Consider the following 144,179-nt stretch of genomic DNA (forward strand, 5'->3'; position numbering starts at 1 on the left):
AAAATATTAAAAAGAGGTGGCAAGAATATACAGAACTATATAAAAAAGATCTTAATGACACGATAACCATTATGGTGTTATCACTCTCTTAGAACCAGACATCCAGGAGTGTGAGGTCAAGCGGCCTTTAGGAAGCACCACTATGAACAAAGCTAGTGGAGGTTATGGAAGGCCAACTGAGCTATTTTAAACCCTAAAAGATGATGCTGTGAAAGTGCTGCACTCAAAATACCAGCAAATATGGAAAACTCAGCAGTGGCCACAGGACTGGAAAAGGCCATTTTCATTCCAATCCCAAAGAAGGGCAATGCCAAAGAATGTTCAAACTACCACACAATTACACTCATTTCGCATTCTAGCAAGGTCATGTTCAAAATCCTCCAAGGTAGGCTTCAATAGTACGTGAATCAAGAATACCCAGATGTACAGGCTGGATTTTGAAAAGACAGAGGAACCAGATATCAAATTGCCACCATCCATCGGATCATAGAATAAGCAAGAGAATTCCAGAAAAACATCTACTTCTTCATTGACTACACTAAAGCCTTTGACTTCATGGAGCCAAAAAACCCCTGGAAAATTCTAAAAGAGATGGTTATACTAGACCACCTTTCCTGCCTCCTGAGAAACCAGTATGCAGGTCAAGATGCAACAGTTAGAACTGGACATGGAACAAAGGACTAGTTCAAAATTGGGAAAGGAGTACATCAAGGCTGTATATTGTCACCCTGCTCATTTTACTTATATGCAGAGTACATCATGTGAAAGGCCAGGCTGGATGAAGCGCAATCTGGAATCAAGATGGCAGGGAGAAATATCAATAACCTCAGATATGAAGATGACACCACCCTTATGGCAGAGAGCAAAGAGGAACTAAAGAGCCTCTTGATGAAGGTGAAAGAAGAAGGTGAAAAAGCTCACTTAACATTTAACATTTAAAAAATGAAGATCATAGCACCTGGTCCTACCACTCCATGGCAAAGATGGGGAAACAATGGAAATAGTGAGAGACTTTATTTCCTTGAGTTCCAAAATCACTGCAGACGGTGACTGCAGCCATGAAATTAAAAGACGCTTGCTCTTTGGAAGAAAAGCTATGACAAACCTAGACAGCATATTAAAAAACAGAGACATTATTTTGCCAACAGAAGTCCATCTAGTCAAAGCTATGGTTTTTCCAGTAGTCATGTATGGATGTGAGAATTGGACCATAAAGAAAGCTGAAAGTGAAAGAAAGTGAAGTCGCTCAGTCGTGTCCGACTCTGCGACCCCATGGACTATAGCCTACCAGGCTCCTCCATCCATGGGATTCTCCAGGCAAGAATACTGGAGTGGGTTGCCATTTCCTTCTCCAGGATCTTTCCGATCCAGGGATCGAACCTGGGTCTCCCGCATTGCAGGCAGATCCTTTAACCTCTGAGCCACCAGGGAAGCCTCCATAAAGAAAGCTGAGCTCCAAAGAATTAATGCTTTTGAGCTATGGTGTTGGAGAAGACTCCTGGGAGTCCCTTGGACTGCAAGGAAATCAGACTAGTCAATCCTAAAGTAAGTCAACCCTGAATATTCTTTGGAAGGACTGATGCTGAAGCTGAAGTTGAAGCTTCAATACTTTGGCCACCTGATGCAAAGAGCCAACTCATTAGAAAAGACCCTGATTATGGGAAAGATTAAAGGCAGGAAGAGAAGGAGACAGAAGAGGATGAGATGTTTGATGGCATCATCGACTTAATGGACATGAGCTTGAGCCAGATCCAGGAGATGGAGAAGAACAGGGAAGCCTGGCTGTGCAGCAGTCCATGGGGTAGCAAAGAGTCGGATGTGACTTAATGACTGAACAGCAACAACCATCCACCCCCAGCTCATGGCACAAAGCAGCTTAGAAAACTTGTGAAAGCTTTGTGAACTCATTGAAGCTACCTGGTCTCCAAGGAAACTTTGACATACACCAATAAAGTCTTCTCAGACCTCATCCACACCCCCAAGTCTGAAGAAACCCAGGTGGTGGGGGAGACAAAGAGAGGGCTTGGCTTTCCCATTGCTACAGTGGGGGAAACCCTGAGAAAGCAGTGTGGTGACAGCATTTTCTCCTTGTAAATCTCTGTTCTTCAAAGCTGTCAAGCCACCCCTCAGGATACAGGAAGAGGGACAGGAGAAATGTGCAAGTAGTGTAGGACCATAGGAATTCCCTGAAGAAGCATTAGTATCAGCAATATGTAACACTGTCCTGCATTATTCTTCATTTTATACAACACTGTCCTGCATTATTCCTCATTTTTTCCATTTTAGCTATCCTTGTGGATGTGAAGTGGTATCTTTGTGAATGCAAAGGCTTTGCTTTTTAAAATTCTGTGGAATCAGTAGCTAAGGCCATTAAACTTTTCAAAGAAACAAAGAGAAAAAAATATGACACTGAATAAGGCAAAAATTTTTAAATAGGGCAGTAAAAACAAACTGTGAAAGAAAATATTGATAAAATGGGCTCTACCAATATTAAAAGCTTTTGCTCTTCAAAGCAATCATCAAAAAATAAAAAAGCAATCCATAGAATTGGGAGAAAACGTTAACAAAATGCAGTTGAAAAGAGCTTGTACTGAGAATAAATAAAAAAACCTTTTGCAACTCTAATAAGAAAACAAACAACTCAGTAAAAATGTATAAATGATTTGAGCAGACACTTTACAAAAGAAGTTATATGAATTAGCCAATAATACATGAAAAGATGTTTAATATCACTAGTCATCAGAGAAATAAAAATTAAAAGCATTTTGGGCTACCATTTCACAACCTGCTAAATAGCTAAAATTAACAAACTACCAGTACCAGTGTTGACAAGAATACGGATCAAATGGAGTTTTCATATATTGCTGGTGGAAATGAAAAATGTTATGGTTGTTGTGGAAAACAAAATGGCAGTGTCTTAAAATACTAAACACACTTTAACCATATAACCCAGGAATTCATCCAAGAGAAATAAAAACCTGTGTTCAAAATTGCATGTTAATGTTCATAGCAGCATTATTTATAAGACTCCCAAATCGGAGGCAATTTGGGGGTATTATAAATATTCATTCACTGGAGAAAGAATTTCTTTAGTTGTGGTATATTTACATCATAGAATATTATTTAGCAATAAGAAGGAACAAATTACGGGCACAAACACAAACTATTATACTGAGTAAAATAAACCAAACACAAATACTGTGTAATCTGTGATTCCATTTATATGAATTTTAAGAGAAATTCTACAGTAACAGAAAGAATAGTGGTTTCTTGGGGACAGACACAGGGAGAGGAATTAATTCCAAAGGGACCCTAAAGATCTTTTCAGAGTGAGGGAAATAGTCAATACCTTCACTGTGGTGGTGTCCACAAATTAGTATTATTTCAAAATTCATCAAATGTACATTTAACATGGGTAATTGTTACTGAGTGTAAATAATACATAATAACATAATGAACATAATGACATCAAAAACATAGCATAAAAAATGGGTCAAATCCACCCCAGAGGGGAAACGTGATGTTGAAGAAACTGGTAGGGGCAGGCTGGCCAGGGCAATCTCTAACCAGGAGACAAACTCCCCAGCATAGGGAAATTGTTCTGAAAGTCAGTTTAAACATGAACAACAAGAAGAAAATGTTCCATCTATACCAAAGCAATTAATATTTTGAGTTCTGGTTTAGGGTAGTCCTGCTTTGTGTGTGTGTGTGTGTGTGTGTGTGTGTGTGTGTATGAGTGTGTGTTTTAATTCCAGCTACTCATCTTGTCTGAATGACCTAATTATAGTTTTATAGGTGAGGATGACTTTAATTCAGAATATTTGATAAAGTGCTGTTGTGCTTTATAACCAAAAGTTATTGATGGAAATATTAGTTAAATAGCAACCAAAGATACTACAAAAAGCAATATATCACCCAGGGACATTTCATGATACTTAGTTAACATTTGGTGGAAAAGATACTTTGAGATCCAAATCCTAGCCTCACCTTCTCTGCAGGTAGTAGGAAATAAAGAAAAAGAGACGTCTGCCACTCAAGATGAGTCTGCTGTCAGCAATTCCAAAGTACATGAAGAAAACTAACACTGAGAAAGATAAACAATAGACTTAGCAATTGAAAAATGGAACTGTGTCCAATTAAATAAAAATAATCTCCAAAAATCTTAGCTTTAAAATAAGTATATTTGGACAGAATGGTATAAATCAAGAATGATGGTATGAAAAAGAACATCTTAAATCCTGAAACTGAAAAGTATTCATTGGAATTAAAGCATGATCGATGGCATAAGCTCTAGGCTGGATATTATCAAAGAGAGAATTAGCGACTTGAAAGCTAAGTCTGAGGAATTCACCCAGCACATCACACATAGAGATAAAAGGACAAAAATGGAGTGGAGCTTAATCAGTGTTGATACTAGAATAAGCATCTCCAGAATACCCTTAAGATGAGTATTAAATGGAAAGAATAATAGCAAAGGTGAGAAGTAATATTCAAAGAGATACAGGATAAAAATTCTTGAAGAAAGATACAGCTGTCTGATGGAGAGAGAGAGAGAGAGAGTGTGTGTGTGTGTGTGTGTGTGTGTGTGTGTGTGTGTGTGAGTGATATAATGGAATATTACTCAAACATAAAAAAGCATGAAATTCTGCCATTTGTAGAAACATGGGTGGACCTTAGAGAACACTTGGTGAAATGTTGAAAGGTAAATGCTGCATAACACTTACATACGGAATCTAAAAAGTAATACAAATAAATGTACATAACAAACCAAAAACAAACCCACCACTACAGAAAACAAATGAGTGATTTTCAATGGGGAGAGGGGATTGGGGAATGACAAGTTAGTGATAGGGGATTAAGATACACAAACTACTATGTACAAATAGGTAGGAAAAAAATATAGTGTATAGTGCAGGGAATTATAACCACCATCTTGGTATAACTTATAATGGAGTATTATCTATAAAAATACTGAATTACTATGCTGTATACCTGAAACTATCATAATATTGTAAACCAACTATGCTTCAATAAGCAAAAGAATGAAAATTAAAGACTCTGGCTTAATATTTACAAAAATATCATCTCTAATACAATGTAGTCTGTATTCACCAAGTAATTAAAACAAAAACATAAACTGAATATGCAACAAATGTACTCTAAAAATTGCTTTGTGAGAGAGAAGATTTGGAGAAGGAGGTTGTCATCAGCACCTTCAGTGTTATATGTAATATTTTACTTTTCAGAAAACTGAAAAAAAAGTAACCAAATGTTACCAAATTACATGGGTTTTGATAGTACTTTGATTTTTTTAATAGAAAAATATTTTAAAGAGAAATACTGTAGATATGCAATAGTTTGGGGGAAAACAGGAAAATTCCCACACAAGCTCCTCCAGGGAAGGGCCCTTGCCTTCTTCACTTTTGCTCCCTCTGCATTTGGAAAAGCGTTTATCACTCTGCAGATGCTCAGTGAATGTTGAATAACTAGTCTACCTAAACTCCTAATGACAGAAAAAAGACATTGGATCTAGTGACAAGCCTGTGCTTGGACCTATTTCCAACGCAACAATTTACTTATCCCTCCAACAAGATTTCCCAGGAAGTCAACAAGGTGCTGAGGTTACTCAGATGACAAAGATAATCCCCCTCCTCTCACTGATCCTAAACTTAGTGCTCTCGTGGGATTTCAATGGCTGAGAATCCTAATAGAATGTACAAAGAGAGTGATGCTACAATTGGGAACCGAGGAGTCAGGCTCAATAACTTACAGGGAGAGTCTTTCAAGCCATTTTTCTTTTCTCTTTCAAAATAAGATTCCATTCTGATGCCCTTTCCCTTTGTAAAACTGGAAAATAATAATACAAACGGGGAAAGTCAGGGGAAAGGAGTTATCCAAACCAATAAACTGTTTGCCTTCTGAGAATATAAACATTTACCCAAAATACTGCAAGGAACCTGCAGGCAAAGGAAAAAATAGACTTCATTTCTTGGACTAAAAAGTGTCAGTCTGGCCATCCACTGTCTTTGCAAGATAAGCTCTACGTTGGCAAGGGATGCAACATGCCAGGAAATTGAGGACGGGATGGTATTTTCCCAAGCTGTATTAACACTTCTTCTCATGCTTTGCAGAGATTAGAACTTTTATCACTGGTTCACACTCCTTAAAAAAAATTGTATTAAGCTGTAGTTTTTAGGGCAGAATAGACCCAAATTGTTCTCTTTCTCAGGATGCTGTGAGCTGATGCAGCTAAACCCTATCAGGGAATCCACACTCCGGTAAACCAAAGCCCTCCAACATTACAGTGGGGGCACCTTCTCATGATGGGCAAGGTTCTGGATGAGGATGGATTTTTGGAAACATCTGTGTTAAAGAATGGAATGAAGGGGCCACAATTGTCCTCTTATAGCATTTCTCTGGATAGAAGAGAAACAGGAATCACCAAGATAATGCCAACTGGAAAAGGTCATCAAGAAAGTTAGGAGAAGAGCATACAGCTTTGGTAGGTAAGAACCAGGTCAAGAATCCCAGCAGGCAGGACACAGAGGCAGGTGTCTGGCAAAAAATAAAAGGCCAGGCCAAAGTGCTGTGAAACAAAAAGGCAGTGATTTTGACACAGCCACATACTTAAAACTAACCATTGACCAGATCAGTGCTTTACATCCACGATCTCACTTGTCATAATAATCTCAGGAAGCAGCTCTTATGATTCTCATATTACAGATGAGGAAAGTGAATCAGAGAGATCAGGTAGCTGGTGAGGAGTAGAGACTTGGTGTAAACTCAGTGCCTCTAACCCTAGAGCCCAAGTTCATAGTCCTTCTCTTCCCCGGGCACCCTCCTTGTGCCACCTCCCATCACCACTTAACAGGGAGCCTATGAGCTCCCACCCACACAAAGAATGGTCCCAGAGCAATCAGCCTGAATTTTTAGGTTCTGCAGGACCACACAGCAAGGTCTTTCAGGGCCGGAACAGTGTTTTAGTGGTTCCTGTGTCCCAAGTTCCTGGCCTGCTGGAGGAAGAATCCAATTGCCCTTCCAAATGCATGCACAGCACTACTGCTGTTGGGTAGACAGGTAAAAAGGACCAGACTGTGGGGCTGCCTGCTGGCCCAGGCCATGTGGAGAGCTCGGACTGTCAGTTACTCACTCTACTGCCTGACCCAGCTCTTATAAATCAAAGGTCCTATTTAACATGGAAACAAATTAAGTGGACTTTAATTATCCGTGAAGGTCAACTAGGCATCCCAGAACAGCATCAAGTTTCAGGATCCAGCTACAAAAGGGAGCTGCCATCCATCTCTCGGATTCACAGTTTTCCAAGAAAGAGATTTAAAAACTCGTTGTCAGTGTTCATTCAATCCACAGGAGGAGCTTTTTTAAGTGTGGGTCACTGTGCCAGGTTACAGGGGAAATGCAAAGGCAAGGACATGCCACTGCCCTCCACAGTTCATTCTATCTGGAATGAGAAGGGCATTGACAACCCAAGGGACTTTATCAATGCCACCTGCGTTTGCGCAGCCTCTGACTTAGTCCACAGTAGGGAGACATGACTACAGTCTGGGGCAGACAAGAGAGTCTCCCTAGGGAGAGTGAGTTTGGGTAAAGGCTTTCAGCACCAAGCAGAATTCTGGTGACAAGAGACAAGGAAGACAGAGTCTAGATATGGGAAACATGTGAGCCAATGCATACACAGAGAAGCTGCAAATTTGGAAAGTTGGGAGGAGGGCGGGAGCCCAAACATGACCACCTTGAATGTCAGTGTGAAGAATTAAGACAGAGTGATGTGTGCCAACAAAAACCACACAAGAGCCAGACAAGTACAAATGCTGCCACCATCTGTATTTCTGTAAATATCTGTCCCTGCATTGATAACATGACAATATTTTCAGGGAAAGGTGGTGGTGGTGGTGGTTTTGTTGCTAAGTCTGACTCTTGCGACCCCATGGACTATAGCCTGCCAGGCTCCCCTGTCCCTGGGATTCTCCAGGCAAGAATCCAGGGAAAGGCAGGTGGTTTCGAAGAACTCTTAGAGTTCTTGATCCTCCATGGACTAAAATCTGCATGCCTTATAGTTAAAGGTAAGTTTCTTGCTTAATGGTTTTGTGAGAGCCATCAGTCACCATGTAAAACAGCCAGAAAAAGGTACATTTCTAGAAACTAACTAGCACGAGGATCTCTTTGGACAAAATGGAACAAAAAGAAAGGCTAAGAAAGGAGTAGAAAAAAGAATTCTGTATCTGTAAGAAGAAAAACATTACAAATTCAAATTAAGTATGAAAAGATCTCTACTGCTCATAGACAAAGGACAAAAGAAGTTTGACCACAATTGTGTAAGATTGAAATAGGCCAGAGGGCAGGTATCACAACTGTCAAGAGATTAACACGAGAGGGTAAAGGAAAATATCTTACCCAAACCCCATCTCCCTCTCTGCAAGGTCTTCTCCACTGTGTCTGTGTCTTTTCCTCTTCTGTATCTTATAAGGACATTAGTCATTGAATTTCTGGACCATCTAGCTAATCCAGAATGATCTCATCTCAAGATCTTTAGGTAAATTACCTCTGCAATGACACAGTTTCCAAATAAAGGCCTTTTCACAGGTTCTAGGATGCTAGGACATAGACATATCTTTTAAAAACCACCATTCAACCCACCACAGAAAGTATCATTCAGCTCCTGTTGATTGAACATGGCTTTGCTTCCATCAACAGATGAGACAGACTAAAGGAAAATACAATACTCAGTTGTGTTTTCCTGTAGCCAGGGCACCTCTTGAAGCCCTTAAATAGTATGTTGAAGATGCTTACTCATCTGGCTCTTATAAATGTGCAGCTCTTAGTTGTGCTTATGACATCCAGCAGTATGTTGGGAACAGGCTGTTAAACCGAAAGCCTAGTTCAAAGATTTTCGTGTACACCCATGGTGGATTCATGTTGATGTATGGCAAAACCAATACAATATTGTAAAGTAATTAGCCTCTATTAAAGTAAATAAATTTAAATTTTAAAAAAAAGGTTTACAATCAGGATTTCTGGTCTAGCCTCCTGCTCCACTCCACAATGTCTTCTCCAGAGCTCTGATGACTCATTCACCTCTTCCACTTTATCAACCTACACCCCATAATAAACTATTAGTACAATTATCCAAATGGCAGAAAGTGGGCATGTTTGTACTTCCTGTCAGGGTCTCTATTTCATCCCAATCTCACAAAAGACAACGTTTAAGCTTTCATTATCTGCAGTGGCTTCTAATACCAGTTTACAGAGAAGTGCTGGTGTGGCTTCATAATTACCCAAGAAGCTTGTTAATAATTCAAGTTGCAGACTGTTATTCAAATGTGGAGCAAAGCCCATGACTTTGTATTTTTAACAGTCTCCCCTGGTGATTCTGATGGGTACAGTGAAGTTGAAATGTTCTGGCTGTATACAGATGTTTCTGTCATTGATCTGCCAGAGTTACATACATCCCATGAAACAAATGGGGGTTGGTCTCACGGGCTTCCGGACCCCAGGCAATCCAATCTCTTGTTGCTTCTCTCCCCCTAATTCTACCCACTCTCCCCTCTTGCTGGTCACATTCCAGCCACATTGACCTTTCGTCTCCAGAACTTCCCAGGCCCTTCTTCCTTGGCGTTTCCTCTGCCTGGAACAATCTTCTTGGCTATCTGCATGTCTTATTCCCTTACCTATTTTAGATCTCTGCTCCAGCATCACCTTATCTGGGACTCCTTCTCTATCTTAAATGACAAATTGCAAACACACAAAAGCACACTCATCACGCCATGGTCCACTGCCTTGCTTTGTTCTTCAGAGCAATAATTAATACCCGTCAGCTTATATGTACATTTATTTTTTGTCTGTCTCACAAGAAGGTAAGCTCCTTGAGAGCAGGAATATTAACTGTCTGTTAGCTTGTTTTTAACTGCTGTTTTCATGCTGTTCTGGTACTTCTAGACTAGTACCTAGAAGATGCTGTGTGTTCAATTGATATGTGATGGATTAAAGAATAGAAGGAAGCATCTCTATCACAGAATCAATAAAAAGCCCACCTTCTTTAAGTATCTTCAGAAATTTTGATAAGAAGATAAAATGTCCTAGGTGGTTTCTAGTTAAGAAGACAGAAGATAATTCCCTGTATATTTAACCTTGATGGACAGGGTCCCCCAGTTCTGGCTGAGTCAAACTCTTCATCAGCAGTGAAGTTGAAGGAACTCAGCTCTGAGATTTTTGGAATTTCTCAGCACCTCCCTGAGGAAGTTGCTGCTCATAGAAGAGCCAGGAATGAAAATAAGAGAAATGGATGGGGCAAATGTGTTCATCTTTCCAAACTGTCCTTTCTGCCTTTCTGAATCATCCAGAACCTATGAGGAAGAAAGCAGCCTCCTTCAGTCTTGGGATCTGGGGATTGGTGCCAAGCCTGGGGTAAAGGCTGATCCAGCTTTCAAAACATGGAGCCAAGAAGGACACAGAGCAACATCCCAGGGTGATGGGCAGGTGGGAGGTGGGGTTGGTGCAGGGACCAAAGAGACCACCAGGCCTAAACACAGCATTTCTCAAAGAGACTAGACAGAGAGGCAAGACCAGACTCCAGGCTATACAAATAAAGGGATGTAAAGAGAGAGCAAGTGAGTTCAAAAGTGTAGAGAGAGGTAAGATTCAAAGAGGTCCCCAAGGGGCTCTGGAAGGTAAAGGCAGGGACCTCTCACAGGTAGGAGGAAGATTGTTAAAGCACTGAGCCATTTTTGACAATATTGTCCATTGCCAAAATGGAGCTCTGCCACATTGGTAGCCAATCAAGAGGCTTCTATGATAATCTCATTTAGAAAAATACTTTTGGAAAGAAAAATGGGAATTAAAATAGAAGAAAAGTTTGAAAAGAAATTTGATGATTAAGATTCTTAATATAGTTAGGTGCATTGAAATATTTCTTTGTTTCAGTGACGTCAACCACATCCTCATAGCAACATGTGTGTACATATGCATACATACATACGCATATGGGCTTCCCTACGGCTCATCGGTAAAGAAACCACCTGCAATGCAGGAGCCTCAGGAGACGTGGGTTTGATCCTTGGGTTGGGAAGATTATCTGATGGAGGGCATGGCAACCCACTCCAGTATTCTTGCCAAGAGAATCCCAAGGACAGAGGAGCCTGGTGGGCTATAGTCCATAGGGTAGCAGAGTCAGATAAGACTGAAACGACTGAGCACACAAGCCCATATGCATATGTTACATACTTTATTTATAAAATCTGAACTTCCCCTGCATCCATTAAGTGTATACTTCCTGACATTTTCAACCTAATTTTTTAAAAGATAGTTTATCCTTTTTTCATTTATTTTTTTATTGCTTCTAAATAGGCAAGTGAATTTTGCATAGAGATCACAAAGGAAGATGGGGTTTTGAAAGATGGAAGCAATTGTAAAATGTTTTTAGACAAGTACTCAGCCACTGAAGTTTCATGTTCCACTCATCAATTGAAAAGAATCACTGGACCTCCCTTCAGAGAGGTGACCTGGTAATGTGTGGGGAATAGACTAGACTAGGAGAAGAAATAAACCACAAGTGGCTCTCACTAATAGATTTATGTTTTCTTCACTCTGTTTGTAATATTGTCACAAAGAAGATAGAAAAATTCATTCCCTCACAGTATAGCAGATGTACCACAAATGACCTAATGAAAACAACAAAAAACTACTTTAGGAACACATCATTAAGTTTACATTACTGATAAAAGAGAGAAAGCAGGAATCCAAGGAAATCAGTGAGCACCAAAGATATCTTAGTCCTACTGTTTTTGCCAAACCATGGAGACTTTGAGTTTCTATTTTGATGTCTATGGAATGTATTAGAAGTATAAGCCTAAAGCTTGTTGTAGGGTGAATTTAATGGGAGAACCAAAAATACCATGATAGCAAAAGTTTAATCTCTAAGTGGAAAGTTAATAAACAATAAACTTGGCATACAAGTTTGTCAAGTGGGATTCCCTGGTGGCTTAGACAGTAAAGAGTCTGCCTGTAAGCAGAAGACCCAGGTTCAATCCCTGGGTCGGGAAGATCCCTCAGAGAAGGAAATGGCAACCCACTTCAGTATTCTTGCCTGGAAAATCCCATGGATAGAGGAGTCTGATGGGCTACAGTCCATGGGGTTGCAAAGAGTCAGACATGACTGAGTGACTTCCCTTCACTTGGCATACAAAGAGAACCAGGGCTCCCTAGGTAGAGCAGTGGTAAAGAATCCACCTGACAATGCAGGAGACAGGGGTTGGCTCCCTGGGTGGGGAAGATCCCCTAGAGGAAGAAATGGTAACTTACTCCAGTATTCTGGCCTGGAAAATCCCATGGTCAGAGGAGCCTGGAAGGCTACAGTCCTTGGGGCTGCAAAGAGTCAGACACAGCTGAGCACACACATACACACGCAAAGGAGAACAGCAAAGAAACACGCCAGTCTTGAAACCAGCATTCTCACCTGAGAATTTGTTAAAAAAAAAAAAAAAAGCATTTTAATACCTCTATATCCAATTCATGCTTCATATGTAATTCAAATAACCTCTAGTAGAAATGTAGTCCAGTTATCCCGGGAGAGTGGGGATTCCAGGAATATATCTAAGGCAGATGTAATTTGCAGTTTTTTCTCTGTATGTACAGCTTTTAATCCAAATCTCAGAAAATATCCACAGGCAAAACTCCAAGAGAAATAAGCATTTTACAGTGAAAATACACAAGGAAATAAAGAATGATAAAAAAAAATTTTTTTTTAATTGTCAAGATAATCAGACAAGCAAATTGGGGGTTTTGAGAATAACTAGGACTTGCCTGGTGATTCATATGGTAAAGAATTTGCTTGCAATTCGGGAGACCTGAGTTCGATCCTTGGGTTGGGAAGATCCTCTGGAGGAGGGCATGGCAATCCGCTCCAGTATTCTTGCCTGGAGAATCCCCACGGATAGAGGAGCCTGACAGGCTACAGTCCATGGGGTCACAACGAGTCGGACATGACTAAGCAACTAAGCACAGCACAGCACAGCACAGGCACAGAATGGGCTTCCCCAGTGGCTCAGCAGGTAAGTCAGGAGCCACAGGGGTGGCTTGTAAGTAAGCCACCTGCAAGTCAGGAGCCACAGGAGACACAGGTTTGATCCCTGGGTCAGGAAGATTCCCTGGAGGAGGGCATGGCAACCCACTCCAGTGTTCTTTCCTGGAGAATCCCGTGGACAGAGGAGCCTAATGGGCCATAGTCCACAGGGCCACAAAGAGTCTGACATGACTCAAGTGACTTAGCACAAATGCACGAGGCACAGAATACCAAATTTTTGATACATTTTTTTTTATAAATGAAATGATATTTTTAAAGAGAAGTGACCGAGATGGCAGAGTAGGAAGACCCTGCACTCCCCTCCTCCCACAGGGCACACCAAAATTACGACTATTTATAGAACAACTATCGCAGAGAACAACCTGATAACTGGCAGAAAACATTTTCCACAGCTAAAGACATAAAGAAGGAACCGCAACAAGATGGATAGAAATGGCAGAGATGCAGTGTAATCAAATCCCACAGCCCCAGAGAAGTGACCCACAGGCAGGAGGACAATCACAATTACAGGGTTTCTCCCCAAAGACTGAGGGGCCCAAGTTCCACATAAGGTTGCCCAGTCTAGGGGTTCTGCACCAAGAAGCCCCCAGAAGGTCTGGCTTGAAGGTCAGTGGGGCTTGCTTATAGGAAAGCCAAAAGGATGTAGAAAATCCTGATTCCAAAGGGCACAAGCAAAATCTGACACACTCTGAGACCCACCACAGAAGCAGTAACTTGGAAAAACCTGGATCAGACCTACCTGTTGATCTTAAAGAGCCTCCCAAAAAGAACGGAGGCAACTGTGACTCCTCCTGAGGATATAGATGCTGGCATCAACAATTTGGGGGAACTCATACTACCACAAGGACACTGGTACCGACGAGTGATGTTTGGGGGTCCTCCTTCTTATTAGTGCTGGGAGTTTACCCACCTACCAGCTATTCAGCATCAGCCCTGGTACTTTTGATGCCAAAAGCAAGCCATGTCATGACCTGGTCTAACCAGTGGACTGACAGCCTCGGAATATAAAGCAGAGCCTGCCAGCCAATCTGGTTGGGAGCAGCCCCACCTACCAGTATACCCACAGAAGTGGACATTGCCACAATAAACAGGCCTGTGCCGCCAAAATAGGGGTTACCCATGGAGCATATAGCTCTGGTGACCAAAGGAGAGCATTTTACTGAATCCTAAAGAATGTCTCCTACTTCAGGCTCTGAGTCCAGGATGAGGAAATGTAACTTATCTGCTTGATCCGTAAGAAATAAAATGAGAATCAAGCAACATGATGTGACAGAGGAATATGTCCCAATTGAAAGAAAAAGATAAAACCCCAGAAGAAGGACTAAGAAAAGTGGAAATAAACAATTCACCTGACAATGAGTTCAAGATAAGGATCATAAAGAAGCTCAACAAACTTGGGAGAAAAGTGGATTAATACAGTGATAAGTTTAACAAAGATTTGGGAAATATAAAGAAGAACCAAAGGGCTTCCCAGGTAGCACTAGTGGTAAAGAACCCACTTGCAATGCAGGAGACAAAAGAGACGTGGGTTCGATCCCTAGATTGGGAAGATCCCTTGGAGGAGGGCATGGCAACCCACTCCAGTATTCTTGCCTGGAGAATCCCCATGGACAGAGAAGCCTGGTGGGCTATATAACATGGGGTCACAAAGAGTCAGACACAACTAAAGTGACTTAGCACACACTCAAAGAAGAACCAAGCAGATCTGAAGAATATAAAAACTGAAATAAAAAGTATACTAGAAGGCAATGCCAAAGAATGGTCAAACTACCGCACAATTGCACCCATCTCACATGCTAGCAAAGTAATGCTCAAAATCCGGCAAGCCAGGCTTCAGCAGTACATGAACTGGGAACTTCCAGATGTTTAAGCTAGACTTAGAAAAGGCAGAGGAACCAGAGATCAAATTGCCAACATCCACGGGATCATAGAAAAAGCAAGAGAATTCCAGAAAAACATCTACTTCTGCTTTATTGACTACACCAAAGCCTTTGACTGTGTGGATCATAACAAACTGTGGAAAATTCTTCAAGAGATGGGAATACCAGACCACTTTACCTGCCTCTTGAGAAATCTGTATGCAGGTCAAGAAACAACAGTTAGAACTGGACATGGAACAACAGACTGGTTCTAAATCAGGAAAGGAGTAATTCAAGGCTGTATACTGTCACCTTGCTTATTTAACTTATGTGCAGAGTATATCACAAGAAATGTTGGACTGGATGAAGCACAAGCTGGAATCAAGATTTCCGGGAGAAATATAAATAACTTCAGATATGCAGATGACACCACCCTTATGGCAGAAAGCGAAGAAGAACTGAAAAGCCTCCTGATGAAAGTGAAAGAGAAGAGTGAAAAGTTGGCTTAAAAGTCAACATTCAGAAAACTAAGATCGTGGCATCTGGTCCCATCATTTCATGGCAAATAGATGGGGAAACAATGGAAACAGTTGCAGACTTTATTTTGGGGGGCTCCAAAAGTCACTGAAGATGGTGACTGCAGCCATAAAATTAAAAGATGCTTGCTCCTTGGAAGAAAAGTTATGACCAACTTAGACAGCATCTTAAAAAGCAGAGACATTACTTTGGCAACAAAGGTCCATCTAGTCAAAGCTATGGTTTTTCCAGTAGTCATGTATGGATGTGAAAGTTGGACTATAAAGAAAGCTGAGAGCTGATGAATTGATGCTTTTGAACTGTGGTGTTGGAGAAGACTCTTGAGAGTCCCTTGGACTGCAAGAAGATCTAACCAGTCCATCCTAAAGGAAATCAGTCCTGAATATTCATTGGAAGGACTGATGCTGAAGCTGAAACTCCAATACTTTGGCCACCTGATGCAAATAACTGACTCATCTGAAAAGACTCTGATGCTGGGAAATATTGAAGGTGGGAGAAAAGGGGACAACAGAGGATGAGATGGTTGGATGGCATCATTGACTCGATGGACATGAGTCTGAGTAAGCTCTGGGAGTTGGTGATGGACAGAGAAGTCTGGCGCACTGAAGTCCATGGAGTCACAAAGAGTCGGACACGACTGAGTGACTGAACTGAACACTAGATTAGATGATCCTGAGTAACAGTCATCAATCTAGAAGATACAGTAGTGGAAATGATCCAAGCTAAATAGAAAAGAAGAAAAAAAATTTTTAATATGGATAGTATGAGAAATCTCTGGGACAACATCAAACATACCAATATTTACATTATTGGGGTCTCAGAAGGAGAAGAGAGAAAATGAAAAGAGGTAAAGTACAGTTGATTACAATATTGTGTTAGTTTCAGAGGTATAGCGAAGTGATTCAGTTTTATACATATACATTATTTAGATTTTTTCCATTATAAGGTATTGCTAATGCTCAGTCATTCAGTCATGTCCAACTCTTTGCAACTGTATGAAGTGTAGCCTGCCAGGCTCCTCTGTCCATGGGATTTTTACAGGCAGAAATACTGGAGTGGGTTGCCATTCTCTTCTCCAGGGGATTTCCCCAACCCAGGTATGGAACCTGCGTCTCTTGCCTCTCCTGCATTGGCAGGCAGATTCTTTACTACCAGCACCATCTGGGAAGCCCCATTATAGGTTATTACAAGATGTCAAATATTGTTCCCTTTGTTACACAGTAAATCCTTGTAACCTATTATATATACAGTAGTGTATCTATTAATCCCATACTCCTAATCTATCCCCAACCCTTTCTCTTTTGGTAACCATAAATTTATTTTCTATGTCTGTAAGTTTGTTACCAGAAATTTTTATATAATCTTAGTATAAACAAAAATGCTCTTGTAGTAGATAAAATAAACTTGACATGTTTCCTCCTAATCTTCTATCTTTGAGAAGCTAAAAACTGCTCTCAGCCCCAAAATATTTTCCCTTTCCAGCTACTGAATAGCTGTGATACAACAAAATTAGCATTTCAAGCTATTACTGTCTTCAGTTAGATTTTAAAAAATGCATTGTGTAGATATAAAATGTTATTAACAATTCTTTGGATTTTTACAAGTATATGTGAAAAACAAACAGAGTCAAATTCACCCTCACCCAAGAGAACAATTAGATCCAGAGAAATCAATACAGTACAATTTTCTTCTATAGAGTTTATGTCATACACACTGCATTAGAGAAGTTTTTAACCAAATTAAAATTTCCAAAATAGATGACAGTATGAGATACAAATTACCAAAAACCACTGGTGTAATGGAAAGACATTTCATGATAACTAAATTAAACCACTCAATCATGAGGCTGATAAGACAGGCAGGGTGATGAGGCAGATGGGCAAAAGACAGTTCAATGAGATCTGAAATTAGAGATGCTGCCTGGCAGTTCTGGCTAGAGAAGACGACAGAGGAGGGGGCTCACTTACCAGGCGCGAGATGCTTCAAAAGCAGTTCCAACATTTATGCATATTGCAGAATTTTCCAAACAGCCTGTTTCATGGAATACACCTACTTACAAGGAGGTTCCTTAAATATATAACTAAACATAATTTCATTTGTATATCTTGGCGAGATTTTTTGTTAAAAAAAAAAAAAGAATCACAAATCAATTCAGTCTACAGGAAGCCAAAAAAAAAGAGAAAAAAGGAAATAAAGATGAGACATATTAAAAATTATATAAACCTAACTATACTAACAATCACATTAACTGTAATGGTCAAAACAATTGAATGGCAGATATTGTTGGAATAAATTTAAAAAATCAAGATTCCCCCAAAAATTCACAAATGAAAAAAGTAAATAAAACTTTGGCCAACTGTGGAATCTGTATTTTATTTCAGAAAATATGATTACTTAAAAACTTTACTGATGACATATCTGAAATGTTAAATCCTTGGATCACTTTCCGTATTCCTGTAGAAAGGCAGCCATCACATCCTATGAATCAGTCAATATGAAAGTTGCAACCTTCTCCCATGTTAAGCCCGATCCTCCACTGGATCATCCAAGGCAACTAAGAGCCAATCCCTTTTTAAATATGCTTCCCCTGAAACAAATATTACCTTGAATATTTTAGCAGTATATTAGAATTTTTAAACTCTCACCAAAGGGAGAACCTTCCCTGAGCCTCAGATTTTTCTAAATCTGTCTAGACAATGGTTGACAGGCCTGGGTTTTAGACTCAAACAAACCTAGGTGTGTCTGTCTCTAGCTATAAGTCAGTTCTTAGATAGTGTCCCTAAGCCTCAGTATGCTCAGTTGTTGTTCTTTTTAAAAAGGGGGAAGGTAGTAATTTGACAATTCAAGAATGAGAACCGAAACAGCTCATCCACTTAAAATACCCAGCATGGTTCCTAGAACACAAAATTCTTAATACATGTCATCAAGCTTGCCAGCCGTGCAGCAGGGGGCCCAGCTGGTATCATACCTCTTCATCCAGCCCTCACTTCCTCAAGTCTTACCGAGGTTTCCTCCAACCTTACTTCTGCAAACTGAATCCTGACACCTTCCCTCAAATGTTCTCAAACATTGTTCGATTCTTGAGTAAGTGTTTGTTTGTTGCACATGTGTTTTAGAGATAAAAATAAAAATCCCATCTTGTTATTCTTATCATCTAGGCAATCTTAAATTGCACTTTCCCTGACATTTTATTTGAGTCATCTTTGATCCATAATTCCAACTGAGTCATAAATAAAACATCTCATATAGGTTACATATCACATTAGATGATTTTAGGTAATTTCCTGAAAAATCTGTGTATAAATTATTTACTTTCCAAATGGTAGTCACATTTCAAATATACCAAGAGAGGTGGTATTTAATGTACCCTAAGGTGAATTATTTTGTAAAGCAAAGCATTCATTTTCAGTATCATCAATCATCTCCTCATCTGTCTGTTTTATAAGATTGAACTTATTATTTATCATATTTGCTTAAAACATAACTCTTTGTAGATTTTACCAGTTATTTGTATATTGTAACCAGATGGTAAAGAACATTAACTTTTAAATCTTTTCTTTAAGGCTTTGTCTCTCCTTCAAGCTGTGTTAAATATTTGCACTTCCATCTTTGACCAGTAAGTTTACTGGAAAAACAATTGAGACCACCACCATTCTAGATACTTACAGCTACAATACAACAGGAATCAATTGAACAGAAAATTTTAAAGGTTTAGGCTGTGTCTCTGTTGATAAACAGTGAATCCTAATTCACTCTTATTATTAACTCTTGTTATTATTCACTCTTGTTATTAAGAGTGAATCCTAATTCACTCTTCAAAACACATTTCTTGGATGAGAGCCAGTATGATAATTGTGTTTAAGAGTATGATGATTATGCTATTTCCATCTACTTTGCATAAATTTGAATAATACATTCAAGTGGCCCTAACCCCACATATGTAACAATTAGTGCAATTAATTTGTACAAATGTGTTTCATCTCTGTATGCTGGGCATGATGCACAAGAAATGTATAACAGGGTCTGAAATCCACCAGTTAACCTCCCAAATAATATTTTGCAAAGACACATTGTGTGAGACAGTCATCTATTCCTGAAAAAGTATCAAAACAATTAATCTGAGACTCAGGAAAAGACTACTCTGACAGGGGGAAGGAGACTTTGAAAAGATGTGGAATTCAGCACCCGACTGGCACTCCAAGTGTCTTAGGTAAATCTAATGGCACCCCACTCCAGTACTCTTGCCTGGAAAATCCCATGGGTGGAGGAGCCTGGTAGGCTGCAGTCCATGGGGTCGCTAAGAGTTGGACACGACTGAACGACTTCACTTTCACTTTTCACTTTCATGCATTGGAGAAGGAAATGGCAACCCACTCCAGTATTCTTGCCTGGAGAATCCCAGGGACGGGGGAGCCTGGTGGGCTGCCATCTATGGGGTCGCACAGAGTCGGACATGACTGAAGCAACTTAGCAGCAGCAGCAGCAGGGATTGCTAGTTTTAGGAGTAACTGGATGGTTCAGGGGGCAGTGGAATTTGGTATTCCTCCAGGCACAAGAATATGCAACCTCAGACCAGCCTAATAAAATATTCCAACATACATATATTCTAACTCTGTGTCAAGCATTTTGCTAATCGGCTGGCTTACATTATTGCCTCTTTAATTCTCACAGTACCTCTTCAGAGATAAGCACTAGAATGGCCATTGTTCAGAGGAGGAAACTGAGACTTGGAAAGTTTAGTCTGCCACTCCCTCATGCCTTCCCCTCACCACTCTGCTCTTCCAAGGCAAGCTGTGCCTGTCCCAGTGGTGGTTTGTCCAGGGGGTGGCGAGTCAGCCTGTTAGTGGACTTGGATCATTCCTGAAGTGTACCCTCTTTCTGTGTCTTCATCTGTTCTTTCTCTGAGAAGCAGACTCTGTGAGGGCAGGAAACTTGGGTGTCACACTTGTCTCTGCAGCCCCATCCCAGCGTGGTGCTGTTGCTGTTGTTCAGTCACCAAGTTGTGTCCGATTCTTTTGCAACCCCATTACCTATAACCCACCAGACTCCCAGGACCATGGAATTTTCCAGGCAAGAATATTGGACTGGCTTGACATTTGCTCTTCCAGGGAACCTTCCTGTCCCAGGGATCAAACCAGCATCTCCTGTGTATCCTGCATTGGCAGGCAGATTCTCTACCACTGTGGAAATCCACCCATTCCAGCATCAGTTCAGTTAAGTGCAGTAGCTCAGTCGTGCCCAACTCTGCGACCCCATGAAATCGCAGCACACCAGGCCATCACCAACTCCCGGACTTCACTCAGACTCATGTCCATCAAGTCCGTGAAGCCATCCAGCCATCTCATCCGCTGTCTTCCCCTTCTCCTCCTGCCCTCAATCTTTCTCAGCATGAGGGTCTTTTCAAATGAGCCAGCTCTTCGCATGAGGTGGCCAAAGTATTGGAGTTTCAGCTTTAGCATCAGTCCTTCCAATGAACACCCAGGACTGATTTCCTTTAGGATGAACTGCTTGGACCTCCTTGCAGTCCTAGAGACTCTCAAGAGTCTCCTCCAACACCACAGTTCAAAAGCATCAATTCTTCAGCGCTCAGCTTTCTTCACAGTCTAACTCTCACATCCATATATGACCACTGGAAAAACCATAGCCTTGACTAGATGGACCTTTGTTGGCAAAGTAATGTCTCTGCTTTTGAATATGCTATCTAGGTTGGTCATAACTTTTCTTCCAAGGAGTAAGCATCTTTTAATTTCATGGCTGCAGTCACCATCTGCAGTGATTTTGGAGCCCCCAAAAAATAATCAGCATAGTCAGCTGCATATCATTAGACCTACATGTGTACTTAAGAAATAAATGATGCTGTATGTACCTCTGTGAAGCTCCATGCTGAATATGAGGGGATTAACTCAGTATTGGTTGGAGGAAATTTCACCTCTTTCAAATGTTTGAGCAAGATGCACCAGCCTGGGACAGATATAAATATTATAGATATTAAGGGACAGTCCAACACAACTATCTCCCCAGAAGTCAGAGTTCCAGAAAGTGATGAGGTCTGAGGTTGGTCATCAGGATGCTATGACATGTCAAGGTGGTGACTCAAGTAAACTCCGAGAAAACTGGTATCTATCATGATGCTCCCTGCGTTTTCTTATGATGGGGCTTTCCCTGAGTATACATTCTTCGTTTTTGATCTTCTGAGAATTTATGGTGTGTGATAACTATGTGCTAAACATGAAGGATACAAGGATGTATGATTTCAAATAGTTTTCCTTTTTCTTCTTTTTGTCTCTCTTTTTAAAGCTAGAAATAAAAAGTAAAAAAATAATAGTAATATAAATCAGTCATAGGCATACTGGCGGCTTATGTTGATGTATGGCAGAAACCAACGCAATATGGTAAGGCAATTATCTTTCAATTAAAAATAAAAACGTTCTTAAAAATAATAGTAATAACAAGAAGATTTGTTAGGACTCTGACTCAGTAGCAGCTAATCAAAGATCTCAGTAGCGAAAAACAAAGTTCCTCTGCCTCGCACGTGGCTGTTCATACAGCCCAGGCCTTTGTTCATCTGCCCAATAGCCCAAGCAGTTTCATCTGTCCAGAATGCCTTAACATCTTTCTTCACCTGAGAGCTCATCAATTCATCAATAGAGAGTCTGTTCCTCCAGACCCTCCCTTTCATTCCAGGTGCCCGACTCTGTGCTCTTACAGCACCCACGGCCTTCTTTAGCCAGAGCCTGCATCACACAGCTTCGTCATCCGTTGTTTGCTTGTCTGTCTCCTCTATCCATGGGTGAGATTCTAGAGATCAGGGAAGTGTCTTATTCATCTTTGTCTCCTCAGGTTCTCTGTCACCAAAGTACCTGCCTGTAATTACACTCGATAATGTTGAACTTAACTGAGCAAGGACAGAACTGATGGAACAACTGGAAGCCTGAGAAAGCATAGGTACATTTGAGCAATCTGGAGGCTATCAAATAAGAACTGTCTGCTTCTTCTCTCCCACCCCAAACAAACCATTCCAAAATCAAGATCTCCAGACTAGGGATTTACCCACCTTTTAAATAGCCAAATCCCATCATATGTCTTCAATGAATCAGAAATATGTTTGAGAACTTTGAAAAGATCAAAGGGATAGAAAATGGATTGTAGAGATGCAAAAGAATCTACAAAGCCAACAGAGATACTTTGATCCACCACAGAGATGTCTGAAAGGAGACCTGGGAATATGCAGGCATTCAGGGAGTGCTGTGTTGGCATTAGAAGTCCTCAAAAAGAGAAGCCATGAGCCATGAACTCTTTTAAAGTGGGAGGTTAGACAACTAAGACCTTGGGGATAGCATTGATCAATTCAGCAAGTAAAAATATAGGATGCTTAGTTAAATTTGAGTGTCAGATACACAACAGATAATTTTTTAGTGTAAGTCAGTTCCATTAGGCAGAACTGAGTGTCCTTTATTTTATCTGGCAACCCTACTTCAGGGACAACTTTTAAGACTGAAGCATTTGTCCAGAATAATTTAACACCAGTGGGGTGATCATCAATTCCAGGTTTATTAGGGAATAGGATACGGAGCACTACTCTCTGTATTCAAAGTAGAGGTATGGACAGAAAGCAATGGGGTCAAATCAAAGCCTGAAAGAGCTCATTTCCACATTAAATGTGTGTCACATTCTGGCACTTTTATAAAAAGTATCTCCAAAAATTTTGCAACATACAAATCGTTGCCTCATTTAATGACAAGGCAACGATGCTCAGAAAGTTAGGTAATTTGCCAAAGACCCCACAGAAGTGACAGAGACATGACTCTTTTGTGGTTCTGTCTCACTTGAAAACCATACTTAGTCAACAACTAACCTGCTATTCTCCTCTCTGCCTTCATGTCTCTAGTAACTTTCTCAGTATTCTGCTATCTTCATTTTTACTTAGAACAAAAGAATATCATGTTGTCATTCAGGAGAAATTTGTTTAAAAAAAAAAAAAATCCTGGGTGCCTTTAATAGAGTCGGTCATGAAACGTCTGGTGTCAGGAGAGCACCATGGCACAGTATCCCTAAGTCCACATGTTTCTTACCCTGATTATAACTCTTCATGCAATTTCCTATTTGAAAGAAAGAAACCAGATGGGAATATTTTTTCACTTTCTTTTGAGTTTCGAAGTTGCTTAAGAAAAATAAACACGCATCTATGAATAATTGAACCCATTTCAAAGGATGTAGCTTGGCCCTTTCTATCTCCCTAAGAAAGTAGAAGCCCACAAGTTCTCCCCTAAACCCCTCTCTGCTGGCTCCAGGAGGAGAGGGAACCTGTCTGTCTTCCCTGTATTTGAATTACTATAGTCCAGTATAGTGGAGAAGACGATGGCACCCACTCCAGTGCTCTTGCCTGGAAAATCCCATGGATGGAGGAGCCTGGTAAGCTGCAGTCCATGGGGTCGATGAGAGTCGGACACAACTGAGCGACTTCACTTTCACTTTTCACTTTCATGCATTGGAGAAGGAAATGGCAACCCCCTCCAGTGTTCTTGCCTGGAGAATCCCAGGGACAGGGGAGCCTGGTGGGCTGCAGTCCATGGGGTCACACAGAGTCGGACACGACTGAAGCAACTTAGCAGCAGCAGCAGCAGCAGCCCAGTATAGGGACACGGCAGACCCTCAGTAAATACCTGCAGGAATGACTATCTCAGTGCCCAGGTGCCAGAAATTCCATTCATTCTTCTGAGTCTGTTTGTGTAAAGGGCAAAATTTATCCACATGTTGACCTGATTGAGTGGTCAGCTCTTTCGCAGGAGGTAGAAATGGTATGTCCAATAAGGAGTTAATACCCTATATATATAAAGAACTCATGTATATTGATGATGACTGATTTGGCATCCCTGATGGCTCAGCAGTAAAGAATCTGCCTGCAATGCAGCAGAAGTAAGAGACGCAAGTTCGCTCCCTGGATCAGGAAGATCCCTTGGAGGAAGAAACGGCAAACCCACTCCAGTATTCTTGCCTGGAAAACCTCATGGACGGAAGAGACTGGCGTGCCTCGATCCATGGGGTCGCAAAGAGCCGGAACTGAAGCAACTTGGCACGCACACTGAGTAACTCAGGGAAGATGTTTCACATATTATGATACGAGGGATCTTCATTATTTTTATAGTCACTACCCTATACATTGTAGACAACCAGCTCTTAAAAATCCATCTTCTTTTTCCTGTGGAAAAAGCTAAATATTAAAAATTCGCTTCTTTCAGTGACTCTTCTCCCTCTTCAAAATCTTTCCCATTGGGCCAGGAGAATGGGTGGGTGGTGGCTGGAGCTGCATTGGGAGCCTGGTTGGTAAATGTCGTGGCATCTGTGCTGTGGCTGTGACCCCCATAACGCGGCTCTCCTCCAAGCCACAGCCGTCACCAACTCTGCATGATGAATCCCATTACCTCACAGGGCAAGAATTCGGCTTTATAAAATAGACTTCACATTTGGTCCCTGGCCCTGCTTGGGATGGAGCCTCTTTCATCTCCAGAGGCCTGGGGGCAGGAGGCAGAAGAGACGGTTCAGGAAATGTACACCAGACCACAGCCTGAGCCCGGAAACTGCAAACCCCTGCTCCCCTGGAGTGCTGGGACCTCTGGCTCCATGGGCAAGAGGGGAGGGTTCCCTCCATCCAGGACAGTGAGAGGACCTAGGTGGAGAAAGAGGCTCAACGGAGTGCCTGGCCAGGCCCATTCTCCATCATGTGTCAGACATCCTCCTCACGTTATCCTCAGATTTCTTTCAGCTGACCCACACCTCCCAGAAAACCTGTGTCATTATCTTCCTTGGCTAGACATCAACTCCCCGGATCTCCTTCCCTGGTGTGTCGAGGGAGGCATTCTTCTGCCTTTTACTCCATTTCCACTCCGAGGAGTGAAATTTCAACCACAAATATGTCACAGGAACACATTTCTTTATCAGTAGAAATTCTGCTGCTGAAAAACCACTCAGTGTCCCACCACGACCACTTAGATAGTGAACAGCCCTCTGGACTCAGCCAGTAGAGGCAGCCAGGGCCCATCTGCAACATCCCCCCTTTGCACAAGTACTGGGTCACCCCCAGGTCACTGCTTGCCCTGCGTGATGCTGAGCATTTTACACAGTCAATGCAGGAGAGGGAGGAGATGGGGGTACGATCCCTGGGTGGGGAAGATCCCCTGGAGAAGGAAACGGCAACTCATTCCAGTATTCTTGCCTGGAAAACCCCACAGACAGAGGAGCCTGGCGAGCTGCGGTCCATGGGGTCGCAAAGAGTCAGACACAACTGAGCGACTAACATTTTCACTGTCACAGTGCCGCCTTGGTAACCACAAACGAGGTTACAGATGAAAATACCTAGCATGGTCCAGACACACCACAAGTCTTCAGTAACTGTTACTTGACTCAAACCCTTTTTCTGGTGATCAAGTCTCCACATAGGACCCTAGAGTGTATTGTGGAGACACTGGAAGGCCCTCCAATATCATCAGTTTGCACACTTTAGGCTGTGAGCAGGTTCAGAAATTTTCTGAGAATTTCTGTTCCAACTTTTCTGCTCTGTTTTTATTTATTTTATATAATATTAGGTATTTAAGAGAAAAGCAATTGGGGACATTTTTATTTTATTATGAATCAGATAAGGAGCATCAAAAATCAGAAAGAACTGTTTTATTTGAGTCTTCATGACCTTTAGTCTCTTGGGGCTTCTCAGGTGGCACTAGTGGCAAAGAACCCACCTGCCAAGGCAGGAAAGGAGAAGGGCATGGCAACCCACTCCAGTATTCCTCCCTGGAGAATCTCATGGACAGAGAAGCCTGGGGACTACGGCCCGTAGGTTGCAAGGAGACAGACGCAACTGAAGTGACTGAGCACACATGCACGACATTGGTCTTAGACATCGATAAGAACCTTTTTACATATTATGATGAGCACCTTCCAATCATGCAGAGAGACATCCCCAAAGGCAATAGTTTTCCATGATTACTCATTTGCCTAACATATGCATATAAACACACATATATTTTTATATCTGTTTACAGCTTTATTACTTAAGTGTCTGTGATCCTCTTATTCAAGATAAAATTTATGTTTCAGATGGTTTGAAAACCAAGACACTTGCCTTTAATGGGCTGCCTCCCCAAGTCAATGGGGGGAGGAGAAGCCCCACCCCCGCTGACTCTGCTCCTGGCTCCCCTAGAATAGCGATCTCTGGAATCTGCAATCTGCAGCTCATGCTGGACTTGGGCAGCAGCATGTTAATCCCCCAGGGACCTGCACCCTCCACCCTGAAGACTTACTTAGCATTTGCCTGTCTGCTTCAAACTTAGATTTAAAAATCTGTAAGTTATGAGAATGGCCTGGACCACTGACCCAAGGGGGTTATCCAAGACCCCCAAATAAGTTTACCCACATTGGATGAGTGACAGTAAGGGAATCCTTGGAGTAGATCCTTAGGGACCAGTTCCTGGTCTCCTCCCTTCCACTCCCAAGCTCTCTTGGAAAAGGCTTTTCATAACATGGAGTTTAAAATATGTATAGGGGACTTCCCTGGTTGCCTAGTGGTTAGGATTCTGAGTTTTCAGTGAGCTAAGAAGTGTTAAGTGTGTTAGTCACCAAGTCGTGTCCAACTCTTTGTGACCCTATGGACTGTCACCCACCACGTTCCTCTGTCCATGGAATTCTCCAGGCAAGAATAATGGAGTGGGTTGCCATGTCCTCCTCCAGGGGATCTTCCTGATTCAGGATTTGAACCCACATCTCCTGGATTGCAGGTGGATTCTTTACCATCTGAGCTACCAGGGAAGCCTTTTCATAGCGGTGGCCTGAGTTCAATCCCTAGTCAGAGAAAATCCCACAAGCTGTATGGTGCAGTCAAAAAAATAATAAAATAAAAGTATAGGACTTGAATGACTTCAAAGAGCAAGAAGAGCATTCTAAACCGAGGTTTTAAAAAATGAAATTTAATAATTCAATGTTTGATAATTAATTTACACGTTCACCTTAACTTCCCAACAAAGATCATACCAGGTCTTAGGAGAGAGAACAAAATTTACCTCCCGCATGTCTTATCTGTGTCCCAAAGCTCCCATCTCAGAGGTAGATATTAGTGAGTTCCTAATGAACATCATTAATTATTGCTCTGAACACCACTGTGTGGGACATACACACACAGGGAAGACTTAGGGTTTTTTTTTTATTTCTTTGCAGCCAAAGATGGAGAAGCTCTATACAGTCAACAAAAACAAGACTGGGAGCTGACTGTGGCTTAGATCATGAACTCCTTATTGCCAAATTCAGACTTAAATTGAAGAAGGTGGGGAAAACCACTAGACCATTCAGGTATGACTTAAATCAAATCCCTTATGATTATACAGTGGAAGTGAGAAATAGATTTAAGGGACTAGATCTGATAGACAGAGTGCCTGATGAACTATGGATGGAAGTTCATGACACTGTACAGGAGACAGGGATCAAGACCATCCCCATGGAAAAGAAATGCAAAAAAGCAAAATGGCTGTCTGGGGAGGCCTTACAAATAGCTGTGAAAAGAAGAGAAGCAAAAGGCAAAGGAGAAAAGGAAAGATATGCATCTGAATGCAGAGTTCCAAAGAATAGCAAGGAGAGATAAGAAAGCCTTCCTCAGCACTCAATGCAAAGAAATAGAGGAAAACAACAGAATGGGAAAGACTGGAGATCTCTTCAAGAAAATTAGAGATACCAAGGGAACATTTCTTGCAAAGATGGGCTCAATAAAGGACAGAAATGGTATGGACCTAACAGAAGCAGAAGATATTAAGAAGAGGTGGCAAGAATACACAGAACTGTACAAAAAAGAGCTTCACAACCCAGATAATCACGATGGTGTGATCACTCGCTTAGAGCCAGACATCCTGGAATGTGAAGTCAAGTGGGCCTTAGGAAGCATCACTATGAACAAAGCTAGTGGAGGTGATGGAATTCCAGTGGAGCTATTTCAAATCCTGAAATATGATGCTGTGAAAGTGCTGCACTCAATATGCCAGCAAACTTGGAAAACTCAGCAGTGGCCACAGGACTGGAAAAGGTCAGTTTTCCTTCCAATCCCAAAGAAAGGCAATGCCAAAGAATGCTCAAACTACCGCACAATTGCATTCATCTCACATGCTAGTAACGTAATGCTCAAAATTCTCCAAGCCAGGCTTCAGCAATACATGAACCGTGAACTTCCTGATGTTCAAGCTGGTTTTAGAAAAGGCAGAGGAACCAGAGATCAAATTGCCAACATCTGTTGGATCATCAAAAAAGCAAGAGAGTTCCAAAAAAACATCTATTTCTGCTTTATTGACTATGCCAAAGCCTTTGACTGTGTGGATCACAATAAACTGTGGAAAATTCTGAAAGAGATAGGCATACCAGACTACCTGACCTGCCTCTTGAGAAACCTGTATGCAGGTCAGGAAGCAACAGTTAGAATTGGACATGGAACAACAGACTGGTTCCAAACAGAAAAAGGAATACATCAAGGCTGTATATTGTCACCCTGCTTATTTAACTTACATGCAGAGTACATCATGAGAAACACTGGGATGGAAGAAGCACAAGCTAGACTCAAGATTGCCGGGAGAAATATCAATAACCTCACATATGCAGATGACACCACCCCTGTGGCAGAAAGCAAAGAAGAACTAAGCAGCCTCTTGATGAAGTGAAAGAGGAGAGTGAAAAAGTTGGCTTAAAGCTCAACATTCAGAAAACTAAGATCATGGCATCTGGTCCCATCACTTCATGGCAAATAGTTGGGAAAACAGTGGAAACAGTGGCAGACTTTGTTTTTTTGGGCTCCAAAATCACTGCAGATGGTGATTGCAGCCATGAAATTAAAAGACACTTACTCCTTGGAAGGAAAGTTATGACCAACCTAGATAACATTAAAAAGCAGAGATATTACTTTATCAACAAAGTTCCATCTAGTCAAGGCTATGGTTTTTCCAGTAGTCATGTATGGATGTGAGAGTTGGACTGCTGAAGAATTGATGCTTTTGAAGTGGTGTTGGAGAAGACTCTTGAGAGTCCCTTGGACTGCAAGGAGATCCAACCAGTCGATCCTAAAGGAGATCAGTCCTGGATGTTCATTGGAAGGACTGATGCTAAAGCTGAAACTCCAGTACTTTGGCCATCTCATGCAAAGAGTTGGTGATAGGGAGGCCTGGCATGCTGTGATTCATGGGGTCACAAAGAGTCGGACATGACTGAGCGACTGAATTGAACTGATAAAGAGGGTTTACTTGTTATGTAAAATAAGTGACGTGAACATGCTGAAATATAAGAGGATCAAACTGTTCCCTAACCACCGCCTATTCTCAGATGGAAACCCAACCGAAAAAGGGGAATGACTCATCTTAAATCCACAATCAAAGAGACACCATTTCTTTCTTTTCTAAACTCCACTTGGGAATTAGAGTCCAGGATGGATGAACATATTTAGCCTCAATCTGAACAAAATTGGAGAACATGGGCCACCAATATTAAATCTGGTGGACTGTATCTGGAAGAATTTGCCATCTGGTTGTGTGTGGACATCCTGTGCTGTTAGCATGGGGGACAGTTTCCACTGAAGGCAGGACTTGCCCAGTGTACCTTACGGCATCAGATTTCAGGCCTTGTCTGGGACGCATTGCCCCGGGCACACAGTGTCCCTGTCTTTTTATAAGGGTGATGTTTTTACAGTGCTCCATGAATTAATCGCAATATCTGCCCCTCATTAACCACTTCACTACCTGCCTGCCATCATTCTAAGCATTTTAGGGGCATTTTCTAATGTAAGCTTGTCAGCGGTCTTCTGTCATAGACAGCATTAGACCAGGTTTGTATATTAGGAAGCTGGTGCCTAGAGAAAGTATTATTATTTTAATTGGAGGATGATTGCTTCACAATGTTGTGTTGATTTCTACTGCACAACAACATGAATCAGCTACATACCCCTTCCCTCCTGAGGCTCCCTCTGTCCCACCCCTCTAGCTCGATTCACCCTCTGCAGCCTGTTTCACTCAACTGTGAGTTCACCCTGCTCTCTGCCCACTTGGACACAGCCAAGGTACTGGGAACCCAGGGAAGAAATGGCCTTGACTTTATCTCTTTGACTTTCCTGTCTTAATTTTTCACAAAAATGTATACAAGAAATAGGAGGTTAAAAACTAAACCTGGACCTATATCCCCAAGCACTGAGGAGTTAGGTTGACCAGGGATCTTTGATCTCTGTTCTCTGCAGGTAGAGGCTGGGCTTCTACCGTTTAGTGTAATCGTTCTCAAAGTGCAGCCCTGGGGCCAGCAGCATCAGCATCATCTGGGAGCTCAATGGAAAGATAGATTCCTGGGCCCCACAAGTGAAAGGGAAACCATGGCAGTAGGAGTCAGCAACCTGTGTTTTTAAAGCTCTTCAGGGATTCTGAGGTTCACCAAGTCATAGAACCTCTGGCTTAGTGAAATAACAAACAGACCCAGAAAGGGCTTAGCAGTGAAGCCAGTGAAATACAGGAGGTCAGGATTTTCAAAACTAGTCTTGTGAATTTCATATTTAGAATCACAACATCATAATATGAAATGGGAAGAAAGTTTGGAAGCTTTTTCATTTATCTCACACTTGGAAAACTGAAGCCCAGAGAGGCAAAGTGTGTTATTCCTAGTCACACAGCAAACAAAGATGTTCCAGAGCCTTCCATTGGAACCAGGCCCCCTGCTCCAAACTCTGAGTCATTTTCTGCAATTCAATTTCCCTTCCAGCTCCCAAATATACCTTCCACAACTGTAGCTTCTCCCAAGTCTGTGTTTAGAGATTGTCTAAGAGTCTGCTGCTGCTGCTACTGCTGCTGCTGCTAAGTCGCTTCAGTCGTGTCCGACTCTGTGCGACCCTATAGACGGCAGCCCACCAAGCTCCACTGTCCCTGGGATTCTCCAGGCAAGAACACTGGAGTGGGTTGCCATTTCCTTCTCCAACGCATGCAAGTGAAAAGTGAAAGTGAAGTCACTCAGTCGTGTCTGACTCTTAGCGATCCCATGGACTGCAGCCCACCAGTCTCCTCTGTCCATGGGATTTTCCAGGCAAGAGTACTGGAGTGGGGTGCCATTGCCTTCTCCGAGTCTAAGAGTCTATGAGTGGAAAAAAAAAATTTTATCCTTACTTTAAACATAAAGTAGCACTTTCTCTTCTTATAGTTCTATTATGTATCAATATTTATATACTCACAATTTTTGCAGCAATTAATTAAACATCTTATTCAAATTAGTATAATAATTTTTACTTCCTCTTTTATCGCATGGTTGGGTTAGCATCAAAGTTGTTACTTTTTCAAATTTTTCTTACACATTTGCATAATTTTTTCTGCAAAACTCAGAACTATGCTTCTTTATCTCTCTGGGAAGATAATTATCTCAGATTACTCTAATCATGATGTGCTCAGTGACACTGTTTGACAGTCTTTTCTGAGCTGTGGGAAGCCATTTTTCTAAAATTTTTTATCCCCATATCCAAACCTACATTTTCCCATTCTCACAGAGCAATTCAGATGGCCAGACAAAAAATTAAAGTGATTTACTTGTGAAAATAACTAGGTAATTGGCATTCAAGATGATGGGTCATCAGAATCAAATAGTTGGAGATTTTAGGTGGGTTATTTGTTGAGTAGTTACTATTGCACTTAATATTTTAATTTTTTCCTTTCCTGTGAAGTTTGAGAGACCAACCTATTCAGAGATACTCTTGACTGCGTTTCATGCTAATGATATTCTGGAACACACAGAGGTGGGCACCCTCCCACCCAGATAGGAGATGTGGTCATGACTCTTCAGTAGAGTCACTCAAGCTTTATTTCACAAAGACCATAACTTTTTTTTCTGACTTATTTTCAATTTTCTTATTTAAAAAAAAAAAAAGCAATTAAGTGCTTACTATCTTTCTTCTCAGAAAGAATCATGGATAATCTCAGAGAATTAAAATGATATTATGAATCCATACTGTAAGAGGTTGCAATCTAGAGCCAACTCAAGGGTATCAATATCCAATGGTACAGGGAGAAAAAGACCTGACATTTAAAACAAGAATGCAATGCCTTGGTTAGCATGTAAGAGTGGCCTGGCACATAAATCAGGCACAAATCACTCTTTCTTCAGAAAAAATAACTCAATTGAGCACCTTTTGTGAGAAAGGTTAAGAGGTCTTACAGATCAGAAGTTGGAAGAAGAAATGAAGGAGGAAAGAAAGTGTTTAGCCCTCTTTCTTTCCTCCTCTGCTTGAGGAAAGTTGGAGTTTCAGAGTCACTCATGAACAGCTGAAGACATGAAAAGAACAGGTGAGATAAAAGAAGGATTGAGGAGATGGTAGAGGGAAAAGAAGTCTAGTAGGAGCTGAGCTTGGAGAAGGCAATGGCACCCCACTCCAGTACTCTTGCCTGGAAAATCCCATGGATGGAGGAGCCTGGTAGGCTGCAGTCCATGGGGTGGCTAAGAGTCGAACACGACTGAGCGGCTTCACTTTTCACTTTCATGCATTGGAGAAGGAAATGGCAATCCACTCCAGTGTTCTTGCCTGGAGAATCCCAGGGACGGGGGTGCCTGGTGGGCTGCTGTCTATAGGGTCGCACAGAGTTGGACACGACTGAAGCAACTTAGCAGCAGCAGCAGGAGCTGAGGTGCTGGCCAGCAAGGCACTCCCCCAGTCCTGTGTTACTAATCACCAGGCAGATAAGTCCAAAGTAGGGCACAGCAGGAGAGTAAAAGAGCGTGGCTCAGAAAGCCTTTCTGCTAAAGCAAGGACGGTCACTCCTGTTCACAGACCCAGGGGTTTCCTGACATTCAATTCACATGAAGTCCTTAGGGCACATGAGAAAAGAAGCAATTACTAGAACTAGCAGTTGATATTATGATTAAAAACAATCTAATTGAAAACCCCTAAAATGACATTCCAATATAAAGCTAATGATCCTAAAACTTGGTCTTAAGGACAACCCCTAGGGAACTTTTAAAAACACAAAATATTGAGTTCAATACAGACCTTTTTGGGCCATAGCTGTTTACAAGACTACATGGTTTAGGAGCCTCTCGGGAGATTCTGATACACATTTAGGGGTCTATGCCTAAGCAATTTGAAAATAAATTTCAAAATTACTGAGGCACTTTGTCAAAGATAATGGCAAATTCTGACTCTTCCTCTCTGTTGGGTTGGCCACTCTTCTTCTACATCCAAGCTTCTCAAATGATTTCCATCTACTGATTAATTCAGAAGGAGAAAACTATTTGGGGAGCAAACCCATGTCTACCCCACACTGTTGCTGAAAAAAAAAAAAAGAAAAACTCTATCACTATAATAGAAAGAGAAATGTCTTCATTTCAATAATAGGTGAATCAAGAATCAGGGCGAATTATTAACAATCTACTTGGAAGTCAAGACTCCACACCCCCAAGTAGTCCCCAGTTCCCTGCTGAGAGCATTGCCCTGGAAGACCAAGCCATGAATCAAATATATATCAATGTCTCTTACGAAATATACATGGAATGTCAGGGCAAATGCGCCATCCATGCCCGGTCCCCTAAAAGGGCCCTCTTATCCCCGCTAGCCTGAGTCTGACTCATAACCCACGTGCTGGGTGGCTTAAGAATTAGAGTTTTAAGAATGAGTCAACAGGCTCCAGAAGCCCACATATTATTTGCATTGTGATATGGGACACTCATCACTAGACTATCTTCCAAAAGAACTGTGCTGGTCAGTTCATTTCAGTACCTATGATCTAAATTACAATCATTTTTAGAAAGCCTGTTAAGTGGTCCATTAAAAAGTCAGCTTCCAAAGTCATAAGAGATTTAAGATTTCTGGTGTCAAACAGGTGCTCAGAAATCATTCTATAGCAAGAACAAATGAACTGAAAAAAATTTTAATCAACCCAGGCTCTTTTAATTTAATGCACTGCAACAATATGACACTGGGAAGAATGATATTTGCCTTTTTTCTTTCAAGAAGACAACAGATGCCAGAAAGAGAAGGTAAAAGGAAGAAACAACCTCATCAGGTCACTAATTTATTGGTCAAATCAATTATTTATTATTGTCACTAAATATTGATTAAATAGCCATGGTTTGATTAGCACAATATGAGGAAGTACTCTTTTATTTCTTAGCCTTCTGTGTCTGTGTCTGAGGTCTTAACCATTTATGACCCTTTTCTACCAGAAAAATACTCTTGAAGCACAGTTCTAATCACCTCTCTCTTGCTCAAAACTCCCCAGAGACTCTTCCCTTTTGGACCAAAATCGTTGTCTCATGTGCAACTCCTCCATAAGTGCTCCTTGGAAGGAAAGCTATAACAAACCTAGACAGCATATTAAAGAAGCAGAGTCATCACTTTTCCGACAAAGATCTGTATAGTCGAAGCTATAGTTTTTCTGGGAGTCATATACGAATTTGAGAGTTGGACCACAAAGAATGCTGAGCACAAAGAACTGATGCTTTCAAACTGTGGTTCTGGGGAGTGTGGTGTTTGAAGAGTCCCTTGGACTGCAAGGAGATCAAACCAGTCAATCCTAAAGGAAATCAGGAAATTTCCTGACTATTCATTGGAAAGACTGATACTGAAGCTGAAGCTCCAATACTGTGGCCACCTGATTCAAAGAGCTGACTCACTGAGAAAGACCCTGATGCTGGGAAAGATCAAAGGCAGGAGGAGAAGGGGATGACAGAACATGAGATGGTTAAATAGCATCACAGACTCAATGGACATGAATTTGAGCAAACTCTAGGAGAGAGTGAAGGACAGGAGAGCCTGGCATGCTACAGTCCAGGGAGTTGCAGAGTCAGATATGACCTAGGGAGTCAATAACAACAACAAAGTAAGCACTGTTCTCTTAGCTACAAAGGGCATTAGAACGTGTGGAGGATCAGAATATGCCACCTTGGCATAAGGATTATTATGAGCTGCAGGCATTTGAGATTCAATAGAAAGGAGCCTTCCTGGAGCTTCCCTTATCTAACAAAAGAGAGAAACATTTGAGAAATGAGTACACACTTAAGACCCCTCTCCCAAGGAAGTTTATGGTCATGAACAAGACGGAAAGTTGAGTTTCCCCCATATACTTATTTGCATTCTCTCAGAAGCCCAAAACATTTTTCCTTTGTCTTATCACTTCTCTACAAATTTATTCTTCTCTGTTAATCTGCTATATAATACCAAGTACTAACCACCCATTTGGGTTACTCACCACTGTGTTTCTCCTGTGTGTATTCATGATACATGTGATAATAAACTGTTTTTTTTTTTTTCTTTTTCTTGTTAAAAAATCTAATCAGGATATCTTATTAACTCTTTTAACATTTTTTTGATGTCTTGGTCTTTCCTAGCTCAGGGAAGAAAATTAAGTTCTTTTATTAAAGGGCCATGGAATTCTCCTGTGATTAATAAAGGTTACAAAAAAGAGAGACTGTAATATCCTCTTACCAGACCATCCACTTGTGCCACACAATAGAACAAGGATGACACGGCCATAGAGAGTTCAACCCTCAATAGGCTCTTCTTTCCTGCCAACTCTGCGACTGCCCTCGACTCCAACTCCTTCTCTTTCCAACTTTTATAAGTTGAAGGCCCAGTCTGAAGGAAGCTTAATTCTCCCCACAGGGTGAAGACATTTCAACCCTCAAGCTCTTATTTGAATGTATACTTTGCAGTCAAGGAATCTCTGTCCATTGTGAGTAGAAGCTCTCTATTGTGCCTTCTCTGCTATTCCAGGGAAGGCAGGGTTGTCTGCAGTCCCACGGTATAGATAACAGTGGTTTCTGACTCATCTTTGGTATTTGCACTAGAGGGAGCTACAGTTGAGGTCCTCATGGCTTACCCAGGGGGCAAGCTCATCTCACCAAGGAGAACATAAACTACGTGTCTGTTATGAAGGAAGGCTATTCTTCCTGTTATGAATCTAAGGCTATTCTTATGTTATGACTCCAAGTCCGCCTGCCTCCTTGTTTACTGTTTTACTTCTTGGACCTTGGGTGCAAAGGCTTGACTCCTCCCACCCCCATCCCTTCTCTTGATGAAACAATAAACCCAATTTGAAACATGAGCTTGACCTAAGTTACAAGAGTCATCTCACCAGCTATAAATGGCCCTATGAGTGAATTCCCTTCAAAATGGTCCCCAGCATGTCCAGCTTCACCTTCAGTAAGAGGAAGGGAGGACAGATTTTTTATTCTTCTTACCACAAATGCAAGACTTGCACAACTCACACCATCCATTCTCCAGCCTCACCTTCCACCACTCCACCCCTGTGGATCAGGGTTCCTTGCTGTTTTCACAAAGCAGGCCATGTTCCCTAATGCCTCTGTACCTACACATGCTATTATTTTAAGCTTGGAGAATCTTCTCCATATTTCCACACTAATCCCTGCCCCTCCCATTACTATTCCATTACTCTCCAGTTTGGGGATAGCTTGTACTCATTAGCTGAAATCTTGGAAGCTTTTTCATACTCTGCCTTCCTCTTAGGATTGGATGGCCATCCTTCGTGTTTCACACTGACTGAATATAGCTCTATCATATCATTGCCACAGTGGGATGTTTCTCTATTTCAGCTATGAAACAGAAAGCTCCTGGAGATAGAGATTAATGTGTGTGTTTTTTTATACCTTCAGGGTTTATTAAAGTATTTGATTCAGAGCCAATGCTCGTCAGCCACTTTTGAATTATTGGCTGATGGTAAGTATATAGATGGTTAGATAGCCAGATGGATGGATGGATAGATAATAGGTGGGTAGATACAGAATGAGATTTTCATCAGAAAGAATAGAATTTCTTCACATATATTTGATTTTGTCTTCCATCCAAGTGGAGCAGAATATGGCTTTAGGAAGCAATGTCATTCACTCAGAGACACTGGCAGATAACTCTCAGGTCTTTCCCTGGCATATTTGCAAATGTGACTCTGGGGAAAATAAAACCCAAGATCTGGGGCAGGTGAATGTGTGTTTGTGTATGTGTGTCTTGTGATATTGGAATAGAAGTGGATAGAAGGACCTTGAGAAAGTGAACCTTAAAAACAGTGTAAGATGGATGAGAACTTTTGCTGGTAAGGGAAAATCTTAATCAACTAAGCACATTACTTTCTCAGATCAAAAAGCAAAAGGGAATCATTTGTTTGGCACCTTTGTTATTGGGCCTCTCCCTCTAGCTGGCCAGTACCTGTTCTAGCATTTTCCATCTCAGAAGGTAACATCAATATTCTCCCTTCAACAGACAACCCCTCAGCTGGATGTTCTTCCAAAAACACAACTTTCTCTGAAAAAAAGGATCAAAACAAGAGGCAGAGCTTTGCATTTCATTTGGACTCTGGGCCTCATTTTCTCTGGACCCACGATCTGACTTCTTTAGAAATTCTGGTCCAAAGGCTAATTAATGCCTATACTCACAAATAAATAAGACATTGAAAGTAAAGGTGAAAGTCACTCAATTGTGTCCTACTCATTGTGACTCCATGGACTATATAATCCGTGGAATTCTCCAGGCCAGAATACTGGAGTGGGTAGCTGTTTCCTTCTCCAGGAGATCTTCCCAACCCAAGGATTGAACCCAGGTCTCCCACACTGCAGGGGGATTCCTTACCAGCTGAGCTGCCAGGGAAGCCCAAGAATACTGGAATGGGTAGCCTATCCCTTTTCCAGGGGATCTTACCAGCCCAGGAATCGAACTGGAGTCTCCTGCAATGCTGGTGGATTCTTTACCAGCTGAGCTATCAGGGAAGCACTAAATAAGACATTAGAAAAATTAGATTAGATCCACGTGCTGGAACTGAATAGAAATCCCCAATATAGTTGAATAGTGACTTCCATACATGTTTTTACCAACACACACACAAACTCAAACTGAAACAACTTTCACAAACCAATATAGATAGCTTCAAATGTCCGACTGCCATTTCAAGCTCTAATAACTTCAGAAAAATGAATGCTCCAGACAGAATAGCATCATTTGAACGTTTATTTGAATTTATTATATATTTATTATTCAGTTTTGTGAATTTTGAAAGATATATTTTTTATTTCTTTCAATATTTGCCACCTCCAATCAGAGGTAATGAAACAAAAAAAGTTAAAGTTGAAAATGTATTTTTGAGAATACATCTAAAACTAAAGTAAACCTTTAAGTAAACCTTTTATTTTGATGCTCTGAACATATTTTTTGCATTCTCTGATACTTTGCTCTATTCAATTATATTCTTTTCTATTTTTTCTAATGGATGTTATTGCATTCTGTTTGTCTTTTCTAAATACTGATCTCACCCTCATAAATTGGTTTCATGACCTGCAAATTAAAAACACAACTCTAGAAGACCAGAAGAAGTATGCCTGGGTAAAGGAAAAATCCATCCTTCCTTGGTTCAAGAGCTCAGTCCTTCTGGGCTCTGGTGAGTTGCAGATCCATTCTTTTCCTGAAAACCCTGGCGAATAAAAGTCACTAAAGCAAAGGTGGGATGAGGTATGTGGGGCTCCTTGCTAAAGAAAATAATTCCCGTCACCACCTGGCAGAGCTGACAGTGCCTTAGGGCTGTGTGTGTCACTGCAGGAAGTCATCATCTTAACAAGGTCTGAAAGCAATGGATTCTTGGGATACAATGATTCTGTGACATAATGGAACATTTTCTGCACTCAGGAACATCTGAAAGTCTTTTACTTGTTAACAGTGAATCTTGTCCCCTGCCAGCTCTCTCTGCTCCCCATTTCCCATCCTTGGTAACAGAATAATGGTAATGAAAAACACCCAAAGTGGAAATGACAAGCTTTTAAAAAGCAGTCACCAAGTTTAGAAGCCTAGAACAGAGGAGAAATAAAATCATATCCTCTGTGACGTATTCTCTTGCTAAAGATGCCTGGTTCTAATCACTGCAGTTATACCAACCACCCCTAGCTTATGACACTATGAGGCTACTAATATACCACTCATACTCAACTCTTTCCAACTTTTATATTCTTAGCTCTAGTCACATGCACTTTACCTCTCACTTACTTTAAACTACATCTCTAGAGCTCTGTCTACTATCTCTTGTATGCGTCACCATATTTTAGAGCATTTTCAGTTGCAAGTTAACAAATAATCAATTAATAAATATTGACCCATTAATAACAGTGTCTTGATGTTCCTAAGATCAGTTAACTTGCCTCCTGAGATCAGGAGGCACAATGATATCCTCAAGGATCCAGCTCTTTCCATTTCTGTGTTCTGCCATTCTCAGCACAGAGGCCTTCATCATCAATCTTATCACTTTATTGGTTCAAGATGGCTGCCAATGACCACTGCTCCATACATCACATCCACCCCCTGGAACCATCCTGAGTCAAAAGCCAGTGAGGGAATCGTCTCCTTACCCTTCCTATTCTTAGATTCTGCTTGTCAGCAGATTTCTGCTCAGGACCCACTGGCCAGGATTAGGTCCATACTTATGCCCCAGTTGTAAGGAGAGCTGGGGAAAGTGAGTCTTTGGCATTTTCAATTTCTACAGCAAGAGGCAATCTCTACCAGCAAGGAAGACAAGCAGCCCTAGAGTTCTGTGTTCAGTCTTGCCCACTGCATTTTTGAACAGACCACTTTGTGATTGCTCTCGGGTAAGAGGGAACACACAGGTTTGGTTTCAACTCTATGTGAATCAGTTAACTTAGATTTATCAAAAGATAATCCCCTCTGCCTATGTGGAGGGAGAAGCATCTTGACACAATGCCTGTTAGTGTTCACAGGGATGTTGGGTGTACAGAAGGATCAGGACAAAGCCATTCCCCAAACTATCAACCAATTATAACAACAGTTCCGTGGTACTGAGTCGGGAGGGCAGCAATTGTTATTCAACTAATAATGCAGAGTCCCCCATTTTGTTACTATCTTTACTTTGCATGTGAAGACATTAGCTGTAGAGAGATGTCTCTAGACACCAGTACTATATTTTAAATCCATCATACACAAAATAACTTTTCAAAAAGAGCATTTTGATCATGTGATCCAATCAGTAAAGATGTACTGGAAACTTACTATGCAAACAGCTTAGTGATAGGAATGAGGGATGTAGCATGAGAAGAGTAGAAGGCATTTGAAATGGTAGATGTGTGTGCATGTGTGTATGTGTGTGCATATGAACACACATGCCAAACTTATACTTAATGTTTGGCTCATATCTCTGAATTAAGACTCAGAATTTGATTTGGTGAAATTACCCATTAATGTCTATTACCCATTGATGTCTACTGCCCTTTGCTGGTCTAAGTGTGTTGGTCTTGAATCTTAAGATAGGAAATATCCAGAGACTTCCTTGGTGGCCCAGTGGCTAAGACTCTGTGCTCCCAATGCAGGGGACCTGGGTTTGATCTCTGGTCAGGGAACTAGACCCCACATGCTGCAACTAAGACCTGGTACAGCCAAATAAATAAACATTTTTTAAAAGATAGGAAACATCTGTATTTCTATCTTTATACTCTTTTCTACCAGCCCAGCTCCTGGCGAAAGATAGGTAATTAAAGAATATAATCATTGTGTTAAGTTCCTTAAGGACACAACAATACTATATTAGGTTTTAATTCTCATAGAGTTTTTATTCTAGAATAAAAGTAAAGTAAAAAGGAAAAGAAAAACAAGAGAAAGATTTTTTTATACCTTTATGGAAGCAATCTTAAAAATTAATTCCCAATATTAAAAAAAAAAGAAAAACAAAACAAAAAAGTTATTTCCAAAATAGTTTTAGGAAATTTCTCATTCATTCTCAACTTCTCATTCATTCAGTAAGTATTTATTGAGTGCTTACTATATGCTTTGCTCTGTACACCTTGAGTAAATACATGCTTCCTTGCTGCTGCTGCTGCTAAGTCTCTTCAGTCGTGTCTGACTCTGTGCGACCGCAGAGACAGCAGCTCACCAGGCTCCCCCATCCCTGGGGTTCTCCAGGCAAGAACACTGGAGTGGGTTGCCATTTCCTTCTCCAATGCATGAAAGTGAAAAGTGAAAGTGAAGTAAGTGAAAGTGAAGTCACTCAATCGTGTCCGACTCCTAGCGACCCCATGGAAGTGCGGCCCACCAGGCTCCTCTGTCCATGGGACTTGCCAGGCAAGAGTACTGGAGTGGGTTGCCATTGCCTTCTCCACATGCTTCCTTAGGGAACAGCATTTATTTGCATGTGTGAATTATGTCATACTGAGCATCATATCAGCCCCCCTCACAGGTATAAGATACGCTCTGCACCTCCTTACTTTCTGATGCCTGAGACCATCATTTGGATTAGCTACAAAGAAAAGTGCCTAATCCTTTGGTGAAGATGAAGCATATTCTGGCTAGCTGGATGCAAGCAGTCCCAATTCAACTGGTCATCAGCACTGAGCCAGCTGGTGTCCTCCTTTACCCTTACACAGGTTTGAGGGGCCCTCTTGGTGACCTTCCCCAGAAGAGATGAGCCATTGTTTGATCAAGGGACTGTGAAAGTGGCCACCCACTGGGACCTCCCAAACTCTCACAGTTCTTTCCAACTTGACTTGCCATCTTATCTTCCTTTGCTCAATAGAGAGTCATGTCTCAGTGTCATTTAATGACTTTAGGTAAAGCTAAAAACTAACAGAATGCTTGAAAAGTAAGTTAGAATCAATTTGCAATATGTGTCTTTTCTCATGGTAGTACTTACTGAGAACATCTAATTAGAACAGCAGAGAAGTCAGATCAGGTACACATCTGAAACTGAGCTGGTTTCTGGACAGCCATCCCCAAAGTCTGAAACTGTCTTGCTTAGAATCCCAAAAGGTAATATCTGTGTCAGGAAGAATGCTATTTCTGCTAAGCCTACAGGGTTGTTTCCTTTCCAAAGACACTCATCTTCCCCCATGTCAAGATAAGGTGCACATAGAGGCAAGAAATATTATCTGAGTGTGAAAATTCAACTGCTTCATTTAAAAATGAAAATTGAATAAATAGTTTTATCACTACTATTGAATTAGTACAGGTGATTTTTTTTCTCGTAATAGAAGTACTCTTGAAAAGTTGGATGTTCATGGAATTCTAAACCAAACTGTATACCAAATGTTCTTTACAAGCTCCTTACATAAAATTAAGATCTCTTTTTAAATGTAAACTGCCATATCCCCATTCATTTGATGTAGAAGCCTGAATTTACTTATCAGGATTTCTTAAAGAGAGGCAAGTATGTACTGAGGTCATTAAATCAAATGAACAAGCTGCTGGGGGGAGTGGGATTCCCTGGTGGCTCAGTGGTAAAGAATCCACCTGCCAGCACAAGAGACATGGATTCAATCCCTGGGTCAGGAAGATCCTCTGGAGGAGGAAATGGCAACCCACTCCAGTATTCTTGCCTGGGAAACCCCATGGACAGAGATGCCTGGCAGGCAACAGTCCATAGGGTCGCAAAGAATCAGACATGATCACACAACTGACATGCACACAAACATGCGGGTAAGCCTAGTGAGCCTCTCACTTCATCAGAATTACTCTCAGGTCTTTAGTGTGTGTCTGCAGGTCCCTGGAAAACAGACTCGAGATGAAGATTACCAGCAGGAAGTTTACTGGGGAGTTCTTTCTGGATCAATAAGTCCTGGGGGTGGGTAAGGAAGCAAGACTGAGGAAAGCGAGAGAGAGAGAGAGAGAGAGGGAGAGAGAGAGAGGGAGATTGAACTTTCAGTTCAGTTCAGTTCAGTTGCTCAGTCATGTCTGACTCTTTGAAACCCCATGGACTACAGCACACTAGGCCTCCCTGTCCATCACCAACTCCCAGAGTTTACCCAAACGCATGTCCATTGAGTCAGTGATGCCATCCAACCATCTCATCCTCTGTCGACCCCTTCTCTTCCCACCTTCAATCTTTCCCAGCATCAGGGTCTTTTCAAATGAGTCAGCTCTTCGCATCAGGTGGCCAAAGTATTGGAGCTTCAACTTCAACATCAGTCCCTTCAATGAATATTCAGGACTGATTTCCTTTAGGATGGACTGGTTGGATCTTCTTGCAGTCCAAGGAACTCTCAAGAGTCTTCTCCAACATCACAGTTCAAAAGCATCAATTCTTCAGTGCTCAGCTTTCTTTCTCACATCCATACATGACTACTGGAAAACCATAGCCTTAACTAGACGGACCTTTGTTGGCAAAGTAATGTCTGTGCTTTTTAATATGCTGTCTAGGCAGTCCATGGGGTCGCTAAGAGTCGGACATGGCTGAAGCGACTTAGCAGTAGCAGCTAGAATGGTCATAACTTTTCTTCCAAGGAGTAAGCGTCTTTTAATTCCATGGCTGCAGTCACCATCTGCAGTGATTTTGGAGCCCCCAAAAATAAAGTCTGCTGCTGTTTCCACTGTTTCTCCATCTATTTGCCATGAAGTGATGGGCCCAGATGTCATGATCTTTGTTTTCTGAAAGTTGAGCTTTAAGCCAACTTTTGCACTTTAACGCACTTTAAACAAAGGTCTCAAACAATTTCACAGGAAGTTCCAAAACTAGGATTGTCTGGCAAAACTTCTTTTCACTGGGGAAGGGGATGAGGTTATTAAGCTCCTATACTGGCAGTCATTGACTAGGCTGCCCAAAAGATGGGAAACCTCCCAAGAAGTGTCTGTCTTTAGCCAAGAGCAGTCACCAGGATGGGGAACTCAGCTGTAGTCGTTAGCCATCATTTTCACCACTTCTGAATTCTTTGTATTTACTCAAGTTTTTCTCTGTCACTTTTCTTTTTCCTGAAAAACTTCCTTTAACAGTTCTTTTACCACAATACTTCTGGCAGTAAATTCTCTCATCTTTAGTTTGTCTGAAAAAATATTTTTTGCCTTCATTTTTTAGGATATTTTCACTGATCCTAGAACTCAGGCTTTAGTCTTCACTTGATTTGTGTGTTATCATTTGAAAAATATTCTTCCATTGTCTTTTGGCTTGAATTTCTGAAAAGAAGTCTGCTCTAATTCTTTGTGTTTCCTCTACACAAAATGTGCCTTTATCTCTGGCTTTCTTCAAGATTTTCTCTTTCTCTTTCTTTAAGATTTTCAGAAGGTCAACTGTGATGTGACAGGTGTTTGTTTGCGGTTTTATTCTGCTTAGGGTTCTCTGGGATTCTTGGATGTTTGGTTTGATGTATTTCATTATTGGGGGAAAATTCTCATCCATTATTTCTGCACTCACATCCTTCTTCTTCTAGGATTCTAAGTATCTACATCATAGAGCATTTGATATTGTTCCACAGCTTTTGGGGATATGAAGGCCCCCCTCCACATACACATACACAGACACATACTCTTAATTCTCTTTATACTTAACTTTAAATAATGTCTATTGATTTATTGTCAAAGTCAGTGTTTGTTTCCTCAGCTCTATCAACTCTATGGATGATCCAAAGAAATTCTTCGTCTCTGATATAGTCATTGTATACCTGGCATTTGCATTTGATAATTTCTTCTAGTTTCCTCCTCTCTGCTGAAATTCCCCAATGTTTTCAAACATACTATCAACCTTTTTCATTAGTTTTTTTGAAAACATTTTAATTGCAATTATTTTACAATTATGCAGTCTGTGTTATAAACTGAATGTTTGCCCCCCTCCAATTCATAAGTTGAGGCCCTAACCACCAATGTGACTATTGGGATATAGGGCCTATAAGGACCTGATAAGAGTTAGTTGAGGTCATAGGATGGAGCCCTAATCTATTAGAGCTAAGAAGAAGCAGAATTACCAGCTCTCTCTCTCTCTCTCTCCCTGCCATGTGACGGCACAGTGAGAAGGTGGCCATTTACAACCTGCCTATCCTGGGCAGCAGGAAATAGAAAAAGGAATTATGTACCTGGGGAGATGGGGGGAGGACAATTATAGTAGGCTGTTGTTCAGTTGCTCAGTCCCGTTTGACTCTTTGCGACCCCATGGACTTCAACACACCAGGCTTTCCTGTCTTTCACCATCTCCCGAAGCTTGCTCTAACTCATGTCCATTAAGGCAGTGATGCCATCCAACCAGCTCATCCTCTGTTGTCCCCTTCTCCTCCTGCCTTAAGCCTTTTTCAGCATCAGGGTCTTTTCCAATGAGTCGGCTCTTTGAATCAGGTGGCCAAAGTTTTGGAGCTTCAACTTTAGCATCAGTCCGTCCAATGAATATTCAGGATCAACTTCCTTTAGAATTGACTGGTTTGATCTCCTTGCAGTCTAAGGGACTCTCAAGCGTCTTCTCCAACACCACAGTTCAAAAGCATCAATTCTTCAGCACTCAGCCTTTTTTATTGTCCAGCTCTCACATCCATACATGACTGGAAAAACTGTGGCTTAGACTATACAGATGGTAATAGGTAGATTCTTGCAAACACTGTGGTGCAAAATGCATCCAGGCAATAGCTCGAAGCTCCTCCAATCTGGCAGGTTCTCATCTCATATAGAGCATTGACCACCTCATTTCAGGCTTGTCTCCAGAAGGAACGGAAGAGACACTGAAATGACCCATCTCCTTACTAATATCATTATATAGTATATACATCATTTGTACTACTTATTTGCTGATTTAGCAGTAAAGTGAAATGAAAGCCACTCTGAGCTCAGTCTGAGTTATTATTCGTGCCAGTCTTCAAATACAGTCTAGCTCATATCTGGGGTTGCCCAGATAGATAAACTTATGCATACACATGAGACACAGATTCCTCAGATCTCTTCATTTTCCCAAGACTTGTTGTCTCAGGGCTCCAAAGACAAATGTGGAAGTCTCTCTCCCCTAGTCAAAGTCCTCTACAGATCTGAACTTTTCCTGTTGAAATAGAAATTAACTCTGAATGCAGTAAATGTTTGATGAATTGACATGTCAGCCCCCAACCAAAAAGCTAAGTGAGTAAAATATATATATATATATATATATATATATATATATATAGTATATCTTGAATTTTTTTCATTACCACCATCTTCCTAATGAGCCAGCTGGCACTGTAAGAAAATCAGAGATGTATACATTAAAAATGAGAAGAAGCACATTCATTAGTCAAATGAATGTGCTTGCCCCAAATGTTTCTGCTGCCACAAATCTTTGAAACAGAAACAAAGATTTGGTTTTTATCCTCTGGTCAAACACATTTCTCACATTTCTGTGTGTGTGTGTGTGTGTGTGTGTGTGTGTGTGTGTGTTACATAGCTGTGTATGTAGATAAATAGATGATAGATAGATAAATTTATATATAGAATCTCGCAAAATAGAGATATGATTCTCCTGAAGATACTGTTCTCCAAAACTAATTTCCCTGCCCTTAGCTATATATAGCTTAAAACTCACTTAAGCATTCTTCTTTCAAATTCTCTACAGAGACCTTCCTGACAACTGTCATTCTCTATGATCTTATAACTACAGCCTTTAACCAATGTTAAACTTCTGTGATCTTTTCAGTTCATGTCATCCACCCTCTCTTTAGGCTTCTGAGCCATGACAGTAGTCTCCATATTCTAAGACCAGAGATAAGACAATTGGTTTCAATCATGCTGTTCAATTGAGATCACAAAGAATTTGGTAGTATCAGCTATGAGTTCAGCACCAGACCAAACCCACCTATCCCAAGAAACAGTGAGGGAAAGATCTCTACTTCTTCCATCTAGAGAAATCAGGTCTGGCATCAGCCCTGCCTCTAGGAATTATGAACTCCTCCATCAATGTTTATCAAAGTGTGGTCTCCAAACCACCCACATTAAAATTACTTCGGGACTTGCTGCAGAGAAAGCAATGGCACCCCACTCCAGTAGTCTTGCCTGGAAAATCCCATGGATGGAGGAGCCTGGTGGGCTGCCGTCTATGGGGTCGCGCAGAGTCGGACACCACTGAAGCGACTTAGCAGCAGCAGCAGCAGCAGGGACTTGCTGAAGGCAGATTCTCCAGCCATGCCTCAGATTCAGCAACTTTGAATTTCTGGAGTATGAGGCCTGAGAATATAGCTTTTATCAAGGTTTCTAGAGGAGTGCTTTTGCACATTATAGTTTGTGAATCACATCACTAGGGTTCAAGGGAGAGACATCACCCTCCATGCACCTCTATTCTTCCTCAGAAAGAGAGATGTTGAAGTGACAGATACTGGTGTCAGCTTCAATTTTGTTTCCTCTGCTCTTGCCACTAGCGTCTCTCCAAACACAGACACTACATATGAAAGCAGTTAGTGCTTACCATGCAGATTCAAGCTGGTGCCTAATCTTGACAGACCATTCTTGCTATCTAAAAGTGACTCAGCACTTTTTTCTCCAAAGCTTTTTTTTTTTTTTTTTTAGCTTTTCATTAAGAAATTCTCAGAAGCAGACTGTTAAGGAAACCAAAATCTAAAGGGATTTCTTAAAATCACAGTTAACTAGAGATTGAGCAGGGAGTTGACCCCAGAACCCCCTTTCTCCAAACTCATTACAATTATTTATTGGAATAATAAAGAACAGGCACTTCACTGTTGGGTTTTACGTATCAGAAGCATTTATATTCTTAAATGCAAGAATTTTAACTTGATAGTGTCAAGTGAGAAAAAAATGTCATGACCAAAAATTAATTAATAAACTTGAATTGTGTGTCATTTAAGTCAAAAATGAAAGACTTAGAGATGTCACTGTAAAGGAAGTCGTAAGGGAATTTATAAGTGCTGGTGTGTCTGTGAAATGATTCTTAAGGACATTATGGAATGACCTCCCCCCACCCTCCAAGTTTATCCTTAATGGAAACTTTGGTCTGATTATGCTCATTTACATGTCCAACACACACACACACACACACACACACACACACACACCCCACCACCACCACCACCACCATCATCCCCTAAATCTTATCCTGATTTGCTTAAACTGTAACTATAGGAAGAAGTCCCTGGGGTCACTTAGCAGGACTACTGTCCCTCTGTATCTTTTAAAAACATTTGTACTTAATAGAAGTACAATTTCCTTTCCTCCCCAAAGGAAAATCCTCATGAAAAATAAAAGGAATCTTTGGTAATGCTTGCCCATGTGTGTCTACAACCAAGATTAACCAATATAATTGAGGGACCACAGGAGATGGGAGGAGTTTGGCTTGAGGTTTCCTTCGAGTACAAAAATATTTAAGGCAAAAATGTTCCAAATTAAAAAATAAAAGATTTCTAGTTTAATGAAAAACTTTTACCCACATAAAAACAACCTCCAGGGGCTTTGTTGAAAACTGTTATGATAAAATATATTCCACATCTTAGTCTTCGCAAAAAAGACTTATTAAGTTCTCACCCATTAACTTTCTCCTCAGGGTATTTCTGATGTCTGCAAAACATATTATAGTCATTTTCTGCCAAACAGTTTTTCAATGCTGTCACTGAGTTAAATTCAAGAAATGGTAAGCCTGTGAAAAAGCACTGGAATCCATAAATGAAGGACCCAATAAATACAGATAAGGAGGTAAATATATAGGATTCCCCTGTTGGTCCAGGGGCTAAGGCTTTATCTATGCTCCTCATGCAGGGGCCTGAGTTCAATGCCTTGTCAGAGAACTAGATCCCACATGCCACAACTAAAAGATTGCCACATGATGCAGACCAAGTGCAGAGCCAAATAAATACATATTTCTTTAAAAAGGTAAATATATGAATATTTAGTTCTATTTTCAGCAGGACCTGAATGATATTGAGAAACCTGTGTACAGGTCAGGAAACAACAGTTAGAACTAGACATGGAACAACAGACTGGTTCCAAAGAGGAAAAGGAGTACATCAGGGCTGTATATTGTCACCCTGCTTATTTAACTTATATGCAGAGTACATCATGAGAAATGCTGGGCTGGAAGAAGCACAAGCTGGAATCAAGATTGCCAGGAGAAATATCAGTAACCTCAGATATGCAGATGATACCACCCTTATGGCAGAAAGTGAAGAAAAACTAAAGAGCCTTTTGATGAAACTGAAAGAGGAGAGTGAAAAAGTTGGCTTAAAGCTCAACATTCAGAAAACTAAGATCTTAGCATCTGGTCCCATCACTTCATGGCAAATAGATGGGGAAACAGTGTAAACAATGGCTGACTGTATTTTTCTGGGCTCCAAAATCACTGTGGATGGTGATTGCAGCCATGAAATTAAAAGATGCTTGCTCCTTGGAAGGAAAGTTATGACCAACCTAGACAGCATATTAAAAAGCAGAGACATAAATGGTCCGTCTAGCCAAGGCTATGGTTTTTCCAGTGGTCATGTATGGATGAGAGAGTTGGACTATAAAGAAAGCTGAGCACTGAAGGATTGATGCTTTTGAACTGTGGTGTTGGAGAAGACTCTTGAGAGTCCCTTGGACTGCAAGCAGATCCAACCAGTGTATCCTAAAGGAGACCAGTCCTGGGTGTTCATTGGAGGGCCTGTTGTTGAAGCTTGAAAGTCCAATACTTTGGCCATCGATGTGAAGAGCTGACTCATTGGAAAAGACCCTGATGCTGGGAAAGATTGAGGGCAGGAGGAGAAGGGGATGACAGAAGATGAGATGGTTGGATGGCATCACCAACACAATGGACATGGGTTTGGGTGGACTCCGGGAGTTGGTGATGGACAGGGAGGCCTGGCATGCTGCGGTTCATGGGATCTCAAAGAGTTGGGTACGACTGAGCAACTGAACTGAACTGAATGATGTTAGTCATGGAACTGCTCACTCTGCTGACCAGACCCTAAATCCACCCTTCCCTAGCCAACTGACCCCATGCTCTGCACCCTCAACCATCCTTTCTCCATCAGCCTTGCAACACTGTTTCTCAAATTGCTGAAGATCTCAACTCTTCATAAAGCAAGCACTCCAGACAAGGGCAGCAGAACAGAATCTGTTGGTGATGGTCTCTCAGTGCTTCACTTTCACACATGAACTCTGTTTTCTAATTTTACTGGAGGGACAGTGGATCTTCCTCCAAGGGAGGAAGAGGGCAGAAGGTGTGGCTGAGATAATCAAGGTGTGATAACAGGTCATGTCTCTTTGATGTCCCATGATGACTGTTATGCTCAGTGTGGCCTCAACACCATGCATTAAGAGTTCTTCTAAGGAACTTGACTTCTTGTACTTAGAAATAATCATTACTTCAGAAACAGCTCCCCTTTAATTAGAGATGCAAATGAGATTCTTTGGTGGGCCATAATTTAAAAGTCATCTTCTTCTTTAAAAGAAGAATGATGTATAAAAGGATTGAGGTCAAAAATTGGAAGGGTCAAGAGTAAAAGCACCATAATCTCACCCCAGGAAGAACTTTGACTTGGCTTCCCAATGACACTGGATGGTTCTTTGGTGGATGTGTGCGTGTTCAGTTGCTTGGTTGTGTCTCACTCTTTCGAGACCCCAGGGACTGACCAGGCTTCTGTGTCCATGGGATTTCCCAAGCACGAATACTGGAGTGAGTTGCCATTTACTTCTCCAGAGGATCTTCTCCACCCTGAGATCAAACCCTTGTCTCCTGTACTGGCAGGCAGATTCTGTACTGCTGAGCCACCATAACCTGGGACAGCCCGGGGGTCAGGCAGAGACAGCCTAGGTTAGCATTTCCATGTGAAGAGCAAAGGCCCCCTCGGAAGCAGAGAGGCTGTTGAAACTTGGAGTGGGCAGCTTCATGAGTATCCTCAAACAAAGCTAGGTGACCTTCTTTTTTCCCTCAGTGTTTCAAATGTTTTTACTGCATTTAAAATTCACTTAAGGGGTATACAGATATATACCTAGTTTGATCCAGCTACCAATATGTTAGGATATCCCTTTATTTTTATACCCAAGAGCCAGTTCATTTTTTTCCCTATTTAATACTTAGCTTTGGTAAAATTTTACTGTGTTCATCTGTTTGGTCAGTGCCTCCTGTACAATATTATGGGCCTCTGTCCATAATTCTTCAGGCATAATAATTCGCTGGAAAGACCCTAATGCTGGGAAAGATTGAGAGCAGAAGGAGAAGACGGCAACAGAGGATTAGATGGTTGTATGGCATCACCAATTCAATGGATATGAACTTAGGTAAACTCCAGGAGATGGTGAGGGACAGGAAGGGCTGGCATGCTACAGTCCATGAGGTCACAGAGTCAGACACGACTTGGTGACTGAATAACAGCAACAACTTCACCTGTTACTGATGTATTAGTGTTTCCACCCTTCTTGGTATAAGCTACTCTTTTAGTTTTCTTCTTGTAGGGATGTTATGTAGAACTCTCCTGTTCTTCCCACCACTCCCTCCAGTAAGCAGCAAAGAGTACAGCGCAAGCCACCCAGACGTAGGACTGGATGGGGGCCACCACCAGACCTCAGATCTCCTCAGCTCCAGCCTGGCCTGAGTTGGGACTAATTCAGACACCGGCCCTGACCCAGCACGAAGAGCCCACCATAAACTCAATTGCCCCAAACGTCTACATCAAACGACAGAAGAATACGCGGGGAAAGACGCCATCACCCCAGGGGCCAGGGGAGGCAGCAGACAGACCAAAAACCTGTGCGTGCGCTCCTAAGGCGCCAGTCCTCCTACCACCATGAGGTCACATTCATACACCTCCACACACAAGCCCACATGCCATCTTGGTGTGGACCAGAGGGTGGGGAAAGAATGTGAGAATTTACTCCAAAAGAGTTGAGCTAAACTAACCAGATGAGAGTGGGCTTCGCAGGTGGTGCTAGTGGTAAAGAACCCACCTGCCAATGCAGGAGACAAAAGAGATGCAGGTTCAATCCCCAGGTTGGGAAGATTCCCTGGAGGAGGGCGTGGCAACCCACTCCAGTATTCTTGCCTAGAGAATCCCATAGCAGAGGAGCCTGGTGGGCTACGGTCCATAGGGTTGCAAACAGTCCAACACGACTGAAGATTTCCCGTGGGTGGAGGGGATGGGGATGGTGGGAATAGTAGGATGAGTGTCCTGGGAAGGATTAGGTTAATTACAGGAAAACATAAAGGAAAGTTTCCTCTGTACATCTGAATACAGTGTAAGAATATTTTCTACCTGTCTTTGTAGTGTTTTAATGATCATCTCCAGGAGTAAAGCTTTTCCCATATTTTCAGTTCCTTCCTCAGAGTAAATTCCCAGAAGAGCTACAATTAAATTGAAAGTTTTAAAGTATCTTGATGTGTCCTGCCAGACTGCTTTCCAAAAGAAATGCAGAAATTTTGACTCTTCAAAGCGATGCATATGACAGCAACTGGTTCTCTTTGTCCTACTTTCCAAGAACCCCTTTTCATTTCCAGGAAAGCTACTGAACTTGGGATACACACCAGAATCAGGAAAACATGCCCCGAGTCACACTGCATTCTGGGGTCAGAGCTGAGCTCTTGTTGGTAGCAGGGACCTGAGGTCAGATCACTTAGGTCACAGCCCCAGCAATCCCACCTCCAAGGGGTGTGAACTTAACAAGTGCTTCTCTTTCTCAGCTATGAATGGGGATGAAAATAAATAAATGCTCAATAAATGTTAGTGACTTAATTTTAGCTTATAAACTTCATGCCTCATCCATCTCTGTTCCCTTAAGGACAAGTAAGTTGCCAAGCCTCTGGCAATGTTTCACAAACATCTGTTGAGTAAACACTGAATGAACACATGCTCATATTTTTATGCTCAGACACACTTACCAACAGGGCAGGAATAACTCCAAAGGCAAATTGTATGGAGCAGTGACATGAAGCCTCAAGTGCCAAGTGTCAGGAGCTGCTCCATTGTCACAGATGAGACAGAAAGCAGCCCCCGCAGGATATTCACAAACCCAAAAGCTAATGTTGGAGAGGAAGAGAGGAAGAGGAAGAGGATTCACCAGCATCAGGTCAAAAATTGAGATGCACTGGATGTGGACATTAAATTAAAAACATAGAAAAGGATCAGAGGGATGGAGGGGAGGAAACAGACATTTTTCCACAGCTGACATGGACATACAAGAGGATTTTTATACAACCAGCTGGCCCAGATAGTAAAACAACCATGACAGTCAGGAAATATTTGTATGTGAAAATTCAAACAGCAGAAACCAGTTTGCCAGAGGCTGGGGGTGGAGGTAAGGTGTCTCTGGAGGGAACAAGTAGGACACTGAGAGGCTTTTAACTAAGAAAAACCAGGACATTATTTTTCTAATGTTCACTGTACATCAGCTTGAGAAAATAAAAATGTTGTCCTGTGGAAACAAGCCCAATGCCCATTAATAGATAATTGGTTTAACAAGATGTGGTGCATTTGTATATGTATATAATGGAATATTACTCAGCCATAAAAATGAAATAATGCCATTGCAGCAACATGGATGGGCCTAGAGAATGTCATACGAAGTGAAGTAAGTCAGACAGAGGAAGTACCGTATGATATCACTTCTATGGAATCTAAAAAATAGTACAAATGAATCTATAGACAAAACAGAAACAGACTCTTAGACACAGAAAACAAACTTATGGTTATCCAAGGGGAAGAAAGAGGGGAGGGAAAATTAGGAGTTTGGGATTAATAGATACAAACTACTATATATAAAATAGATAAGCAACAAGGATTTACTATACAACACAGGAAACTATAATCAATATCTTATAATAATCTATAAGAGAAAATAATTGGAAATGCACATATATATATGTGTGTGTGTATATATATATATATCTGGATCACTTTGCTGTATACCTGAAACTAACACAATATTGTAAATCAACAATACTCAATAAAATATATTTCAAAACATGGTGCTGTCCCGGGGCATACAGAAATCCATACTGTGACCAGGTATGACTGGATCATTTTCTCATATATGTTTTTTTCAAGATGGGGCCTTTGCAGAGATTATTGCACATATTCTCATTCCTAAGGTCGTGTCTGGCCCTTAAGCTGTGAGTTTCTCTATGCTTGCCATTAGCCATAGCTGATATGCATCCATGTCCTCCTGAAGGACACCATCTGTCTTCATCAGAGTCTAGAAGGAAAATTGATTTTGTGGTAGACCAAATAATGCCTCCCAAAGATATCCAGATTCTGATCTGTGAACCTGTAGATGTTACAGGGCAAAGGGGGCTTTGCAAACATGATTAAGTGAAGCATCTTGAAACGGGGAGATTATCCTGAATTATCTGGGAAACAGAATCAAAAATGCCCTGATAAGAAGGAGATAGGGGGAAATTTGACCATAAAAGAGGAGAAGGTGATGTGATGATGGAAGCAGAGATTAGAGTGATGCAGCCAGAAGCCAAGGCATGCCAACAGCCACTAGAAGCTGAAAGAGACTGGAACCTCCTCTGGAGCCTCCAGAAGGAATCAATTCTGTCCATACTTTGATTTTTCAGGCCCACAAAAGCATTCAACCATTCAGGACTTTCAGCTTCTAGAACACTAAGAAAATAGATTTCTGTTGTTTCAAGCCAAGTTTGTGAGAATTTGTTGCAAGAGCCCTAGGAAATTTACACAGAGGCCAAAGCATCCTGTTCCTTCTAGTGCACCCTGCTCCTTCCAGTTTTCTACCAGCCCCACGTGTTCATCCACAAAGTACTTGGCTGAAGGGTACACCCACCTCTGTAGATCAGCATAATGCAACAGAGCATGGACTTTGCCTTGCACCTCATGAGAGAAGGCAAGTCTACACACAGTCCTGCAAGCCTTCTCCAGGGAAGTGGTCTCATAAACGCTCCACTCCAGCTTTCCCTTCTTGGGAAAACTGCCCTCTTCTGCAGAGAGAGATTTTGCCCCCTGGCTCCCTCTTGTAAGAATTTTCCTTTGAGACAACCTGGTCTAATCCAGAGTTTACAGCCTGGAGGCCAGTAGCCTTTGTTAAAACTGAGCGCTGCTGGAACACAAGGTTGTGTTTTGGCTTTGTTTGGTCTGGTTTGTGTTTTTTGATTAGTTACCAATATTTAAAGATCCAAATCTCCAACTTCTTTTGAACATTCAGAAGGCGTACATCAATGAGCCTGGATTTTCTTCAGCATCAGCTTGAACTCAGCCCAGCTGCCTCCTTTGGAGCAGGCTTGATATCTCCACTTCCCACTTCTCACAGCCTCCACCATTTCTGCCCATCTCTTCAGTTCTGACTGTTTCTTTCAGTATGTGGGGCCACCTGGAGAGGGAGGAACTTTAGGCACTACATTTTTATTCTGCCTAGGGTCAAGCTTTGTTCTTCGAAAGCCTGGAAACATTGTGCCAAACCTCACCAGCTCTTCTGGCTCTTTGCCGTAACCTATGAGGAATCACGCGAGACTGGGGAATGACAGACACGGGGAATCACACAAGCCTCCCATTACAGTTTTGGGGTTCCAGTCTCCCTTCTCTGTGTGTAATAGGGAAAGGAAGCAGGGGAAAGTGAAGAGGAATTTTTCTGGTCAATAATCCTCACACGAAAAATAATCCAAGAGACAGGAAGTGAGGGAAAGCACACAGTCAGCAGATTTCAAAACCAATGTTTCATCCCAGCTTTAGAAATATCTCTATTCTTTCTCTTGGAAGCCAGGTGTCAAAGGCAGTAGAGTCTCCTTCATTCTGGCTATTCAGTGGGGCTTCCAAGGACCCTCAAGGCATTAAAACAAAGGCTGAATGAATTTGAGCAGGGCCTCCAACCACGTCTTGTCATTCATGACTTCCTCCATGGGGTTATCTCTGACTCCAGCCTCCATGTTTCAGCAACACTCTGATCCCTGTCCTGGAATGGAGTTGCTTGGATGGTCAGAGCCCAGAGGCCCTAAAGAAATAACATACTGGTAAAAATTTAATTTCTTGATAGCTCTCTTTCTAAAGTTTTTCTACTTCGATATATTAAAATGTGATACCCTGTTTTTTCTTTTTAATTTGGATTTCTGTGATGAATAGCAAATTTGAACTTTGAGATAAGCCTTTTCTATTTCTTTTGTAAATTGCATGTTCATAGCCTTGATACATCTTATTATTGTATAGGTTCTCCTAGAGTTGGGAAAGTTCTTTATAAATTAAAGCACAGCATTTTGCTGTATTTAGCAGGACTGATCCCCTTTAAGTTTTATACATTGTTTAAGATTTTTCAAACTATTTCATTTCTTATGTCAAGTCTAGCAAACTTTCCATTTGTGAATTTTCCACAGGGCTTACGCTCAAGTTAATTTTTTGTTGTTTTCCAAAAAAAGATACATATTAATTTATTATTTCTTCTAGACATTTGTGATGACATTTGATTCATTATTCCCATAATTCATCTGAATTCAAAATGAAGAATGGTATTAAATAAACATGGGGATGACAGAGGATGAGATGGTTGGATGGCATCACCAACTCAATGGACATGAGTTTGAGTAAACTCTGGGAGTTGGTGATGGACAGGGAGGCCTGGCATGTTGCAGTCCGCGGGGTCACAAAGAGTCAGACACGACTGAGAGAGTGAATTGAACTGAACTGAATTTAAATTCTCCCAAATGCTCATTTCCCAAACATTAACAGTTATTGAAAAGCTATTCTCTCCCCTGCAATTTGCTTCAATAACACAAATACTTATTTTCTACTGTAAACCAGGTACTGTACTAGGAGCTGATTATATAGGTTTGGACAAAGAAGACATGGTCATTAGTCTCACTGAGCTGACAAATACCAAAAAAAAAATTGTAATTATACTGGAAATACTATGAGGACACTGTCAAGGGGAATCTAATTTATTCTGAGGTCAGTGAAGGCATCTTAGCAGCAGTGACATATGGAATGCTTCTTTCCTTGTATTAAGTTTTTACATATACATATAAATCATAAGTGTATGATTTAGAACTATTTGTTATTATTTAGTCACTAAGTCATGTCCAACTGCTTTGTGATTCTATGGACTGTATCCCACCAGCCTCCTCTGTCCATGGGATTTCTCAGGCAAGAACACTGGAGTGGGTTGCCATTTCCTACTCCAGGAAATCTTCCTGATGCAGGGATCAAATCTGGGTCTCCTGCATTGGCAGGCAAATTCTTTACCTACTGAACCATCAAGGAAGCCCTTAGAGCTATACTATTTTAAAAAACCAATTTATCAATTCTTACACTAGTTCTACACTGATATAATAAGTTTTATGTGTATATATATATATATATATATATATATATATATAGAGAGAGAGAGAGAGAGAGAGAGAGAGAGAGAGAGAAGGCAATGGCACCCCACTCCAGTACTCTTGCCTGGCAAATCCCATGGGTCCATAGGGTGGTGAAGAGTCGGACACAACTGAGCGACTTCACTTTCACTTTTCACTTTCATGCATTGGAGAAGGAAATAGCAACCCACTCCAGTGTTCTTGCCTGGAGAATCCCAGGGATGGGGGAGCCTGGTGGGCTGCCGTCTATGGGGTCGCACAGAGTTGGACACAACTGAAGCAACTTAGCAGCATATATAGATAGATAGATAGATAGATATAAACATCTGTCACAGCAAGTTCCCCTTACAGGGCTCTTACCTTTCAAAGTATTTTTTGTTTTGGGGGGGATTTATTTTTTAACACTCTTGCCTGAAATTTTTAGATAAGTTTAAAATCACTTCTGCTGCTGCTGCTGCTGCTGCTAAGTCGCTTCAGTCGTGTCCAACTCTGTGCGACCCCATAGATAGCAGCCCACCAGGCTCCCCTGTCCCTGGGATTCTCCAGGCAAGAACACTGGAGTGGGTTGCTATTTCCTTCTCCAATGCATGAAAGTGAAAAGTGAAAGTGAAGTCGTTCAGTCGTGTCCAACTCTTAGCGATCCCATGGACTGCAGCCTACCAGGCTCCTCCATCCGTGGGATTTTCCAGGCAAGAGTACTGGAGTGGGGTGCCATTGCCTTCCCCCTAAAATCACTTCACTGGGTTACAAAAGTAATTGCCACATTATTTAGATTAGAATTCTATTAGATATATTCATATATTTGAGAAAAATTCTACAGTTTTATAACACTGGTCTGATAGTTCTCTTCATTTATACAAAATTTCATTTCATAATATCTCTTATAAAATTTTACAATTATGTTCATATAGAGTCACATGATTATTGTTCAGATTTTTCCTGGGCGTTTTTGTTTTGAGTTGCTATTCAAAATAGGAGAAATTATATAAAGATAAAAGGATCCTGAAGAACTCTGTGGAAAATCAGGATATATTCGATACTGGCTTTAAAATACTGGAATAATATAGACAAGTGAAAGATGTCCACATTCCCTGGGAAGGAAATTCTCTATATAGGGAAGAGCATAAGGGTAAAAAATAGAAATACATTTTTAAAAACCAAAGAGACAGGAAAGCATAGAATACATTTGTGGTAATAAAGTAAAAGCTATCTTAAATCCATCATATTATAAGCCTGAAAGAGAATTGGTTGAACTTTTCATTTTGTAGATGGGAAATATGATGATTAGTGACTTTCCAAGGCCATTCAACCAACCAGTAGTGGAACCCAGAGAAAAATCTGAGTGTTCTTAATTGAGTCCATTTTGTTTTCATTTCCCTTTCATGTTTAAGCTCCAAGGCTTTAAAATTCAAAATCCTGCTCAGATAATTGTGCATGTTCTCACTTACATAAAACATTTACTTAGATTTTTATATACAGCTAAGTGGTTCATCCCCCTACACTGAAGTTTGTGCTCTAGATTTTAAAAATCTTCCTAGTTCTCCAAAAGAACCTGGCTTCTACTTTCATCTATAAAGGTAATAATTGATACAATAAATGTCATCCTCCATTAACAACCAGTAAACCAAAAAAAAAGAAAAAAAAAATGGCAGTCCAGGACTGCGATTGTTGATGGAAAGGAAACAAATGTAACTAGTCCTGTAATTACCCTACCCCAACTCACTGCACAGAGACAGTTTTCAATCTGTGGTGTAGGGAAGAAAATTCAAACAGAGTCTGGTAACACTGAGTGGTGTAGATAAGATAGGATTTCTGGAGAACCAAAGCAGTAGGAATTAGAAGCACAGAATAATGGGAAAAAAGGAACTGCAGAGAGATTTGGGGATCTGCAGAGAGGTCTCATTTAGTATTTAGCTGAGAAACCATCTATGCATATGTGGGTTCAGTTCAGTCAGTTCAGTTAAGTCGCTCAGTCGAGACTGACTCTTTGTGACCCCATGGACTGAAACATGCCAGGCCTCCCTGTCCATCACCAATTCCCAGAGTTTACCCAAATTCATGTCCATTGAGTAGGTGAGGCCATCCAACCATCTCATCCTCTGTTGTCCCCTTCCCCTCCCACCTTCAATATTTCCTAGCATCACAGTCTTTTCAAAAGAGTCAGCTCTTCGCATCAGGTGGCCAAAGTATTGGAGTTTCAACACTCAGGACTGATCTCCTTTAGGATAGACTGGTTGCATCTCCTTGCAGTCCAAGGAACTTTCAAGAGTCTTCTCCAACACCATAGTTTAAAAGCAACAATTCTTCAGACCTCAGCTTTCTTTATAGTCCAACTCTCACATCCATACATGACTACTGGAAAAACCATAGGCTTGACTAGACGGACCTTTGTTGGCAAAGTAATGTCTCTGCTTTTTAATATGCTGTCTAGGTTGGTCATAACTTTCCTTTCAAGGAGTAAGTGTCTTTTAATTTCATGGCTGCAATCACCATCCACAGTGATTTTGGAGCCCAGGAAAATAAAGTCTTACACTGTTTCCACTGTTTCTCCATCTATTTCCCATGAAGTAATGGGACTGGATGCCATGATCTTAGTTTTCTGAATGTTGAGTTTTAAGTCAACTATTTCACTCTCCTCTTTCACTTTCATCAAGAGGCTCTTTAGTTCTTCTTCGCTTTCTGCCATAAAGGTGGTGTTATCTGCATATCTGAGGCTATTGATATTTCTCCCTGCAACCTTGATTCTAGCTTGTGCTTCATCCAGCCCAGTGTTTCTCATGATGTACTCTGCATATAAGTTAAATAAGCAGGGTGACAATATACAGCCTTGATATACTCTTTTCCTATTTGAAACCAGTCTGCTGTTTCATGTCCAGTTCTAACTGTTGATTCCTGACCTGCATACAGATTTCTCAAGAGGCAGATCAGGTGGTCTGGTATTCCCATCTCTTTCAGAATTTCCCACAGTTTATTGTGATACACACAGTCAAAGGCTTTGGCATAGTCAATAAAGCAGAAATAGATGTTTTTCTGGAACTCTCTTGCTTTTTTGATGATCCAGCAGATGTTGGCAATTTGATCTCTGGTTCCTCTGCCTTTTCTAAAACCAGCTTGAACTTCTGGAAGTTCATAGTTCACGTATTGTTGAAGCCTGGCTTGGAGAATTTTGAGCATTACTTTGCTAGCGTGTGAGATGAGTGCAATTGTGTGGTAGTTTGAACATTCTTTGGCATTGCCTTTCTTTGGGATTGGAGTGAAAACTGACCTTTTCTAGTCCTGTGGCCATTGCTGAGTTTTCCAAATTTGCTGGCATATTGAGTGCAGCACTCTCACAGCAGCATCTTTCAGGATTTGAAAGAGCTCAACTGGAATTCCATCACCTCCACTAGCTTTGTTCGTAGTGATGCTTCCTAAGGCCCACTTGATTTCACATTCCAGGATGTCTGGCTCTAGGTGAGTGATCATACCATCGTGATTATCTGGGTCATGAAGATCTTTTTTTGTACAGTTCTTCTGCATATTCTTGCCACCTCTTCTTAATATCTTCTGCTTCTATTACATCCCTACTATTTCTGTTCTTTATTGAGCCCATCTTTGCTTGAAATGTTCCATTGGTATCTCTAATTTTCTTGGAGAGATTTCTAGTCTTTCCCATTCTATTGTTTTCCTCTATTTTTTTGCACTGATCACTGAGAAAGGCTTTCTTATCTCTTCTTGCTGTTCTTTGAACTCTGCGTTCAAATGGGTACATCTTTCCTTTTCTCCTTTACTTTTCAATTTTCTTCTTTTCACAGCTATTTGTAAGGCCTCCTCAGACAGTCATTTGCTTTTTTGCATTTCTTTTTCTTGGGGATGGTCTTAATCCCTGTCTCCTGTACAGTGTCACAAACCTCCATCCATAGATCTAGTCTCTTAAATCTATTTCTCACTTCCACTGTATAATCATAAGGGATTTGATTTAGGTCAGACCTGAATGGTTTAGTGGTTTTCTCTACTTTCTTCAATTTAAGTCTGAATTTGGCAATAAGGAGTTCATGATCTGAGCCACAGTCAGCTCCCAGTCTTGTTTTTACTGACTGTACAGAGCTTCTCCATCTTTGGCTGCAAAGAATATAATCAATCTGATTTTGGTGTAGACCATCTGGTGATGTCCATGTGTAGAGTCTTCTCTTTTGTTGTTGGAAGATGGTGCTTGCTATGAAGTGCATTCTCTTGGCAAAACTCTATTAGCCTTTGCCCTGCTTCATTTTGTACTCCAAGGCCAAATTTGCCTGTTTCTCTGGGTGTATCTTGACTTCCTACTTTTGCATTCCAGCCCCCTATAATGAAAAGGACATCATTTTGGGGTGTTAGTTCTAAAAGTTCTTGTAGGTCTTTATAGAACATTTCAATCAGCTTCTTCAGCGTTACTGGTCAGGGCATAGACTTGGATTATTGTGATGTATAATGGTTTGCCTTGGAAAGTCTGAAAGTGCCTTCAGACTTTTTTGTTGACTATGATGGCTACTCCGTTTCTTCTAAGGGTCAGGAAAACTGCAGGAAAGTTGCTGTCTGAAACAGGAATTATTCACATTCTAATCAACTAGACTAGAAAGGCTTTGGGATACATAAGATAATGGGTGAGTCTTCAGAAGAATCATGCCTTAATATCAGAGTTAATTAGCCCTAAAGTAAAAAATACTCTAACCCTATCCCCAAAATTTAAAGGTAAGCCTCAAAAATACCAAAGTGATCTGCAAGAAACTTTTGTATGCCAAGAATAAGTCCAGCACTGTTGATGTATGGCAAAACCAATACAATATTGTAAAGTAATTAGCCTCTAATTAAATAAATTAAAAAAAAAGAAACAAAACAAAATAAAGCACAAAGCAATGTAGACTTGCAATGTCATCTAACCAATAATTGCTATACATGCAATAAACAAGAGAAAAAGCAATCAATAGAAATAGACCTAGAAATAACAGAGATGATGAAATTGGTGGATAAGAACTTTATAACAGTTATTATAAATATAAATGTATTCAAAATTTAAAGAAAAATATAAGCATAATGAAAATAGTGAAATGTCTAAAGACAGAAAAAAAGTTTTAAGGGCATTTCATGCAAATGGAAACAGCAAAAACAGGGATAGCAATACTCATATCAGACAAAATAGAATTTAAAACAAAGTCTATAGCAAAAGACAAAAGAAAGGCATTATATAGTGACAAAGGAATCAATAGAAGAAAAGAAAGCAATAAAACAATCCTATGTAAATTTGCTTCAAAAATAATAAAATAATGAAATAACAGAAATACAAAGCAATAAAAAAAATCTTATTTAAAGTTACATCAAAAATAAAATATCTAGGAATAAATTTAATTAAGGAAGTGAAAGACTATAAAACTCTGATAACTATAAAAAAATTTATGAAGTTAATTGGTAATATTAAAAGAAGAACAATATCCCATGTCTTTGGATTAGAAGAATTAATGTTGCAGAAATGGCCATCCTACCCAAATCAATCTACATATGCAATGCAATTTTATAAAAATATTCCAATCATGTCTCACAGAAGTGTAACAAGTAATTCTAAAATATACAAGGAACCACAAAAAAAACCAAATTGCCAAACTAATCTTAAATGTGAAAAAAAAACAAAGCTTGAAGCATTACATTCTGTCTTCAGACTATGCTATAAACCAAGAGTAATCAAAAGAGTGTGGTGCTGGCACAAAACGCACAGAGTTCAGTGGAACATAATATGGACTAGAATAAACCTATGCGCTTACAGTCGATTAATCCATGAGCAAGCAGGCAAGAACATGCGATGGAGAAAAGACAACCTCTTCAATAAGTGCTGCTGGGAAACTGGACAGCTATACATAAAGGAGTGAAATTGGAACATTTTCTCACACCATACACAAAAAAATAAACTCTAAACAGGTTAAAGACCTAAATGTAAGACCAAATACTATAATACTCCTAGAGAAAACATAGGCAGAACACTCTTGGGCTTAAATTGCAGCAATATTTTACCTTTTAAGGTAAAAAACCATAAAAAAACAATAAAGCAAAGATAAAATGGGATTATTAAATTAAAAGCTTTTGCACAGCAATGGAAACTATCAACAAAGTGGAAAAACAGCCTATTGAATGGGAAAAAGTATTTGCAAATGATATGACCTAAAAGGGTCATATGCAAAATATATAAATTTTATATGTAAAATATATAAATACTTCATATGACTCAATATCAAAAAGACAAACAACCTAGTTTAAAAAAATGGGCAGAAGACATGAATAGACAATCTTTAAAGAAGATAAATAGTTGGTCAACAAGCACATGAAAAATCCTCAACATTGTGAATCAACAGAGAAATGCAAATCAAAACCACAGCGGTGTATCACCTCATGCCTATCAGGGTGGCTGTCATCAAAAAGAGTCTACAAGTATTAAATGTTGGTGAGGATGTGGAGAAAAGTGATCCTTTGTACACTCTCAGTGGAAATGTAAATTGGTGCAACCACTACGGAAAACAGTATGGCCATTTCTCAAAAAACTAAAAATAGAACTACCACATGATCCAGCAATTCCATAGCTAGGTATGCATCCAAAGAAAATGAAAACTCTAATTCAAAAAGATGCATGTACCCCAATGTTCATAGCAGCATTATTTATAATAGTCAAAATATGGATGCAATCTAAGTGTCTGTCAACAAATGAATGGATAAAGATGCTTTATACACACACACACACACACACAGAGACACTATGGGATATTAGCTATAAAAAATCAAATTCTGCATTTGCAACAGTGTGGATGGACCTAGAGGGTATTACATTAGTGATATACATCAGATTATGACAAACACTCTATTTATCACTTGGATGTGGTATCTAAAATATAAAACAATCAAATGTATGTAACAAAACAGACTTACAGATATAAACTACAAACTAGTGGTTACCACTGGGGAGAAGGAAGCAGGAAGGGGCAGGATAGGGGTCTTCAATTAAGTACAAACTACTATGTATAAAATAAATAAGTAACAAACATATTATGCAGCACAGGTAAATGTAGCTATTATTTTGTGATAGTCTATAAAATATGATCAAATTGCCAGATCAAATTGCCAACATCCGCTGGATCATGGAAAAAGCAAGAGAGTTCCAGAAAACATCTATTTCTGCTTTCTTGACTATGCCAAAGCCTTTGACTGTGTGGATCACAATAAACTGTGGAAAATTCTGAAAGAGATGGGAATACCAGACCACCTGATCTGCCTCTTGAGAAATTTGTATGCAGGTCAGGAAGCAACAGTTAGAGCTGGACACGGAACAACAGACTGGTTCCAAATAGGAAAAGGAGTTCGTCAAGGCTGTATATTATCACCCTGCTTATTTAACTTGTATGCAGAGTACATCATGAGAAATGCTGGGCTGGAAGAAACACAAACTGGAATCAAGATTGCCAGGAGAAATATCAGTAACCTCAGATATGCAGATGACACCACCCTTATGGCAGAAAGTGAAGAGGAACTCAAAAGCCTCTTGATGAAAGTGAAAGTGGAGAGTGAAGAAGTTGGCTTAAAGCTCAACATTCAGAAAACGAAGATCATGGCATCCAGTCCCATCACTTCATGGGAAATAGATGGGGAAACAGTGAAAACACTGTCAGACTTCATTTTTTTGGGCCCCAAAATCACTGCAGATGGTGACTGCAGCCATGAAATTAAAAGACGCTTACTCCTTGGAAGGAAAGTTATGACCAACCTAGATAGCATATTCAAAAGCAGAGACATTACTTTGCCAACAAAGGTTTGTCTAGTCAAGGCTATAGTTTTTCCAGTGGTCATGTATGGATGTGAGAGTTGGACTGTGAAGAAGGCTGAGCGCTGAAGAATTGATGCTTTTGAAGTGTGGTGTTGGAGAAGACTCTTGAGAGTCCCTTGGACTGCAAGGAGATCCAACCAGTCCATTCTGAAGGAGATCAGCCCTGGGATTTCTTTGGAAGGAATGATGCTAAAGCTGAAACTCCAGTACTTTGGCCACCTCATGCGAAGAGTTGACTCATTGGAAAAGACTCTGGTGCTGGGAGGGATTGGGGGCAGGAGGAGAAGGGGACGAAAGAGGATGAGATGGCTGGATGGCATCACTGACTCGATGGACGTGAGTCTGAGTGAACTCCGGGAGTTGGTGATGGACAGGGAGGCCTGGCATGCTGCGATTCATGGGGTCGCAAAGAGTTGGACACGACTGAGCGACTGATCTGATCTGATCTGATAAAATATGAATCACTATGTTGTACACCTGAAACTAATATAATATTGTAATTAAACTGTACTTCAATTTTAAAAAAGAAACTATCTAAAATGAAGTACATGGAGAAAAAAGACTCAAATAAAATAATCAGAACCATAGTAATATATAACAATATCTATAGATCCAATGTATGTGTAATTGACATCTCAAAGAAAGAGGGGAAAGATTCAAGAAAATTACTTGAAGGAATAGAGGCTATTTGTCAAATTTGATGAAAACTAAAATTGCACACGTCTAAGAGGTTCAGCAAACCCTAACCAATATAAACATTTTTTTAAAAGGCACATCATAATCAAATTGCTGAATGCCAACATTAAAGAGAAAAATCTCAAAAGCAGCCAGAGGAAAAAAAGACAAGTACATACAGAGGAACAAAATATACCAGCCATGTGCTGAGCTCAATGGATGGTCCTTTCTTTGTTGCACCTGGACTGACCTTGAGCATCACCCAGAGTGTGCTGACTACTACTGCATTTCACACATGATTAGATGAGGTCTTATGGATGCTTTTCAAGCATTTTATTCTGGGTTGTATTTTTCCATTAGGATAATAGGATAAGGGTCTCTGCACATCCCAATTACCAAATCTTTAAAAGAATCTGCTGACACATGGAAAGTTTTAACCATCTACTATAAACTAGACTATATAGATACATAGGCTTTTATGAACCATTTTCTTTATTTAAATATTAATCTTGGAACAATATTTACATATGCCCTCCTGAAGTATACGCAACTCTGTTGGGAAAGAAAGAGAAATGCTCTGTAAGTTTATAAGCATTGAAATATTAAGTGATTTCTCAACCTCTCTTGTCCATTTGATAAGTAAAGAAGCAGAATCAAGCAGAGAAATAAAAGAGTAGAAAGGCCCACATCTCCTCCCATAATACTTGTTTCTCAGAACCCTCTCAGAGACAGGCTGTCCTGGCAGGTCATAGTCATTCCTTCTCATGCCTCCCATCTGCTGCTGCTGCTACTGGAGAAGGCAACGGCACCCCACCCCAGGTCTTATGGATGCTTTTCTCGTATTTTATTCTGGGTTGCATTTTTCCATTAGGATAATAGGATAAGGGTCTCTGCACATCCCATATGCTCAGTTCCGTCACTCAGTCTTGTCCGACTCTTTGCGACCCCATGAATGACAGCATGCCAGGCCTCCCTGTCCATCACCAACTCCCGGAGTCCACTCAGACTCACATCCATCGAGTCAGTGATGCCATCCAGCCATTTCATCCTCTGTCGTCCCCTTCTCCTCCTGCCCCCAATCCCTCCCAGCACCAGAGTCTTTTCCAATGAGTCAACTCTTCGCATGAGGTGGCCAAAGTACTGGAGTTTCAGCTTTAGCATCATTCCTTCCAAGGAAATCCCAGGGCTGGTCTCTTTCAGAATGGACTGGTGGATCTCCTTGCGGTCCATATGCGTCCCATACCCTACTAGCTCCTAAATCCACACACCCAGTGCTGAGACTCTACCCGTGTATGTCCAGTCACCAAATACCAAAGTATCTCCTCTCCCTGAATTCCCTTTTTTATTGGATGGCATCATCATCAACCCAGATGCTAGGACCAGAAAACTGAGTGTCAAACGTAATGCCTCCTTTTTCCTCAATCCTCACATCTAATAAATTAGCGATTTCTGTCCAATATACCATCTACGTATCACCTAATCCCTCCTCTTCTCCACATTCCCAACTTCTTAGTTAGTCTCCCTACTTCTACCTTGTCCTTTCCACACTTCAACTAGAAAGATGCACTTTTTTTCCTGCCCAATGTAACCATCGCACTACAGAAATGTTTCTGTACACTTACCTAAGAAGTTAATCTAACCTTTCTCACTTTAATTGTATTTTTATGCAAAACTTTGTAAGACTTACTAGGAAAAACAGCCAGTCCCTAAACTTCCCCACCATCCTATTCCCTTGATGCCCAATGACAATCACTTTTTATCCTTTTTAGTATTTTGGTGTTTACAAAATACCAAGAGCATATTTATATTACTCTCAACAGCATACAAGTTCTTGATTTTTCAGATTTAGATATAATTTATTAAATTCCTATAGTAGAGAATAATGGTTTAGCTATCTTCCCAACCACTATCTCCCAAAGCCACACAAACACATACACACACACAAGCTTTCCTTCCTTCATCCTCTGGAATAATTATATTGAAATGCGGGATGGAATTCATAATCAGGTTAATGTGACTAGGACCATGTAAATGTTATTCACAGGCAGCCATGCAGTATACAGCAATTAAATTTCCACTCTTATGTAATATTTTTCTCTTGACTTCATAATTGGTTCCATTTTTAGAGCAATGTCAGGCTGAATAATGGCTCTCAAAGATATTAAGCTGCTATTAACAATCATTGGAACCAGGAAGTGTAACACTTTATGGCAATAGAAAATTTGCAGATTTTAATTAAGGATATTGAGATATGGACATTATTTTAGATTAACCAAGTGGGTAGAAAGAGATTCTACTACAAAAAAAAAAAAATGTAACCTCAGCCAAGAGAGATTTGAAGGAGATAGGGTCTGGGAGCCGCAATGCAGTCCTGTAAACTAGAAAAGCCAAGGAAATGGATTGTTACTGAACGTTGCAGGTACTTGTTACTCATTCACTCCCCAATTCCCCACCAGCAGTGTAAGTCTGGTCTCAAATCATTCAACCACGTCAGCTTGGGTATCCATTTCATCTAGAGACTTTGCTCCTGGAGCCCTCCCCCAGTCTGCCCGGTCCAGACTGCTGCTCTGCACACCTCCTGCAGAGCCGATGGGCTGAGGACTCCCTTCACCACCATCCAAGTGGGTCTGGTCACCCCGACTCCCTGCTTCCTAGATCCTATTTCTCTCTCCCTTGCTTACTCCACTCATCCCCAGAGGAAAAAAAAAAAAAACTGAAATCTTGCCTCTCTGAAATGCTGTACTCAAGAGTCATGCTTAATCAGTTTGGACATGATGGAACTTAAAAAGACATTCTTCTTCCTTTTCCTTCCAGCTTTCATTTTTACCCTTGAGAAGTTGAAAGCCATTCTGGTTCTTCATCTTATGTATGTGACCTCTTTTTCTCTAAAGGGGAGGTCTTGGAATCCTCTCTTTGGCCCCAGTGTTCTGAGAGTTCGTATTTAATGTGCACCATAATGGGTCTTCTTTGACGCATTGCACTGATCGCTCAGGGGCTCTTTCAATCTGAAAACTCATATTCCTCAGTTCTAGGAAATTTTCTTGAATTACTTCTTTGATGTTTTCCTTTAATTTTCTTGTTGTAAAACTGTTAGTCTTAAATTTGGACCTCCACGTCTGGCTCTCTAGTTTTCTTACCTTTTTCCATTGCCCATCTTTTTTCTCCTATGCTACTGTCTGAAACATTCCCTCATTTTGTCTTCCAAATGCTTTATTAAGTATTTTATAGTTTCTATAATAACTTTCATTTCAAAGAACTCTTTTTAATTATGTCAATGTCCTTTTCTCCAGTAAATTTGCCAGTCCTTATTGTACAAATGAAGTATCATCTCTTACTTCTATAAGAATATGCTCTTTAAAAAAAACAAAATGTGTTCTACTTTTCTACACTTTTTCTTTCTTCTGAAGGCTTTGGGGTTTTTTTCTGTTTAATTTGGACTCTTGCTTTCAGGTCAAGGCTCACATCAAATATATCTGCTGATGGTTTGTCATACTGTCATTTTAAAGGAAGATACACTAAAAACCTGATTAGGAGTTTGTACACAGGTATGTGGCTCATCACCTAGTAGTCTTCACCACGGCCTTCCCTGGTGGCTCAGTGGTAAAGAATCCAATCCAAAGTCTCCAATACAGGAGATACAGGTTCAATCCCTGGAGAAGGAAGAGCCCCTGGAGAAGGAAGTGACAACCTTCTCCAGTATTCTTGCCTGGGAAATTCCATGGACAGAGGAGCCTGGCGGGCTACAATCCATGGGGTCACAGATAGAGTCAGACATGACTTAGCAACAAACAACGACAACAAGGCCTCAGCATAGTGTGTTACAACAGGGGCCAAGCCGTTCCTTTGCAGATCCCTAAATAACTTTATTTGTACTATGTTATTTGTATTGTGCAGATATTTTCCAGAATTAAATTTTTCAATTTTCTGCCAGGAGATTGGAGTGAGAGATAACTGAAAACCCAACTGTGACCATTTTAGAAGGCAAGGGATTTAGGGATTTTTAAGACAAGGGATTTGAAAGGGATTTAGGGTATGGATATCATTGTTCAGAATGCCAAAGAATGGATGCCTTCAAACTGTGGTGCTGGAAAAGACTCCTGAAAGTCCCTTGGCCAGCAAAGAGATCAAACCAGTCAATCTTAAGGGAAATCAACACTGAATATTTACTGGAAGGACTGATGCTGAAGCTGAAGCTCCAATGTTTTAATCATCTGATGCAAACAGACGACTCATTGGAAAAGTCCCTGATGCTGGGAAACGTCAAGGGCAGAAGGAGAAGAGGATCTCAGAGGATGAGATGGCTGGATGGCATCACTGATGCAATGAACACGAACTTGGGCAAACTCCGGGAGATAGTGAGGGACAGGGAGGCCTGGTGTGCTGCAGTCCATGGGGTTGCAAAGAGTTGGACACGATTGGGAAAATGCACAACAGTCATTGTTCAGAACATCAACCTTCAGTTAATTCCCCTATTTTCATTGGAACCCCAAACTTTACATGCCTGGTGTACAGAACCCCACTCTTCAGACACTGAGTTTCCATCTTATGCAGAAAGGTCTAGTTATATTTCTAAAAGCATGGACTTATGGCTTTCTCTTACATATTATCTCTCTTCAACGAGTTCTATTGCTCCGTGGGGAAAACTCACCTCGCTAAGCATAACCTCCTGATCTGGTTTCTGATCACCTTTTCGTTCTTCTATCTCAGCACATTTTCTCCCTCCCCAGTTCACCAACATCGTTCCATGCATCCCTGATGTATGCGCCAGGTACACGGGGTGTGTTTCAGTTGTCTGCCTGGGCCCTGCTCTTCTAAACCTATAGGCCTTCTCAGTTGTTCTACCTTCTTCCAGTGACCAGCATTTTCACCTTTCTTTTACATGACTAACTCCTACTTACCCATTAGGTATCAGCCCATCTGTCACTTCCTATACAGAATTTTCTTTGACTTAGATAAACTGAGTTAGATTACATTATGTGTTTCCTCCAGCATTCTGTTCTTTTGCCTTCATAGACTTTATCATACTATATTATATATTTGATCTTCTATTAGAGAAAAAGAGTTCTTGAAGTGCAGGAACCTAGAATCGATCACAGTACCTGATGCATAGAATTGTTTTAACAAATATTAATTAGATGAAATGATTAAGGAAAAGAAGGATGGAGGAGGTGAGTGAGGAAGAAAAAAGGAGGAAGCCCTCAGGATTCTTTTCTTCCCAACTTCTGAAGTCCTTTCTTACAGTAAATCTGAAATTTTATAAGGTATGTATGGTTACTTTTCTCTTACTTATAAAACTAACATATCTATGAAAATAGTAAACTGATGTAAGGCATAACGGTGTGGATGGCCACATCCGTTTCATTTCAAAGCAAACTGGATGTTAACAGTCTAGCTCCCTATCTCAGAAATATATACTAAAAGACACCAGAAATGCTGGGCAAGAGAATATACTAGGGAAGCCAAGATCCAGCCCTCTTATTGCTTGAGGGGCAGAGGGGGAAGCCTGTGACTTCTGACAGTCAATGAATGGCATTATAAATAAAAGATGACAGACAATTGGATTTTCACAATGGGCCAATTTGGAGAATACAAGGAGAAAGAATTTTCTGTATTGTTCTTAAATACACATTTGGACTTTCCTGTTAAACCTATTTAGCAGTGAGCCTTTTAAGCATAAGCTCTTCCATCACCTTCTCTATAACTCCCTTCAGTGCTGAGTACTCAGCACAGCAATGTCTCACTCTGTCTGCATCTCCACCTCTCCCTTTCTGAATGTTCAGGAAGAATATAAACCAAACTTTGGAATTTTAATTCATTCTTCTTTCAAGAGGCCCTTGTACCAGCTCTTTGCCCCCATACTCACCATCAAAATATACCCTTCTTCATTGGTTATATGTAATAGCTCCTAGGTAACTTACACAATAATCTTCTAGGTGAAAAATTTCCAGTTTAATCAGATGGTCACAGAGCCTTCTCAGAGATATATTGGAACATTGAGTCTGACCCTGTTTAAACACGGCAGCTGTACTGAGAAGAACCCAGCTGCAAACTAGATGACCTAATAAGGCCTTTTTCATCTGTAGAATCTCTGATTATAGGCGTGTCATTTCTATTCCCATTCCAGAATAGCTTTGTTACTTTCTAAAGACTTAAAAAAAAATCTCATTTAGTTCTTTATGAGGCCACAAGCACGGAATTTAGAGAAGTTCAGGTTTAATGGCACACTTGACATACCATGTTTAGAGTCTCCATAGAAACAAACTTCATCACAGTGTCTGAACGTGTAACATTAACAACTAACACTAATGAAGAAAAACCCCTATATGGACACTTGCAGTGCAGCTTTGAAATTCCCATGTGTTCTGAGGAGGCTAGTAAGAACTTTACCTTTAAATGGTAGTTTTCACACCAATAGGCCAAAGAATTTACAAATGTTATCCCAGAAGAAAATTTCTCATGTTATTTTAAAACACAAGCGTTTATGTTCAAATGACTTGCCTAGTTACGCTCAGAGAAAAGACAAAGGTGGGGAAGTAGGATTGGGGGAGGTAATTGTAGATCTGGAATTCTCACGGAAGAGCGATTGTGTTTTATCCCTCCAAAGAAGATTTGTCATGTTACATCAAGGGCCACTTTGACTTTGAGTCTGTCTCCTCTAGAGATGCAAGCTAAACTTCAGAAATCCCACTGTTTGATCATTTATACTAAGCTTATCTTTATGTCAGTGTTCCCCAATCAATCATGCTACTTTCCAGTTGTGCAGAAATGAGTTACCATATCAAGTTATCCTTAGACCTACTTGGAACGTTTACCTTTGGCTGGCCTCTGGGAACTTGGATTTCAGGAGGGTTTCCACCACCTTAACTTACAACTGGCCCACTGTGTCTACACTGCTTATATAAATAAAATGGTTTGTGATGAACCCCTGCTGTCCTTCTAAAAGTCTGGAATTTTGATATTTGTTGGCAGATAGGCTGATATGATGATCCCCCAATAAAAACCCTGGGCATTGAGTCTCTAAGGTTCTTTCCAGTTGGCAGCATTTCACCTGTGCTGTCATGACTTGTTGCTGGAGAAATTGAGTCCTGAGTGACTCCACTTGAAAGCATGCACTTGGATTTCTTTGGACATCACTCACATACCTTTTCCCATTGCTGATTTTGCTGTCGATCTTTTGAAATAAACCACAGCCATGGGCTTCCCTGGTGGCTCAAATGGTAAAGAATCTCCATGCAATACAGGATACCCAGTTCAATCCCTGGCTTGGGAAGATCCTCTGGAGAAAGGAATGGCTACCCACTCCAGTATTCTTGCCTGGAGAATTCCATGGACAGAGGAGCCTGGCAGGCTATATAGTCCATAAGGTCACAAAGAGTCAGACACTACTTAGTGACTAAAACTTGCACTTTTCATGAAAATAACTGTATGGTGAATTCTGTGAAACTTCCAACAAATCCCTGAATCTGGCATAGTCTGGGTGACCCCCAACACAACATTGTAGTCACAGATTTTGCAATTAGAAGTCATTATTATCAATGACATTGTTTTTAACACTGAAGTTGTCTCTTGCTGAAATTACTAAAGTGGGCCCCTCTAATCTTTTAATTTTATGGCTGCACTCACTGTCCACAGTGATTTTGGAGTCCCCAAAAATAAAATCTGTTACTGTCATGAAATTAAAAGACATTTGCTCCTTGTAAAGAAAGCTATGACAAACCTAGACAGCATATTAAGAAGCAGAGATTTCACTTTTCTGACAAAGGTCCACATACTTAAAGCTGTGGTTTTTCTAGTAGTCATGTACAAATGCAAGAGTCGGACCATAAAAAAGGCTGAGCACCAAAGAATTGATGGTTTTGAATTGTGGCGCTGGAGAAGACTCTTGAGAGTCCCCTTGGACAGCAAGGAGATCATACCAGTCAATCCTAAAGGAAATCAACCCTGAATATTCAGTGGAAAGACTGTTGCTGAATACTCCAATACTGTTGTTCCAATACTTTAGCCATTTGATGCCAAGAGCCAACTTGTTAGAAAATACCCTGATGCTGGGAAAGATGGAAGGCAAAAGGAGAAGGGGACGACAGAGGGAGAAATGGTTATATGGCATCACTGACTCAAAGGACATGAATTTGAGCAAGCTCCAGGAGATTTTGTAGGAGTGAGGAGCCTACCATGCTGCAGTCCATGAGGTCACAAAGGATCAGACACAACTTAGCAACTGAACAACAACAATTCTAATGTGCATACTCATTTCTCTCCATTACTCCAAATAGAAATGCACAGGAATTCTTTTTCTGATCATGATGCCATGTATTATTTTCTCTTCTGAATCCTACTTCCAGAAGTCACTTGTAAAGCTAGAAGCTGAATGCATAACTGGCTGGCTTCACTCCCCAGCGGCCCACCAGTACCTCAAACCCATTGTGTGTTACTTTTTTTCTGAGGTACTCTCTGTGTTCTCATGAACTTTGGAAACTTTTTCTTGTTCTTTGATTTAATCTAGAATAGTCTGAATTCTATTTGCTTCTTTTATTTTCATGCACAACACTTATTTGTAGTTACCCCGGCCTGGGCTCTCAAAGGCACTTGTTTTTCAAGACAAGATGCTCCTAGAAGATGCTGTGTTTCTTTGGCAGGAAACTGACAAGGCAAATGTTTCTGCTTGTCATACTAATCTTATTTAATTGGATTTATTAGAAAGATGAAGAAAAGATGGACTTTCCAGGTGGTGCTAGTAGTAAAGAACGCACAGGCCAGTGCAAGATGTGAGTTTAATCTCTGGGTCAGGAAGATCCCCTACAAAAGGAGGAAAAAATATTTGGGGCAAGTTCCAGGGCAAGGCCACTCTCTTGGTACTTGACAAAACCCAGACAACAGTTTAGGAAATGTGGTCAGAAGACCTCTGACATACTCCACTGGGTTGGAGTCAGCCCCATCGTTAGTGTGGTGCATGATGGGTGTATTAGGAATAAGAACCTGGCTTTCTCTGAAAGCACATGAAATCACACAAAGTTTTCAGGAAACTTGGGAAACCAAAGGAGAAACTTAAGAACCAAGAACCTTTTAGACTGACATAAGTCGGTTCAGCTCTTTAAATCTTGCCAGTTAAACTTCAGGATTGCAGCCTCAATAGCAAAGAGAGTAAATAGCAAATGAGAGTCAAGCCTCAGGAAATTCTAACCCTTCTGCCTAAATCCCTTAGCTCCAAGTCGGCAGGTTGAGCCTATCCCTTCAATAGCCTCTCATGTCCAAATGCTATTCCCAGTTCTGACGCCATGAACAATTGCTATCCATTATCTGGTCACCAGGTTCAAAGACCAGCCTCATCACTTATTAGCTGACTGATACTGACCAAGTTAATTATGTACATAATTTATATTGGGCCTCAGTTTTCTCATCTGCAAAATGCACATGATAATAGCATCTTCCTCATAATGTTGTTGTTAGAATTAGATGAGTTCATATATAATTAATACCTATATCACTGGCTGGTACCTTGTAAGCACAGGAATCTGATTATATTTTATCATTAATATTACCATAGCCACTTGAGATCACAGCTTTCTTTTCACAAAAGTTAAATGCATATTTCCAAAGTTGGCAAAGGGCTGTATGACCCAAACATTCTCTTCGATGGTTGAGTCATTGGAAGAAAAAATATTTGACTTGAACGTTCAAGAAGTTAAAAAAGAGAATCCAGCCTAAGTTAGAGTGAGAGGGCAGCAACTGCAGCTGGTTTGTGATATGGCTCAATCCTTTACTGAGAGCTAAAAATGGCAGCATTTTTAAAGATTTGACATAACTCTCAAAGCCCAAAATGTTCTGTGAATTTTATTCCTCAGCTCAGGACAGCCAAGCATGAAAGTTCCTGGAAGCTTCTTTTTAGTTTTATTTTGTCTACACCACCCCACCTCAGTGCCAGGGAATAAGTCAGCATCCAGTCACTGTGACAATCTTGATGCAACACATTAAGTCATCCAATTGATTGGTTAAGAACCCATCAAGCCCTGCAGATGCTTTCTTGAATCCCAGGATCTCAGTATTTGGTAGCATTTAGACACTTGCTGTTTAGTAGCTAACTCATCTCTGACTCTTTGCAGTCCCATGGACTGTAGCCTGCCAGGCTCCTCTGTCCATGGGACTTTTTCAGGCAAGAATATGGGAGTGAATTGCCATTTCCTTTTCCAGGGGATCTTCCCAACCCAGGGCTTGAACCTGTGTCACCTGCTTGGCAGGCAGATTCTTTACCACTGCTCCACCCAGGAAGCCCATTTAGAAACAAGGTGTAAAAACCCAAATGACACAGCCTCTAAGCATATGCCAAATGGAGCTAAGTTTCCAAGAGGTTGTAAGAAATGGTAAATGCATTTACAAGATTTTGAGAGGATTTCTTCCATATGAAGTGCAAAATGTTTCATTTGGTTAGTCATAAGGTTTATTTAAATGCATATTCAGGCACAGCTTACTATTTTAGCTACATGAACTATTTTAGGCTTAAAACATAAATCTCTGAAACCAAACATAGATAATATGAATTTTCTTTTTTAGACTGACAAAAGGCCCACCCTTCATGATTTTGTTTCTTAAAGAAAGCCTTTCTTTGGTTTTGCTTCAAACTTTTATAGTTTGTTGACATAGTGTTAACTCCAACTCAAACTTGGATCAGAATTTGCCAAAATCATTTGCAGATGCGAATCACAATCCTAAGGATTATAAAATTCCAGTGACCCATTGTCCACCTTTCTCCAAAGGGATTTTCAGTGAAGTTTTTTGGTAGGCATATTGGGACGATGGGAGATGTGCTCTAAAGTGCATTTTGTCGTCTCTTCATTTCCGTTAATTTTGCCACAAATTTTATATTCCCTAGACCCTAACCAAGGAAAAAGCTTATAAGCCCAGAGACTCAAGAATCAGATGCTGTGCTCTCTTGTTGGGTATTTTTATGCTGGAGGGTATATATGGGTTTGCTGCTGCTGCTGCTGCTGCTAAGTCGCTTCAGTCGTGTCCGACTCTGTGCAACCCCATAAATGGCAGCCCATCAGGCTCCCCCGTCCCTGGGATTCTCCAGGCAAGAACACTGGAGTGGGTTGCCATTTCCTTCTCCAATGCATGAAAGTGAAAAGTGAAAGTGAAGTCGTTCAGTCGTGTCCAACTCTTAGCGACCCCACGGACAGCAGCCCACCAGGCTCCTCCATCCATGGGATTTCCAGGCAAGAGTACTGGAGTGGGGTGCCATTGCCTTCTCCAATATATGGGTTTAGACACAGTAATAGATGTTATTCCATCCTGTGTATGTCAGGAAACAAATATGAAGCTATAATAGGCATCATGAAGGAATACGAATACCCTTACCCTTAAGGTATTTATAGCTTAGTAAGAAATAACAGTAAACAGGACATGCATGTGTGCATATGTATATACACAAACACACTGGAAAGTGTCAAAGATAAAACTTCAGAACATGAACTGGATGGATAGGGATTAAAATAAGGCAGCTCAATGTCTGTGAAAGGAGGAGAAGATCAGAGAGAAAGAAAAGGAAGTAGCATTTATTGAGCAACTATGCGGTGCAGTAACTATAATTTCACACACATTATCTCCTATAAACCTCACACCAACCCCACGCAGTCAGCAATATTTTAGAGATGAGGAAAATTTTGAACTTAAACCAAAGTCAGTAGACTCCTGAATCCCAGGTTTTACTCATTATGACCCATTCACTCACCAGGCTATGCTGTCAGTTTTCTTTTGAATGTTGTCCTCTTATTTTGGAGATTTTCAAATACATGATGTGTGTACACATGCACACATGATATATACTTTTTACTTACTGTATTATAAAGCAGCTTGAGGGCAAGTGTATTCCCACTCCTTCATGGTGCCCGCTGCTGCTGCTGCTAAGTCACTTCAGTCGTGTCCAACTCTGTGAGACCCCATAGATGGCAGCCCACCAGGCTCCTCTGTCCCTGAATTCTCCAGGCAAGAACACTGGAGTGGGTTGCCATTTCCTTCTCCAACGCATGCATGCATGCTAAGTCGCTTCAGTTCTGTCCAACTCTATGCGACCCTATGGACAGCAGCCCACCAGGCTCCTCTGTCCACAGGATTCTCTAGGCAAGAATATTGGAGTGGGTTGCCATTTCCTTCTCACCTATTATAGCTCAATACTGACCAGCAGAGACAATCTGCAGATGACATAAGGAAAGTAAAATTTTGATCAGTCCACCAGTTGAAACTAACTTTTATCCCTAAAAAGTGGGATACTTCATCATTAAAGTGGTTAAAATCAACTGTCCACTTTAACCAGCATAGGGAATACCTGACTAACTAAATAATGAATAAAATAATAGAAGCAGGGTGGAGCAGGAGTGTCTCCACCTCAGCCCTGCTATGGTCACGTGACAGTCCCTGAGCCACTGCTTCTGAATCTCTTGGATTCCACAAAATTCAAAAGTACAGTTTTAGAAACAACTAGATCAGAATGCTTCAGTCCATAACCTCAGTTTTTCAGAGCAATACTCCCACTATTTGGTCTCAACGTAAGAGAATGTTTTTAAAGAATTTAATAACACTAAACTGGGTTCTGATCTTCTAATGAGCAAACATGTGGTCAAGTCAAGAGCTATGCCAGAAGGTTATTCCCAAGAAGGTTCCCTAAGAAACTGGAGAACAGGCTGCAGGTGAAATTTTCAAGTCATTCAGTATCAGTAGTAATATAAAAACTGAACAGATGTTTTCCTTATCAAAATATTAATCTAGAACATTCTATTTCAAGTATAATGAAGCAGAATTGAGGAAGTTAGTTCTGTGATCCATATAATTATTCTGATTTGGGGTTTACTACTGCTTAGAAATCAGAACAGGAGAAGAGAAGGAAATGAGAAATGAGGATGAGCTAGAATCTCAGTCAGCAGAAAGTCTGAAAGCCATCCACTTTACTTACATTCTAAGAAAAATGCTAAGAGCTCAGATTCACAGAAGTGGAAAGTAAGTGCCTCCTTTGGCACATGACTCTGATAAGTGTTAAAAAACCTCCAAAAGTTTGTCCACTAAAGATTCAATATATGTGAAAACAATTAGGATGCCTTTCTGTTCTCCAAATAATTAATATATTTGTTTTCATAGTCTAGCCCACAACCTTATCCTTCAGAAACTTAAATTAATTCATCCTGAGACCAGGCACTGAGCTCAACATCATAATACAAAAGGTTACAGAACAAAAATAAAAACAACCAAACAGAAAAATAAATGGGCTAAGGACATGTTGTGTTAAGGATATTGCCTAAAACACAGATGAGAACCAAGGACAGTTCATAAATAGGCTCAAAATCATTAGTAATCAGAGAAATAAAGTTGAAAGAGAATGATATCCTTCTAGGCCAAACAGACTTCCACACACTTTAAAAGGTGAGTAGGAACAAATTTTCAGCAGAATGTAGGTGTTAATGCCAAGGCCTCAAGAAGGATAAAATTACCTTCACTGAAGATGGAGAAGGATACTGGAGCAGATTTTTGAGAAAAAATCTAGAGTCTTGTTTTTGACACGTTACTTTTGCGATGTCTATTAGATATCCAAATAGAAATTTTAAGTAGGTGACTGGTTATACAAATCTGAAGTTTGGATGAGGAATTTAGGCAGGAAACATAAATTTTACTGTTATGAATATCCAGATGACATCTAAATCCACGGACTTGATGAAATTAACAAGCAATAAGAGATTGCCAAGTAGAGCAAATAACTAAATAAGGTAAAGAACTGAGCCCTGGTGTAACTCAATATGAATATGAGTGATGAAAAGAGAACACAGAAAAGGAGACTGGGGAGCCTTCAGTGCATACAGAGGTGTGTGATGTTCCTGGAGATGAGGAGGTGTGATTGGCAATGCCAAACGTCACTGAAGTGCAAGCAATAGGAAAGCTGAGAATTGGTTGATGGAAAGAGCAACATAGAGATTGGTATCAAAAATGTAATGAAGGGGAACTAGGTGGACATGGAGTAGAGGTACGTGGTAGACATTTCACTAGATAATGATAGTAGTTGGTGCTTTTTGAATTTTTATCCCTATGACTGTTATCTGTTCAGATTAAAAACAAACAAGCAAGCAAACAAATTTTCTTAGTCCATTAAAGCTACTATAACAAAACATCACAGAGCAAGTGGCAAAAATTTGTCACTCATGGTTCTGGAGGCTAGAAATTCAAGGTTAGGGTGCCAGCATGATTGAATGAGGACTTGCTTCCAGATCATGGACTTCTCATTACATTCTCACGTGGCAGAAGGATCTGGGTCTCTCTTTGGAGCCTCTTTGATAAAGTGCTAATCCACTCTCATGATTTAAGCATCTCCCAGAGGCCTTACCTCCTAATACCATCATCTTTGGGGATTAGGATTTCAATATATGAAATTTAGGGGGACACAAACATTCAGACAATAGCATGAATAGAACTTAATTTTTTAAATCGAAGGATAGAGTTAAACAGTAGACTGTGTGTGTGTTAGTTGCTTAGTCGTGTCCAACTCTTTGCAACCCCATAGACCGCAGCCCCACCAGGCCCCTCTGTCCATGGGATTCTCCAGGCAAGAACACTGGAGTGGGTTGCCATTTTCTTCTCCAATAGAAACTATAGAAAGAAAGTGAAGCTGCTCAGTCACGTCCAACTCTTTGTGACCCCATGAACTATAGCCTACCAGGCTCCCCCATTTTTGGAATTTTCCAGGCAAGAGTACTGGAGCGGGTTGCCATTTCCTTCTCCAAAACAGCAGATTAGGTATAACTAAAAGGAAGGATCAATGAATATATATCAAAAATTGCCACATTACATACAAAGATGGGAAATATGAAAGAGAGGTTACTGATATGAACACTAAATAAAAGGTTTATCATGCATGTTTCAGTTTCCCAAAAAAAGATAGAATAAAAACAATAAGGGGAGGCATTGTTGTAAAATATCATGTCTTTGAATGTATCATAGCTGAGAGATAATATGAATCTACAGATCCAGGAAGCCCAGGATATTCCAAATAGGAAAAAGAAAAACAAATTCATGCAAGACATATGGTAATAAAGTCGGAAAACAAATACAAAGAGAAGGTTGATAAAGCAGCCAGAAAGAAGGGATGGATTACCTAACAAGGAAAGACAACAAAAATGACAGTAAACTTCCCCAAATCAATCATAGAATCCAGAAGACAGTTGAATAGTATCTTTAAGGTATTGAGATAAAATAATTGTCAGCATAAACATTTTAACAGGAAAACCATGTTCAAGAACGGGAGTGAAATGAAGTCACTTATGAATAAACAATGGCTGAGAGTTTACCATCAAAAATCTTGTCAGAAAGGAACTTATGATGGAGTAATTGCGATAAAGGAAATAATTCCAGAAGGACAGTCAATATAAGAAAAAGAGATCAAAGAAATGAAAATGAGGTTCTGAAGTTTTCCCTAGCTGTGAGGTCATTAAACTTGTCTTCCAAGTATGTGATCCTCAGTTTAAAATCAGGGAATAAAGCAGATTCTTTTTTAAAAATATTTGTCTATTTATTTTGGCTGTGTCGGGTCTTAGTTGCAGCACATGCGACCTTCAATGCATCACACAGTATCTTTCATTGCAGCACAAGGACTCTCTAGTTGTGGGGTGCACGCTTCATAGTTACAGCAAGCAGGCTCTAGAGTGCGGGGGCTCGGTAGCTGCGGTGCATGAACTTAGCTACCCCCTGGCATGAGGGTTCTTAGATCCCCAGCCAGGGATCAAACCAGTGACTCCTGAGTTGCAAGGTGAATTCTTAACCACTGGACCACCAGGGAAGTCTCTAAAGCAGGTTCATGACCACAGGTGACTTCAAAGTAGTTGACAGCTCAGCGCCTGAGTCTCAGTGGCAAAACAGGTGACTGCTAATAAAATGCTGGTTGATCAACCTATTTGGGGACAAGCTCTCAGTCAGTCATTTCAGACTTCTCCTGCTGCTACTTCTTGCTATCTTCCTATTAGAATAATTCATTTGATTTATGGTGTCACCTGACTCAAAACATTTTCCTATTCTCTAATCAATCCAGGACTTTATTTGAAGAGTCACTGTTGTGGTCACTGAAACTGGGGCTGAATCCTGACCCCACTGGGTTTATTTTCCTTAAGAACAAAGTTATAAGAACCGTTTTCCTGTAGAATTTCCCAGATCTGTAGGCTTCTGCTACTGAAACAAAAACAATTCCATTTCTTCTTCTCTTTGTTCAATCATTCCCAGTGGATGTTCTATCATCACGTTCATGCCAAATTCTGGCTTGAATCTGAAGTGATATAGTTTATTTTTACACATTTTGTTTGTTCAACTGGTTTAGTATTTGGAAAGAGAGTCTATGGTCCAGTTTAAAGCCATTAACTTCACACAATAAATGAATAAAACAATAGCTTAGAAATACTTGAAGAGACAAACAGTGCACTGAAAATCCACCCAGTGGTGTAGCATGAACAGAGGCTCATAAGCATACAGGTTCCCTGATGGTGTAAATGGTAAAGAATCTGCCTGCAATGCAGGAGACCTGGGTTCAACCCCTGGGTCGGAAAGATCCCCTGGAGAAGGGAATGGCAATCCACTCCAGTATTCTCGCCTGGAGAATCCCATGGACAGAGAAGTCTGGTGGGCTACAGTCATGAGGTCGCAAAGAGTCAGACACGACTGAGCGACTTAATACTTTCACTTACACACTTTCATAGAATAAGGAAATTCAATACACTCTCCAGAAGGATAGCATGTCACTATACAGAAAAGAAATTTATTTGAAAAGAAACAGCTGAGGGTCTTCCCTAATGGTCCAGTGGCTCAGACTCCATACTCCCAATGCAAGGGGCCCAGGTTCAATCCCCGGTCAGGGAATTTGACCCCAAATGTGTAATTAAAGCTTCCACGTGCTGCAATGAAGATCAGAGATCCTGCATGTTGCAACCGGGACCTGGTGCAGCAGAATAAATATTTTTTTAATAAAAAAAAAAGAAACAGTTGAGAATTGTGCAACACTGAAAGAAAAAAAAATGGATGTGTCATTGATGAAATATACCTTGTGCTGAGGCAGTATTCGACACCTGTGACACCATGGAGCATCAATTTTCTTGTCTATCTCTCTACTCAGACAAGCCACTTAATAGTAAGAACTCTTATCATGTTGATTTCTGCATCACTAGCACCCATGCAGAGTTTTGCAGAGCTTAATAAACATGTGCTGCTTACAAAGGCTACAAAATAAAAAGTGTTTACTAAGAAAGTGGGGCTTCCCGGGTGGCTCAGACAGTAAAGAATCTGCCTGCAATGCAGGAGACCTGGAGAAGGGAACGGCTTTCTGTAGCCATTCTGTAGCCAAACTGTAGGGACAGTTTCTGAGACCTGCCGTCCAGCTTCATTTACTCTTCCCATTTATCCTAACAGAATTCTCACTGTGTATAAAATAGAGCATTGACTTTAACCTGAAGCATATGAAATGAGAACAAAGCCTTTCCTCCATTCCTTGGAGTAGAATATGCTGCCTTCCAGACCCCCAAAAGGCCCCCAGGGTGTTCTGCTTCCTTTTTTGTAGTAGGAGATACGTAAGGTAATAATTGGGCTTCCTAGGTGGCGCAATGGTAAAGAATCTGCCTGCCAATGCAGGAGGCACAGGAGATGATCCCTGGGCTAGGAAGATCCCCTGGAATAGGAAATGCCATCCCACTCCAATATTCTTGCCTGGAGAATTCCCTGGACAGAGGTGCCTACAGTCCATGGGGTTGCAAAGAGTCAGACACGACTGAGCGACTAACACTACTACTATTACTAAGAAAGTACTTGCTAAAAACAAAAAAGAAGAGAAAGGAAGTACTTAACATGCATTTGTTGAATGACAGGTATGTGCACTGTGGAGTATGACCAGTTTTCTTGCACATGTTTGCATGATACCAGCCCCTTCCATCCACAGGATGCTATAGCTGGAGTTGGGACGGGGAAGATAGCTCCATTCTTAAGGGAAGAATTTGTCAAAGGTCTACAACTAAGACAGTTTCTGAGACCTGCCCTCCAGCTTCATTTACTCTTCCCATTTATTCTAACCAGAATTCTGGTTGTGTGTAAAATACAGCATCGACTTTAACCTGAAGTATGTTTTAAAAGAACCAAAATAATGCACAAGATCTACAGGAGATAACAAGTTATTAAAAAAGAAAAGTAACCAAAAATAGCTACAAAGAATTACGAGCCATTGAACATCAGTGAAATGGAACCATGGCCTTACCCCCTCTCCCCGACCCTCCCCCCAAAAAATACAATCCTGAAAGTGAGAGAGGTCAAACAAAATAGATTTTCTGAAAATGTCTAATCCCTCTGCTATTCCGCCAAATATCTAAGTTGTGATGCAAACTGATAAAGCTTGGCACTCACAGAGGTTTTCATTTTGGCACTCTCTATACTTTCATGCATTGGAGAAGGAAATGGCAACCACTCCAGTGTTCTTGCCTGGAGAATCCCAGGGTCAGGGGAGCCTGGTGGGCTGCCCTCTATGGGGTCGCACAGAGTCGGACACGACTGAAGCCACTTAGCAGCAGCAGCAGCAGCATACACAATCTAAGTAATTAATCCTGACAGTTCTACTCCATGGGATGCTGGTTAAGAGCCAGCAGAAATGTGTGTCCACATGATTATTGTATACCCATTTGCATATATCCATTTCTTTACTCTACAATTTCTCATCGTCCACAACTTAAATTCTCATGGCAGATTTTAGGCAAAGTCCCATTTTCAGCTTGTCCTTCTATGTTCTTTTCAAAATCATGTCTCCCCTGCTACTTAGATGATTCCAGTTTCACTCGGGTCTTTTAAATGCATCCCAGGGTTCTAGCCTAAAAATGAAGAAAGTGTCATGAGCCTAGGGCTCTGCCTATGTGAGGAGCACATTCCTTCATGTTTGGGGAAAGATGCTACAAGTTCTGCCTTCCAAGAATGTCCCCACAGAATGAGAAGAGAAATAAAATCAAATGCAAAAAAAAAGGTAATTTCACTATTCCAAAGGAGAGAGAGAAAAAGAAACTCTTCAAAAGCAAAACTGACATATCTCTCCCATTCCTCTGGTATACTGTTTTTTCTTCACAGAAAAAGCTAGATTCAAACAATAATTTTACCTTATTAGTCAAAGGCTAGACCATCTCTCCATGATTGGGTATATAAGTCAAGTTTTATATCAGGACCCACTGACATGAAGAAAGAATAAATACACATTGACATCAAAAAGCTATTCCAGTTTTCCTACATCTAATATGTTCTGGCTCTGATGGAAATTGAGCCTGGATTGTGGCCACAGGGCTGACTAACCTAGTCTATGAGACTTGTCACCTGGCTCGGAGAATGGGCTGGGGTTAGACTGCTAGCTGTGAATCATGCTACTCAGTTCCTGATGAAATACGTGGGTATTCATCAGCACTGAAAGAAGAGCCCCTCCCCGCTAAAAATCTTAAAACACCTTTACAAAACATCCAAGAAAAGATGGTCATATATACCACCCTGGTGTGCAAAGATGCGGGAAAAAGCAACACCTTCTGAAAAACAGCAGAAGTCCCATAAAACTACAGCACTGATGATCAAATGGTCATAAGTATTCCTGAAAATCATCTGAGTGATTTGAAGTCAAACAAATGTAAGCCTAATAAAATAAAACCATGAGAGCCAAGATTTTTAATTTAAGTGATAATCCAAGGAATAGAACAAGAAAGGGGAAAACTTACATAGTCCATTTTAATTAAATACTCCAGAAAATCTGATTTTACAACCTCATCCATCCTACAAATATGGTTTCTTGTTAATAATTTAACCTTAACAGTTGCCAACTGTGGACTTTAGGGATCACCGTTTAATAATCCATTTACAACAGCTGTAAATTCCTCAAGTAAGATACTGACCACTCGATATGTAAATTAACGACTCTCTGAAGCCCCTTCTAACTTTTCAAACAATGCTATCTTAGCATTCCCTCATCTTAATAAGACTGGAACTCTCTGAAAGTCTCAGGTGACTCTTCTCCAGGGACAGGGCCTGCTTAAGGTTTCAGATTTTCTAAAGCCTGTGTGCTCCATCCAGGTTCAGCCCCAGTGTGAGTTCCCACTCCAGGTTCCCCAGTCCTCCATTTGGCATGGTGATGGGGCGGGGTGGGGTGAGAGGGGGTAGATAATTACTGGAAGAGGAGTCAGAGGAAAACTGATGAAGACCCAAGGAAAGCAAGGACTCCCATATAAATTCCTCCAAATGACCGGGCAGTTCAGAGATGTCTCTAACTGGCATCCACATCCATGCAAAATCCAATCTAATAGGACAGAAGTAGTCAATATGCTAGCTACAGGGGAGAAAATGGGGAAGGATTTATGCGTCAGGTGGGAAAAAAGAATTCTGATATAAGTTAGGTGGAATGATATGATCCTAGTCAATAAAATTGAGGCCCACAGTAATGCATAGTCCTACTATAAAACTTGAAAAATGGATAAAGAAGATGTGGAAAATATATACAATGGGATATTACTCAACCATTAAAAAGAATAAAATAATGCCATTTGCAGCAATATTGATAGACCTAGAGATAGTCATATTGAGTGAAGTAAGTCAGATAGAGACAGGGAAATATAAAAATTACAAAAATTACAAATGAACTTATTTACAAAACAGAATAAGACTCACAGACTTAGAGAACAAACTTATGGTTACCAGAGGAGAAGAGTTGGGAGAGGGATGGATTGGAAGTTTGGGATGGACATGTACACACCACTATATTTAAAATGCATAGCCAAAAAGGACCTACTGTATAGCACAGAGAACTCTGCTTGATGTTATGTAATAACCTAAATGGGAAAAGAATTTGAAAAAGAATAGGTGCATGTCTATGTGGTATATCTGAATCACTTCACTGTACACCCGAAACCAACACAACATTGTTGTGATTACCTATTACCTATTCAGTTCAGTTCAGTCCCTCAGTCTGGTCTGACTTTTTGCAACCCTGTGGACTGCAGCACACCAGGCTTCCCTGCCCATCACCAACTCCCAGAACTTGCTCAAACTCATGTCCATCAAGGCGGTGATAATATTCAACCATCTCATCCTCTGTGGTCCCCTTCTCCTGCCTTCAATCTTTCCCAGTATCAGGGTGTTTACAATGAATCAGTTCACATTAGGTGGCCAAAAGATTGGAGTTTTAGCTTCAACATCAGTCCTTCTAATGAATACTCAGACTGATCTCCTTTAGGATGGACTGGTTGAATCTCCTTGCAGTCCAAGGGACTCTCAAGAGTCTTCTCCAACACCACAGTTCAAAAGCATCAATCCTTCAGTGCTCAGCTTTCTTTATAGTCCAACTCTCACTTCCATACATGACTACTGGAAAAACCATAGCTTTGACTAGACGGACCTTTGTCAGAAAAGTAGTCTCTGCTTTTTAATGTTCTGTCTAGGCTGGTGATAGCTTTTCTTCCAATGAGCAAGTGTCTTTTAATTTTATGGCTGCAGTCACTATCTACAGTGATTTTGGAGCCCAAGGAAATAGTCTGTCACTGTTTCCATTGTTTCCCCATCTATTTGCCATGAAGTAATGGGACCGGATGCCATGATCCTAGTTTTTTTAATGTTGAGTTTTAAGCCAGCTTTTTCACTCTCCACATTCACTTTCATCAAGGGACTCCTTAGTTCTTTGCTTTCTGCCATAAGGGTGGTGTCATCTGCATATCAGAGGTTATTGATATTTCTCCTGGCAATCTTGATTGCAGCTTGTGCTTCATCCAGCCCAGTGTTTTTCATGATGTACTCTGCATATAAGTTAAATAAGCAGGGTGACAATATACAGCCTTGACGAAATCCTTTCCTGATTTGGAACCAGTCCGTTGTTCCACGTCTGGTTCTAACTGTTGCTTCTTGATCTACATATAGATTTCTCAGGAGGCAGGTAAGGTGGTCTGGTATTTCCATCTCTTGAAGAATTTTCCACAGTTTGTTTTGATCCATACAGTCAAAGGTTTCAGTGTAGTCAATAAAGCAAAAGTAGATGTTTTTCTGAAACTCTCTTGCTTTTTCTATGATCCAACAGATGTTGGCAATTTTATCTCTGCCTTTCGTAAATCCAGCTTTGATTATACTCCAATATAAAACAAAAAGATTTTTCTAAAAGTTAAAGAGAAAGCTTGAAATTATGTATGCTGCATGCAGACCTGGTCTCTTAATCCATTTGTGTGGTACTTCTTGCTCTCACTTTCTGTACCCTCTTCATTCTGGCCTGTTCAGTTCAGTTCAGTCATTCAGTCGTGTCCAACTCTGGCCTATATACATGATCCCCATGGCAACCTTGAGAGCCATTTCTTAAAGTATCAAAGGTCCTCAGCCTGGATCCCTGAATGACTAAGTGGACCAGAACTCCCATAGCCACTGATGCCTGCTAGACACTGATATAAAGGAAAAAGAAAATTTTGTTGTATTAAACCACTAAAATATGGTGGAGTTAGTTGTTGTTGTTATAGTAATTATCCTGCCAAGAACATTCACATCTCAGGCTTTGAACCTGATGGATTTTTTTTTTTTCCCCTAAGACATTCATTGGCTCAATCCTTCACTTTATATAAGTTTATACTCAAATGTCACATCCTTAAAGATGCTGTTCCTAACCTTCCTATCTCTTTAGCCCTTTATGTTTATGTGTCACTCGGTCATGTCCAACTCTTTGTGACCCCATGGATTGTAGCCTGCCAAACTCCTCTGTCCATGGAATTTTTCAGACAAGAGAATACTAGAGTGAGTAGCCATTCCCTTCTCCATGGGATCTTCCTGACCCAGGGATTGAACCCAGGTATCCCGCATTGAAGGCAGATTTTTTTACCATCTGAGCCACCAAGGAAGCTCTTCTAGGCCTTTATGCTCCTTTATTTTTCTTTATAACATTAATCACTGATCTGGTATTATGTTATAGGTTCATTTATTTCCTGTTTTGCCTCCTCTATGAAGAATTAAACTCTGTTTTGTTCAGTTGTATGTCCCTCTTCGAATCTGAAAGAGTGCCTCATGCTCAATAGGGCCTCTGTAAATACTTATTGAACTAGTCAATTAATTAACTATAGAAGAGAAGTGAAACAGGTTAAATTATTGTTCCCATTCAATCAGAGAAACTGAGTTGCAAACAGAATGAGTGGCAGCCCAAAGTCCTAAGCAGTGGCCAAAATCAGACTGGTGAACTTACTGGTGAAGTTCCACTTAGTAAGAGGACCAATCCCTGGAGATATGCAGAGAAAAAAAAAACAGGTAGGTAAGCATTTTTCAGTAATCTTCAAAATTCAAGATGTGATAGTAGGTGACCATAATTCTATCTTTTCATTCACTCTAGCCAATTATACTTCTTGATGTAAGAAAACAAGCTCACTGTTCCAGGGTCCCTCAGTTTCTACTCTAGCGAAACCCAGGCCAATAATATTTCCAACTAAATGAAGACTTATTACACCTACACTGAATCTTCCTATCTCCTTCCTCCCACTTTAAATGCATCCGACCCTCATAACTCCCATAAACTATATAACCAATTAGTAAATAATCTTCTCACAAGTGGACCAAAATTCTAACCCATACAGAATTCCTACATGCTAGGCTTACAATTTAATTTCTCTTTTTCTATCCGATAAAAGTAGTTAATCGTTGCTTTCACACACAGTATTACTGAGGTTCTTCTGTTTTAAATGCCAGGGTTGAACTCACGTTTGGGAAAAATCCTGAAGTTGGTAAACACCTATTTTTGAGTCCTTGTTTAGCCTCTTCCTCACTGGATAAAATTATGAGAAATTAGAACTGTGTCTTAATTCCAGGAGATAGTGAAGGAGAGGGAAGCCTCATGTGCTGCAGTTTATGAGGTTTAAAGAATTGGACAGGACTTAGTGACTGAACAACTCCCTCCAATCTGCCTTCCAAGGCAGTATTGTATGTGTTTCCCCAAAAGTCTAGTTGTATGAGATTGTCCTTTATAAATAATTTTTATGTTCATATAAATGGGGGAAATCCTGCATCTTATGTACCATCATCATGGATTTGCTTTGCATAAACATATATTAAAGGATTTCAGAAACACTAGGGTATTGACTTTGTTTAAGCCAGAATTCTCAGAATTATTTGACTAACAAATTACTTTTTTTCCTCTCAATGCCTATTAACTTGCCACTGAATTAGTGTTCCTTGAAAGGCTCTAGGTCTTTGTAATCCCAGCTTCCTATATCCTCCCAACCCCCGTTGCCACCAAAGCCAATGTTCTTAAAAAATCAATTTACAATTCTAAGTGATTTCCACCACTCATCAAACATCTGCATTTGTATCTCTGAGGCTGCTGCAGTTCTGACCTGGGCTGGTACTGGGGACCGTCCTTGAAGGCACTGTCTCCTCCTGCCCTTCTCCTTGGCATTTGCTCAGCTTCCTTTGGCAAAGTCCAGCAGTCCTTCTCTCTAAAGAGCTATCTGAGTTCTTTCATTTTTCTCTCCATGCGTCAACCATTCTCCCAGGCACTCTGCTCCAAAATCTAAGTGTTCCTTGCCATTTAAACAATTGTCTCATGAACTGTGATTAATCTGATGACAAGAAGAGTCAGGGTCGACAAGAGGCCAGGAGGGCTTTCACTGTGGCTCTCCAGTTAACTCCAGTTACTTCTGTAAATGAAGGAAAGGGGTGATTTGGAGAATCCAATCAGTCTCACTGTGGAACCTCCAGCATGACATTTGGATAAAACAGTGGATCCCCTCTCCCAACCTTGCAGCCATTCCAGTCTAAGGACCGCATGGAATCTAAATAACCTTCAGAGCTGCATCCACCTAACCACTTGGGCCAACTTATGTCATAAGAGGAAACTTCAAAGGGAATAGACAACTTCTCCCCAGCATCAGGGCAAGTGCAGGCTGACCAAATTTCATAGAAAGTTTCTAGATGTTCTAGGTATAGAAAAGACCTCTGTAGAATTACAAAATAAAACTAGGAAAGGGCTGCTGCACTGAGTTTCACCTTTGGAATAAGTGCCAGCCACCTGCTCTGTTTTCTCTGGGGGATGCCAGCTTGGCAGCATGAACACTAGCCTTCAACTTTTAGACCCTGGAAGTAGGTACAGCTATAAGGGCAATAGAGCCTCCTAGAAACAGGTCTAATTTTGCTGCTGGTTCTACTTCCAGTCACTTTTGAGGGTCAATTTTCATTCTGAATCCCTTTAAGCATTTGTAACACAGCTGCCTGCAGGATGACTGAGTCACATTTTTTTTATTAATTTATTTATTTTAATTGGAGGCTAATTACTTTACAATATTGTAGTGGTTTTTGCCATACACTCACATGAATTATCCATGGGTGTACATGTGTTCCCCATCCTGAACCCCCCCCCCCACCTCCTTCCCCACCCCATCCCTCAGGGTCATCCCAGTGCACCAGCCCTGAGAACCCTGTCTCATGCGTCGAATCTGGACTGGAGACCTATTTCGCATATGATAATATACATGTTTCAGTGCTATTCTCTCAGATCATCCCCACCGTCACCTTCTCCCACAGAGTTCAAAAGTCTGTTCTTCACATCTGTGTCTCTTTTGCTATCTTGCATATGGGTCACTGAGTCACATTTTATGACAGCTTGGGAAATGCTATGGTTTTTCACACTCTTTAGAGCACACAGTCGCTCAGATGGTAAAAAATCTGCCTACAATGCAGGATACCCTGACTTCATCCCTGGATTGAGAAGATCCCTTGGAGAAGGGAATGGCTAGCCACTCCACTATTCTTGCCTGCAGAATTCAATGGACAGAGGAGCCTGGCTGGCCACAGTCCATGGGGTCACAAGGAGTCAGACATGACTGAGTGACTAACACTTTAGGCTGAAGTTAACAGCATAGGTTTGAAGCTACTTAGACATGGTATAGTCGAGTCACAGGGTTCAGTAGCTTCAGAAAGCTCCTATGTATAACAAAATGGTACTCAAGAAGGTCACTAGGAAAGAAGCAAGACACCAGTGAAGAAAGCAAAAATAGTAAAGAAGGAGAAGGGTATTTTTCATGTATAATAAAAAAGACAAACTTGTTCAGATTTATGGAAATGGTGAACAAATGAGAAAAAGCATGAAAAAAAATTACAGGGACTTCCCTGGTGGTCCCAAGGTTATGAATCTTTCTTCCAATGCTAAGGATGCAAGTTTGATCCCCGTTTCAGGAACTAAGATCTCACATGCTGAGAGTCAACTAAGCCCAAGCCTGGGTGCCCCAGCAAAAAAAAACAAAATAATAAAAATAATAATAATAATACAAAATTTGTTTCCTTTCTTATTGCCCCCAGCCTTCTGAAACAAAGGGAGCAAAGGAGTAAGAGAGTTAAGAATCTTTTGAGCATAGTCTATTTATATGAACTTAAATCTTATCATTTATATCTAGCTCGTGCTGCAATTCACGGGGTCACGAAGAGTCGGACACGACTGAGCGACTGAACTGAACTGAACTGAACCTCTCTAAGAAAATCCAATATTTTAATTGGCCAATAGTATTTTCTTTCTCATAATAAAAATGGATGAAAAAAATAATTTTCACTTCCACTTTTATCTAAAGTTAAATTTAGAAATTTCCCACTAATCAGTCATACCCATAAACTTCCACTGAAATTGCTTTTATTGAAAATGATTCTTGTGTACAGAAAAGTCTATCAGGCATTCTCCTGCCACCATCAAAGTTGAATACATCAATGAGTGACCCAAACTTCTCAAGGTAATTTTGTCTCCTTGATGCTGCTCATACTTCTTCAGATTACCCTTCTGTTCTTCTCTCCCTCTAGACTCTTTTGTCCAGGACAAAGAAAGATAGAAGGGGGACAAAGCCAGGAAGTAAGGAATTTCAAACGTACTTAGAACTGCTATCTCACTCAATTTTAAATTAATTAAAGGAAGAGTGAATAGCTATTTTTAGGATATTACTGAGTCTTACTCAAATCTCAAAAACAGAGATTTTGTCTGCTAGTTTTTTAAATGTCATTGCATATGACCTTTGAAAGTGAAAGTTGCTTAGTCATGTTCGACTCTTTGTGACCACATGGACTATACGGTCCATGGAATCCCTCCAGTCCAAAATACTGGGGTGGGTAGCCTTTCCCTTCTCCAGGGATCTTCCCAACCCAGGGATCAAACTCAGGTCTCCCGCATTACAGGCGAATTATTTACCAACTGAACTATGAGGGAAAGTGAAGTCGCTCAGTCGTGTCCGACTCTTTGCGACCCCATGGACTGCAGCCTACTAGGCTTCTCCGTCCACGGAGGCAAGAATTCTGGAGTGGGGTGCCATTTCCTTCTCCAGGGGATCTTCCCGGCCCAGGGATCGAACCCGAGTCTCCCACATTGAAGGCAGACGCTTTAACCTCTGAGCCACAGGGAAGCCCGCATATAACCTTTTGACCTATGTAAAAACATTACAGTGATACACTTGAGAAGAAGCAACTCGTGTTTTCTCCTGATCTGCAAGATGTGCTTTTTTTTTCTTCCTTCCCAGAGCAAACACATCTACTGATATCGATATGCTGTCAAAACGTGATTCCTACACAAAATTAGCCTGTGAATAATCTTGCCCCTAACTAGATGATTCTGAGTACAAACATAAGGATGATTCATCTTTTCATCTTTTCAAACAGAATGTAACTGGCAAAAAAATGTTCTACTGCTTTAATTTTGCCTTTGGGTTTGAGGGAAAAAGCAGCAGCTCAGCTATTCCTGAATGAACTACTTATTCTTCAACACTGAGTCTGACTGGACCAAGAGGCCACGTAAACAGTCTGCTTACTTTAAGGACAGCTGGTTGACTCTCTGATTACAGTCAGCAAATTTTCTAGCTGTGTCAGAGCTTGCTTGCAATGGCTACCAGGGAAGCAAAGATGTTCCTTAGGCAGGTGGGACTTCTAAAATCAGCCAGCGGCTCAGGAAAGTCACACGTTCAAGTCCTTAGGAGGCCAATCTCATCAGGCAACCTGGATCAGCTTCTCCCTGTTTGTGATGCAGCCACCCACCCGGAAAACAAAATGATTCTTCATTGCCATCAGCAACTTCCTCATCACTGTCAGGACCATTCCCCAAAGGAATTAATCAAACTCCTACATGCACACGATACAGTACCTGCTGCAGCACAGACACGAGGAAAGCAATCTCTCCTCCCCTGCTCTCCCACTGCGCCTGTAACTGAATCTCATTTACCACCAGTACCAGAATTAATGGTGCAGGTGTGCGCAGGCATGCACTTCTTCTGTAGTCTCTCTCCATGAGACACTGCCACTTAGTCATTCCTTTTTGCTCGCCACAGCACCCTGCCAGTGATGCATAATTCAAAGGAGGATTCTAAACAAAATTCAAGTGGGACCTAATAAAACAGTCATCATCCAACATGAAGCCTCAAAGTGATCATTTATTGCAAAATACTTGGAGACATTTTGATAACTATACAAAAATTATACAGATCAAAAATATATAAGCCAATCTCTATTATCTTTATTAATGAAAAATATGAAGCAGTTAATTCAAAGCAGAACTTAACACCATGAATATATGCCTTAGGAATGTTATAGGAATTTTATGCAGTGACTTGATGTGCGTTCAGTTCCCACTAAAATGAGAACTAAAATGAGTTTGCATTCCCCAAGCAAGGCCACAGAGAAGTGTAACTCAGCATACTCTGGATGACAAGGGAGACTCCACAAGAAATGAACTTACCATGCCTGAGGAACCATAATATGATAAACTGTGAGTGTGTTTGTATATGTGTGGGTGGGTGCAGAAAGAGAAAAACACAGAGATGAGTAAAACAGAGCCGAGGCATGAGAAGTTCTTTAGACAAAACATACTCCCAGAAGGAAGAAGCAATCACGCCTTCCTCTGACTACCAGAGAGACATCATTTTCATTTCTTATTCTTCCAGGTTCACGACCCCTGGATGGACTTCCTAGAAACCACAGAAATTTCAGTACATAGCATTCTCCTTCCTTCCCTTAACTCTAAGACAGAGCTATTCTCTCAGAACAAACTTCAAGTAGAGAATCCCACTGCATCCAACTAGATTAGGAAGTTGCTGACCTTTCAGTGTCTGGCACATGTAATCCAGGAAAAACATGCTCCTCTCTGGCAAAGATTCACTAATGTTTTACAGCTATCTTGCATTTGCCTCCCTGATGGCTCAGCAGTAAAGAACCTGCCTGCCAAGGAAGGAGACATGGGTTGGATCCCTGGGTAGGGAAGATCCCCTGGAGAAGGAAATGGCAACCCACTCCAGTATTCTTACCTGGGAAATCCCAGTGACAGAGGAGCCTGGCAGGCTACAGTCCATGAGGTCACAAAGAGTTGGACATGACTTAGTGACTAAAACAACAACAGCATCTTTCATTCACCCTTACAACCACCCTCTCCCCATTCGTTCTTCATCTTCTCTAGCCATCTTATGTCCTGGGGGGTGACTGGTACAAACACCATCAATAGGCTTTCCGGATCTTGGTTGGATCCGGCCAATGGAAATACTGGCATGAATGGGAGGGAGGTGGGGGGAGACAGGGTCAGGTGCTCTGGGCTCCCCTCAGAGTCCTGGCTGATGCCTGAGATGGAGGCTTGATGCTCTAATCAGGTAGCCTCTGCACCCAACTGTCTGTCTGAGTTCCAGTAACCAGTCTTCTCTTCATCTCCTCAGGCCTCTAGAAACACCCTTCATCCTTCACAAGGGACTATACCAGGGCATAAAAAGCCACAAGCCTTGTGGCTTTTTATACCCTGCCATGTCCTCTGAAAATGGTTTATTTATTAAACTCTCTTAAAATACCTGCCATCCCCTCACATTCTGCTGTTGAGTTTCTGACCCTACCAGTAAAGAAAATAAAACTCTGGGAAAAGGAGAATAGTGGTTATAACCTGAAAACCATGGCCATGCTGTGAATCAAAGTGCAGGGTCAGGACAGTAAGGAAATACCTCCCTTAGAATTGTCACTTCAGGATATTCCAAATTAATAAATAGGAGGAAAGACTGATGTCTACCTCATTGAACATAGAACACCAAGATTAAATGACTATCTCACTTCAACACAATATATGTGCAATAAATACTTGCATTTCAGAAGCATTTGTTAATACTTGGAAAATAACATTCCTTCCTAACAAGGAGAGATTTCTGTTTGGGTTTGTTTTCCCTTTCCTTTTATTTTTTTAAGTCATCAAACATAAATCACCCCTTGCTTCAATATTCTACAAAGATCACAACTTGTCTGCACAAGTGTCCAAAAAGACACATGCCACCAGTCCTACTGCTCAGCCTGTCCTTGCCCCAGAGGTCTGAGATGACTTGGCTGATGTGGTACAACTCTACTTGTATCTCTTTCTAATTGAAATCCTGATTTCCATCCCCTTCTGAATGTGCCTGCTTCAACTCTGTAAACAGACATCTCCAAATAGGAAATAAAAGGAGAAATATGTAAAATAAATGATTGTCAGATGTTTGGTCCAGTCTAAATTGACCATACACCTAAGTGAAGTCGCTCAGTCATGTCCAACTCTTTGCGACCCCATGGACTGTAGCCTGCCAGGCTCCTCTGTCCATGGGATTTTCCAGGCAATAGTACTGGAGTGGATTGCCATTTCCTTCTCCAGGGGATCTTCCCAACCCAGGGATTGAACCAGGTTGGGAAGAAGAACCAATGGGTCTCCTGCATTGTAGACAGACACTTTACCATCTGAGCCACCAGGGAAGTCGAAAATGATTAATTTTGAGTTCAGAAACCCAGGTTCAAAGTTCAACCCATGTACTTTAGTGTATCATTTCAATGCTCAAATGCTCATAATAGTCATCTGTAAAGACAGAGGATGAGATGGTTGGATGGTATCACTGACTCAACGGACATGAGTTTGAGCAAACTCCGGGAGATAATGAAGGACAGGGAAGCCTGGCATGCTACAGTTCAAGGGGTCGCAAAGAATCAGACATGACTTAGCGACTAAACAACAACAAAGAGGCTACTCTGCAAAGAATACGCAACGAGTTCTTGATCAATCACTGATGATAACAACAACAAAAGTGGGTATAATAAAATGTTTCCATCTGCACGGTGTCATTGTGAAATGTAAATAAAGTGACATACAAGACTATAAAAATTGAATATGTCAGGCAAATGTATGTTTTAAAAAATAATCTTTGAGAAAATAATGGAACCCAAGCAATTTTATCCAAAGATCATTCATCCAAATATTAATTAAGGGCTTGGAAGGGATTCCGAAGCTGTATACAACACAGAGTCTGCCTCTGGAGTTTGTGACATTATTGGGGAAATGAGCTGAATATGCCTTGAAGAATTACTAAAGAGTATTAGCAAGTATGTTCTGGAGTGCTAAGTTGTGTCATTAAAAAATAGTAAGTCCTTTAATGACTGTTGGGGGAGGTCACTGAGAAGTGACCACTGGTTATACCCATGTGCTGGACCCAGGCAACTGGCGTCTCCTCACACCCTCTCCAGTCTTGGAATGCACCTTCCTCTTGCCTTCCCTGCTCCCAGAAGCTGCACCAAGTGATGTGATAATGTCAACACTATTTGACCTGTGAAGGTGAGTGAACCTAGTTTAGGCTACTGTATAAACTTTTAGGATTTTGGCAGGTGGGTGAGAAAATCATTTTTCAGCCACCCAAGACAAGCGTCATAAAGAGGTTCCCTTGCTTATAACCTTGCGGCCCGACAGTCTGCAGGGGGCTTCCTATTTCTCCGGTTTCTCCCTGCCCTCCATGCATGGGGGCCAGTTTCAGATTCACCTGGGAAGCTCCAAGTTTGCTTAAAAATGGCTAGTGTTCAGAGAAGAAAAAGCCACGCAGATTCATTGGTATAATGAAAGAAGTCTTTACAGAGAAATTTTCAGTGTGATAATCAGTTCAGTTCAGTTCAGTCTCTCAGTCACGTCCAACTCTTTGTGACCCCATGGACTGCAGCACACCAAAACTCCCTGTCCATCACCATCTCCCAGAGCTTGCTCAGACTCATGTCCATGAAGTCGGTGATGCCATCCAATCATCTCATCCTCTGTCATCCCCTTCTCCTCCTGCCATATTTATTTTGAATTTATGTGCCAGGCATAATTTTAAGCTCTCTTTACATATTAATGTAATGAAGTCACAAAGCAACCATGTGAGATAGTTATTACAATTTTTTTTTCATTTGCAGAGAAGGAAACTAAGGTTCATGGATTTTAAGTAACTTTCTCAGTGTATACAATCAAGCAAGTAGAGGAGCTAAAATTCAAACCTGAATCTGAATCCAGAGCCCCTGCTTTGAACTTCTCTGTCCTCTACATCCATGTGAGTCACCTGCTAATGTTCTGCACCTCCATCAAACAACCTGCCATCATGCTGCTTCCTTCTTGGCTCCTTCTTACCCAGCAACTAAGTGAGAAGTAGAAGATATTCTATTCCAGGTCCTCTGCTAACTTGTCATCTTGGGAAATTCACTATTTGCTGCCACAGCTTCCTTATGGATGTTTGAAATAATGTTACTTTCACAGATGAACTTTAACAACTTACAGGCTAATCAGAATTTTTTAAATGTGGTAATAAAAGAGAAAGCCCATAGAAAAATATGAAATACTTAAAAGATGACATTAATGATTATCATTTTTTATTTAACAGTTTTCCATCCAAATCCATGGCTAGAAGGTACATGTCTAACCACAATCTGGGATGACAAGGGGCAGACTGGGAAGAAGGGTTTGCTGACAACCTCTGCTGGAGGAACTAGTCTGACCCCCACGTCTAAAAGCAGATGGGACGGTGTGTGTACAGGTTTGGATTACCCGGGTGGGCTGCATGCATGTGGAACAAAAGAAATGGCTTTGGGAGTAAATCTTGTTTTCTGCTTGTGTTATATTACACAGGACTATCAATATCTCATTTTCAAATTTTTCTGTTTACACATTTCTCTGATGCAAGCAAGACACATGCATGCATGCTAAGTCACTTCAGTTGTGTCTGACTCTTTGTGATCCTATGGACATTATCTGCCAGGCTCCTCTGTCCAGGGGGATTCTCCAGGCAAGAATACTGAAGTTGGTTGCCATGCCCTCCTCCAGGGAATCTTCCCAACCCAGGGATCGAACCTGCATCTCTTAAGTCTGCTGCATTGGCAGGTGGGTTCTTTACCACTAGCACTACCTGGGCAGCCCAAGCAAGACACAAGGTTCCTAAATAAAGGAAGAAATAAGAATACAGACAAACGGTATTGAGATATATTTCTTCTTTTTTTTTTAATGGCCAATGAAAATGTCTCTTACTTTTGTTGGTCTTGATTAGTCACTAAGTTGTGTCTGACTCTTTGTGACCCCATGGACTGTAGCCCACCAGGCTCTTCTGTCCATGGGATTTCCTAGGCAAGGATATTGGAGTGGGTTGCTGTATCCTACTCTAGGGGATCTTCCCAACCCAGGGATCAAACCCATGTCTCTTGCATCTCCTGCATTGGCAGGTGGATTCTTCACCACTGAGCCACCAGGGAAGCCCAAGATGTATTTCCTTTTCTTTGAAACTTATGCTTCTATCCTGGCAGTGCATAGCAGCCCAAAGGGGGCATTGAGAAAAAATTTTTAAAAGCACTGGTACTCCTTCAGTCAATACTAACTTCACAAAGAACACTTAGTAAACTCAGATGCATGAGTCTACAGTGGAATGACAGAAATCTATCAGAAGACTCTATGGCTACAAAATTCACATGATGATAATGTCACTGACCGATAAGGAGCTAAGACTGGCCCTTACACCAAGTGTGGGAGCCCTGAAATACATAATGTGGAAATAATAGAGCAGGAAGAATCTGTTCTGCATTTGATAACCAGCAAAAGCCAAAGGAATAGAGGTAGCATTTTCTGATGAACTGGAGGGAAAATTTCCTTGGCTAAAAAGAATGCAGGAATAGAACCATAGATGTGACAGAAACACTGACAAAGATTTATGCAGTCATTATTTCATTCATTCATAAATCACTCAGTGATTGTTAAATAACTGACTGCATGTTAAGTGGCCAAACACTGGGCTAAGTGCTATGGATAAAAATGAAAGACGCATAGTCCCTAATAAGAGTAACTAACAATCTAATGTCAGAAAAATATAAGCAGATAAATATAATGTGATGGGTTTAGAGAGATGGGCGTAAGGCACTATGGAAGCATCCAAGGGGACATGGGGAGGCTGGAGAAGGCTTCCTGGAGAAATGACACCTAAGCTGAGTCTTCAAGTGTCGGAAGGAGTTGGCCAGAGAAGGGCCCAGAGCCTTCCCACAGGAGCCCTGCTAGAGTAACAACTAAAAATGAGCTGGAGAAGCATCCATTCATTCTCTGCAGGCAATTTCACACAGCTCCTCACTCTCATGGTGGAAAATTCAGGGCAGGGGAGGTGGAGAAACTGGAGAGGCTGATGGGGACCAGAGCAGAGGAAGCTTTGAAAGATTTCTCAGGACAGAAGCTTATATTTTTCCCCCATTGGCCAATCGTTCTCAAACTTAAGCATCCTTCAGAATTTCCTAGTAGGTATTTTTTTAAAAAACACTAGTTTCTGGGCCTTATCCCCAGAGTTTCTGATTCAGTAGATCTGGGCTGTAGCCTGAGAATTTGCAATGTTTAACAAGCTCCCATGTGATTCTGAATTTGCTGGCTTTCAGATTAAACACAATGGACAGTTGAAGGAACACACAAGATTTCAAGCCAAGGGTGGTAAGGTGAGGGGAGCCCCTTCAAGCCCTGGGCTTTGGACAGGATTCCTGTGCAGATCAGATGGAGGGAACAAGGTCTTGCGGGAGGGAGGCCAGTTAGGAGGCTGTGGCAGAGCCACAGGGGGAGCAGGAGGTAGATAAACCAAACCATAACTCTATTAGTTAGAGGTTCCAATTGCCAACATCCATTAGATCACTGAAAAAGCAAGAGTTTCAGAAAAACATCTACTTCTGCTTTATTGACTATGCCAAAGCCTTTGACTGTGTGGATCACAACAAACTCTGGAAAATTCTGAAAGACATGGGAATACCAGACCACTTGACCTGCCTCTTGAGAAATCTGTATGCAGGTCAGGAAGCAACAATTAGAATTGGACATGGAACAACAGAACGGTCCCAAAGAGGGAAAGGAGTACATCAAAGCTATATATTGTCACTCTGCTTATTTAACTTATATGCAGAGTACATCATAAGAAATGCTGGGCTGGAAGAAGCACAAGCCGGAATCAAGATTGCCAGGAGAAATATCAATAACCTCAGATACGCAGATGACACCCATCCTTATGGCAGAAAGTGAAGAAGAACTAAATAGCCTCTTGATGAAAGTGAAAGAGGAGAGTGAAAAATTTGGCTTAAAACTCAATATTCAGAAAGCTAAGATCATGGCATCTGGTCCCATCACTTCATGGGAAATAGATGGGGAAACAGTGGAAACAGTGTCAGACTTTATTTGGGGGGCTCCAAAATCACTGCAGATGGTGATTGCAGACATGAAATTAAAAGATGCTTGCTTCTTGGAAGAAAAGTTATGACCAACCTAGACGGCATATTAAAAGCAGAGACATTACTTTGCCAACAAAGGTCCACCTAATCAAAGCTATGGTTTTTCCAGTAGTCATGTATGGATGTAAGAGCTGGACTGTAATGAAAGCTGAGCACCAAAGAACTGATGCTTTTGAACTATGGTACTGGAGAAGACTCTTGAGAGTCCCTTGGACTGCAAGGAGATCCAACCAGTCCATCCTAAAGGAAATCAGTCCTATATATTCATTGGAAGGACTGATGCTGAAGCTCAAACTCCAATACTTTGGCCACCTCATGTGAAAAACTGACTCATTGGAAAAGACCCTGATGCTGGGAAAGATTGAAGGAGGGAGGAGAAGGGGATGACAAAGGATGAGATGGTTGGATGGCATCACGGACTCAATGGACATGAGTTTGAGTAAACTCCGGGAGTTGGTGATAGACAGGGAGGGCTGGTGTGCTGGAGTCTATAAGGTCACAAAGAGTCGAATAAGACTGAGCAACTGAACTGAACTGAACTCCATATTTATTCCTCATACAACATGATAATAGGCAAATCTATGTATTATGTTTGCAGTGACTGGTCCATTTATTTAATTAAGGCATCAACAGTGAGCAACATTAAACAACAACGTATTTGAGAGAGAAGAGCTATACACATTTTCTATCCAAAAATGAGTCCTACTGATTAAACGCATTGAATGGAGAGTAGTTGCCTTACCTTAGGCAGCAAATCCCAGGCTGGCTTGTTTGATGAGACAGTAAGAGAAATCTACTCATTCTCTTCAGAAAGTAAACGAATTTCTTCCCTGAAAGAGGAACGAAAAGCCAGGGCTTTGGAGTTATGAAACAAGGAGTGTGTAGTAGATACAAGTGGAAATCGGGATGAAGCTGTGACGGAAGTAGGGGTGATGAGCTCAGATACACAGCTCCCCTACTCTGACCTGTACACCTGTCAAACAACCCCTGTGCGTGCTGTGCTTAGACAGTCAGTCATGTCCAACTCTTTGCGACCCCATGGACTGTAGCCCACCAGGCTCCTCTGTCCATGGGGATTCTCTGGGCAAGAATACTGGAGTGGGTTGCCATGCCCTCCTCCAGGGGATCTTCCAAACCCAGGGATTGAAGCCAGGTCTCCATCACCATACATTTCCTAGTTGCCTTCTCCAAACTGAGTTGATCAGAGTCCCTCTCCTGAAATCCAAAAATTGTGAGTGAGATGCAGAGACTGAAAGATTCTGGAGGAAAGTTTTTTAGAACGAAAGTTTACTACTGGTGTGGGGAGTAGGGCAGAATCTAGAGGCATCCTGAATCCACCTTTCCCCAGGTCATTCAGAACACCCTCAATTCTATAAGTGACCCCAGTATTACTAGAGAAGGGTTTCATCAACTATCTGTGGAGAAGTACCCATTTGTTTTAAATTTCCAATCCACCACTCACCAGTGCTTTTGTAATATATGATAAAAATGATTTACTCTAATTCCAGTCTAACCAACAGAGAAACATCAGACAAGTCTCAGTTAAGGGATGGTATACAAAAGATCCAATTAGAGAGACCAAAACTGTCAAGGTCATCAAAAACAGGAAATTTCCATAAATTATCATAGTCAAGAGAAGCCTAAAGACACAATAATTAAATGTAATGTGGTGTCTTAAATGGGGTCCTGGAACAGAAGAAGGACATCAAGTAAAACCTAAGGAAACCCAAATGACTATGGACTTTAGTTAATAACAATTTATCATTACTGGTTCACTGATTGTGACAAATGTATCATGCCAACATAAGATGTTAGAAAAAATGGAAATTGGATGTAGGGTACATTTTATGTAAACCTAAAACTGGCCTAAAAAATAAGTTTAACTTTTTTTTTTCTCTTCCTAACCATTTTTTATTTAAATTTTTTTTCAATATCCTATTTTCATTTCCTTTATTATTTTTTTTATTTTATTTTATTTTTAAACTTTACAAATTGTATTAGTTTTGCCAAATATCAAAATGAATCCGCCACAGGTATACATGTGTTCCCCATCCTGAACCCTCCTCCCTCCTCCCTCCCCATACCATCCCTCTGGGTCGTCCCAGTGCACTAGCCCCAAGCATCCAGTATCGTGCATCAAACCTGGACTGGCAACTCGTTTCTTACATGATATTTTACATGTTTCAATGTCATTCTCCCAAATCTTCCCACCCTCTCCCTTTCCCACAGAGTCCATAAGACTGTTCTGTACATCAGTGTCTCTTTTGCTGTCTCGTACACCGGGTTATTGTTACCATCTTTCTAAATTCCATATATATGCGTTAGTATACTGTATTGATGTTTTTCCTTCTGGCTTACTTCACTCTGTATAATAGGCTCCAGTTTCATCCACCTCATTAGAACTGATTCAAATGTATTCTTTTTAATGGCTGAGTAATACTCCATTGTGTATATGTACCACAGCTTTCTTATCCATTCATCTGCTGATGGACATCTAGGTTGCTTCCATGTCCTGGCTATTATAAACAGTGGTGCGATGAACATTGGGGTACACGTGTCTCTTTCCCTTCTGGTTTCCTCAGTGTGTATGCCCAGCAGTGGGATTGCTGGATCATAAGGCAGTTCTATTTCCAGTTTTTTAAGGAATCTCCACACTTCTTTTTTTAAAAAATGAAGTACATACTGGAAAAATGAAACAGGAAAAAAAGACAAACAAAATATAAGCTCAAACTTAATTATTACATTCAGTGGCCACAGTTTTATAACTGTAAGAACAAACAATATCTAGAAAAAAGAAAAGATAAGGAAAACTGTGTACCTTATCTATAGAAAGCATATGTATAAGTGAATAAGTAATTTTTTCATTCTGCAATTGTAACCAAACAGTTATGTGTGCAAGTGGGAGTCCCCATATGAAATGCTTAAATGCGTGTTTTGAAGGCACATCATATTTTCCAGTATTAAAGTCCTTAACATGGCAAACAAGCATGCTTTGTGCTTGTTAATATATCTGCTTTATTAATAGCTTGGATTGATCATAATGGTTTCGCTGGTCAAAACGTATATCTAAATTATTTCTGTGCTTTGTTTTAATAACACTGATAGTACAGAAATCTGTCTCACTGAGGTATGTTGAGAGAAGAGAGATGATTTTTAAAGTAATTTTAGCAAGCTTAGATGATTCATGTCTGATTTTTATCCAAAATGAAGACAGCAATCTTTTTTTCACAATTCAGGTTTAATCCTTTTGGAAGTAACCACTTCCAAAAACTCACTCTACAAAGTTATAATTTAATCTAAATTATCTCTCAATGACAGGAATGAATGTCAGTCCATAGATTTTCAATGTAAAGATCTTCTTTTCATGGAAAATACAATGCAAAAATGCTGCCAAAATCCAGAAGGTGTTTGGTGATTTATAGTTTTGAAATATCAAGATTGTAACCTTTTGACCAGTGTTTTTAAATTATGAAACATGTCATAACCATGTGTAGGAGCTCTGCTCTTCTAAGCGTGTATCTTTTGTTCTTGTCCTTTGATCTTATCTGCCACTCAAAATCACGCTACACCTTTTCCTTGCCTAGAAGTATTAGCATCATTATAATACAAAGGATAGCAGGCCAATAAGCAGATCCAGCTGTCCAATTTACCCCTTTAACAAGATGAGATCCAACAGAATTCTTATCTTTCAGGAACATTAAGCTTTTGTTCTATAAATAGATCAAGCATTCTCAGCTTTTCTTCTCCACAATCATTGTGCCTCAATATGCAGTGAAAGTCATTTATAATTCACCTTCCATATTATATAGTAAAGAAAGAATTATCTAGAACTTAATGCATTACCCTTTATTTACAGTTTTTCTGTCACTCAGCACGTTGTTTATTTTGACTGATTTTTTTCATAGCAAGACTTTCTTAGTAAAGGAAGCAGTACATTAATTTCCTTCTGGTCCAACCTCCTTGACCTGGGGTATCTACTGCAGAAAGTTTTCTTCTCACCACAACTGTGACATCAGAGTATATTTCCACACAGAACTAACTCTGAAACATACCATTAATTTTACAATCCATCAGTTTTACATATTTTGGAGCCAATTGTAACTGTTGACAATGAAGCTGAAAAACATGAATTCTTCAAACTGCCATCGTCAAATTGGAGATAGATGAAAAAAAATTGCAAGTACAGCAATATATGTGCATAAGTCAAGGTGCAATGAAACATACATTTCTAGCTTATTTATTCTTTAAGTTGGTTTTCTGTATCAATATCCAGCTTAAAAATATACCAAGGGACTTCCCTGGTGGTCGAGTGGCTAAGACTGGGGGCACACGGTCAATCCCTGGTCGGGGAACTAGATCCCAGGTGCCACAACTAAGACCGAGTGCAGCCGAATGAACGAAAGTAAAAATAAATTTCAAAATAAAAAATATAAATCAAGCTACTGTGTCACTGAAAAGTGACACTGAATAACCCATCTCCAAGCAAACAGCTTTAAAACAGTTTCAGAAATAATATGTAGTTTTTAGTGCTAGCAACATGAACTTCCATTTTATACATGAAATAATAAGCATCTATTTCTCCCATCTTTTTAATTCTACAAATTTTCTTTCAAATATTTCCTTTGGTTTTGAATTTACTTCTTTATGTTTGGGGCAAAAAGGCAACTTAAATCTTGATAGTTTTATTGTTTCATTACCTAGTGCATCTCTGAAAATTGAAGCCAATAATATATCAAAAGATTAATACATCATGACCAATTGGAGCTTATCCCAGGAAATCAAGGCTGATTTAACACTCTAAAAGCTCAGTGTAAACAAACTAAGAAAAATTATATTATTATCTCAGTAGATATAGAAAAAGTACTTGACAAATTCCAACATTAATTCCATTAATTTCTGATAAATACTCTCAGCAAACTAAGAATAGAAACTTCCATAACTTGATAACAAGAATTTACAAAAGACCTACAGCTAACATCATACTTAAAAGACAATAATAACAGAAGTCTTAATAATAAAGACAGGCTTTTGCTTTGTCATCAGCTGAATTCTGTTTCCCTAATTCAAAGTGCCTCAGAATGTGACTATATTTGGAGACAGGGCCTTTACTGGAGTTCATGTGAGTGGGCCCTAATCCAATGACTGGTGCCTTTATACAGGAAAAGGAGGTTAGGGTACAGACATACAGGGAAAACCACTGTGGGGGCACAGGGAAAAGGTAGCCATCTATAAACCAAGGAGAAGAGTCTCAAAAAAACCAAAGCTGCCAATACCTTGATCTCAGACCTCTAACTTCTAGAAATATGAGAAATAAGTTTCTGTGGTTCAAATACACTCATTCTGTAATATTTTATTATAATAGCCCAAGCAAACTACTACACTCCCTACAATCAGACAAAAAAGTTAAGTGTGTCTCTTCTCATCACTTCTCTTCACTAGTGTTCTGCATGCATAGCCAGTTCAAGAAAAAGAGATAAAAGCCTAGAATGGGGGGAAAAAAAAACTATATTTGCAGATGATAAGATCATGTATGCAGAAAATTTTATGGAATCTACAAAAAGGAGAACAGAATTATTATTAAGTTTAGCAAAGCTGCCATGTACAAAATCAACATACAAAGTTTTACTTCATTTCCATACACTAGCAACAAAAATAGAAATTGAAATGAAATTTCAAATCATTACTGTTTACAGTAATTTTAAAAAATGTTAAATACCTAGGGATACATTTGATAAAAAGAAATACAAGACCTGTACACTGAAGATGACAAAATATAGCTAAAGTAAAATAACAAAGACCTAGACATGTAGGAGATTTAGGGATTAGGAAATACATCAATATTGTTAAGATGTCATTTTTCCCAGAATTGACCAAGAGAAACAATGCAACCCCAAAACCAAACAAAAACTAATCAATGTCCCCTTTTCTATAGAAATTGACATCTTGATTCTGAAATTCATATGGAAATGCAAAGGACCTAGAATAGCCAAAGCAACTTTGAAAATGGAGAACAAAGATAGAGAACCAGCATAACCTACTTTCAAAATATATTAGAAAGCTAAATAGGACTTAGCAGACAAGAAAGTGAAAGTGTTAGTGTTAGTCACTCAGTCATGTCTCTTTGCTACCCCATGGACTGTAGCCTGCCAGGCTCCTCTGTCCATGGAATTCACCAGGCAAGAATACTGGAGTGGGTTGCCATTCCCTCCCTTATTCAAGGGATCTTCCCTACCCAGGGATCGAACCTGGGTCTCCCACATTGCAGGCAGATTCTTTACCATGTGAGCGATGGTGAAGAAAATCCACCCCCTGCCTGTTTTTTACAACCTTCAAGCTATGAACAGTTTTCATATTTTTTTACAGGTTGTTTTTAAAAAATTCTACAGAGGACACATGTGCCCCTACAAAGCCTAAAATATTTACTATCTGAATCATTAGAGAAAAAGTTTGTTGCCCCTGCACTACTCTTTATTGCCAAATTCAGACTTAAATTGAAGAAAGTAGGGAAAACCACTAGACCATTCAGGTCTGACCTAAATCAAATCCCTTACGATTATACAGTGGAAGTGAGAAAAAGATTCAAGGGATTAGATCTGATAGAGTGCCTGAAGAACTATGGATGGAGGTTCTGGACAATGTACAGGAAAGCGGGATCAAGACCATCCCCAAGGAAAAGAAATGCAAAAAAGGCAAAATGGTTGTCTGAGGAGGCCTTACAAATAGCTGTGAAAAGAAGAGAAGTGAAAGGCAAAGGAGAAAAGGAAAGATATACCCATTTGAATGCAGAGTTCCAAAGAATAGCAAGGAGAGGTAAGAAAGCCTTCCTCAGTGATCAATGCAAAGAAATAGAGGAAAGCAATAGAATGGGAAAGTCTAGAGATCTCTTCAAGAAAATTAGAGATACCAAGGGAACATTTCATGCAAAGATGGGCTCAATAAAGGACAGAAATGGTATGGACCTAACAGAAGTAGATGATATTAAGAAGAGGTGGCAAGAATACACAAAAGAACTATACGAAAAAGATCTTCACAACCCAGATAATCACAATGGTGTGATCACCAACCTAGAGCCAGACATCCTGGAATGAGAAGTCAAGTGGGCCTTAGGAAGCATCACTTTGAACTAAGCAAGTGGAGGTGATAGAATTCCAGTTGAGCTATTTCAAATCCTAAAAGATGATGCTGTGATAGGGCTGTACTCAATACGCCAGCAAATTTGGAAAACTCAGCACTGGCCACAGGACTGGAAAAGGTTAGTTTTCATTCCAATCCCAAAGAAAGGCAATGCCAAAGAATGCTCAAACTACTGCACAATTGCACTCATCTCACACTCTAGTAAAGTAATGCTCAAAATTCTCCAAGCCAGGCTTCAACAATAGATGAACCATGAACTTCCAGATGTTCAAGCTGGTTTTAGAAAAGGCAGAGGAACCAGAGATCAAATTTCCAACATCCTCTGGATCATGGAAAAAGCAAGAGAGTTCCAGAAAAACATCTATTTCTGCTTTATTGACTATGCCAAAGACTTTGACTGGGTGGATCACAAAAAACTGCAGAAAATTCTGAAAGAGATGGGAATACCAGACCACATGAACTGCCTCTTGAGAAATCTGTGTGCAGGTCAGGAAGCAACAGTTAGAACTGGACATGGAACAACAGACTGGTTCCAAATAGGGAAAGGAGTACGTCAAGGCTGTATATTGTCACCCTGCTTATTTAACTTACATGCAGAGTACATCATGAGAAACGCTGGGCTGGATGAAGCACAGGCTGGAGTCAAGATTGCCAGAAGAAATATCAATAACCTCAGATATGCAGATGACACCATCCTTATGGCAGAAAGTGAAGAAGAACTGAGCTTCTTGATGAAAGTGAAAGAGGAGAGTGAAAAAGTTGGCTTAAAGCTCAACATATAAAACAGTCTTTTGGACTCTGTGGGAGAGGGAGAGGGTGGGATGATTTGAGAGAATGGCATTGAAACATGTATAATATCATATATGAAACGAGTCGCCAGTCCAGGTTCGATGCAGGATACAGGATGCTTGGGGCTGGTGCACTAGGACAACCCAGAGGGATGGTACAGGGAGGGAGGAGGGAGGAGGGTTCAGGATGGGGAACACGTGTATACCTGTGGCGGATTCATGTTGATATATGGCAAAACCAATACAATATTGTAAAGTTCAAAAATAAAGCCAAAAAAATTTTTAAACAAAGAAATATACACAATGTAAAATCAGAAAAAAAAAAAAAGAAAACTAAGATCATGGCATCTGGTCCCATCACTTCATGGCAAATAGATGGGGAAACAGTGGAAACAGTGGCAGACTTTATTTTCTGGGGCTCCAAAATCACTGCAGATGGTGATTGCAGCCATGAAATTAAAAGACTCTTGCTTTTTGGAAAAAAAGTTATGACCAACCTAGACAGCATATTAAAAAGCAGAGACATTACTTTGGCAACAAAGGTCCATCTAGTCAAAGCTATGGTTTTTCCAGTAGTCATGTTTGGATGTGAGAGTTGAACTATAAAGAAGGCTGAGCACCGAAGAATTGATGCTTTTGAACTGTGGTGTTGGAGAAGAGTCTTGAGAGTCCCTTGGACTGCAAGGAGATCCAACCAGTCCATCCTTAAGGAAATCAGTCCTGAATATTAACTGGAAGGACTGATGTTGAAGCTGAAACTCCAATACTTTGGCCACCTGATGCTAAGAACTAACTCATTTGAAAAGACACTGATGCTGGAAAAGATTGAAGGCAGGAGGAGAAGGGGACAGCAGAGGATGCGATGGTTGGATGGCATCACCAACTCAATGGACACGACTTTGAGTAAACTCCAGGAGTTGGCAGTGGACCCCGAGGCCTGGAGTGCTGCAATCTATGGGGTCACAAAGAGTCAGACACGACTGAGCAACTGAAGTGAACTGAACTGACACTAACCAAGAATGCGGTGTTGGCATGTAGACAAACGAATAGATCAGTGGAGAAGAGTGGAGATTCAAAAATAAACCCATATATGTGAGGACAACCGATATTTTTTATCAAGGTGCAAGGCAATTCAATAGACAAATGATAATCTTCTCAACAAGGGCGCTGGAACAATTGGACATCAATGCACAAAAAAAAGTGAACCTTGATCTATATCTTGCATGAAATATAAAAATTGGAATTATAAATATAGAAGTGAAAACTATACAATTCCTAGAATAAAACATAAGAGAAAAAAACCTTTGTGACCTGGATTTACCAAAAATTTTATATATAACACCAAAAGAAAGATCTATAAATTAAAAATTGATAAATTGAATTTTAACTTAAAATTCTGCTCTCAAAAGTCACTGTAAAGAGATTAAAAGACAAGCCCAAAATTGGAAGAAAAAATTACAAATCATAATCTAACAAAAAACTAGAATAGGAAGAATACTGAAAATATAATAAGAGAAGAACAATCTAATATTTTTTTAATTTTATTTTATTTTTAAACTTTACAAATTGTATTAGTTTTGCCAAATATCAAAATGAATCCACCACAGGTATACATGTGCTCCCCATCCTGAACCCTCCTTCCTCCTCCCTCCCCATACCATCCCTCTGGGTTGTCCCAGTGCACTAGCCCCAAGCATCTGGGCAAAAGATATGAACAGACTCGTCACTAGATAAAAATATAAAGATGGCAAATAAGGATATGAAAAGATGCTCAACGTCATTTGTCATTAAGGAAATTCAAATTAAAACCACAGAAAAATACTAGTACCTACCTATAAGAATGACTGAAAAGTAAAAAGACTGACCATATTAAGCAGCGATGAGGATGTGGAGGAGTTGAGATTCTCACACACTGTTGGTAGAAATGGAAAATGGAAGAACCTCTTTCAAAAACAGTTTGACAGGGACGTCCCTGGTGGTCCAGTGTCTAAGACTCTCCAATCCCAATGCAGGGGGCCCATGCTCGATCCCTGGTCAAGAAATTAGATCCCACATGCCACAATTAAAAGCTTGCATGCCACAAATAAAGATTCCATATGCCATGACTAAGATCAGGTGCCACCAAATAAATAAATATTTTTAAAAGATAATATAAAATAAAAATAAATAAAAACAATTTGACAGTTTCTTCAAATGAACATATACCTATCATATGATGAAGGTGTTCCACTTCTGCATATTTCCAAAAGAAATGAAAACATGTCCATATAAAGATTCAGTTCAGTTCAGTTCAGTCGTTCAGTCGTGTCCGACTCTTTGCGACCCCATGAATCGCAGCACACCAGGCCTCCCTGTCCATCACCAACTCCCAGAGTTCCCTCAGACTCACGTCCATCGAGTCGGTGATGCCATCCAGCCATCTCATCCTCTGTCATCCCCTTCTCCCCCTACCCCCAATCCCTCCCAGCATCAGAATCTTCTCCAATGAGTCATCTCTTCGCATGAGGTGGCCAAAGTACTGGAGTTTAGCATCATTCCTTCCAAAGAACACCCAGGACTGATCTCCTCTAGAATGGACTGGTTGGATCTCCTTGCAGTCCAAGGGACTCTCAAGAGTCTTCTCCAACACCACAGTTCAAAAGCATCAATTCTTCGGTGCTCAGCTTTCTCCACAGTCCAACTTTCACATCCATACATGACTACTGGAAAAACCATAGCCTTGACTAGATGGACCTTTGTTGGCAAAGTAATGTCTCTGCTTTTCAATATGCTATCTAGGTTGGTCATAACTTTCCTTCCAAGGAGTAAGCGTCTTTTAATTTCATGGATGCAATCACCATCTGCAGTGATTTTGGAGCCCCCAAAAACAAAGTCTGACACTGTTTCCACTGTTTCCCCATCTATTTGCCATGAAGTGATGGGACCGGATGCCATGATCTTCGTTTTCTGAATGTTGAGCTTTAAGCCAACTTTTTCACTCTCCTCTTTCATTTTCATCAAGAGGCTTTTTAGTTCCTTTCTGCTACAAGGGTGGTGTCATCTGCATATCTGAGGTTATTGATATTTCTCCAGGCAATCTTGATTCCAGCTTGTGCTTCTTCCAGCCCAGCATTTCTCATGATGTACTCTGCATATAAGTTAAATAAGCAGGGTGACAATATACAGCCTTGACGTACTCCTTTCCCTCTTTGGGAGCGGTCTATTGTTCCACGTCCAGTTCTAACTTTTGCTTCCTGACCTGCATACAGGTTTCTCAAGAGGCAGATCAAGTGGTCTGGTATTCCCATCTCTTTCAGAATTTTCCACAGTTTATTGTGATCCACACAGTCAAAGGCTTTGGCATAGTCAAGAAAGCAGAAATAGATGTTTTTCTATTTCAATAGGTGTTTTTCTATATTCATCCATGATCCAGAGGATGTTGGCAATTTGATCTCTGGTTCCTCTGCCTTTTCTAAAACCAGCTTGAATATCTGGAAGTTCACGGTTCATGTATTGCTGAAGCTTGGCTTGGAGAATTTTGAGCATTACTTTACTAGCGTGTGAGATGAGTGCAATTGTGCAGTAGTTTGAGCATTCTTTATAAAGATTTGTACCCAAAAATTCTATCTAGAAAATAAATGTCATGGAGATGTAGTATACAGCATAGTAACTATAGTTAATAATACTGTATTGCATATTTGAAAGATAGTAAGGGAGTGAGTCTTAGAGGTTCACACCACAAGAATAAAAATTTCATTACTATGTATGGTGATAGATGTTAACTAGAGTAACTGTGGTAATCATTTACAAACTTTTACAATATCAAATTATAGTGTGGTTATATACACAAATATGAAATTATTATGCTATACATATGAAACTAATAACTAACAAAGTACTATATGTCAATTATATCTCAATGACAAAATAGCTTGTAATGAATATTCCTAGCACATTCATTTATTTGTAATAATAAAAACTGGAAGCAAGCCAAGTATACAGATAAGCAAACTGGTATAACCATGCAATGGGATTCCACCCAGCAGTGTAGAAGAACTCATCTTTGGACACTGAACAACATGGATCAATTTCAGAATAATTATGATATGTGAAAGATGCCACACTGAAAAATCAAAACCATATACTGCCTGATTCCATTTATGCAAAATTCTAGAGAATCTAAACCAATCTAAAGTGATAGAAAATTTATCAGCAGTTGCCTGGGGGTGGGATGGGGGAAAGAGGAAGGAAATGCACACGAGAAAACTGCCGAGGGTGGCAGACATGTTCATTATCTCGATGGTGGCGGTCTTTTCCCAAGGGTATTCATATGGCAAAACTTACCAAATTACACGTGAACTATGAATACGGACTTTTCATTTACATCAATTACCCCTCAATAAAGCTTTATTTAGTAGGGCAGATTAAAGTTTTAATTATGCTTTTATTTTTTTTTAATTTTTTTTATTTAACTTTACAAGATTGTATTGGTTTTGCCATATATCAAAATGAATCTGCAACAGGTATACATGTGTTCCCCATCCTGAACCCTCCTCTCTCCTCCCTCCCCATACCATCCCTCTGGGTGATTTTAAAAAGTAAACTTTTTTAAAATTTAAAGCACACATACACAAACTACCATTTAATTCCTGAGTGTTGTGTACAGTGTAAACTTTCACTGAAATACAAGCAGAAAGCAGAGAAAAGTCCAAGTGGGAATATCATTAGTTAGCTAATTTAAATATTTTTGGAAAATTCTAGATACTACACGTACTACATTTCACATCTAGCCCTACCCCATCTTGGATAGTCTCTCTACCTTAGGGTACAAGAGACTCGATAGGTTCTAAAGGAAGGAAGTTTCTTTAAGAGTGACCCAAGTCCTTTTTCCCAAAAATTGTTAGGACCTCATTGAAGATGCCCATGGAATACACTTTCAGAAACATTTTTGTAGGCTCTAAGTGCTAGAAGACATCAAGTGAGGGTTGATTTCAAACCCTCATCAAAAAGGCTGAGCAGTAACTTCCAGCCCTAATGTTTTTAAGCATCTATGACACTCAAAATTTGAACCACTAAGCTGGACCCAAGCTATGATTAAAATATATGTTAGAAACACTTCCATGCCATTTCAATTGCATTTCAAATTTTACAAAAGGAAAGGAGGAAATAAAAAGAAATAGTAAGACCAAAGTCAATAGATCATCTGATTTTGCTCCTTACATGTTTTATCACATTCTGTCCTCATCACACTTCTCTATCATTGTAGCTTCAAGGTTATCCCTATGCTTTGCAGATTGTTAGTTCTTCCACAAGTTTTACATCTTTATGGTTCCATGTGTAAAAGGATAACCATCACCTAGTTAAAAATGCTAGCATTAATTTCAAATCTTTGAAATCTGTCTTCAAAAAACACTCTAGTGCATGTATCAATGATCATTTTATATTCTTTATACATTTTCAAATGCAGAATATATTTCTTTAAAGAAATCAACCATGCCTGATTGGGTCTCTTGGGACCCCATCCTTTTTATTTATCTTTTCCCTTACCTCCTACCTCCTTGAAGGTACTCTTACAGTCTTGAATTCCAAACCTCAGTCTAAAATAACACTAAATAGAGTATCGGGGGAAAATGGGCTATTCAGCCAGAGCAGAAAAGCCTTGCCTAACTTGCAAGATAACTCATGCTCCCTTGGACACCCCAGACAGGCTGCTCTTGATGGTGTGGGATTAACACACCAGATGCCTATTTTTCAACTTTCTGAGGTATGTCTTCCAAGCAGTTTTAGAAGAAAAAATATCTAGGAAGGAGATCGACTTCTAACTTCCTCTCTTGGTGACACTGTGAATACAAATTCCCACCACAGTCCTGTAAACACAACTGCTTGGCCATATATATACTTTCTACACACTTTTCATTCTTTCTTGGTCTCCCATCCTCTGGGCAGCCTCTAAGTACTTTCATAGCACGTTAGCAATCAGACAAGATAGAAAAAAAGACAACAGTTGCCCCATATCTCAGACTCTGGGGACAACTGCCCTGGTCATTGTACTTGCTCTGAGGCTTCTGTGTTACTTGAGGGGTTAAAATAGTGAGTCCCCGAAAGCGAAGCCATGGACTTCCTGCTTTCCTGTGAGATTTCTTTCATTGTCTTGAAAATGAATTCTATAATTAAAGAATTGGGGGTACTTCATAGAATCCTTTGGTTTTCATGAAAACCTCTCTCTTGGCCTTGTACTAATCCAAAACACCTTCACATTCATTATCACACTTAATTCTCACTATAGCCCTGGAGCATAAGCTGTGCAGAAGTCACTGTGTCCATTTGATAGGTGAGAAACAGGAGGGTTCTATTGACTTAGAGAACTGGAAAATCCAAGTTCTTACTAAGCCCAACTGAATCCAGGATTCCCAATTACATCCCTGTATGTCCAACATCCATCCAGAGAAGGTAAGTATCTTGCCCAAGATCACATAAGTGAGATTAGAATGGGAACAGCAGTCTCCAAACGCCAAGTCTTAATGCTTTCTCACAGTTTCCTCTGGTAAAAAGAGAAAGAAGCCCAGAATTCCCTGCTCAGGATTAATTTTCCCCTAAACTACACTCCCATAGTCCAGTACAGGTTCATGTCACAGTGCCTTAGAGCTTTCTGCTGATATGTCTTCCTTGCTTGTGACGGCAGATACTATCGTATTCACCACTCAGTAGATGTCTTTTAAATTGAGTTAACATCGAATATAATGTATTAATGGTTTTCCTCAATACACAGTCTGTCTCACAAGACACATACACACACACACACACAGAAAAGTCTTAGGTGGAACTTCAAAGAGAAGGCCACAGTCTTAACTCTCACCTTTTAATGCTTTATAACCCAAGACGAGAGAATGACATGGATGGGCACAGTGAACTCTGATAAGGTAAACATAAAAAAGAGGCAGTCAAGAATTTATAAGATGTTGAGTAAACTAGGACTTTTAGCTGCAGTCATTGAGGTAAGGAGCCCAGCACAAAAAAAATTCTATCAGCTCATAGACCTGGAAAATCTAAGAGGTATACGACTGAAGATATAGCTGAATCCAAGGCTTCCAGTTATATCATTTGGATGTCCAGTTCCCATATCAAACCTAACATCTCAAAACCTGAGCTCCTGTTCTCCCTCCAAAATCTTGCTCCTCATGTAAATTCTGCATGTCAGTAAATTGCAGCTCCATCCTCAATCATTCAGGCAAAACACTCTAGAGTCATTCTTCATTCATCTCTTTCTCTGACCCCCTCACATCCAATCCTTCATCATACTGTGGCTCTACCCTGAAAACACATCCCCAGTGCAACCTTCTGGCTACTTCTCCTGAACCAAATTGTCACCATCACTCATCTAAATAATTATAATAGCCCTTGCTTTCTTAGGGTCAGCTTTCAATTTAACAGCCAGGGTGATGCTATAGAGCAAGTAAATCAGATCCCTTTGTTCCTCTTCCCAAAACCCCACAGAAACTTACCCTCTCACTCCACATTAAAGCCAACATCCTCACAATGCCTATGAGGCCCTACAATATATTTTCTCCTCACCTTTGGGACCTCACCTCCCATTCGGCCTCACATTCACTTAGCTCCAACCACACTGGCCTCCTTTCTCTTCTGCAAATACACCTGGCATGCTCTCACCTTGAGGCATTTCACTTTGTCAGAAAGGTATATCAGAAAGATATCCTCTCAACATTCAAAAAACTACGATCATGGCATCTGATCCCATCACTTCATGGCAAATAGATGGGGAAATAACAGAAACAGTGAAAGACTCTATTTTCTTGGGCTCCAAAATCACAGTAGATAGTGACTGCAGCCATGAAATTAAAAGATGCTTGCTCCTTGGAAGAAAACCTATGACAAATCTAGACAGCATACTAAAAAACAGAAACATTACTTTGCTGACAAAAGTCCATATAATCAAAGCTATGGTTATTACAGTAGTCATGTATGAATGTGAAAGTTGGACCATAAAGAAGGCTAAATGCCAAAGAATTGACGCTTTTGAACTGTGGTATTGGAGAAGATGCTTGGACTGCAAGGAGATCAGAACAGTCAATCCTAAAGGAAATCAGTCCTCAATATTCATTGAAAGGACTGATGCCGAAACTCCAATACTTTGGCCACCTGATGTGAAGAACCAACTCACTGGAAAAGACCCTGATGCTGGGAAAGATCGACAAGACTGAGTGACCAAACAACAACTCTCAAAATTGCAAAAATCTCCACCACGGCCATCCAATAGTCCCTGTTGTCTTTCCTCATTATTTATCTCTACAACACTTGTATAAAATGCCCTACAACATACTAATGTGCTCTGCTTATTGTCCATCTGACTCCAGTTAGTTAGTTCAATCGCTCAACTGTGTCTGACTCTTTGCAACCCCAAGGACTACAGCACACCAGGCTTCCCAGTCCACACCAACTCCCAGAGCTTGCTCAAATTCATGTCCGTTGAGTCAGTGATGCCATCCAACTATTTTGTCCTCTGTCGTCCCCTTCTCCTCCTGCCTTCAGTCTTTCCCAGCATCAGTCTTTTCTAATGGGTCAGTTCTTCGCATCAGGTGGCCAAAGTATACCCATCTGACTCCCCTAGAATGTAAATTCCTTTCTCCATTGGAGGACACCAGTGTGTCCCATGCAGAAATGATGGACAGTTACCTTGTTGCCCTTCGTCTGCACGGAACTATCTCACCTGAGCCCTAACTCTCACAAAGCTCTGTTCAGCTCTTTTCCAGCGTTCCCTTTTCCATTTGGGGTCAGACTTTGCCCTGGAGCCAGGCAGCACAACAAGACACCGTTCTGCCTTCTGTTAGGAAGGCTGAAGACATCATCTTCCTGTGGAGCAGCAGGTGCGAGAGCTAAACTTCCTTCCTCTCCTCCAGTCAAAACCCAGAAATTGTCAGACCTACCATCTCAGCCACAGAGACCCAAGAGTTACATGTGTGTCACCATGAGCCAGAATGGGAGCAGAGGGGTGAAAGGAAATAGCCCCATGACTACATGTCAGCTTGGGTACAGTTGGAAATAGGGGGCTTCCCCGGTGGTACAGTGGATGGGAATCCTCCTGCCAATGCAGGGGACATGGGTTCAATCCCTTGTCTGGGAAGATTTCACATACCTCGGAGCAACTAAGCCCATGGCAAGTACTGAGCCCGCACTCTAGAGCCTGAGAGCTGCAACCACTGAGCCCATGTGCTGAAACTACCGAAGCCCCTACACTTAAAGCCCATGCTCTGCAACAGGAGAAGCCACCACAAAGAGAAGCCCTAGCACCCCAGCAAGGAGTAGCTCCCACTTGCCGCAACGGAAGTCCACACAAGGTAAGGAAGACCCAGTCCAAACAAAAATAAACACATAAACAATCTTTTTAAAAGGTGGGACTGGGCCCTCCAGTTGTGAAAAAGATTGCCGATTGGCCAACAATATCCATTTTGCCTTCTTTAATTGCAAAGCTCCAGTGTTTTAGCTGGGCAGCCTATGTGGTCTGTGAATAAACTCTGGCCAATAGCATGTAAGAAATGAGATGCGCCACCTACAGGCTGTGCTTCTAAAAGGAAATATGCATGTGTGCTTCCCCGACAGATTTTTCCCACCTCTGGTTAGAGGAACAAGAATTAATCATCTGCTCTGGAAGACACCTTCACTGCCCTAGACCACTTCCCTCTGAGCTGTCGTAGGAGGGAGAGTCAGTTTCTATGTCTTTTCAACGACTGAACCTTGGGATTCCTTTGTTACAGCAGCCTGTATACTAACACAAGTACATGTAGGGTGTCTTTTTGGCCACAGATACTTCCCAGATCAAAAGAAAATAAGTGAGATTTATTGCAAAGAAATAGAGGTCAAATTAATGTTTCTGAGTTCCATATCCAATTCTGCTACCAAATGCTGGAATGTCTGACATTACAAATTCTTAGAGCTGCTATTTGTACTAATATGGAGTAATCTAAAGAAAAATTGCTAATATCCTATCAATGGCACCCCACTCCAGAACTCTTGCCTGGAAAATCCCTTGGACGGAGGAACCTAGTGGGCTGCAGTCCATGGGGTCACTAAGAGTCGGACACGACTGAGCGACTTCACTTTCACTTTTCACTTTCATGCATTGGAGGAGGAAATGGCAACCCACTCCAGTGTTCTTGCCTGGAGAATCCCAGGGGCTGGGAAGTCTGGTGGGCTGCTGTCTATGGGGTCGCACAGAGCTGGACATGACTGAAGCGACTTAGCAGCAGCAGCAACAAATTTTTTAATGTTTATATATATACAAAATTTATAAATATAGAATATTTCTGGAAAAATATCAACAAAATTGTTTGGAGTGGCTACCTCTGAAGATGGGAGGTAGGGAGTTGGAGTAAAAGGACTTATATTTGGTGCCTTTTGAACGTTACTATTTGTAACTATGCAAAAAGAATAATATTTAAGCCTCAAAATAGTGAACCAATCTAAAATAAATGGCTGGAATGGCTAAAATATTAATGAAGAGTTAGTAAATTAATAAATTAACTCTTCATCCCATATGAATTAATCTCACCCTCTTTAGGTAGCCCACAGTGATGCGGTGAGAGGAAAATACAGCATTTTTTAAGGCCATTGTTGTCAATGGACGAGAAAGCAAAGTTGCTTTTGGACAAGTCTATCTATAGCTTTCAAAAAAGGGTGCAAGAAAAATCAGAGCTTTCCTCAGTATATTTGTTTGCTTCCAATGGAGGCAAAAGTCAATCAGCAGCAGCCTAGCATCTTGAGATCCCTGCCCTCTCCTCCCCCACATGTCCACATCATCACTTTGTAAAGGTCACCCCACCGTGAAGGGGTTGCCAAGTCAGGGTAGAGACAGCTCAGCCAAGGCCCTCATTACACTGATCCGTGCTGTCTTCCATCCTTCATCAGCACTGAAGTCAATATTTCATCTGGGAGCTAAAATTAAGTCATCACCCCTCCTGAGAGCAACACCACTCCTGAAATAAAAATTTTACAACATTAGGTTGGAGGAGGATCACTTAGCATTTGAAAACACTTCCCCTGTGACCTTGAGCTTTTATCACTTGGGAGCCAAAATAAAACCTCTGAGGCAAGATGTATGAATAAATAATTAACCATGAAAACAAAATCAGCACTGAAAAAGAAGTGGGTCCTTCCCATTTACAGGCAAAGTTTCTTTTGTGGATGTCACTCTTCTGTGCTCAGTGCATTTTTAAGGAAAAAAAAAAATTCCAAGATGTGCCAGCCTGACCTAACCATAGCAGCTGTGAAAACATGAGGACAAATTCTCCCTCTTTCACGTGTCTTCCTGGATTTTCAGAACACGCTTGGGTCACCAAGACCCCAAGGGACAATGCCACTCTCACTGTCCATTCTTGGCCCCTTCTCTCCACCCTACTCCACCTTTCCCAACAAGAACAGAGCATGGGGGTGCTCTGCCCAGGGTCTACCAGCTAGCTCATATCCTTCCCAGGTGAGATGCTAAGTTAGGAAAGCAGCAATGATTCCAGTCCTTTAGAGAAGACACTGGGGCTCATACAACCCCCACCTCAGCGGAGAGGTCTCTAAGAGCAACTCATCCAGTGGGACAAAATGATGATACTGGGGAAAGATCAACTCACTTTTCAGGCAACAGAGACAAAATCAAACAAAGAGAGCTCCCTGGGACTTCCTTGGTGGTCCAGTGGTTAAGATTTCGCCTTCCAATGCAGGGGGGAGTGGGTTCAATCCCTGGTTGGGGAGCTAAGATCCTACCATGCCTCCTGGCCAAAATAAAAAAAAAATCCATAAAGCAGAAGCAATATTGTAACAAATTCAATGAAGACTTTTAAGATGGTCCACAATAAAAGAAAAGGAGAGCTCTCTCCTTTAAATGAAAACTCAGCATCCAGAGAAAACCAGCCTGCTGGCCTTGGCTCTGGTCCTCCTGAGAGTGCTCAGGAGGACTGCAACTGCCTTTCACTCACCTGAAGCACTCGCCCCTGCTGCTGCCACACCCTTCCAGCCTGTTCTCACCTGTTCCCACGATTTCCCAGGCATCCCTGGAGTTGCAACCAAATCTCCCCAGTGCAGGGAGAGGAACGCAAAGAGAAGAGGCCTTGCTGCCCCACAGGAGGGAATAGGAGTGTCGGACCTTCTGGAGAGCACAGAGCCAAGGGACCTCTGAACATGTCCCGGATCCACAGTCCATGAAGATGTGCAAAATGAAACTGAAAATCTCCGCTTTTTATTTTCACAGCTCCTACTGTTTTTCTTTCAACTGCTCTAATCTGCCTCCCTGCTGACTCATTTGAGTCATGTATCTCTGAAGAAAGATAATGCCTCAAACCATTCTGGAGCCCAACCACCTGCCAAGGGTCAGAAGGAGGCCCTTCCTGGCCTTAAAATTCTCCTTGTGGAAAGGGAGGGAAGAGGGGAGGAAGAGGGCAGGGAGGTGGGCAAGGAGTCCTCAGGAGAGCAGCCTGGCTCTGGGAGGGTCCCTTTCCTCTATTCTACTCAAAACAGAAGCCTACAGGTAGACGAGGAACCCTATTTCCAGCAACGAAGACAGCAGAGACACTGTCCCCATTAAATGGAGATGAAACCTCTTACAGCTCCCTCCCAAACTTGCTGTCCGAAGTGAGGTTCATTTTAAGAATTCCTCCACCTATTGTATGACCCTAAGGCTTCTTTTACCTTCAACATGCCAGGACTCCCACGCTTCCTGATTTATGCTGGGCCTTGGGTGGGTTTCCTTCTCCATGCAGTCTCTCACATTGAATTTCCTCCTTGAAGACTCTCTTGAGATAATATTAGCACTTTGTAAACCCAGAGCCTGAAACCAATGGCAGTTTGTCTATTTGTCTAACAAACTACTCACTTCTGTTCCGTAGTCCTGGCCAATTTAAACTGCTGGCTATTTATCTTATTCTTAAGTCACTTTTTTATTCTTGCCATAAATGTTTTTAAGCACCCTTATGGAGGACTAATTGACATACAATAAACTCCAAATGTTTAAATGTACAACTTGGTAAGTTTTAACAAATGTTAAGCATCACTATGAACAAAGCTAGTGGAGGTGATGGAATTCCAGTTGAGCTATTTCAAATCCTAAAAGATGATGCTGTGAAAGTGCTGCACTCAATATGCCAGCAAATTTGGAAAACTCAGCAGTGGCCACAGGACTGGTCAGGAAAAGGCCACAGGAAAGGTTAGTTTTCATTCCAATCCCAAAGAAAGGCAATGCCAAAGAATGCTCAAACTACTGCACAATTGCACTCATCTCACACGCTAGTAAAGTAATGCTCAAAATTCTCCAAGCCAGGCTTCAGTAATACATGAACCGTGAACTTCCAGATGTTCAAGCTGGTTTTAGAAAAGGCAGAGGAACCAGAGATCAAATTTCCAACATCCGCTGGATCATGGAAAAAGCAAGAGAGTTCCAGAAAAACATCTATTTCTGCTTTATTGACTATGCCAAAGCCTTTGACTGTGTGGATCACAAGAAACTGTGGGAAATTCTGAAAGAGATGGGAATACCTGACCACCTGACCTGCCTCTTGAGAAACCTGTATGCAGGTCAGGAAACAACAGTTAGAACTGGACAGGGAAAAACAGACCAGTTCCAAAGAGGAAAAGGAGTACGTCAAGGCTGTATATTGTCACCCTGCTTATTTAACTTATATGCAGAGTACATCATGAGAAACGTTGGGCTGGAAGAAGCACAAGCTGGAATCAAGATTGCCTGGAGAAATATCAATAACCTCAGATATGCAGATGACACCATCCTTATGGCAGAAAGTGAAGAGGAACTAAAAAGCCTCTTGATGAAAGTGAAAGAGGAGAGTGAAAAAGTTGGCTTAAAGCTCAACATTCAGAAAACGAAGATCATGGCATCTGGTCCCATCACTTCATGGCAAATAGATGGGGAAACAGTGGAAACAGTGTCAGACTTTATTTTGGGGGCTCCAAAATCACTGCAGATGGTGATTGCATCCATGAAATTAAAAGACGCTTACTCCTTGGAAGGAAAGTTATGACCAACCTAGATAGCATATTCAAAAGCAGAGAGATTACTTTGCCAACAAAGGTCTGTCTAGTCAAGGCTATGGTTTTTCCAGCAGTCATGTATGGATGTGAGAGTTGGACTGTGAAGAAAGCTGAGTGCCAAAGAATTGATGTTTACGAACTGTGGTGTTGGAGAAGACTCTTGAGAGTCCCTTGGACTGCAGGGAGATCCAACCAGTCCATTTTAAAGGAGATCAGTCCTGGGATTTCTTTGGAAGGAATGATGCTAAAGCTGAAACTCCAGTACCTTGGCCACCTCATGTGAAGAGTTGGCTCATTGGAAAAGACTCTGATGCTGGGAGGGATTGGGGGCAGGAGGAGAAGGGGACAACAGAGGATGAGATGGCTGGATGACATCACCGACTCGATGGACTTGAGTTTGAGTGAACTCCGGGAGTTGGTGATGGACAGGGAGGCCTGGTGTGCTGCGATTCATGGGGTCGCAAAGAGTCGGACACGACTGAGTGACTGAACTGAACTGAAACATCCATAAAACCATCTCTCCAGTCAAGGTAAGAAATATACTCATCACTTTCAAAAGTTTCCCAAGTCCTTCTAAAATCCAGGTGATAGCAAAATAACATTGGTTTTGCCCCAGATCTGACTATAACCAGCTGTGTGCCATTGGGCTGTTTTGAAAGCTTTCATCTAGCAAGGACCAAGCCTTCTTCTAATCCAGTCTTGAAACCAAACATCAAGGGTGAATGGTCACCCATGGGTTTCTTCATTGTTTTTTCTGCCCAAAGAATTCATCCTCCAGCTACTTAATATGATGCATGGCATTGTAGTGTTTAAAATTCTTGAAACAAAATTCCATCCACACCAGTTGCACCTCTAACAGGACAAGTGTGGTCATTGAGGTCCCCAGCCTCAGAAGGGGCATGCATGCACTTGGAGTTTAATTCTGTCCCCTTGCCATCTTGAAATTCTTAATAATTTTGTCCTTGAATTTGGGCTTAGTAAGTGAAGTATGTAACAGTTTTCCTAGTGGCTCAGCAGTAAAGAATCCACCTGCCAATGCAGGAGACTCAAATTCAATCCCTGGGTCAGGAAGATCCCCTTGGAGAAGGAAATGGCAGCCCACCCAGTCTTCTTGCTTATGGACAGATGACCCTGGCAGGCTACATGGGGTCACAAAGAGTCAGACACAAGTTAGCGACTGAACAACAAAAAAGCAACCAAGTAAAATCCATAGGACAGTAGAACAGGGGGCTTGAGATTTGTCTCACATGCTTCCTACCAACCAACATTTCCCCACCTTCTCTCCTCTCAGCTGTCTGCTGTCTCTGCCCTGGTACCCTGGTCCATCATTCCTGACCCCATCCCTAAATCACTGTGTACTCCACTGGACTGCAAACAAAGTAACACTGTGGGGAGACGCCTGCCCTCTGCCTTCATCCTCTGCCCCCAGCAGGGGGAGGATCAGAGAATAATGTTCACTCCACAGCATCTCAAGACTGAGTCATCCTGGCAGCACTGCCGCACATTTGATGGGCAACCTGGGGGACAGGGAGGGGCAAACTCAACCCAGGTACTGAGCACACCCAGGCACAGGTTAGGGCAGCTGGCATGAGGGAAGCAGAGACTGACTTCACCACCCCATTGGGCCTCACATTTTCATTTTGCACTGGGACCCACAGAGCATCTCCAACATCATATTTTGTGAATTTGAATTACCTGGTATAGTCTAGGAATCAACAGGACAGTCCCTCATCTATGTGATGTCAAGAGGAAAGGCAAGAACTGACATTTCAGAGTGTTAATGACTATTGGGACTTCTCTGATGGTACAATGGATAAAAAAATTGCCTGCCAATTCTGGAGACATGGGTTCAACCACTGGTTTGGGAAGATTCCACATGCTGCTGGCAGTCAAAGCCCATGCACCACAACTCCTGAGCCCATGAGCCGCAACTACTGAGCTCATGAGCTCTAGGACCTGAGAGCCACAACTAAGGAGACCCTGTGCCACAACTACTGAAACCTGAGCTTCACAGAGCCTGAGAGCCCCAACTATGAAGCCCATGCACCCAGAGCCTGGGTTCCACAAGGGAAGCCACCGCAATGAGAAGCCCACTCATCCCAACAAAAAGGAGCCAACTCACTGCAACTAGAGAAAGCCTGCACACCACGACAGACTCAGCCAAAATATATATATTTGCCAAAAATATAAATAAATAAAAGTTATAACTAAAAACAAAGTAATGACTATTTAATGATCCTCTGCCCCCTGGTCATCATGTCACCCGGGCACAGGCAGAGACAGAAAAAGAGTCTACAGCTGGTTCAAGGAGCCACACAAAATGGCATTAGCCAAGCTGGACCTGAACTGTAGCAATAGCCAGGTTGAATTGTTCTTTCTGGTTGGAGGGGTAGAAGCATCTGAGTAGATGGCAGGTCTTCCTGGTCTGTGCATAGGTCAGGGGTCTGCCCGACCTCCTCCAGACACTTCTCCCACCACCTCACTATGGCCCAAAATGGGCTTGAATAGAAAATAGCACCCATATTAGTTTGCTAGGGCTGCTGTAGCAAAGGACCATGAACTGGGCTTGGAACAACAGAACTTTACTGCCTTACAGTTCTGGAAGCTGGAAGCCTGAGATCAAAGAGTCAGCAGGTTTTGATTCCTTCTGCTGTGAAGAAAAATCCAAGCCTCTTCTCCAGGCCTCTTCTCTAGCCTTTGCTGATTTGCAGGGAACCCTTGGTAGTTCTTGGCTTGTAGAGGCATCGCCCTGATCTCTACCTTCAAGTTCATACTACATTTACCCTCTGTATGTCTTTGTGCAAATTTCCTCTTTTATAAGGACAGCCATCTTACTGAATTAGAGCCCATCCCCCTCCAGTATGGCATCATCATTACTAATTACATCTGCAACAACTCTGTTTCCAAATGAGGTCTCATTCTGAGGTACCAAGGGTTAGGATTCCAACATGAATTACAAGGGGAACACCAGTCAGCCCATTATATCACCCATGTTTCAATAGTTACTACTGGGAGAGGAAGAACACTGGGCAGCTCAGAACTCTCACGAAGGGTAAGCAAGCTTTGATTAGAGGGGAGAGAACAATCTAAGGTCCTTCAGTTCTCGAATGTGGTTGAGGGTTAGGACGGAAGGTTGGAGGGAGAGAGAAAGAAAGAGAATAAAAGGTCATCACAGAACACAGGCATAAAAGAACATATAAAACAATGACGGAGCCAAAGGACAACTAGCTCCTCAAAAGACCTGAGTGCAGTCCTAAGGCTGAAGGAAAGCTACTTTTTAAAAAAGGTTGCCTACAATTCCATTCACCATTGCAATGGAAAGAATAAAATACTTGGGAATGTATCTACCTAAAGAAACTAAAGACCTATATATAGAAAACTATAAAACACTGGTGAAAGAAATCAAAGAGGACACTAATAGATGGAGAAATATACCATGTTCATGGATTGGAAGAATCAATATAGTGAAAATGAGTATACTACCCAAAGCAATTTATAGATTCAATGCAATACCTATCAAGCTACCAACAGTATTCTTCACAGAGCTAGAACAAATAATTTCACAATTTGTATGGAAATACAAAAAACCTCGAATAGCCAAAGCGATCCTGAGAAAGAAGAATGGAACTGGAGGAATCAACCTACCTGACTTCAGGCTCTACTACAAAGCCACAGTTATCAAGACAGTATGGTACTGGCACAAAGACAGAAATATAGATCAATGGAACAAAATAGAAAGCCCAGAGATAAATCCACGCACATATGGACACCTTATCTTTGACAAAGGAGGCAAGAATATACAATGGATTAAAGACAATCTCTTTAACAAGTGGTGCTGGGAAATCTGGTCAACCCCTTGTAAAAGAATGAAACTAGAACACTTTCTAACACCATACACAAAAATAAACTCAAAATGGATTAAAGATCTCAACGTAAGACCAGAAACTATAAAACTCCTAGAGGAGAACATAGGCAAAACACTCTCTGACATACATCACAGCAGAATCCTCTATGACCCACCTCCCAGAATATTGGAAATAAAAGCAAAAATAAACAAATGGGGCCTAATTAACCTAAAAAGCTTCTGCACATCAAAGGAAACTATTAGCAAGGTGAAAAGACAGCCTTCAGAATGGGAGAAAATAATAGCAAATGAAGCAACTGACAAACAACTAATCTCAAAAATATACAAGCAACTCCTACAGCTCAACTCCAGAAAAATAAATGACCCAATCAAAAAATGGGCCAAAGAACTAAATAGACATTTCTCCAAAGAAGACATACAGATGGCTAACAAACACATGAAAAGATGCTCAACATCACTCATTATCAGAGAAATGCAAATCAAAACCACTATGAGGTACCATTTCACACCAGTCAGAATGGCTGCGATCCAAAAGTCTACAAGTAATAAATGCTGGAGAGGGTGTGGAGAAAAGGGAACCCTCTTACACTGTTGGTGGGAATGCAAACTAGTACAGTCACTATGGAGAACAGTGTGGAGATTCCTTAAAAAACTGGAAATAGAACTGCCTTATGATCCAGCAATCCCACTGCTGGGCATACACACCAAGGAAACCAGAAGGGAAAGAGACACGTGTACCCCAATGTTCATCGCAGCACTGTTTATAATAGCCAGGACATGGAAGCAACCTAGATGCCCATCAGCAGATGAATGGATAAGAATGCAGTGGTACATATACACAATGGAGTATTACTCAGCCATTAAAAAGAATACATTTGAATCAGTTCTAATGAGGTGGATGAAACTGGAGCCTATTATACAGAGTGAAGTAAGCCAGAAGGAAAAACACCAATACAGTATACTAACGCATCTATATGGAATTTAGAAAGATGGTAACAATAACCCTGTATATGAGACAGCAAAAGAGACACTGACGTATAGAACAGTCTTATGGACTCTGTGGGAGAGGGAGAGGGTGGGAAGATTTGGGAGAATGGCATTGAAACATGTAAAATATCATGTATGAAATGAGATGCCAGTCCAGGTTCGATGCACGATACTGGATGCTTGGGGCTAGTGCACTGGGATGACCCAGAGGGATGGTATGGGGAGGGAGGAGGGAGGAGGGTTCAGGATGGGTAACACATGTATACCCATGGTGGATTCATTTTGATATTTGGCAAAACTAATACAATTATGTAAAGTTTAAAATTAAATAAAATTTAAAAGAAAAAAAAAAAAGACAAAAATAAATAAATAAATAAATGAATAAAAAAGGTTGCCTGTGAAGGCAATGGCACCCCACTCCAGTACTCTTGCCTGGAAAACCTGTGGACGGAGGAGCCTGGTAGGCTGCAGTCCATGGGGTCGCAAAGAGTCGGACACAACTGAGCGACTTCACTTTCACTTTTCACTTTCATGCATTGGAGAAGGAAATGGCAACCCACTCCAATGTTCTTGCCTGGAGAATCCCAGGGACGGGGGAGCCTGGTCAGCTGCCATCTATGGGGTCGCACAGAGTCGGACACGACTGAAGTGACTTAGCAGCAGCAGTCTCCAGTCTGAAACTTCACTCTTGTTTTCCCAATTTGGAAACTTAAGCCAACACACCAAACACACACACACACACACACACACACACACACACATAACTACCATCAAATGACTCATCTTTAACAGTCTACCCTTTGTTACAGCAAAAACCAGTTTCTCCCTCAAAGCTAGCTCTTCCAGCAATGGGTCCTTCATCTCCAACTGTACCCAAGCCTGAACCAGCACTTCTTAATTGTGTTAAGCAAAATCCTGCAGCCTTTGCAGGTCTGGATATCAGGAGCCTGTTAAAAAAGAAGAAAAGAAGTTGAAATTGCTGCACCTTCCTGAAAAACAGCAATTAATTCAATACTTTTTCAACTCGATTCATGTATTGTAATGTTCATGCAATATGGCAGATGAGTATTCAAAATCCTATTTAGAGCCCCTGCCTTATCAACAGTCAACCCCAGCACCTGCAGTCTCTTCTGCAATCCTGCTTTCCTAACAACATGCTTATGATGTTAGCTAACGTTTATATAGCAGAGGAAAGGTGTGTGTATGTTCCAATGAATAGGCACTTATTAACGGCCCTAAATGTTCAACAAATTAGCAGACTTTAAAAGTTCATTGACACTTCTGTTCTTAATCCATGGACCTGTTTAGTTAATAAATGTAAGCTCATAGTAAGGAGCTATTAGCATTTCACAATCGCTATTTGCGGTTATCTAGCAAAGTGATCAATTAGATGGAGTTTTACTTTTTTTTGAAACCATGTGTGTTGAAAGCCTCTCTCCAAAAGGAAGAAACCAAACCTTGCCCGGGGTGGAGTCACATGGTTTTGAATGGCTCAGAACTCCAAAATAACGACTGGAGTAAATAAATACTAAGTATTCCTTGCATCTCCCAAATAGTTTACCACATAGGTACCATCATTATCTACCATATGGTCTTAAGTCCCAGGTAAGTGGTTGAGTCATTAAGAAACAACAGCTACCAAGAAACAGAGATTCCAGAGAAAAGAGTTATGTTGGGGGATGGGGAGAAGAGAACTTTTTAAAAAGGAAAAATGCAATCCACTTTTCTTTAGAGTGCAGGTATAGAAGAAGAGAAGGAGAGAGGAAGAGGTGGGAGAGGTCCACTCCTTCCCAGATCAGCATCTATGAGTTGTTCATCTTTTCATAGTTTCCAGTTTGTTCTCCATTTCTGAAACTGCAAATACATAAATGCTTACGTTTTTATTCTGTGTCCCCTTCTACTTGACGAAGAGATTCTCAGCTCGGATTATTTGGGGAATTAGAAGCTTTTGTACAATAGATGTATAATAAGAGTGACATTCCCAAAGTGATGGTCAGCTCTCATTTGCTGACTTTCTGGACACTGGTGGACTTCACAGAAATTAGCACTGTCTATATGCACATTCACACAAACTTCATACCCAAGCTCCAAACGAAAGAGGACAGCTTGGTGGGGGGAAAAAAAGGTAAGCGACCTGTATTTGTCAGCTAAGGCTTCCATAACAAAATAGCACAGATTGGGTGGCTTAAACAAAGATATTTCTCACAGTCTAGAGAATGGAAGCCCAAGATCAAAGTGCCAGCCAGGTCAAGTTTTGGCGAGGGCTGTCTGGCTCACAGACCTCCACCTTCTCATCATGTCCTCACGTGGAAGAGAGGGAAAGCAATCTTTCTCTTTCTCTTCTTATAAAGCCACTAACTCCATTAGTGGGGCTTCCCAGGTGGTGCTAGTGGTAAAGTACCCACCTGCCAATGCAGCAGACATAAGAGATACGGTTCCATCCCTGGGTCAGGAAGATCCCCTGGAGAAGGAAATGGCAACCTACTCCAATATCCTCGCCTGGAAAATTCCAAGAACAGAGAGCCTGATGGGCTACAGTCCATGGGGTCGCAAAGAGTCGGGCACAGCTAAGCATGCACACAACCCCATCATTCGGGTCCCACCTTCATGACTTCATCTAACCCCAACCATACTCCAAAGACTCATCTTTAAAAATCATCACATTAGAGGTTCAACATATGAATATTAGGGGGACACATTCTGTCCCCAATCCCCCAAAATTTATGCCCATCTCTCATGCAAAATGTATTCATTCTGCCTCAACAGTCCCAAAAGTCTGATATCATTGCAGCATCAACTCTGAAGTCTCACTTAAATGTCATCTAAATCAGATATGAGTGAGACTCCAGGTACAATTTACCCTGAGATAAGTTCCTCTCCAGTTCTGAATGTGGAAAAAAAGACAAGTTCAGTTCAGTTCAGTTCAGTCACTCAGTCATGTCCGACTCTTTGAGACCCCATGAACCGCAGCACACTTCACCAACTCCCGGAGTCCACCCAAACCCATGTCCATTGTGTCGGTGATGCCATCCAATCATCTCATCCTCTGTCGTCCCCTTCTCCTCCTGCCCTCAATCTTTCCCAGCATCAGGGTCTTTTCAAATGAGTCAGCTCTTCGCATCAGGTGGCCAAAGTATTGGAGTTTCAGCTTCAACATCAGTCCTTCCAATGAATACCCAGGACTGATCTCCTTTAGGATGGACTAATTGGATCTCCTTGCAGTCCAAGGGACTTTCAAGAGTCTGCTCCAACACCACAGTTCAAAAGCATCAGTTCTTTGGTGCTCAGCTTTCTTCACAGTCCAACTCTCACATCCATACATGACTGCTGGAAAAAACCATAGCCTTGACTAGACAGACCTTTGTTGGCAAAGTAATCTCTCTGCTTTTGAATATGCTATCTAGGTTGGTCATAACTTTCCTTCCAAGGAGTAAGCGTCCTTTCATTTCATGGCTGCAATCACCATCTGCAGTGATTTTGGAGCCCCCAAAATAAAGTCTGACACTGTTTCCACTGTTTCCCCATTTATTTGCCATGAAGTGATGGGACTGGATACCATGATCTTCATTTTCTGAATGTTGAGCTTTAAGCCAACTTTTTCACTCTCCTCTCTCACTTTCATCAAGAGGGTTTTTAGTTCCTCTTTACTTTCTGCCATAAGGGTGGTGTCATCTGCATATCTGAGGTTACTGATATTTCTCCCGGCAATCTTGATTCCGGCTTGTGCTTCTTCCAGCCCAACGTTTCTCATAATGTACTCTGCATATAAGTTAAATAAGCAGGGTGACAATATACAGCCTTGACGTACTCCTTTTCCTATGTGGAACCAGTCTGTTGTTCCATGTCCAGTTCTAACTGTTGTTTCCTGACCTGCATACAGGTTTCTCAAGAGGCAGGTTGGGTGGTCTGGTATTCCCATGTCTTTCAGAATTTGCCAGAGTTTGTTGTGATCCACAAGACAAGTTATGTGCTTCCGAAACACCTTAGTGGGACAGACATAGGATGTACATCCTCACTCCAAAAGGGAGAAACTGGAAAGAAGGGGTGATGGGTACAAAGCAAGTCCAAAACATAGCAAGGAAAATTCCATGGGTCTGTGGTTGGCAAGCTGGAGCCCTAGGAGAGCTGACAGTGTGGTTTCAGGCTCAGTCTATGTCCAAAGACAGAAGAGTGACAGCTCTAAGACAGGCAGAGAGAGAGAATTCTCTCTCCTCCAGTATTTTGTTCTACCCAGGCCTTCAGTGGGTTGCATGAGGCCCACCCACATTGAGGAGGGCAATATGCTTTACTCAGTCTACTAATCTCATCCTGAAACACCCTCACAGACATACCCAGCAAAATGGTTAACCAAACACCTAGGTACCATATGATCAAGTTAAGTTGACACATAAAATTAACCATCACAGGATACGGGGAAAATGAAGCCAGCAGTATGTTAGTATGGTTTCTGTCCCTCCTTTCTGTTTCCTCCCGGCTTCTTCCTGCTGACCAAGTGTTGTCTTAACTGAATGAAGTGGGGAGAGGTAGGAGGAACCAGCAAGAAAATGGACAGGATGGATGAAACAAAGAGAATTTCTCTTATTTTTCCAAAGAGAATGTCTAAATGAGTTTGGGGCCAAAGCACTTTTGGAATAAGAGTTAATTTGAAGTAATCTACCAGTTTATAGAGGGGCATTTTTAATAGTCCTTCTGTATTGGCCTATATCTCTAGTATGATAATGCATCAAATGGGACTGTAATATCTTAGTCGGGATTTGAAAAGAATTAACAAAACCAAGAAGAGATTTTTTTAAAAAAAGAAAGAAAGAAAGAAAAAGAAAGGTGTTAGGGACTTCCCTGATGACCCAGTGGCTAAGACTTTGCGCTCCCAATGGCGGGGACCCGGGTTCCATCCTTGATCAGGAAACTAGATCCCATATGCCGCAACTAAGAGTTCGCATGTCACAACTAAAGAACCTGAATGCTGCAACAAAGATTGAAGATTCTGCAATGCCACAACTAAGACCTGGTGGAGCCAAATAAATAAATAAATATTTTTTAAAAAAAGAGAGAGAGAGAGAAGCATTTGTAAGCTCCCGCAATGTCCCTGACTTTGTCTCGTGCCCAAGAGCTCTTTGAGGTAGGCATTGTTATCCTCCTATTACAGATGTGGAAGGGCTTCCTGGGGGGCACTAGTGGTAAGGAACCTGCCTGTCAATGCAGGAGACTTAAGAGATGCAGCTTTGAGCCCTGGATCAGGAAGATCCCCTGGAAGAGGAAATGGCAACCCAGTGCAGTATTCTTGCCCGGAGAATCCCATGGACAGAGAAACCTAGAGGGCTACAGTCTATACGGTCACAAAGAGATGGACACGACTGAAGCAACTTTGCACGCATGCACAGATGTGAAAATTGAGGTAGAGACCCGTTCTGCCAAGATGGCACAGTGAGGACCGACCAGGGTTAGCTGTCTTTCCTGGTCTGCCGCTCTTCACACCTCACACTCAGCAGCTGACCTGCTGTTAATTAGCAAAGAATGCCTCCCTCCTTTCTCCCCATGTGCATATCTCTGGAGAACATTTTTCTCTCATTAGTATCAAAACGAACTGGAGTTTTTAGCACCCAAGCTCTAGAATCAATTAAGCATTTTAATCAGAGATGAGAGTTACAAGAAGCTGTCAGTAGACTCATTCCCAGGCAAATACTCTTGCCTATGGCTCATCACTTCTAATAAGACAATAATAACACTTTTAATCCTGCACTCCACAGTTAGTGAGTCATTCCTAATTACCCACATCTACGAGAGAAATCTCTTTATTAGGCCCTGAGCTAATGCTGTCCTAGAACCCCTTCCGTGATATCACCAATTCTCTTGGACAAGGTCTGTCAAGATGAGAGAAAACAGGGAAATATATATTCATCCCTGTGCAGAGAGCTTGCAGAAGACATCATATTTCATGCAGCTGTGATAAAGCCAGGGGCTATTAGTCATAATTAATAGGGTTGAATTAAAGAGAAGTTGGACTTTTTTTTTCAATTTACCTACCAGCAAAGGCAAGAACAGAGCACATTCTTCAGTTTTCAGGGAAACAACTGCAGAAAGTTGGGTTATTCTATGTGGTCAGAATTAGCATGCCTTGTCCCTGTTACTGGGGCTTCCTAGGTGGTACTAATGGTAAAGAACCTACCTGCCAACGCAGGAGACATAAGAGACACAGGTTCAATCCCTGGATCGAGAAGATCCCCTGGAGGAGGGCATAGCCACCCACTCTAGTACTCTTAGCCTGGGAATCCCATGGACAGAGGAGCCTGCCGGGCTGCAGTCCGTGGGGTTGCACAGAGTCAAACACGACTGAAGCAACTTAGCATGCACACGTGTCCCTGTTACTAGTCCATTTCCATTCTAGAAAAAAGTAGGCTTGTGGCTCTTGTTTCATAGCAACACACTTGATGATTTTTTAATTGAAGCTTAATTGATTTTCAACGTTGAAAGTGATTCAGTTATACACATACAAATATATTTTTTCAGTCTCTTTTCCCTTGTACATTATTATGAAATATGGAGCATAGTTCCCTGTGCTGTACATCAGGTCCTTTGGTTATCTACTTTATGTATAGTAGTGTATGTTAATGCCAAACTCCTAATTTATTTCTCTCTACCGACTGCCCACCTTCTTCCTTTAGGAAAATCGATGGTATGTTAAGCAGCTCTCTAATTAATAGATTAATGCAAACAGTAACCATCCTAGCTTGATAAACATCTTCCCCTAGGACATCAAAGGACACGCATGGACACCTACGCACTTCATCAGTACATTAAATTGGTCAATTATGTTTTAGTGAAAGGAACTTCTCTCCCTTGCTCCAGTGTTTGGTTAAGAAAGCCACCTGGGGAGAGAGAGGAGCATTCAGTTTTGAATATACAACTGAGCTCTCCATGCAAACGAGGCTACAGAATCAAAGACCCAAGAGAACAATCTCAGTATCACACCATCTAGCCCCTAATTCTTCAGTAATGAAGCCCTTCCCCTCCAAAATAGTAGTGAACGCTGCAAAACTGTTAATAGCAGCTTGGACTAGTTTAAATCTAGCTGTCACTTTCCAGATAGGCTTAATATTGGATGTGAAACCATGAGAATACAAATGCAGCCTGACCACAGAGCACAGCAGGCAGTAGCTCACTGGAGCGTCATGCAGAGATCGTGACAAGTCCATGCTGTGTACACTCGTGCTCTCCATGAATCCCGTGCCATCTGCTCCCTTGCCACTGCCACCATGGCAGGACGTCTCCTAGGCTACTACCACTGAGCTGAAACTGTGCCCTCTCCCCCGCGATCTGTATCAGACAAGCATTTAGCGCTCATTCCTGAATCAGAAGGGACCCATTTAATCCAAAGGGGCAGGCTGTGTCGCCCCACCTTGACAGGCTGGGCACGAGTCTGCACTGCTGCGAGAAGCAGACTTGGACTCTTGTCCAGGAGAGTTTCTGGGCTGTTGTTTCAGAGCCTCACCACATCTAGAACAGTATGCCCATCTAGTAAACAGTAGTGCCTCCCACCACCAAATGCATAAGCCAACAGTATGAAAACAGATTCTAAGACCCTCTGCCCTCCCTCTCCCACGAGTGCTCCCTCCTATCTAGCTACACCATGCGATGTATTCATTTAGTCAGTACCTGTGCTCTGGCAGCTGCACGGAGTTCTGACATGTAATCCTGACCCTCATCAAGGAGCAGTGAGCCAGGAGAACTGTTAGGGCGAGTTCGTACATTCACAAAGGGATTCAAATTTAGACCTATGAGGGTACCTCCAAATGAAGTCCTGTATCACTCACAAAGATCCACTGAATGACTGAAGCAAGAAATTTACTATCCAGACTTAATCTCATATCCAGTCACCAGAATGCACCACCCCCAATGCACTATATGCATTGTAACCAAGCTATAATTAAGCTCTGCATAGAAAGAATTCACTTGTGTTTTGTCCTTTATAGCATTAATATGTTCTTTGTAAATCTTTAAAGTGGACTGCAAGAAGGTTCAGTCTTTCTTTTATGTTCCAGAATTCTGGAAACCTTGAATAAATGGAAAGCAAGTGGACTTCTTTCAACTGCTCTAGAAGAGAGAGGAAGAAAGAAGGGCAGAGAAGTGACCAACAGTCCATAGGCTCTGTTGTCCAACCAGCCCCCAGTTTCTCTCCAGGACTCTGCTGAGCTAGGGCTCCCACTTGAGAACTTTTCTCCCTTCCCTGAATAGTGGCCCTTTCCCTGTGCCAAATGTCTTCTGGGGACTTCTAACTATATGGCACACTAAGCTGATGAAAAACAAACCAAAAAAAAAAAAAAAAGCCTCTTTCAAAATCATGTTAAATGCTTGATAAAATATAAAACACATCTTTAAATTCATAATTAATTTTGAAAGAAAGACGTCCCAGGAATAAAGAAAGGATCCAAGCCAGAGAGCCAATGAGGGCTGCACTTTAGGCTTTTTGTTCACATCCTTAAATGAACATCTTTGTATATCAAACTTTTCTTAGGTTTCAATCATCCCCTCCCCTGACTGGGATGAGTCCTTCTAGGGTAGATCCACAGAAGCAATGTTCTTTGTATGCATGTCCCATACCCATTCAGCCTCCTCATATACTCTGGTTATTGGCGTTCACTTCCTCTGTGTGCATGCTAAGTTGCTTCAGTCGTGTCCAACTCTTTGCAACGCTATGAACAGTAGCCCACAAGGCTCCTCTGCCCATGGATTTCTCCAGGCAAGAATACTAGAGTCAGTTGCCATTCCTTCCTCCAGAGGATCTTCCCAACCCAGGGACTGAACTCACATCTCAGGTCTCCTGCTTTGGCAGGCGGGTTCTTTACCACTAGTGCCATCCACTTCCTTTATTGCCTTGAGATGTTAATATGGTGGTGGTGGTTTAGTTGCTAAGTCATGTCTGACCCTTGCGACCCCATGGACTGTAGACCACCAGTCTCCTCTGTCCATGGGATTTCCCAGAAGAGAATATTGGAGTGGGTTCCCTTTTTCTGCTCCAGGAAGTCTTCCCAACCCAGAGATCAAACCTCATCTCCTGCATTGGCAAGTAAATTCTTTACCACTGAGCCACCAGGGAAGTCCCAAATGTTAAAATATGGATTGCCAAACCAATAACACACTGTACCACAGCAAAAATTGCTTTTTGTAGGTAGATATTACGGAGAAGGCAATGGGACCCCACTCCAGTACTCTTGCCTGGAGAATCCCAGGGACGGGAGTCTGGTGGGATGCCATCTATGGGGTCACACAGAGTAAGACACGACTGAAGTGACTTAGCAGCAGCAGCAGCAGGTAGATACTAAAATACTGACATGGCCTTCCCTGGCTACTGGATAAACAGCAATGAGACTGCAGCTCTGGAATCCTCAGACCTGAAACTATCTCATTCTATGGAGACCATATGGATCATCTCTGAGAGGAGACGAGAGACAATGGGAAGTCCACCCTCCCGTCTGTATCCTTAGTCTTGGTTGGAATCATTTGTTTGGCCCACTGGTATACCAAAGTAAGAGCCATCTTAAATCAAGTCCTCAAACCCAGACCACCCTTTGTGAGCTGACTAGCTCACCAGTCACCTCTACTGCCCACAATAATAGTGCTCCTCTTACTCTATGTGGCAGGCAAATATTGTCATCCACCCAGTATTAATTTCACCTTCTTCGCTAGCACAGCCTCAATCTTGGAACTGCAATGTGGTCAGCCCCAAAACTATGTCTAAGTTAAACATAACAATCCCATTCCCCAGTTTCTGAGCCTCCCTATGTGTGGCTGCCAGCTCCACTTCTAGCCATTCAGGTGTAAATGAACAAGGATTCAGTTCTGAAAAGGCATCGGCATTCTTGATGGAAGAAACAGACACAGCTAACGGTTGCTTTCCTCTTCCTCCCTGCCATGAATGTGATGTCACGCCTGGAAGTACAGCAGACAGTTTAACCAGAGGGAATCAAATCAACCAGGCAGCAAGAACAGAAAGAGATTGGGTCTTTGAGAACATGACTAAGCTGCTGCTTCCACCCTGACCTGAAAAACTCTAGACTCATTATTTAAGATAGTTAAATGCCCTCATTACTTAAGCCAATGTTGGTTGGGCATTCTGGTCAATGCAGCTGAAAGCATTCCTAATTAATATACCCCTTTTTCCTGCACTGCACTCAGATCCACTATAAATGATTCATGGTACTTCAGCTGGCATGAGTGCCCCTAGAGCATTTATCTCAATAGTGCAATTTCTTGCTTATAGTATCCGTTTCCTTTCTATAATGGAAGCCCTACAAAGCCTGACTTCTTTCCTATTATAATACTGACATCTAGAAAATTATCTGGCATATAGTAGGGGTTCAAAAAATCATTGTTACTAAATAGTGTCAAATTGGAAGGAATATGTCAGTGCCTGAGCTTTGAAAGACACTGGGTGTATTAGCAATGGACTTGTTTGTAGTTGAAAAATGTGCTCTGTGAACATGAGGAAAGTCAACTTTGGCAAGTCAGTGCTGGCAAGAATTAGTGAATGAGATAATGTAAATCCAGCCCCCCAGACATGAAAATGACCCCATTTTCTCCAGCAGTGTGTACACCAAGGAACTCCAGAGTCCTGTGGTAAAAAGGCCCAAACCAACACACTGATCCCCTTTCTGAGGTGTGGGGTGGAGTTGTGTTGACACACACTTGCTGTTACCAGTGTTGCCCTGGAGTATCTCAGCCTTAGTAAGGCAGCCCGCTGTTTTGAACTTCACTTTCCAATGATAACCCACCATGCTTCTGTGGTTCTCAGGGTGCTGTGGGGCCAGCTGCAGGTACCCTGATGATGCTGCCGACAGCCAGCAAGGAGCCAGGACCTGTGGGTGCTGACAGCGTGGGCCACTCTCAAACACTGAGGAGGTGCCACCATTTACATCCTCAGAGTACCCGTGGGTTTCTCATCACTGAGATGGTAACTGAAAAGGACTTGGAGACATTCGATGGTCTCCACCCCCATGCATATATTTTTTTAAGACTTCACCTTCCACACGGGCTTCAGAAGAAGTCATACTCAGCTCATGAAACCTTCATTGTAAACATGTGTGTGAATTTCACCTGTAGAACCAACACCCAAATCAAGAAAGACCATCTGCAGTTTTTATGTTCTTGTTTTTTGGTGGTTTTGTTTGTTTGTTTTAGTTGGGGCATGCAAGATTTTAATTGTGGCCTGTGGGGTCTAGTTCCTGATCAGGGATAAAACCTGGGGCCCCTGCATTGAGACAACAGAGTTCCAACCACTGGGCCACTAGGGAAGTCCTCCAAATGTAATTTTGAAGAAATAGTTAGGAGTCACTCTCCCTTCATGACTTGGTCTCACACACTGAGTTCCCTTTGACTTGGCCTCACACACTGAGTTCCCTTTGCAACCTGCCACATACCTCTCATAGGTGAGTGAACAAACTTTTCATATAGCTTGAGTCATAAATCATCTATATCTTCTACATTTTTGGCCTCAAAATGATTGCCATCCACCCTCTATGTTACATAAGGCTAGCCTTTTCTTCCCTGGGCATGGCTTCCTATTTTGAGCCTATTAATTCCAACTGATGTCATAGATATTACTTTAGTGACAGCACCCTCAGAACTGTGCAGAATCCATAGAGCACTGGGTGTCTCTTCACAGATGGACATCTTATGGCCTCAAAATGCATAGATCCTTCCAACCCAGTAACTCTTCTGATGGTACTAGAATGCAGATGCTACCATGATGTTCAATGCAAAGAATCTTAAAATATACAAATAGGAAGAGACCTTAAACCCCTCATGATCTCTATTCTTTCACTGGCATTTGAATTTCCACTCTAATATCCTCAATAACTGAGTAGTTCTCTCTGTTAGAAATCCTATAGCTCCAGGAAAGTTATTAAACTCCAAAGCCATTCTTTATATTTTGAAACAATTGTAGGTACTTGAAAATTCATCCATATTTTAGCCAAACTCTGCCTTCCTATAATGCACAGTAATCTATGTGCCACTCTAAAGGCAGAAAACCCATTCTTCCTATCCCTTCTTGGTCCCAAACTGATCACAGATAGTTCCTCATTACGAACTTCTTTTCAAGTTCTCATTTCAGTTAATATTTGCAATATAGTCTTTGATGTAGAGATGGTACTATACACATTTTATAAATGAGAAGATGTAGAATCAGACAAAATGAGTGGTTGCCCTAAAGTCACCAGCTGGCAGGTGACAGACTCTGGACTCAAAGGCAAATCTCCTGATTCCCAATCCATTGCTCCTTTTGCTGCAGGAGAAGACATGGTTTTGAATCCCCTCATGATCTCTGATGCTCCTCTGTGGACACAAACCTGTAATAAGTCACTTAGTATTGAATCCAGCACATCCAGGGTAGGGCGAGCGCAGAGAGGAGTGTGGAATTCTGTGTCTTTTGTTCTGACATGCCGCTTCAATTCATGCAGCCCAAGTTCAAAGTGGCTTCCCTGGCCACTTCATGTTCTCACTATTTAAATAATGTTTTTGGTTTGTTGTTTTTTTTATCATTTATGAAATCAGTGTATGTTTATGATAGAAAACAAATACAATCAATAAGGGAAAAAAAAACCAAAGTTCCATCAACCACATAAAACCACTATTAACCATTTTTCTATGCATATATTTGGTAGTAAATAAGATCATACCATAATGTTTTGTAATCTGCTTTCTAAACTCAATTACCTATCTTTCTCACTACTTAAATATTTTTTCGTGACTTCAACTAAGTAGTTGCATTTTATTTCTTTATATGAATATGCTAGATTTTAACAAGTGCCCCATTCTTGAAGACTCGTTTCAACTTTCTTGCCATTGTTACAATACTAGAGTGAACATCCTTACAGCTAACTATTTCCACACATCTATTGCATCCTTTCCGTTGGATTTAAATCTAAAAGTGGCATTGCTGAGCCAAAGAAACTCACATTTTAAGATTTTCTTATGTGAATTGCCAAATATACCTCCAAAAGAGGTATTTATACTTATATTGCAACCAAAGTATACTGTTCAGACACAAAATTTTGTCCAACTCTTTGCGACCCCATGGACTGCAGCACGCCAGGCTTCCCTGTCCTTCACTATCTCCCGGAGTTTGCTCAGACTCATGTCCATTGAGTTGGTGATGCTATCCAACCATCTCATTCTCTGTCGTCCTCTTCTCTTCCTACCTTCAAAGTATACTGGTTGAATCAATTTATATTGCAACCAAAAGTAAAAAAACTGCTATCAATTTATATTGCAAATAAAAGTATAAATGAATCAATTTATATTACAACCAAAAGAATAAAAACTGATAATCACAAACCCTAGCATTGCTGTACACTACCTTTCACTTAATATTTGTCCATTCTATGTGCCAAAGAATTGATGCTTTTGAACTGTGGTGTTGGAAAAGACTCTTGAGAGTCCCTTGGACTGCAAGGAGATCCAACCAGTCCATTCTGAACTGAAGAACTGAAGGAGATCAGCCCTGGGATTTCTTTGGAAGGAATGATGCTAAAGCTGAAACTCCAGTACTTTGGCCACCTCATGCGAAGAGTTGACTCATTGGAAAACACTCTGATGCTGGGAGGGATTGGGGGCAAGAAGAGAAGGGGATGACAGAGGATGAGACGGCTAGATGGCATCACTGACTCCATGGACATGAGTCTGAGTGAACTCCGGGAGTTGGTGATGGACAGGGAGGCCTGGTGTGATGCAATTCGTGGGGTAGCAAAGAGTTGGACACGACTGAGCGACTGATCTGATCTGATCTGATCTGATGGCCAAAAATAGTTTAATTTTATTTTAGTTTAAATTTTTCATTTATTTATTGGGCAAAGTTAATATTCTTTTCCAAGTTACCCATTCATATCTTTTGCCCATATTTTACTGGATACTTGCATTTTTATTCATTGATAAAGTCACTCACACCTCTTTGTTGAGTAATAGAGTTTATCTGCATATTAGCCAAAACCTCCAAAACTTCTTCTATGAATGATGCTATTTAGAAACAACTCTCCTATCTCATATATCTTATAGTTCTGGCAGTCATCTATGTTTCATTTACATGTCTCCTTATTAAATTTCATTTTGTCAAATTTCCTACATGGTTGCAAACTGTTAAAAATAATTTTATCCCCATCCTATCATATGTCCCCCCTATTCTGAGCCATCCATTGGTTTAACCCATTTTTCTACATATTTACTTGAGTGCAGGGTAAAAGGTCATAGGACAGACATGACTCTTTGGGAGACCTGACATCTCCCTGCAAGGAAACATCATTCACCATTTCCTTGAATTATGTCAGAGTTCTCATTCACTTATTAATATGTGTCTGCTCTCAAAGATACAAATAATGAGTCAAAGGATACAATGGCCCCAGATCACAGGTAGCTAACATATTACTGAGATAAGCATGAAGCAAATATTCATACAAACAATCATACAAGTTTAACAGCAAGTCCAGCCATTCACAGGTGGGCCTGGTCCAGATGTTTCCTGTGAGTTGAATAAAGGTATTTTAGTTTAATGCTCCTTATCTTGGAGGCAGAGTTCCCAGAGATGGTCCATTAGATACACTTTAAACTGTGGGCAGCATCCGTTTAGCAACTGTGTGCACACACGCTATGTTGCTTCAGTTGTGTCCGACTCTGTGTGACCCCATGGACTATATAGCCCGCCAGGCTCCTCTGTCCATGGGATTCTCCAGGCAAGAATAATGGAGTGGGGTGCCTTGCCCTCCTCCAGGGGATCTTTCCAACCCAGGGATCAAACCTGTGTCTCCTGAGACTCCTGCATTGCAGGCAGATTCTTTACCACTGAGCCACCAGGGAAGCTCCCTTTAGTTATTAACTTATAGCAAAAACAATAGAATACAAAAGTTAAAGTAAAAGAAATAGATCCAATAGGGAGTCAGATTTGTTCTTCCATATTACACTCACACAGATGCAGGCGGCATGGATCTCTTCTCTCCTGAAAATGTTTATTCCTTGCTGGTCTAAAGTTCACTCAGATTTATTTGCAACTTATCCACTGGAGAAGGGATAGGCTACCCACTCCATTATTCTTGGGCTTCCCTTGTGGCTCAGCTGGTAAAGAATCTGCCTGCAATGCAGGAGACCTGGGTTCAATCCCTAGGTTGGGAAGATCCCCTGGAGAAGGGAAAGGTTGCCTACTCCAGTATTCCAGCCTGGAGAATTCCATGGACTATACATGGGGTCGCAAAAAGTTGGACACAACTGAGTGACTTTCACTTTCACTTTCTTTTCAACTTTCTGCTGGGTTTTTTAAATGACTAGCATGTAACTACTCTAGCTTTTTCATGCTGTTAGGATGAGATCCCACATTCTCTAATAACTGTATAAATCAAAACTGCAAGCTCATACAGAGCTTTTTAATATACCATGCCTATATTTTAGGCATGTAGATGGTCTCCTGAGAGTCCTTTGGACTGCAAGGAGAACAAACCAGTTGATCCTAAAGGAAATCAGTCCTGAATATTCACTGGAAGGACTGATGCTGAAGCTGAAGCTCCAATACTTTGGCCACCTGATGTGAAAAGCTGACTCATTGGGAAAGACACAGATGCTGGGAAAGATTGAGGACAGGAGAAGAAGGGAGCAACAGAGGACAAGATGGTTGCATGGCATCACTGACTCAATGGACATGAGTCTGAGAAAGCTCCAGGAGACAGTGAAGGACAGGGAAGTCTGGCATGCTGCAGTCCATGGAGTTTGCAAAGAGTCAGACATGGCCTAGCGACTGAACAACAACATTTTAATAAAAGCCATTACATAATGAATTATAGCTATGTTTTTGTTCTTCTCTTTTTTGTAATATTATAATAAAAGTAATCTGACCTAGAGAATCTTGTCTCTAAGAGAAGCCTTCTTTTAAGTTCCCCTTCAATATGAGTGGCAGTGAT

Source organism: Bos taurus, chromosome 16, assembly GCF_002263795.3.
Source record: "Bos taurus isolate L1 Dominette 01449 registration number 42190680 breed Hereford chromosome 16, ARS-UCD2.0, whole genome shotgun sequence".
Classification (NCBI taxonomy): Eukaryota; Metazoa; Chordata; class Mammalia; order Artiodactyla; family Bovidae; genus Bos; species Bos taurus.